The sequence below is a fragment of the Acipenser ruthenus genome, chromosome 24, assembly GCF_902713425.1.
Source record: "Acipenser ruthenus chromosome 24, fAciRut3.2 maternal haplotype, whole genome shotgun sequence".
NCBI classification, from domain to species: domain Eukaryota; kingdom Metazoa; phylum Chordata; class Actinopteri; order Acipenseriformes; family Acipenseridae; genus Acipenser; species Acipenser ruthenus.
In genome coordinates this window covers 13,728,261-13,872,439 of record NC_081212.1, presented here as the reverse complement: position 1 = coordinate 13,872,439, position 144,179 = coordinate 13,728,261, and the positions used below count along the sequence as shown (strand labels likewise).

General features: G+C 40.4%; 4 protein-coding genes across 9 annotated transcripts; 3 read left to right on the top strand and 1 right to left on the bottom strand.

Annotated features, from left to right (window-relative positions):
• Positions 1-2,605: 2,605 nt before the first annotated feature.
• On the bottom strand, positions 2,606-3,259 carry LOC117964323 (brain acid soluble protein 1-like). Its single transcript, XM_034907580.1, has 2 exons — positions 3,059-3,259; positions 2,606-2,953 (listed from the first exon to the last, which is right to left on the bottom strand). The coding sequence occupies exons 1-2, from the start codon at positions 3,257-3,259 to the stop codon at positions 2,606-2,608; spliced, it is 549 nt and encodes a 182-aa protein (XP_034763471.1).
• Positions 3,260-13,818: 10,559 nt separating this feature from the next.
• On the top strand, positions 13,819-22,581 carry LOC117429227 (cytochrome c oxidase subunit 5A, mitochondrial). Its single transcript, XM_058998401.1, has 5 exons — positions 13,819-14,053; positions 17,399-17,515; positions 18,917-19,038; positions 21,651-21,779; positions 22,405-22,581. Exons 1-4 carry the CDS (start codon positions 13,981-13,983, stop codon positions 21,762-21,764), a joined length of 426 nt encoding a protein of 141 aa, XP_058854384.1. The 5' UTR covers positions 13,819-13,980; the 3' UTR covers positions 21,765-21,779; positions 22,405-22,581.
• Positions 22,582-27,688: 5,107 nt separating this feature from the next.
• Positions 27,689-40,165, top strand: LOC117429061 (protein FAM219B-like). 3 transcript variants are annotated; one of them, XM_058998400.1, is made up of 6 exons: positions 27,689-27,831; positions 32,001-32,100; positions 33,449-33,539; positions 36,446-36,523; positions 36,945-36,993; positions 37,867-40,165. In XM_058998400.1, exons 1-6 carry the CDS (start codon positions 27,811-27,813, stop codon positions 38,020-38,022), a joined length of 495 nt encoding a protein of 164 aa, XP_058854383.1. In that variant the 5' UTR covers positions 27,689-27,810; the 3' UTR covers positions 38,023-40,165. The 3 variants fall into 3 exon arrangements, with proteins under 3 accessions (XP_058854383.1, XP_033904099.1, XP_033904097.1); XM_034048208.3 differs by lacking the exon at positions 27,689-27,831 and adding an exon at positions 27,839-28,073; XM_034048206.3 differs by lacking the exon at positions 27,689-27,831 and adding an exon at positions 27,840-28,291.
• Positions 40,166-52,219: 12,054 nt separating this feature from the next.
• Positions 52,220-118,386, top strand: LOC117429372 (AT-rich interactive domain-containing protein 3B-like). 4 transcript variants are annotated; one of them, XM_058998396.1, is made up of 10 exons: positions 52,220-52,454; positions 54,665-55,327; positions 78,410-78,490; positions 79,386-79,451; positions 80,257-80,329; positions 105,619-105,802; positions 110,637-110,869; positions 111,280-111,531; positions 112,907-112,996; positions 113,483-118,386. In XM_058998396.1, the coding sequence occupies exons 1-10, from the start codon at positions 52,419-52,421 to the stop codon at positions 113,617-113,619; spliced, it is 1,815 nt and encodes a 604-aa protein (XP_058854379.1). In that variant the 5' UTR covers positions 52,220-52,418; the 3' UTR covers positions 113,620-118,386. The 4 variants fall into 4 exon arrangements, with proteins under 4 accessions (XP_058854379.1, XP_058854378.1, XP_058854382.1 ...); XM_058998395.1 differs by having other exon boundaries at positions 111,277-111,531; XM_058998399.1 differs by lacking the exon at positions 79,386-79,451.
• Positions 118,387-144,179: the final 25,793 nt, after the last annotated feature.

Sequence of the window (144,179 nt, the reverse complement as noted above, 5' to 3'; positions counted from 1 at the left end):
GGGGGTGAATACTTTTGAGAGCCACAGTAAGTACACCCCCAGCACTTTTAATCCAGTTCTGTTCCACTCCAGCTGCAGTGGCAGGGAAGGAGGCTTTCTCAGCCAGCTCCCTGCCAGGAACGCTCCACTTTTGGCCCAATTCACCCGTGCTGAGGAGGCTCTTTCAAAGCCCCTCATGCATGACTCCAGCACCGCCACGTCTTTATCACTGGTTACAAACACATTCAGGTCATCAGCGTATGCTGAGAGACGGACGGGCTGGGCGGAGGGGAGGGCAGGTGTGGCCAGGCCAGCGAGACGCTCCCTCAGCTGGTGTAGCAGAGGTTCGATGGCGTAGAGCATCCCCGACAGAGAGCAGCCCTGTCTAATCCATCTCTGCACTGGGAAGGGCTGGCTCAGACAATTATTAATCTTGACAAAGCTAAACATATTAGAATATAAAATTTTAATATAAGAAATAAAAACAGGACCAAAACCAAATGCCTCTAGGGTGCAAAATAAAAAGCTATGGTCTACCCTGTCAAAAGCCTTCTCCTGGTCAAGCGACACCAGCCCGAAATCTAAGTTAAAAAGTTTAGATACAAAACAAATTATCAAAAATTGAGCATTTTGGTACACAGTATGTCTGGTCACTGTGCACCACAGTACCCATACAATCCCTAAGACGGCCGGCCAGAGCTTTGGAAAAGACCTTATAATCGCAGCACAGCAACGACACAGCACGCCAGTTCTTCAGCTCACAGAGGTCTCCTTTTTTGGGTAGTAAAGTAAGTACTGCCCTGCGGCAGCTCAGGGGCAGCTCTCCCTCCGCCACACATTCATTCAGCACCTGGTATAGATCATTTCTCATGCAACTCCAGAAATGTTTATAGAATTCAGCGGGCAGCCCATCCAGCCCAGGTGCTGTTCCATTGGAGAGCTGTGTGACGGCGGTTGTGAGCTCCTCCAGTGTGATGACGGTGTCCAGGCCACGGCTTTCCTCCTCACCCAGGTGAGGGAGACCTTCTAACAGCTGCTCCGTCTCCTGCTGGTCGCAGCCCTCAGCCTGGTACGGATCTGAATAAAACGTCATTGCGGCCTGATGAAGCTCCGCAGGGCAGGAGACCTCTCTCCCACCGGGCAGCCTCAGTGTAAGCATTTGTTTTCTTTCAGCTTCTTTCTTCTCCAAGCTGAAGAAGAAGGTCGTGGGGGGGGTCCATGTCTCTTAATTTCACAAATTCTGCTCTTACCAGGGACCCGTTGACCTCCTCCAGCAGGCTGCCCAGGCGCTGTTTCCTCTCTTTCAAGCTGCGATAAGCCCCCTCCATGCTCTGACTGCCCAGCTCTCTCTCAATCTCTAAAATCTCATTCTCTAGCTGGCTGGCCACTGCATTCAACTCACTAGTGACGTTCTGGGTGAATTGCTGACAGAATATTTTAATTTGGATTTTCCCCACATCCCACCACTGTCTCAAATTAGAAAAGCATCTCTTTTCTTATCTCCAGTTATTCCAAAATAGTTTGTATGTTTCTTTAAACTGTGTGTCTTGTAATAATTTAATATTAAAGTGCCAATAGGATTTGGAGTGCTGTGCAGTGGGTAAACACAAAACAGCTGTGATGAGGTGATGATCAGATAGAGAGGTGATGATCAGATAGAGATGTGGGATGAATGCTACTAATAATTCTATTAAGGCGGTGCTTTTGGGTGTAAAATCTATCTGACCGTGCTCCAGACAATTGACCATTATTTAATTTAATCCAAGTATATTGTCCAGGCGTCAACTAAATCGAATTTTGTCAGCACGCCAGCCAGCTCTCTCGCAGATTGGGGATTGGGTTCATCATGATTTCTGTCATAATTAAAATCCAGAGTACAGTTAAAATCCCTTCCCACCAAAATAAAATGCTCTGGATCACACTTCTCTAAAACCTGGTTGAGTTTTTAAAAAAATAAAATCCTGTCAATATACATATTAGGATCATAGATATTAAATAGATCTATAAAAACACCATTTAATTAATTCAATTTTTAAAACCCTCCCTTGTACAACTTCCTCCCCGCCCCGGAGAGAATAAAACTGCCAGCCTCGCACTAACATTAGAGCCGTGACTTAAAATCGCCTTCCCCTTCCACTCTGACAGCCAGTGCGCTTCATTGCTGCTGTCAGAGTGGGTCTCCTGCAATAGAATAAAATTGGCTTTTTTAAACTCAATAAAATTAAATAATTGGGCTCTCTTAAAATCATCACGGCAACCGTTTATATTTAAAGAACTCACTAAAAACCTATCCATAAAGGAAGAAAAATAAAATAGCAATAAATAAATACAAAAAACAAGGGTAAAAGCTTTAAAATTGAATTGATCCATTAAAAACCTTTTGATTGCTCAACCATTGTTCTAGCAGTGCTTACAAACCTTTTCAAACGAAACCTCTTTTTCCTGTCAAATTCGTCTAAACTCGCTTTTCTTAACAGTACATTAGCAGAGACTAAAAACAATTTCAAGTCAGGAAAGAAAAGTGGAATTTCAACTCCCCTTTTACCCTTTGTGCTATCCATAAAAAAATTTTTGGGGGCTGACTGACCTGGATGTTGGAGAGCATCGAGGTGTCAGAGAGCTCTCCCTACTCATCCTCATCTTCTCCCGCGAACGCCTCCCATTCCTCGGCCGAATCCTCCTCTGTGGCTCCCGACTCATCTTCCTCCGGCCGTGAGGACTCTGCTGAGGGCAGGGCTATGGCGTCACTGGATGCTAGTCCAGTGCTGCCGCTAGCCTCCTTCCCTGTGCGGGAAAGCTCAGCAGCCACGGCCTGATCACCGCCGTCACCGCCGCTCTCCCCCGGCCCCGACTCTCCGACGGTGGCAGCACTGGGCTGAGACCCCGCATCACCATCAACCAGCGAGCCGCAGCTCGGCTCCCCAGAAGCAGCGAGTTGAGACTCGCTGCTACTTTTGTGAGCCGCCACAGGGCCCTAGATAAACTCCCCCACGACCGCTGCTTCAGCTCTTTTCTGCATTTTCTTTTTTTTAATAACAGCAGTAAAGCTCCCCTCCAGATCGGCAGGGGGTTCCTGTACGGTTGACTCTGTAGGCTGCTCCGCTGCTGCAGACTGCTCCTCCGCAGCAATCCTCTTCTTAACTCGGGGCGCAGGCACGGGCGTCTCCGCCGACTCCTCCACCTGTGCTCCCCGAACACCCTCAGCCTGACCAGCCCTCTCCCTTTCAGCGCTGCCCTCCGCCGCAGCCGCTGATCTGAGCTTAGAGCAGGCTTGCTTCATGTGCCCTTCCTCGCCACAATGAAAACATTTCATTGTGTCCGAGGTTGCAAAAATAACACACTCTTTCCCCTCTATAATAAACCTCCAGGCTACATTAAGATCCTGCCCTGGGTTATGCGGCAATACAAACACTTGTCTACGAAAAGACAACACATGTTTCACCTCGGGGTTCTTACGGCCTACCGGAATCATTCTAATAAGGGACATGATTTTACCGTATCTTGCCAATTCTCTTTCAATCACTACATTTGGAATAAAAGGGGGAACATTTGATAAAACAACTTTCCTCAGAGGAGTTGAAAAAGGTAAAGCAGAAATAAAAGCACCATTGACAGAAAATCCTTCCTCTACGATCTTATTTATGAGTGTTTCTTGACTTATAAACACAACAATGGCTTTATTCATACGTGAAGCAGATTTTATGTTGTTAAAACCAATTGTCTTACCGACCGATAACAGAATGTCCTCCACGGAAACTTCGTTGTCGGGCACATACCTGAACCCATGTCTCCGTGTCAGTCCCTCTATACCGACGGAGTGTGAGCCCATCTCGGACAACACAAACTAACTTAGCCTGCCAAACGGCAAGGCCAATAGATAGATAGATAGATAGATAAATAAATAAATAAATAAATAAATAAATATACAATTCAAAATGTAAAGGCTATACATAAATAATTTTCAGAGAGAGAGAGAGAGAGAGAGAGAGAGAGAGAGAGAGAGAGAGAGAGAGAGAGAGAGAGAGAGAGAGCAACAAACAGTAGTATATCCAGTGAGAATCTGGGTCCACCAGGATACCCACCAATCACAAGAAACACTTCTTGAAGATGAATTGCTGAACACCTTTCAGTGTATTTTGCTAGATAATACATTTCATTTTTACATAAGAAGTTCAAGAATGAGAAAAGGCCATTGGGCCCACCTGTGCTCGCTTGCTTTGGTGCCAGCGTGGTCCGTTAGCACGCAGGAGAGAGAAAACAAAAACCCCAAGCCAGCTTAGTATGGGAAATGAAACCTCTGGGAACCCGTGGCTAGATGGACCGCCCTTCCTCCAGACAGCTAGCTAAAGATCTTATTGTGGTCACTGAGAGAGTCTTACAGCATTGCTCATGACAGCATCCAGTCTATTTTTGAAGGATCCAATAGATCAAATAGACCCAATCTGCTTCAACAACTCTGTCCGGGAGCCTGTTCCAATGGTTCACCACCCTTTCTGTGAAAAAGCTCCTTCTCCCCTCTGTTCTGGATATGCCTTCTTCGGCTTCCACCTGTGGCCCCTGCTTCTGTTCTCTGACCTGTGAAAAATAATTCTCACAGTTACTTTGTTAAACCCCTTGACAATTTGAAATACCGCTGTTAAGTCATAGCTTACTGATTATGTCTTGATCCAGGTCATTTTGATTGTGACTTCAGGAACATATTATCTGAGAGGCTGTGGAACAGAAATATATTATATTATCTGATGGTGTTTGGGACATCAGAGTGGAATAAGCAACTGCTGGGATTCCTAGTTTCTGGTTTCTTACAAGACGTTGAAACTACATTTTCACTCAACTCTCTTTTCTGCTTCACTTCCACTGGCAGAAATCTGCTTATTTTGTTCATCAAAAAGAGAAAGCTGTAACTGAACATCATATGTGGAACTGAACTGCTATAAGAAAGCACTTTGGCGCCACCCGCTGGCCAATTGAACATTGCACTATGGAAAGATTTAAATATAAATACAAGGCTTTACCAGTGTTAAATACTGACAGGTGTATATGTCAGAGATACTTAATACGGTTTCTCCAGGTCACTGCACGACTTTAACTCATTCAGGAAGTATGTCAGTAGCATGCATCCACCCCGCCACGGCTGTGAATTCAGAATTACAGATTTCAGTATTCTATAAAATGCTGAGGACCATCAAAAGAAGGGTTGTTTTGCACCCAGCCCTTCTGGATATTATTGTGAATAATTCCCTCTGACTCCTCATTTCTCATTCCTGCTTGCTCATGTGTCCAATGTCTCGTTTTAATTTACATAAATTAATTTGGCTGTCAAATGTCACATTTTGTGATAATTGGTTGCCATTGGTTACCATTGTGCCATAATGAACTTGTACTAATGAACAATCTCCTATCAGTTATGCATACACTGGGTGCGTTCAGTAAGTGAGCCGCGCAGAGCAGCTCAGTGAAAGAATCCACTTAATGGCACGCTCAGCTCTGCTCCTCTGAGCAGCTCAGAGCTCTGTAGAGCAGACTTCATCTGTGATCTGAGTGTGCGGAAACATTCTCGCTCTGAGCCACTCGGTTACTTAATGCACCCATTAGCCTGTTTCACTTTTTTTCACATATCATATAAAATAGATACTGCGTCATACTGATCATACAGTACCTGTGAGGTACCACTGGGCCACCCTCACCTGTGTGATGAGTAGAGGAGACACAATGAGTAGAGGACACACAGTGAGTAGAGGACACACAATGGGTCTCAGTGATAGATGAGACATTCCATCCTCACATGTGTGATGAGTAGATGACACACAATGGGTCTCAGTGATAGATGAGACATTCCACCCTCACATGTGTGATGAGTAGAGGACACACAGTGAGTAGAGGACACACAATGGGTCTCAGTGATAGATGAGACATTGCACCCAGTGAGGCTAGTCTGATCTATCCAAGCGACCCACTGCATATTCTATTTATACAACAACTTGTGCACAGTTGTGTATTGCCAGAAAAACATAAATAAACCTCTTCTAAAAAACATAAAGAAATCTAAAAAAACACAAAGAAACCTCTTCTAAAAAAACCCACAAAGAAACCTCTTCTAAAAAACCATAAGAAACCTCTTCTAAAAAAACACAAAGAAACCTCTTCTAAAAAAAACAAAGAAACCTCTTCTAAAAAAACACAAAGAAACCTCTTCTAAAAAAACACAAAGAAACCTCTTCTAAAAAAACACAAAGAAACCTCTTCTAAAAAAACCCACAAAGAAACCTCTTCTAAAAAACCATAAGAAACCTCTTCTAAAAAAACACAAAGAAACCTCTTCTAAAAAAAACAAAGAAACCTCTTCTAAAAAAACACAAAGAAACCTCTTCTAAAAAAACACAAAGAAACCTCTTCTAAAAAAACACAAAGAAACCTCTTCTAAAAAAACACAAAGAAACCTCTTCTAAAAAAACATAAAGAAACCTCTTCTAAAAAAATATAAAGAAACCTCTTCTAAAAAAACATAAAGAAACCTCTTCTTAAAACCAAAGAAACCTCTTCCAAAAAAACCAAAGAAACCTTCTAAAAAAACACAAAGAAACCTCTTCTAAAAAACCATAAAGAAACCTCTTCTTAAAAAAACACAAAGAAACCTCTTCTAAAAAAACAAAGAAACCTCTTCTAAAAAACACAAAGAAACCTCTTCTAAAAAAACACAAAGAAACCTCTTCTAAAAAAACCCACAAAGAAACCTCTTCTAAAAAACCATAAGAAACCTCTTCTAAAAAAACACAAAGAAACCTCTTCTAAAAAAAACAAAGAAACCTCTTCTAAAAAAACACAAAGAAACCTCTTCTAAAAAAACACAAAGAAACCTCTTCTAAAAAAACACAAAGAAACCTCTTCTAAAAAAACACAAAGAAACCTCTTCTAAAAAAACATAAAGAAACCTCTTCTAAAAAAATATAAAGAAACCTCTTCTAAAAAAACATAAAGAAACCTCTTCTTAAAACCAAAGAAACCTCTTCCAAAAAAACCAAAGAAACCTTCTAAAAAAACACAAAGAAACCTCTTCTAAAAAACCATAAAGAAACCTCTTCTTAAAAAAACACAAAGAAACCTCTTCTAAAAAAACAAAGAAACCTCTTCTAAAAAACACAAAGAAACCTCTTCTAAAAAAACATAAAGAAACCTCTTCTAAAAAACATAAAGAAACCTCTTCCAAAAAACATAAAGAAACCTCTTCTTAAAAAAACACAAAGAAACCTCTTCTAAAAAAATATAAAGAAACCTCTTCTAAAAAAACAAAGAAACCTCTTCTAAAAAACACAAAGAAACCTCTTCTAAAAAAACATAAAGAAACCTATTCTTAAAAACCAAAGAAACCTCTTCTAAAAAACATAAAGAAACCTCTTCTAAAAAACCAAAGAAACATCTTCCAAAAAACCAAAGAAACCTCTTCTAAAAAAACATAAAGAAGCCTCTTCTAAAAAATCAAAGAAACCTCTTCTAAAAAACCATAAAGAAACCTCTTCTAAAAAACCAAAGAAACCTCTTCCAAAAAACCAAAGAAACCTCTTCTAAAAAACCAAAGAAACCTCTTCTAAAAAACATAAAGAAGCCTCTTCTAAAAAATCAAAGAAACCTCTTCTAAAAAACCATAAAGAAACCTCTTCTAAAAAACCAAAGAAACATCTTCCAAAAAACCAAAGAAACCTCTTCTAAAAAACATAAAGAAACCTCTTCTAAAACAACATAAAGAAACCTCTTCTAAAAAACACAAAGAAACCTCTTCCAAAAAAAACATAAAGAAGCCTCTTCTAAAACAACATAAAGAAACCTCTTCCAAAAAAAACATAAAGAAGCCTCTTCTAAAACAACATAAAGAAACCTCTTCCAAAAAAAACATAAAGAAGCCTCTTCTAAAAAAACATAAAGAAACCTCTTCCAAAAAAACATAAAGAAGCCTCTTCTAAAACAACATAAAGAAACCTCTTAAAAAAAAAACACAAAGAAACCTCTTCTAAAAAAAACATAAAGCAACCTCTACCAAAAAAGGACAAACAAATCTCTTCTAAAAAACACAAAGAAACCTATTCCAAAAAAACAAATAAACCTCTTCAGATCACTAGACAGTGTTTGTTATTATTCTATAAAGCTGTTGTGAACTCAGGTGGAAGTACTTAAACACAGAAACATGCTATTTCAGGAGGTGCTATAAGAACCACTCAGCATGAGCACAAACATTCAATTGAAAGGGACAATTAAACTAAAACATATAGTGTGATGAATAAGAACATGCTCTAATTATTAGTGTGATGAAGAAGAACATGTACTCTATTAGTTTGATAAATAAGAACATGCTCTCTTTATTAGTTTGATGAATAAGAACATGCTCTCTGTATTAGTATGATGAATAAGAACATGCTCTCTTTATTAGTTTGATGAATAAGAACATGCTCTCTTTATTAGTGTGATGAATAAGAACATGCTATCTTTATTAGTTTGATGAATAAGAACATGCTCTCTTTATTAGTGTAATGAATAAGAACATGTGCTCTTTATTAGTGTGATGAATAAGAACATGCTCTTTTTATTAGTGTGATGAATAAGAACATGCTCTCTTTATTAGTGTGATGAATAAGAACATGCTCTCTTTATTAGTTTGATGAATAAGAACATGCTCTCTATTAGTCTGATGAATAAGAACATGCTCTCTTTATTGGTGTGATGAATAAGAACATGCTCTCTTTATTGGTGTGATGAATAAGAACATGCTCTCTATTAGTGTGATGAATAAGAACATGCTCTCTTTATTGGTGTGATGAATAAGAACATGCTATCTGTATTAGTCTGATGAATAAGAACATGCTCTCTTTATTAGTATGACGAATAAGAACATGCTCTCTATTAGTCTGATGAATAAGAACATGCTCTCTTTATTAGTTTGATGAATAAAAACATACTCTCTTTATTAGTGTGATGAATAAGAACATGCTCTCTTTATTAGTATGACGAATAAAAACATGCTCTCTCTATTAGTCTGATGAATAAGAACATGCTCTCTTTATTAGTCTGATGAATAAGAACATGCTCTCTATTAGTCTGATGAATAAGAACATGCTCTCTTTATTAGTGTGATGAATAAGAACATGCTCTCTTTATTAGTTTGATGAATAAGAACATGCTCTCTTTATTAGTGTAATGAATAAAAACATGCTCTCTTTATTAGTGTGATGAATAAGAACATGCTCTCTTTATTAGTCTGATGAATAACAACATGCTCTCTTTATTAGTCTGATGAATAACAACATGCTCTCTTTATTAGTCTGATGAATAACAACATGCTCTCTATTAGTGTGATGAATAAGAACATGCTCTCTATTAGTGTGATGAATAAGAACATGCTCTCTTTATTAGTGTGATGAATAAGAACATGCTCTCTTTATTAGTGTAATGAATAAAAACATACTCTCTTTATTAGTGTAATGAATAAGAACATGCTCTCTCTATTAGTTTGATGAATACGAACATGCTCTCTATTAGTGTAATGAATAAGAACATGCTCTTTTTATTAGTGTGATAAATAAGAGCATGCTCTCTTTATTAGTCTGATGAATAAGAACATGCTATCTTTATTAGTTTGATGAATAAGAACATGCTCTCTTTATTAGTATGACGAATAAGAACATGCTCTCTATTAGTCTGATGAATAAGAACATGCTCTCTTTATTAGTTTGATGAATAAAAACATACTCTCTTTATTAGTGTGATGAATAAGAACATGCTCTCTTTATTAGTGTGATGAATAAGAACATGCTCTCTTTATTAGTTTGATGAATAAGAACATGCTCTCTTTATTAGTATGACGAATAAAAACATGCTCTCTCTATTAGTCTGATGAATACGAACATGCTCTCTATTAGTGTAATGAATAAGAACATGCTCTTTTTATTAGTGTGATAAATAAGAACATGCTCTCTTTATTGGTGTGATGAATAAGAACATGCTATCTGTATTAGTCTGATGAATAAGAACATGCTCTCTTTATTAGTATGACGAATAAGAACATGCTCTCTATTAGTCTGATGAATAAGAACATGCTCTCTTTATTAGTTTGATGAATAAAAACATACTCTCTTTATTAGTGTGATGAATAAGAACATGCTCTCTTTATTAGTATGACGAATAAAAACATGCTCTCTCTATTAGTCTGATGAATAAGAACATGCTCTCTTTATTAGTCTGATGAATAAGAACATGCTCTCTATTAGTCTGATGAATAAGAACATGCTCTCTTTATTAGTGTGATGAATAAGAACATGCTCTCTTTATTAGTTTGATGAATAAGAACATGCTCTCTTTATTAGTGTAATGAATAAAAACATGCTCTCTTTATTAGTGTGATGAATAAGAACATGCTCTCTTTATTAGTCTGATGAATAACAACATGCTCTCTTTATTAGTCTGATGAATAACAACATGCTCTCTTTATTAGTCTGATGAATAAGAACATGCTCTCTATTAGTGTGATGAATAAGAACATGCTCTCTATTAGTGTGATGAATAAGAACATGCTCTCTTTATTAGTGTAATGAATAAAAACATGCTCTCTTTATTAGTGTAATGAATAAAAACATGCTCTCTTTATTAGTGTGATGAATAAGAACATGCTCTCTTTATTAGTCTGATGAATAACAACATGCTCTCTTTATTAGTGTGATGAATAAGAACATGCTCTCTTTATTAGTCTGATGAATAACAACATGCTCTCTATTAGTCTGATGAATAAGAACATGCTCTCTATTAGTGTAATGACTAAGAACATGCTCTCTTTATTAGTTTGATGAATAAGAACATGCTCTCTTTATTAGTATGACGAATAAAAACATGCTCTCTCTATTAGTCTGATGAATACGAACATGCTCTCTATTAGTGTAATGAATAAGAACATGCTCTTTTTATTAGTGTGATAAATAAGAACATGCTCTCTTTATTGGTGTGATGAATAAGAACATGCTATCTGTATTAGTCTGATGAATAAGAACATGCTCTCAATTAGTTTGATGAATAAAAACATACTCTCTTTATTAGTGTGATGAATAAGAACATGCTCTCTTTATTAGTATGACGAATAAAAACATGCTCTCTTTATTAGTCTGATGAATAACAACATGCTCTCTTTATTAGTCTGATGAATAACAACATGCTCTCTTTATTAGTCTGATGAATAAGAACATGCTCTCTATTAGTGTGATGAATAAGAACATGCTCTCTATTAGTGTGATGAATAAGAACATGCTCTCTTTATTAGTGTAATGAATAAAAACATGCTCTCTTTATTAGTGTAATGAATAAAAACATGCTCTCTTTATTAGTGTGATGAATAAGAACATGCTTTCTTTATTAGTCTGATGAATAACAACATGCTCTCTTTATTAGTGTGATGAATAAGAACATGCTCTCTTTATTAGTCTGATGAATAACAACATGCTCTCTATTAGTCTGATGAATAAGAACATGCTCTCTATTAGTGTAATGACTAAGAACATGCTCTTTTTATTAGTGTGATAAATAAGAACATGCTCTCTTTATTAGTGTAATGAATAAGAACATGCTCTCTCTATTAGTTTGATGAATACGAACATGCTCTCTATTAGTGTAATGAATAAGAACATGCTCTTTTTATTAGTGTGATAAATAAGAACATGCTCTCTTTATTGGTGTGATGAATAAGAACATGCTATCTGTATTAGTCTGATGAATAAGAACATGCTCTCTTTATTAGTATGACGAATAAGAACATGCTCTCTATTAGTCTGATGAATAAGAACATGCTCTCTTTATTAGTTTGATGAATAAAAACATACTCTCTTTATTAGTGTGATGAATAAGAACATGCTCTCTTTATTAGTATGACGAATAAAAACATGCTCTCTCTATTAGTCTGATGAATAAGAACATGCTCTCTTTATTAGTCTGATGAATAAGAACATGCTCTCTATTAGTCTGATGAATAAGAACATGCTCTCTTTATTAGTGTGATGAATAAGAACATGCTCTCTTTATTAGTTTGATGAATAAGAACATGCTCTCTTTATTAGTGTAATGAATAAAAACATGCTCTCTTTATTAGTGTGATGAATAAGAACATGCTCTCTTTATTAGTCTGATGAATAACAACATGCTCTCTTTATTAGTCTGATGAATAACAACATGCTCTCTTTATTAGTCTGATGAATAAGAACATGCTCTCTATTAGTGTGATGAATAAGAACATGCTCTCTATTAGTGTGATGAATAAGAACATGCTCTCTTTATTAGTGTAATGAATAAAAACATGCTCTCTTTATTAGTGTAATGAATAAAAACATGCTCTCTTTATTAGTGTGATGAATAAGAACATGCTCTCTTTATTAGTCTGATGAATAACAACATGCTCTCTTTATTAGTCTGATGAATAAGAACATGCTCTCTTTATTAGTCTGATGAATAACAACATGCTCTCTATTAGTCTGATGAATAAGAACATGCTCTCTATTAGTGTAATGACTAAGAACATGCTCTTTTTATTAGTGTGATAAATAAGAACATGCTCTCTTTATTAGTGTAATGAATAAGAACATGCTCTCTCTATTAGTTTGATGAATACGAACATGCTCTCTATTAGTGTAATGAATAAGAACATGCTATTTTCATTAGTGTGATGAATAAGAACATGCTCTCTTTATTAGTTTAATGAATAAGAACATGCTCTCTTTATTAGTGTGATGAATGAGAACATGCTGTATTTATTAGTGTGATGAATAAGAACATGCTCTCTATTAGTTTGATGAATAAGAACATGCTCTCTATTAGTCTGATGAATAATATTTTAAGTGGCAGGGTTGTATCAAAATGTTTTGAAAAATGAAAAGAACATTCTAAAGTTTTTTTTTTTTATTGTGAGAGCATGGGAGCCTTTTCTCTTGTGTGATTTATTATCCCTGGGAGATAGTGGAGATACTCGTACATAATGCATTTCTACATATCTGCAATAGTGAAAAAATGTCCCAATACAATTCTTTACTGCAATCTCGAGGTGTATGGAGTCTGTCTGTCAGTCCCTATGCTACAATTATATTTTACTATAAGTCTACAGAAGCGCTTAACCAGTTGTGATAAAACTTGCTGAATACATTATTAGCTCAAGTTACTGGGAATAGCAGAATCCTTGGGGGATATGCGGTGTGTCTGTCTGTCTCCTAACCTACTACCTATTTATCCATTCATCTGTCTGTCTGTCACACTTACATTTTTACACGTGCATACAGTGGATGTAGGTCATGGTGATTTATTGTTTTGTTTCTCTGAAAGCTCAGATTTTGTATTGTGGTTGTCCGGAAATGGAGAGCAAAATATGCATAACTGTTACATTTCGATGTGTCTGTTATGTTGCGTACACTGTTTTAAGTTCACGGCCATTGTGACAGCCATAGAGCTGGCAATTAATTGTCAGATCAAGGACTTACACTGGTCCTAGTACGATCAGACTAGTCATATTTTAAATAAATGGTTCGCTACATTAATGATGACGGGGGTTCATATTATTAGTGGTAGTACAGTCGTAGTAGGACATCTGCCAACGAGGCGGCGCACTTTAAATTGCTAAATTAATATAGTGCACAAGAGAGTACACAGTCCCGCCAGACTGTATACAGGGATGTCCCCACAAACGACTCGGAAAGCTTGTGGGGTAATTATCTTCTTATAAAATGTCATTTTAAAAGTTTTTCTTCATGCAGCAAATGCCATGGTATGCGGCTGCGCAAGCAGATCTATAAATTCAGTACCTAAATCCGGTGGTTTCTTTCAATGGACTTCATGACGCAGGGTCTTTACGTTACTCCGCCCCTATGCGTGTGCCGTCAGTGTCCTTTTGCGCAGCCGCAGTCCCTGATAGCGCTCTCCTTCCTCTCGACTGGTGCCCTTCTGAGTGTCTTCCTTTAGTTCCGTGTATTTTCTCTGCTGCTCAGCACCATGTTCAGAGCCGCTGTGCGATATACCGCCTCCGGACTTCGGAGTCTGGCCAGGACTCAAGCCGTCCGTACCGGTAAGCAGGGTCGAGCAGAGTGGCTTCGGTGTGAGGAGGGGGGGCCGGGTTTGGACTGGGGGGGGGGGGGGTCATAATGCCGGGGAGAAGGGAAGCCGGCCAGAGTCCCGGGTCAGTGTTGCACTGCATGAAGCAGAAGCCGCCTTAAACCATTTTATTGGATTAAAAAGAACGTCGTTGTAAAAAATACCTTGAGCTGTTATCTCGTTTTAAATCTCCAGGGCACTTGTGTTCTGTACCGTAGATAACCGGTGTTACAAGGTGAGTGCGTAAACCACGCTTTCTAAACCCTTTATTTTAACGAGGTGATCTGTTTTTGTCAGTAAACTCGCTGGTGCGGTATGTTTTTTCTCCATTTCGAGAGATGTAGTTGGTTTCTGTTTGAATGTGCCCTTGCAATGACCCACTGGAGTAAGGCTTCGGGCCTAGCCACCTGCATTCTCTATGGTGAAGGTAACTTTCAGAAATGTAGGAAACACTGCAGCAGTTAATACTGTTATTGCGTACAGCAATAGCAGTTTTATAGACGTATGCAACGAGGAGTATAAGGGTACTTCTGGACAGTAATTTCTTTAACTACCGAGTTTGCTGATTTGGGTAACCACAGATGATGGCTAACTTGCACTGCATTGATGTTAAAAGCTCCAATTGCTGCAGGACTATTTGCGATTTACAGTGAAAAGCAAACCGCTTGTGTGCATCTGAAGTGACACTTTGTAAACAAACTGGACAGTCAAGAGTAGACCTGGCTAAAATGTGGAGGCATGTGGAAATACGAACATGAAATTTGGTGTCAAATTGAACATCGTTGCTGACCAGCTTTAGCGTTTGGGATTGTGTGTCTCAGTGACTCTTATACACATCAGTTTTGTTTTACAAATATAGACCGGAATGCATCAGTCTGGTACTATGCCATACGTACTGTTCATGGTGCTAGAAGGATAGGTCTTGCTCTCAGAAATCACATTTCCATTACGTACCTGACACTAAGAGTGGACACGTGTTATGTTATTTGCAGGTTTCTGAATACAAAACCAGTTAGACCGTGAAAGTACAAATTCAAAGCTGAAATAGTAAAACCTGTACAACCATCACTTTGTGTCCAAAGGTCATGTCTTTGGCACTCTTATTGAAAGGTTTTGTATGATAGCCAAACTAACTTTAATTGGAGAATAAAGTTGAACCACTATGGGCCATAATATAAATATAAAAAAATGTAGGTTGGTTTTCTGTAAACTGCTATATCCATCGTTAACCCTTCCCCACTGATCTTTATGCACTGTGTGTCATTGGTTCTTACAGTTGTTCCTGTGGGCATATTTGTGCCCGCTAGATGAGTTGTGCACATGATGGTAGCTGACATAATCTTAAAAAGCACAATGTTATATTGGCAGAGGAACTAAAGCGATCCCAGTCAGCTACTCTACTGTGAAGTCCCTTTCACACTGGCATGCTCTACCCAGGTCAGAACCAACCTGGATCAGGACCTGGTGTCCTGTGAGTTAGCGATGCGATTTCACACTGCTTTTGATAAAGCAGGGTTCACTTGGGTGACAGATGCAAGTACACACTGCGCTAATCACTGCCCTGGAAGCAGCTTGTTAAGGACAATGCCATCTAAGCTTCTCTGGATTGAACCGTCGGCCCAAATGTTGAGTAGAGCAAATGTTTCTTCTCCCTGCTGCAATCTGGCTCATGGTAGGTCAAAAATATGGCAGAAGTGAAACCTTCACGCAGGAATGGCTGTTTGTTACTGCGTCGGCTTATGAACAGCCTCATGCATTTTGTCTCGCTCAGCCCGAGTCAACCCACGTCCTCCGGTGGATCACTGCTACCTGGGTATGTGGTTTTACACTATGCGGGATTGTGACCTGGGTAGCCAGTAGGTTTCCACCTGGGCAGGCGTGCCAGTGTGAAGGGGCTTTAGTCCCTGTTTCTCTGCCATTTAATAAAGCTGCCTGTGGCAGTAAATTTACACTGCACAATTTTATATGCCTCATAACTTTCATAATACATTGATTTTAAAAAGCTAACTCCTGGTGCATTACCGGGTGCTGCTGTGAATTGAGTCAGTTTATGTGCCGCTACCCCTCAAAGTCTTGACTTCAGCCAAATCAGTCATATTTGGAATCTCAGTAAAAGTGAATGGCAGAGAGATTTCATCTGTCAATTATTATTATTATTATTATTATTATTATTTCTTAGCAGATGCTGTTATCCAGGGCGACTTACAATCGTAAGCAAATACATTTCAAGTGTTACAATACAAGTAATACAATAAGAGCAAGAAATACAATAACTTTTGTTCAAGCAAAGTACAAGTGTGACAAACCACAATTCAATAATACAGCAGATAATAGTGATAGTTACATCAGGATATGATTAAATAGTGATAGTTACATCAGGATATGATTAAATACAAAATACTACAGGTTAAACACTTGGCAGATTACAGTATTCTGAAGTACAGGATTAAATGCAGTAAAATAGTGGGCAGATAAGAGCAAAATAAAGCACATTTAAATTAAGGGTGATAGTGTCCCAGGACAGTACATTGCAACTGCCACCCTTCAACAGTGGAGCCTGAACAGTCACCCTCAAATGTATTTAAAGAGTAGATCAGCTGTCATGTACAAATACAAGCTTTAAAAACCTCAGAAGTCTCTTCGCCTTTAAATTTCCACTTACACCAGAAGACTTGGAGGTCTTAACTGGCATTTCTGTAGACGGTATCAACTCTTCAAATCTGTTATCCCGATTTTTTTTTTTTTTTTTTTTTGGCCTCCTAACAGCTGTTTTGTTTCTTAATGCCTATTGATATATCATTTGAATAAAGCCATCTGTCAAAAGCTGTGTCATGAGAATGTTTACCACTCCTTTCAATAGTCTGTCTCTGATCATCGCATGATACCGTGTCTGGCAGCAGTCTTTATGACCCATGTGAAAAAGAGCTTAACACCCTCCTTCTGCAGTTAACAATCAAAACTTCAATTGCACAGTGATTGTAGTAGGAATGAAATAAAGTAAATGCTTTTGCACCACTTTCCTTCTGTAGTAAGTGATTTTTGTCTCCAAATGTTTGGTCTGATACAAGTTTTTGCTTTATAAACAATGGATGCAAAGGTGTTAAAGTATTTTTCTAATGGCAGCCTCTTTAAATATGAGGAATCTGGGGACCCTGCAGTCTGTGTTCAGTGTCCAACATGTCTGTTTGCTCTCCTCAGCTCCTGTAGCCTCGCGTTGTGTAGATGTTCAGTGTCTAACATGTCTGCTTGCTCTCCTCTCTCCTGTAGCCTCACGTTGTGTAAATGTTCAGTGTCTAACATGTCTGTTTGCTCTCCTCAGCTCCTGTAGCCTCGCGTTGTTATTCACATGGGAAGCAGGAGACGGACGAGGAGTTTGATGCCCGCTGGGTCACCTATTTCAACAAGCCTGACATCGATGCCTGGGAGCTAAAAAAAGGTAAGTGAGAAGAAGCGATCTGAGCTGAAACCCAGCTTACACAGACTGTCAGTCATGTGATTTAATCATTTATTGATCAATTCAAACTCTAGCTTTTACACAGTTAAAATAAACATGTTATGTTCTCTTCTACAATAGTCAAGTTTCTGGTTGCTATACAGTCAAGTTATGACAGGTTTTGCTTTTGTATCAGATTATTTTACAATACAGTAGCATTGTGCATCATTGTAACTCCCTCCTTTGGCAGAAGTTCTGTGTTTTTACTCAATTGCAAGAACACATCTACGCTGCCTGCCCCTCAACAGACTCTCAGGAAAGTGCTCTGCACACAGTGACCCCGCTGCATGGCTGCTGCCTTGCACCTATAACCTCTACAACAACCAATAAGTGAACATGCTCCTGATCAAGTGGGGAAGCCCATTGCTGGTACTGAAGTAGCCACAGCACGATGCTGGGAGTATTAGTTTAAAATTTAAATGTTAGCCAAGTATTAAACCTTTAGAATCCTGCTTAATTGTTAACCACTTTCAAAAATATGCAGTGTGTGGGGTGGGGAGAGCGCAACAAACGGCATACCAAGAAAAGGGGAGCGGTGTATAAAGTTTGCGCAACATTGCTGTAAATCCCTGCAGGAAGAGCAATAAAAAAAAAAAACACACAAGTGCTCTGGCTGTTCCATACTACATCATGGATCGTTATTGCTGTGTTACGTGTTTGACAATGTGGTTAATAATCCTTACACTATCAGTGCACTACAGCAGCCATTTTGAAAAGAGCTTTGAAACAGACTTTAAAGTTATAAGTGTAAAAAGTTGTCAGGATGTTAACAGTGAAAAGAAAAGTTACAGGTACATTTATTTAAACAGTTGTAGCAAAACCTGGGGACATGTAACTTGATATTTCTCGAACCCAGCTACTTACTCAAGTTCATCCTCAGAATTAGAATTCTGGCATTATTCGTTACCTAAGTGAATGTCACATGTAATTGGCTGTACAGGCTGCAAATGATATGGATTATAGTCTAGTGCTGGATACTAGGGGTGCAGCGATGCGCTTATATCCCAATGTGATACAAACAGGGATATGCAGGTCGTGATATGATATGTATCCCCATACTTGTACGATGCATAATCTCACATGCTCATTTAATGGTGGACCATTTTTATTTTGCTAAGACACATGGGATAGGGAGAGTATGTGTTTATACCAACTACAAAACAGTGGTTTGTCATTCCAAGAACCATTTGGTGAAATACAATAAGTTATTGTGGCTTTTGGTCTTGCATTGATAAAAGCCATCTATTATGATATGACATATCTGTACACCCCTGCTGTGATTGTATAATCTACACAGTGTGTGTGTGTCGGCATTCATCCTGTGCCTGGTTTCCTGTTCTAAAGGTATGAACACCCTGATTGGTTACGATTTGGTACCTGAACCAAAGATCCTTGATGCAGCACTCCGAGCCTGCAGGAGGCTGAATGACCTGGCCAGTGCAATCCGCATCCTGGAAGCTGTCAAGGTCAGTGTGAGCACTCTGGGGCTCTGTTTCAACTTCCATCAAACTAACGGAACGCTCCCTTTGTAGCTGTATCCTGACATGTCAGCCATGGCTGCTTCAGGATGAAAGTGCTTTAAAATATTGGCTCCATACTCCTTTCACAACTGAGTTCTATGAAATATTAACCCATGTATGGCAGTTCTGTTTAAGGCTGTACATTTTTAGGAGATTTAAATGTAACATTTATTTTCACATGCAGTGTTCAGCTATATAGTTAAAAATGTACTTTTCAGATAATCAAGTTAAATACTATTTTGGATTTATTTTCTTTACTGAGTTCATAATTGCAGAGTATATAAACTCTGCATGCAAGATGTTCGTGACTGACCTTGAGTTATTGTCTATATATGGTACATACACAGCTACAATGTACTGTTTCACTGCCACATTGTTTTAACCACCAATACAGGAGCGTTCGCCAGGAGAAAGTCTTTCAAGGATAGCACTGCATCAGCCTCCCTTGCTGGTTTTCTATTTCACAGTACAGTATGCCACTCCTTTCACTCAGAACAGAAGCACTGTCACAGGAGGTACCATGAACTGGATACTGTGTACAAGGAGAGATTTCTCCTGGCAAATATTCCTGAGTCAGTTTAAAATGCCCTAGTTGATTTACCTGTGATGTGTGAATTATTATTATTATTATTATTATTATTTTTTATTTCTTAGCAGACGCCCTTATCCAGGGCGACTTACAATTGTTACAAGATATCACATTATTTTTACATACAATTACATTATTTTTTACATACAATTACCCATTTATACAGTTGGGTTTTTACTGGAGCAATCTAGGTAAAGTACCTTGCTTAAGGGTACAGCAGCAGTGTCCCCCAGCTGGGACTGAACCCATGATCCTCTGGTCAAGAGTCTAGAGTCCTAACCACTACTCCACACTGCTGCCCTAAATAAAAACATCAGTAATGTATTAGAAAACCAACTGCTGTGATTGGTAATGTTTCTTGTAAATACTGCAGGGGATTCTGTAACACTTTAACCCTTTAAGGCCCGGGATCGTGTTAACATGATCATACTGAAGTGGGCTTCTAGGACAGCGATTGTGTAAATACGATAAAAAAAAAAAGCACTTGTTTTTTTAGACTTACAGGGCCACTGTACTTTGCAGTACAGGCTTGACACACACATCAATGGATAGGGGCGGGACTGACGTTTACTTCCTGATAGTTTTTTTTTTTCGTGTGACGTCACTGAGAGGGGTTTTTGGTGTCTAAAGGGCGGAGACAGTTTACAGCAGCCAGGCAGAGACAAAGGCAGAAACAAAATGTCACTGGAACTTTAGAGCGAATAAAAAAGGGGGAAACACTGTAAATCTGATGTATTTAACTTACAATTATATTATAACATTTATTCTGTCTCCATGTGTTTTAATATACTGTGTTTTTACAACATTTATAAATATCAAGAAACAAGTGGATATAAGCATATACTATTTCATGAACTAAATGTATCAGGTATATTTTTTTTCCTTTATTACTGATAGTAATGAAATGAGTAACTGTTTTATTTATAAATATTTATTTTGAGAAAATAAATCGAGTAGTGTCCATTATTGCTTATGAAGACCCTGAGAATAAACGTGTATTATGTCATTGCAATCACTCAGGTGAAACAATCAATATTTATTTTATATAGCGCCTTTCACAATGGACCACCATCACAAAGCACTTTACAAGATAGTGAGGAACAATGCATAATACATTAAATACAGTGAAATACAGGGCATAGTACATTAAATACAATGCTAGGATGTGAATTCTAATGCGCGTGTCATACAGAATCACATGAATGAGATGGAGTGAAAAACCTGAAATGGCAATTTAGACAACAGCTAATAACAGATAGCAGTCTTAAAGAGCATTGAAAGCAAGAAAGAACAAGTGGGTCGTGAGAGTTGATTTGAAGCGAGCGACTGTGGGAGCTACACGCACTAAAGCTGGGAGAGAGTTCCAGAGAGTCGCGTCCGTGAAGCTAAAAGTGCTGAGTGTGGTGCGCTTTTGCTTGGGTATAACAAACAAGCCTGAGTCGGAGGACCTCGGCTTGCATGCAGGGATATAGCGGGTCAGCAGGTTGGAGAGATACTCTGGACCTGTGTGATGAAGGGCCTTGTAGGCAAGCAGTGTCTTGTAATCTGCCCAAACATCAATATTTTTCAACAATACTTTCAGGAAGTATTAAAAGGTCTCTCGGGTCATCGAATAACGCAGGAGTGAAAAGTTTTCGTATGGTTTCTGAAGTACTTTATAATGTTCCCCAGTATTCAAGAGAGTCAACTACAGCCAAAAAGCACCTGGTCCTGGGGAGCATCCCAATGAAAAATGCTTGGTCCTGAAAGGGTTAATATGATGAACCACTCCTGTATAGTGAACTGTCTGTCCATATGGATTATGACTTTATAGGAGTACGATCAAAAATGCTAGTCTCTTATTGATTTGAGTTATAATTCAATGTGTTACCTAAATAAAAGACTCCTAACAGGTTTGTGAGACGATTCCCATTCCTGTGAAATTTGGTGCCGGGACTTCACTCCAGTCTGTGTGTGTTTGTATTGACAGGATAAAGCTGGACCTCACAAAGAGATCTACCCCTACGTCATCCAGGAGCTGAGACCCACACTGAGTGAGCTGGGCATCTCCACGCCAGAGGAACTGGGCATGGATAAGGCATAGACATCAGTAATCTCAGTGAGTGCCTCTAAACACTGCTCTCCCTGAGCCTCCACGCTCCTACTAGCAATGCGCTCAAGTCCTTGCCTCCAGACCTGCAGTGTTCTGAACTTGTTCATGCCATCTATCACTTTCATCCTTCACAAGTTATTAACTTTCTTCTCTGCTGGGTAAATGCTATAGTCCACTCCACACAAATTATATCTTCAATACAACTGTGTGATAAACAATTGTAATAGCTGCTTTTAAAGTGACATGTTTCACTTGTTGTGCAGGGGAGCAAAAAACTATAATTTGGGAAACTTATTTTGTCAGCATCCTCAAAGCACATTTTGGAGTTCCCTTTTTTTTTTTAGTGTTGGTATAGAAGATTTGTATTAAAGGTTACATCTGTGTTTCTGAATATGGCTGTGTTTTCAATGTAGGTTTACTTGTACATATCTGACAGAATAAGTAACTCTTGAGATTATCGAGTTCCATAAACTGTCATACAAATATACATATAACTCCTACCTTCTGGGGGTAAAAATAATAGCTAGCGAGTACTGGGGAAAACCTTACTGCTCACTGAAGTGGCGATTTCATTTAGGGAATCTAATTCAGTACGAGGAGGGAGTGTAATGCTTGATCTGTTGTCTTTCAGATGGTTTCCTCGAGGACTGTTTCCAGCAGTGTGACAGTCGTCGTCTGCACTTGATGTATCGGCCTCGTAAAACAATACTTTGTGTGATATTTAAATCTGGCCTTTGTTGTCCTGCTGTGTATGAAGATGGACCTAATAAAGGAAAAAGCTCTCTCTGAGAGGCTTTGTGCTGATTTATGAGCTTTGTGCTTCTTCTGGGATAACACTTTTACACAAGGTGATGCACGGTAATAATCTGATTTGGTTTAGGGGTCCTCATTGGAACTAGGGATGTATAAAATTGACAGTATGGCAACAGTCAAATATACCACGGTTCTCGTCGTACCGCAGTATAATGTCATTTTTTTGTAATCTGTTTTTAAATGGCTATTTAAAGAAGTACTCGTCATTTTTTTAACAAGAAAGATAACTTTAATTTTTAAAGCTTTAAAACAAGTCCAACACACTGGTACTACAGTTCTATCAGGCACTACCTAACTGGAAGTAGTGTTCACTCCAGCTCACACAGGGTCATCAAAATAATGCTGCTTTTTTATTTCAAATTACTGTGGAGAAGCACCAAAATATTAACATGTTCTGGGCTCAGTCTGGAACGATAGGGGGTAAGGATGTGACCATTGCAACTGAATACCCTCTTCACCTTTATCAGTTTGGACTGCATCCTATTAGTTTAGAGAAGCAAAGTGTTACCTAGCAATAGCCAATCGAGTGCCCGCCCACTATCTCAGCAGAGTGCAAAATTTAATAAGACGACGCCTGCAATTTTTTTTTTCATTTGGACTGCATATTAACAGCAACGAACACAAGGGAAACAAGAAAAGTACAGGTGGGTATGACACCGTTGCAAAGTTAAGCGGCATCTAGGGGACTTTGTTTTTTAAATGGAAATAAAATTGTATTACTTTTTGAATACATAAAACCAAAATCCCTACAACACTATCAACTTGAGGAGACAGCCACATCTTCACAATTCTGTTTAAAAAAAAAAAAAAATAAAATAAAAAAAAAATGCCTGTAGTATCTTAGACTTAGTTATATAGTAGTAAATATACTTTTTGATTCTTTGCATTGGTGTGTGTTTACTGTGTTTCTCTTGACCAATACGATAGATAATAGCTGCTGTTACTTATTTGGTTTGGTAAATTAATAGGAAGGCAGTGATGAAAACTTAGTGCCTTGTTCTTGCTGATATTTGAGTATTTGTTTCATTTACTGACAATCTGGGTGCAGAAGGTGTGCAGTGCATGCTACCAAAGAGAGTTCAGAACGCGTGCAGAGGTGTGCAGTGCATGCTACCAAAGAGAGTTCAGAACGCGTGCAGAGGTGTGCAGTGCATGCTACCAAAGAGAGTTCAGAACGTGTGTAGAGGTGTGCAGTGCATGCTACCGAAGAGAGTTCAGAACGTGTGCAGTGCATGCTACCGAATAGTTCAGAACGTGTGTAGAGGTGTGCAGTGCACGCTACCAAAGAGAGTTCAGAACGCGTGCAGAGGTGTGCAGTGCATGCTACCAAAGAGAGTTCAGAACGTGTGTAGAGGTGTGCAGTGCATGCTACCGAAGAGAGTTCAGAACGTGTGCAGTGCATGCTACCGAATAGTTCAGAACGTGTGTAGAGGTGTGCAGTGCATGCTACCAAAGAGAGTTCAGAACGTGTGCAGAGGTGTGCAGTGCACGCTACTAAAGAGAGTTCAGAACGTGTGCAGTGCATGCTACCAAAGAGTTCAGAACCTGTGCAGATATAATAATTTTCAATTGTTTAATTTCAGAAAAGTATAGGCAAGAACTCTGCTTTTCTGAAATTACACTAAATGAAACAGCTTGGTGAATCCGCTACAATGGGTTTTAACCTGGAATTGGTTGATCTTTTCTTGTATAAAGTATGTGTACGTTTTCATCATGCAGTTCAATTAGGGGTGTCCTGACAATGTTCTTAATACTGGTAAATACTGCTGCCAAAATGCACCAAATCAATGTAAACAGTCTGCTGGGAGAGAAACGGTCCAATGCTGCTGTCTGCCTAATTGTAGACACAGTGCACAGAGTACAGGCCAGGGGTGAATGGTATGGTTTTAATATAAAATCAATCCTGCTGTTTTATATGTGCTACATGACTTGATATGGGATCTTCAGGGCATTGAATACAGTCACTTGTGAGCATTGGAATGACCATCTCTAATACTGTAGCTAAAACTTCATGGTTCAAATGTGATATTACTGTAGCAAAACAAAACCTCTCTCCACATGATGGTAGACTGTGTTCTATGGACAGTAGATCATATTGCCTCTTGGAGTGCTATGTCAACCATGGGTGCATTAAGTAACGGAGCAGCTCAGAACAAGTTTCCACTCACCCGGATCACTGATGAAAGCAGCTCACTTAACACACCACTGCCATATCTGTTTCACGTTTAACCACGCATAACGAAAACTGTTTCTTTTGTTTCATTTGAAGTTGAAGTTTGGATGAAAGCCCTTTTAATCAGACGTGCTTAATATTCGAGAAGAGGTTGTAGCTTTTCTCAAACTGGGGGGCGTAGCCCCTCACAGTGGCCGCAGAATGTATCCTTTTATTTAAGGTTGCATATTATTGCATGTCGGCTGCTATCTGGTGATGTACGTTGTGCACATTAGTAAGCGTTTGGGCACAATCAATAAAATAATGTTTACAGTGTTAAGTTTACTCCTATTACTATAGATCGGTGGCTGATTCATGCAAAAGAAAAAAAAAAAAAACAACAGTGACATTTGAGAAGCCAGTGGCATATTGCATGTTGAAATCTGTTACACAAGCACTTCACTAGCAAGTGTAAGAGTTCAAACTACTGTGGATAATATAATAGCCTCTCTTTTACACTACAACAACATGATTCATGGGTGACTGTTTACTGTGCACTGTAGTTCATTAGAAACCATACTTGTCTTTCCAGATTGTTTGCATTCTGTAAATGTAATGTTAGCTGCAGGCACACACGCTTCCCACCACCCCAAGAACTAAACACGCATGAGAACTAAACATGAAAATTAAACATGAGAACTAAACATGAAAACTAAACATGAAAATTAAACATGAGAACTAAACCTGAAAACTAAACATGAAAATTGAACCTGACAACTAAACATGAAAATTAAACCTGAGGACTAAACATGAAAATTAAACATGAGAACTAAACATGAAAACTAAACATGAAAATTAAACATGAGGACTAAACATGAAAAAACTAAACATGAGAACTAAACATGAAAATTAAACATGAGAACTAAACCTGAAAACTAAACATGAAAATTAAACATGAGAACTAAACATGAAAATTAAACCTGAAGACTAAACATGAGGACTAAACATGAAAATTAAGGCTGAAGACTAAACATGAAAATTAAACCTGAAGACTAAACATCAGGACTAAACATGAAAACTAAACATGAAAACTAAACATGAAAAAACTAAACAGGCCTGCTCCCGCTGCTACACATACATCTCATCATGGTCCTTTTGATTTTAATATAAGGGTCATCTCTCAAGAGAGTGTCATACCCTCCAACTGTGCCGATTTAGCTACAATACCGAATTTCGAACTTTGGTACCAAATCCCCACAAATTGATGTGTACCGACTTTTGAGCTTCATCTGAAGATTTTTTTTTTTCCTGCACAGCCCTGCAAGGCCATTAGAGCCACATCCACATGGTACTGCCTGCTAGAGAGATGGTAGATAACAAAGATACTGGTAGAGACAGTCCATTCAAAGATTTCCAATTCATGGAATGCTTAATGATTTAGAATGTTTCAAAAGTTGTTTTAGGTTTTTCTCTGATGCATTATACATGGGACTGATAATAAATGTCTGTGTAGCAATATATACATTTACATACTAAAATAAAGTGCAGTTATTTTAACTATAGCCAAATCGCAGTCTGTTATAGGGAAGATATATGCTTATTGGAAAATGTAATGGCAGCTGGCAAATCACTATTGGTAGTAGGAGGAATGCAATGAACCAACATTATAAATTGTGAGCCTCTTCTCTGAAATGCACATCACATGCCAACTCTACAGATTAAGGAGCTATAGTACAAATTGGTAACCTACTCAGTACTCTACCAATTTCAGAAGTGCTGTAGTCCTGCCACGATTCGCTTCTCCTGCTATGTATCCCAGTATATCATGTAGGCACAAAAATGCATATTCCTCCTGTAGTATTTGTGCACTTGGGTAAGAGATGTAAGTTCTCAAATTAAAAAAAGGATACTTTTGGAGTAAGTCAGTTTATACCACCTGCTTAAAAGGGCACTGAGCACAGGGTTAAGAAGAGAGGGAAGGCTCTTCAGCATGAGCACAGGGTTAAGAAGAGAGGGAAGCCTCTTCAGCATGAGCACAGGGTTAAGAAGAGAGGGAAGGCTCTTCAGCATGGTGGAATTTGTAAGTGAGATTTTTGTGAGACATAATGAAACATATACAGATTTTTTGTTGTATTGAAATGTAAAAATGTGCATTCTAGGTTGCAGGAAATGCATATTTTAAAGTTAACTTTTCAGAAATTCTCTGAGAGGGGCATGTCGCCAGACCCCCGTGGAAGCACGTCACTCACTCCCACACTGTGAACCGCTTGCTCTCGTAATGCCACGTAATTATGGGGATTCCTGAAAAAGTAACTGCCCTCTTTTAAAAATACTAATTATTGAATTAGCAATCCCATAGGTTGTCACCTCAAACCCATTACCTACCAGTGTAATGTGACTGGCTGGGGGACGGGATAGGACTGAAGGTATATCAAATTTGTTCAAACAAATTAAAACCAGAGGTTTTTTTTGTTTTGTTTTGTTTTTAATTCTTAGTTTAGCCAATGTATTCATGCATTTACCCATTTATAAATGGGGTTATTTAAGTTGCACACTAATAATGTTTAGGGCTCTTAGTGGCATGTTGGTCTATAGAGAGGTATTTAACACAGATTTGGGACTGAATAAGCCCTCATAGTGAATGTGGGTGGCTTTATTATTGAGGGAGATTCTTTCAGGACTGGCCTAAAGTGAGGTGGTCTAATACCGTGCTTGTATTACGGAGTTTTCACTGTATTGTAGGTGGTTGTCCAGGCTGTATATGAAAAACAGCCTCGTTTTAATTACTATACATTCCACAGTTCCTATGGCCGGGACAGTGTGCGCCCTACTGTTTTTTTTTTCTTTAGCGGATGCCCCTGGTGCTAGTGAACTACACTGCCAGCAGGAATTGTGTTCACATGACCACAGCTGCGTTCAATAGGCAGAGAGCTCTGCCGTGGCGCTACGTAACATAAGTTAGCTCTTATTGAACAGTGTGCAGATCCAGTCATATTGCAGAAGCGTATTGTTTCCTCCAAATGTTGGAAAGTATGAAGTAGCATTCTCTAAAAGTACTAAGGACACTCAAATATGTATCTTTGTCGAGCTCAGGTATTAATCCACAGAGTCAAAGTAAAACCTTGATTCTTTGAAGACTGATTTTGTATTAATCTCCTAGTGGATTTCTTAGTATTGGTCAAAGTTAGCCAGTGTATCGTCAGCGCTACAGCCAGGCTGGGTCGTGCTTTCGTCTTTGACTGAGAACTACACGGACACGAGAATCACGTGAGCACCGACCTGATGCTGCTGCGGCTCTCCTGTCACCTGGAAGCGGAAACAGCTGGGCGGTTTGGGTAACTTCACAAGCAGTCTAGAAGTCGCAAATGAGTCGGTTTAATCAAGTCATTTTTAATATTTAATGTGCGTGTCGGCAATGGCGTGGAAGCGAAAGGAATGAGAATACCGTCAAGTTACTAAAGATACAAAGAGAAAAGAAAACAAGAGTGAGATGATAGACGAGAGAGAGAGAGATTCACTCCTAATAGTACTACCGGAGAACCAAACCGTGCAAGTGGGTGCAAATATAGAATTACTGAATTATATATGTAATATGCAATGAACGTGTAATATATAAACATATTGTACATTTTCTCATACCAGTACTGCTGTTCAGAGAAACATTAGATTTTAAAGTAGCGTTTGTTTATAATCGTGGGCCGGTTTTCAAAGTTGTTTCGTTTTAAAGTCTATGGCAGTGTTTTAATTAATAACTACTTGTCATAATAATAGTATATACTAAAATGTATAGAATGTTCCTTATTACCAAAGCCGTCTCTTCAAAGCGAGGCTTCTGTGTGTTGGGGTTGTTTTTCATGTAATATTTCTAAGGTGTGTTTGTACTAGAGTTTAAATGGATTGTTCACTGCACTATTTTAGGTAATACATCTATAATGCATTAAAGCCCCTTTCACACTGGCATGCTTTACCCGGGTCAGAACCCGGTGTCATGCGGGCTGGCTACGCGATTTACACTGCTTTTGATAAAGCAGGTTGACCTGGGTGACAGGTGCAAGTGTACACAATGCGCGAATCAATGAGCCGGAAGCAGCGTGTTACGAGTGCTTTCATCCAAGCTTCTGTGGATTGAACCGTCGGCCCAAATGTTGATTAGAGCAAATGTTTCTTCATCCCTGCTGTGTCTCAAGCAACAAAAATATGGCTAAACAGAAACGTTGCTTGCCGAAGTGAAACCTTCACATGGCTGTTTGTTATTCCGTCGGCTTACGAATGGCCGTCATGCTACGACTCGTTCTGGTTTCACACTACGCGTGATTGTGACCGTGTAGCGAGAACCCTGGTCGGGACCTGGGTAGGAGTGTGAAAGCGGCTTTCAGTTGTCATAGCCTATTCCATTAAGGAAGACGGTTATAAAAACGGCGATTCAGAGACCATGGCTAAACCAAGGTTAGTCCAGGGTGAATTCACAAAAAGAGCATTTTACAAATTACAGCTGTCACAGTGCTGAGTGCAAAAAAATCGATGAAGTTGCTCAGAAGCCTTAATTTCGGTGCTTGTGATTCAGTGCTGATAAAAGGTGAAGGACACGGCACTGGTAGCATTGAGGGCAGCCGGCCTCAGCCCTGACCTGCGCACCTCCTGTGTGTCTTTTCAGCCTGTCCTGACCTGCGCACCTCTTGCACGTCTTTTCAGCTTCAGCCCTGACCTGTGCGCCTCCTGCACGTCTTTTCAGCTTCAGCCCTGACCTGCGCACCTCCTGTGTGTCTTTTCAGCCTGTCCTGACCTGCGCACCTCTTGCACGTCTTTTCAGCTTCAGCCCTGACCTGCGCACCTCCTGCATGTCTTTTCAGCTTCAGCCCTGACCTGCGCACCTCCTGCACGTCTTTTCAGCTTCAGCCCTGACCTGCGCACCTCCTGCACGTCTTTTCAGCTTCAGCCCTGACCTGCGCACCTCCTGCACGTCTTTTCAGCTTCAGCCCTGACCTGCGCACCTCCTGCACGTCTTTTCAGCTTCAGCCCTGACCTGCGCGCCTCCTGCACGTCTTTTCAGCTTTAGCCCTGACCTGCGCACCTCCTGCACGTCTTTTCAGCTTCAGCCCTGACCTGCGCACCTCCTGCACGTCTTTTCAGCTTCAGCCCTGACCTGCGCACCTCCTGCACGTCTTTTCAGCTTCAGCCCTGACCTGCGCACCTCCTGCACGTCTTTTCAGCTTCAGCCCTGACCTGCGCACCTCCTGCACGTCTTTTCAGCTTCAGCCCTGACCTGCGCGCCTCCTGCACGTCTTTTCAGCTTTAGCCCTGACCTGCGCGCCTCCTGCACGTCTTTTCAGCCTCAGCCCTGACCTGTGATGTGTGACCCAGGGTTCTCCCCAGGCCTTTTCAGCAGGGTAGGCCGCCCGACGAAGTGGCTGTCGCCGTCTGGCTGAAAAAACCCGATCCGCCCGTCTTACAGATGCTACTGTGCCTTTAACAATAAGGATTGAATGCGCTTCTAACTAGATCATTTGCACGTTGCTGGGTGAAAAAAAAAGTCTTGGAACCACATGACAGCTGTTTTACATCTACACAAAACATTTTAACCTATCGGAGAGTTGAAGGGGTGGGTTTTCTGTGTTAAGCACTTCGAGAGGCTAAAACGTTAAATGACTGCTAAAATAAATAACCGATTTATTTTCAAAGCAAAAATAGTGACAATGAATGCAGGGTTTTCAAAATAAGCCGGCGATTGGCGCAATCCACCGCCTAATACTAGATTTGTGCTGGCTACTTTATTAAAAATATTAAGATTATTTTAGGGTATTATCATTCAGTCCATTTCTTGTCATATTATTGTACTGTAAAATTATATCTAGATAAAAAAAAAAAAAAAAAAGTATTCCTATCGTAAAATTATGTACCCAGGTGCTTGTGAGAGATATTGGGCGTTCATGTATAGAGGCTGATACACCTTTAAGAAGAAAGGCGTGCTGGGATATCAGATGAACTTGTCAGGTGATATACAAATGCTTAAATGCTGGATTATTACACTCCGGTTTCATGCAGTTATGATGGTGACCAAACGTCTGCGAATACTGTTGTATAAACAAAAAAATGGTTAAAATGAACAGTTGCATTCAAAAAATGTATAATAGCGAAAAACAAAGATGTGCATTAACAAAATGCCCTGAAAACTTTTTAAATGAAGCAATAAGCTCAATAATTAAGCTAAAAAGGTTTCCGTTTTTTTTTTTTTTTGTGAACTCCAATAAACCTACGTTATCTTTCCCCAGTCAAATCGTAGAGTGCCTAAATAAGCACGGTCATTTACCATAATAAAAAACAGCAATGAAATAGAAAATGTAGAACATAAAAAAGCGCAACCAGATATAGTCAGCAAAAGACAACACATTATTCAAATTCTTTGTTGTATTATATATTTAAGGTAAAAGGCAAGTTTGTTTTTCCATTAAAAGTGCTCCTGGCTATAATGTTCTGCCGCCCGGCTGTAGAATTCCTGGGGAGAACCCTGTGACCCTCTGCAACATCATATTCTCTTGTTTGGAGGGGTGTGCTTGCTCAACCTGCTCAGAGAGTGCTTTACTAACCATTCTGCACACTGACAATCTGAGACCTGAATGAACCTGCTTGCACAGGTGTGCCAGTGGAAGCAGAGATTTATTAAAGGATTTTAACCCAGCCCTGAAAGGGAAATGAATTGGCCTGCTTTACGTATGTATTTGATAATTTATATAGTGTCCAGTTTAATACTAAACTGGACACTATATAAATCTGTGTTGGTTCAGAATGAGTAAACTATATGACAAAGGCATGCATCTCAATTCCAAAGGCCATTGATGCCTTTGAAATAAATGTGCAGAGGACCAAACTGTATGATATGTATAAGGCAACACTATTGTAATTGTTGGGATTCCAGAGCTTGGATTTGGACACCATTCCATTCCCAGCACCTCACCTTAACTTGTCATTGGTGGTTTCGTTCTTGACGTTGCTTGTTTTTCACCTCAGTGCTCCACGGACTCTCTATCACATATTTAAAAAGTATAACATGTGCACTCTCCCACCTCGAAATGAATGATCCTCAGCTGTGAAAATGAGAGAACCAGTATGAGATGCTAGGACTGATGTCACGCTTGAATCATACCTGAATTCTTCTGCTTCTGTTTCTCTGCTGATCTAGACACACATGCTTTAAAAATAATCATGACATGCAAGAATCTTCCAGGCTGCTTGTTTTTAACATTGCTTTTATCCCTCGGTTTCAGGGTCCCAGCACAGTAAAGTGGACAGAGAGTGGAGTGAGGCCCATGGAGAAGAGTGGCCCATACATCATGCCCAAACCTGCCCCCATTCACCTCAAACTGCGTAAGTACTGCCACGGTGCTGCACTGCATGGGAATCTTAGGGCAGGATTTTCCCCATACAAGTAAAAGTAATTATGGATAACACAGACCATAATAAATACATTCACAGAAGTACACAAGAATAGAACACATCTTTTGGAAGAAAACACATTGCAATGGATATTTTATATGGACTTGATCCAGAATTCCCACAACGGCCTTTTGGAGTTGTATTTGTATATTTGATTTAGTTTTGTGCAGTCTATACTCTTATACAAGCATTATCCACACTGTGTTCCAGCTGGTTCCTCTAGTGCAAGCTAGGTTAGAAATCAGACTGTACACAGATTGACGTAGTCTGTAGGGAAAGGTAATGCTTACTGCATAATGGGATAAACAAGTGATTGAGTTCACCAGACCCCTGAGCTATTCCATTAAACAGTCTGTTTGTTGCACTGATAACTCATCGATATGAGACTAATGGCAAGCCCAAGATATTTGAGGTGACGTGTCTAACCTAATACCCAGAAGTTTGATCATCAAAAAGCCTTGGGCTTGCTAGTGGTTTGATTTTAATGAACAGTAATGTTTTCATGGTTAGCCCTGTTGCACATATCTGCAGGTCAAAGCACTGGGCTGATAATGGTAGAACTTGCTTCACCTTGTGGTGATTTGTCAGAATTTAAATGAGTTTTATGACTAACCCTGTGCTTTACCACACTGTGTTGCACTGAAGAAAAATGCTTAACAAATGTGATTTGTGCACATGCAGTAAACTGTAGTATAATCCTGACTCTTGCCTTGTGCACATCATAGAGGGCACCACACTACAGTACTTGTGCACATCATATCGAGAGCACCACACTACAGTACTTGTGCACATCAATCAAAGCTCTACATCTCAGCACATCGTGTAACTCTGTCATGGATAAGAGGCAGGGCTGGTCTCTGTTCTCCAGGATCGGTAGCTTGCCCACCTCTGCTCTGGATTGCTCGGCGTAAAAGCGATTCTGGCTTCAGGCTTGTGAGATCAGAGGACGCTCACACGCCCTCAGAACGTCTGTGCTGTGTGGGAACTCGCTGCAGTGAGGAGAAAAGAAAAAAAAACATAGAGAAAATAAATAAAAATAATAATTGGTCACTCTAAGTTTAAAAAAAATAAAGAAAGCTCTACATCGCACAACATCGTGTAACTCTAGAGCTTCAAGTGCCTGAATGACACTGAGGCAGTGCAAGGCCTTCCTGCTGTGCTGATCTGGTCTGATTCTTTAAGCCCAATGAATGGACGCATTACAATGGCTTGTGTTTCCCAGGGAAGTTCTCCTAGCCCTGCAGTTTGTTTAACTCTTCCTGCCTTGCCTGTCTTGCAGAGAAGCACAGAGAGCAGGCTAGGAAGGCGCTAAAGAAGAAAGGAATGCTGGGAGGACCAGTCGTCCAGCAGCCGAAACTGGGAGCAAAGAGGTTAAATATGCTGCATGAATATTTAATAATATTTTGTCATTTAAAGAGTAAGTAGCTTAAAAATATAGTATAATCTTATTGTTTCTGGTCCCCTTCCCTTTTTATGATGCTGCAATCAGAGTGGTTGTAATTGTTTTTACTTTGTTAATGTGCTTGAATCTGAGTTAAGGAGGGTTTTTACAGTTAAAGTTGCCTGCCCAAGGCATATGTTACATAGGCTGTATCAAATAATGTGTCTTTATAGATCTGCTGTGTACTTCCAGCAATACAATAGGACATTTAATCCAAACTAGCTAATCATGGCACAGACTGCTACCTCTAAGAAGACACTTTGGCTGGTATACAGTGCCCTATAATGTGAGGAGCAGCTCCTGAACTCGCGGAAAGTCAATTTGACATAGGGTCATTCCATGGCAAATCACCCAACAGGTAACACCCTACCCCCTCTCATCTACACCAAGCTCAGGGTTGTTGATGACAAACAACCAAATCCGTTTTCAACTAGCTCAAATAATTGTTAAAGTTTGCTTTAAAGTTTGAGGGGTCCAAAATCAACCACATATAAATACCACGTAATTAAGACTCCTTAAAATACAAATGATTTCATTTCAAATAGGAGAGTGGGACAGAGCTGCTGCTGCAGCAGCACCACCACCTTGTGGTTATCTTTTGTATTGCACCTTAATAGAAAAAAGATGATCCAGTGCATTTTTATACTCAGCTGTGGATGCATGTGCGTATTTTTTTTTAAAAGATCAGAAAGTATAACCATGCAGGTATAGCAGGTTTGTTGTAGATCCCATGGCAAGCAGCTGTAGTGAAAGCTGAATGCACAGCCGTGCTGTGTATAGCATCACTGCGTTTTTCAGTCTAAAATGATTTTCAACATTGCTAGTCTTTTCCTCCATGTTGGTTCCCCATGCTTACTTTGCTCTGCACACACTGTGCCGATCTGCTTTACTGAAACTGTAGGGGATGAAGGTGATTGACAAGCACACATTTACTGTGCAAGCATTTGGGAAATATTGCAGACCAACATGGAGAAAAAGTATTGGAAATAAGAGTGGACTTCAGGGGCAGTGATAAGGGGACTGAAGTCGCTCGCTCCCTTTGTTGAGGGATACATGTTTGTTTTTGCTTTTATGTAAATGTTTTTTTGATTTAAAGAGTAGGTATGTTTAAATCCCATGTTGCTTGTGTGGAGTTTGCAGCATGATGTTTTAAATGCCATGTTGATTGTGTGGAGTTTGCAGTCATGATGTTTAAATCCCATGTTGCTTGTGTGGAGTGTGGAGTTTGCAGTCATGCTGAGTAGAGATGCAGCGGTTAGGATTTTCCCAAACCGAACCCCACATTTGATTAAATTCCAAACCTAACCGAAACCAACTTTTTTTTTTGTCCCATGAAAAACCGTCATCAGTCTCGGCGCTAAGCGGCTGCATTTTCAACAGCAGCTCATTACACATTGCTGCATGTAGACGGTTCATATTAACATCCTTTAATCCTTGTAATATGGTAACATAAATCAAAGGTTATGAAGACGCTTATCTGATTGCCATCGATAGGAAGATCCACGGCTTCACACCGAGTCTGGGTGTTCAGATGTCTAGGGCTGTTTTCTTTTTGCTCTGTTGATGAAAGGTGGTGGTGCAGTACTAGAAGTGAAAAGCTGACGCTGGAAGTTTGAGTTAATAATTAAATTAGATGCTTCTGCGAGCAGGTCAGTTTATTCTTATTAAGGAGGTTTCATTGACTGTGCAGGAATTCCATGAGTTTAGTTTGTCTGATTGCTTTGTTATTGCATTCTGTCAGCATATTGATTGGATTCAGAGAGTCGCATCCACAGAGTCGCATGTATTCTAGTAGCAGGCTGTACTAAACAAGTGTACTAAACAATAACTTTTCTAGGACGTCCTGCTGCTGGCTAGCTTTAGTTTTTTGCTGACATAAATCTAGGTGACATTCTTTTTAGAAACTATTTTAAAAGGCAGCCACACAGTCACTTTGAAGCCATGTTGATGAAGTAATTGCAATTTTGAAAACGGTGAGCTGCAGTTCTACTCAGATGTGAGTTGCCTCTTCCAGTCGACTGCGATGACAATGGAGGTACCAGGAAAATAATACATCTAAAAGGTTATTGTCTCTTAACACTATTGTATTCATTCTACATTGTCTAATTGTATAATACATTGTTATGAGTCATGCAATAACACTGTTTTGAGCTTATTTATCACAGTTAAAAAATGACCAAAAAAAAGATCCCAACACATCCCAAGTCCCAGTCACTTGGCTGTACAAATGCAGTTTGTTTTTGTAGTTTTAAACTTTCATTTTGGTTTTACAAAAACTAATTGGATGTCAAACAGCTGAAAGAGTTGATTAAAAACCCAAATCACTCCTAACCAACTCGCATCCCTAATTGTGCAATTACTGCAGTAGTGTGTTTTTATTTGTGATGTCTGTTGAGGTGCTTTTCCCTGAGCTCAGGAGCTGCTCTTCAACCACAAACATAGGAAATGTAGGCAAGTGTCTTTAAATTAGTAAGCACCAGCACCATATAGTGCACAGCACAGTATTGCTACACGATGCCCCTATCTCTTACTTCTATAAAGACACTTTGGATGACCTATCCTACAGTACATATATATCTGTGGCAGGCAACAACTGCTGAAGAGCAGATCTGAATGCACCTTAATACAGACTTACCAAAAGAGTCTAACACAGTATTGGAGTAATTGCAAGTGGAACCACACTGAGTGATTTCAAACATCATAAAAACATAAGGGGGTATTGAGAAGCTTTGTACCCCCAATTCTCAGCCCTTTTTAATCCTTGTATTTTTGTAAATGTAAGAATGTAATGTGAATGCTATAATATCTGCATGTGTTCTGCTGTAATATTCACAGGAGTGTGAAGTTCAATAAGGGGTACTCTGCTTTGAGTCAGAATGCTGAGGACACGCTTGTATCCCTGGATTCAGACAGGTATGTTTATTTTCATATGCTCTCCTCTCTTTCATCAGCAGAAGCATGATAACTGAACCTGACCATGAGATGAATATCACTTGCATGTTTTTGATCTGATCTGCTATTCTCCTGGAGGATGCCCTCAGGATCCCAGCTCTAACAGCTCTCTCGAACTTATTTAGCAATAAAGAACACAAGGAAATGCATTATTGTGGATTTTAGGATAGCAACGTTGATCCCTCAGATGCTTTATCTATACTCAGATTGTAGATAAAGATGCAAGTTTTCATTGTTGCTATTCAATTTGCCCAGCTGCACACCGTTCAGTATTTACCTATACCCTCCAAGCCAATCAAAGTTCAGTACAGTTTCATTTAGATGTGTGCATAGGAAAGGCTTACAGAATACCCGTTCTAATGGCTCTTCTATTTGTTTCCAGTGAAGTTGAGCTGGAGCCTCAACACTCCTCCGGATACTCCTCTTCAGAGGTGGGTTCTGCTGTCTTACCTTGGTTACCCTGTGAGGGTCACTGATCCCAGGTGTACAGCCACGCCTACTATCATCTCATAGCTGTGCAGGCCTCCACAGCCACGCCTACTATCATCTCATAGCTGTGCAGGCCTCCACAGCCACGCCTACTATCATCTCATAGCTGTGCAGGCCTCCACAGCCACGCCTACTATCATCTCATAGCTGTGCAGGACTCCACCACCACCTCCTAGTATCTCATAGCTGTGCAGGACTCTACAGCCACACCTCCTAGCATCTCATAGCTGTGCAATACTCTACAGCCAAACCTCCTAGCATCTCTAGGAGGTGTGGCTGTAGGAGGTATGGCTGTAGAGTCCTGTGCAGGACTCTACAGCCATACCTCCTGCATCTCTAGCTGTGCAGGACTAATTCTAGTGTTTTTGAATGGGCATCTTTTCAGTGCATTGTTCCAGGGCTATCCAACAGAAGGCTGACTTTTAATGGCCCTATGAAGTTTCTTTAAACATTAAGGAAGTGTATACTAGTGTAAAACATGATTATGGAAATCTGCAGATTCAGTACATAAAACAAATCATCATACTTTTAAATTGATCTCTTCAGAATGACAGCTTAGCCATTCAACCCTAAATGAGATGAACTGCATATATTTGGCAGGGAACTGATTTAGTAAATGGACCCTTTTATTTTTTAGATGTTTGGATACAACTGAAGTTTGTTGCATGTAGAAGTTCAAATGTGGGTAACAATTACAAATGTATGATCATTAAAGCCATCTGTATTTCACGTGGATATTTGTGATAACGTTTCGACTCCCCAGTAAAGCGCACAGACAGGCCCCTCTGCGTTACTGACTCTCTGCCTCCCTGCAGGTAAACCAGGACCTGAACCGGCAGCTTCTTCAGGACGGCTACCACCTGGATGAGATTCCTGACGACGAGGACTTGGACCTGATTCCACCCAAAGCCGTGGTGTCCCCCTCGTGTGTGTGCTGCTGTGATGAGACCCCCTCCTGCTCTATTCAGTGACACTGACTGGAGGCAGGTTGCATCTCGGACACTTTGCACTGTGGGAGAGTCTCTTAAGAGTTTAGAACAAACCAAATACCCATCCAACACCTTTTTCAAATATACACTGCTCCCCGTTCTAATGTGGCACTTTATAGCACGGAATCGGTTAGAATGCAGCATAGTCCTGCTCCCATTTGCCCTGTAATGCCAGTACAGGAGCGCTTTCTACCCGTTACAATGCAGAACACAAACAGCACAGTCTTGTAACAATGGCTCCCCACTACAGCATTCTAAAGGCAGAACAGTGCAATTAACAGTGCTTTGATAATCATTATTCAAGTACCAATGGCATTAAAACAAACAGAAAGCAGGGTCAAACCTCAGTAAACTGCCTGTCAAATCCTTCTGGAGTATTCAAATAATAACCATACTGATCATGACACTAAAACCAAAGCAGCGTGCTTGTAAGGGGACGCTGTGATTTGAATACGCCGCAAGGAAAAGCAGACAGCCCAGTTTACAGGTTTCATTCTGCATTTTGTCCATAAGTAATAAATATACTTCCGAAACAAAATCCTTCCGTTATGTTAAAAGCGGTATTACCAGGAGACAGGTGTTGAATGACATTGTTGTAAACACTAAGCAGTGTTCGGTTAATGCTTTAACCCTCTTTAATAACTGCACCTATTCATTTAATGCAAGGGGTTCTTCATCCCCAGAGTACAGGGCTATGGCGTGAGTACAATAGAAAAGCTGTACTTTACATCTCCACTGGTCTTCAGCTGCTTTCAGTCATTCTGCAACACTACACGCAGCGTTGTGCCCCTTTTAGTATTATCAGCTGGCAGTGGTTCTGTAACTGGAGTTATACCAACAAACTGCTGGTCAGAAACCTCTTTCATTGCATGTTCTCTTTTGAGGGAGTGCTTGGACTTAACTAAAACGTTGTAAATCATCTAGAAAATCGAATGATTCTCACACATGCACTAAGTAGGTAAGTGATGTCACAGGAGAACCTTTGAACATTTTATTACAGTCTCCTACATAAAGTTGTGTTAGCACCGATGGGGCGGGGAGTTGCGGTGGTGTCTTTCTGTAGCTGAGTTTTTTTTTTATTGTGTTGATAACCAAGGACGGTATTCAGTATGAGCTCCTATCATTAGTATCCTATCTTAAGTAGCATTACCAAAAGTTATTAGCTCATACAGCACATGGCCCTAAGGCTTTAAAAACATTTGATAGCATCCTAGCATAACCGCATTCTCCCCTTAATATTCTGTTGTTGATCTAGAATGTGTTTCCTCTTTGACTCAGGTAAAGCCAGTTATCCTTCCACAATGCCAATGTTGGCCCTTCATCTCGCCTGTTTACTGCGTATGTTATAAGTAATCGAAACTCACTGTCCCTTGCATAGTTTCCTTTGTGTACTGTAGCCATAGAACTTATGAGGATCAAGAGGAGTCCTATTACTTGAACCGTATACATTTGGACTGTCATTCTTTCCTCTCTGGTAGATCAGAGAACGTCAGAATAAAGGGTTTTACCTGAGAGAAAATAAAGACAGAAAAGCAAATGGATGAATCGCAGAATGATGTTGATGTTGTAAATCCCGGGTCTTGTTTACTCATATTGTCTACATTGAAACTGTGGCTGAATTCTGCACATACAGCACCCTTGTTTATTGAAATACCAGACTGTTTTAGGAGGTGAGGGTACGTTTGTGTTACTAAAATGGAAATAAAATACTAAATACTAACTTTAATTCTAATTCTAGCCAGGCATATACCTAAATACCTATTGGTAAATGAGAACTGTTAAATGGAGTTTAGCAATCCGAGGTTAACAGCGGATTGATTGTAGAGAAGTATCCTGAACTGTATTTTCTGTTTGCGTAAGCCATTTACTGCAAGTGGGATTACTGTAGTGGATAAAGTCCTGTGGCTTCATTAAGTTTGACCACATGACAGAGTTAGTGAGAATTGCAATGCTTGAGAAGACTGGAGTCCAGAGCCCAGGTCTCATTTCCCTCTCTCAAACCCATACTGTGATATCCATTGATTAAACCTGGACTCCAGGTCATTCTTCACTCGATCCTCAAACCAGGAAGGATCCATATCCCTTATGTGCAAAATAAGCTGGCAATGCAGCCCCTGAGCTGGCAGGAGACCAGTGACTCACTGCAGGCAATATACAGATAGAGTACAGTTACAGGGATGAACATTGTCAGCTTTGTATCTGATTTTAAATCAGTTTCTGTGTAACGGACACCTATCATTTAAGAGCTGTTTTATCAACTGATACAAAAACCCCATACACTATATTACAGGCAGTGCTGCACAAGGTTTTGAAATCGGTTTGGTATTTCCCTAGAAGCACATTTTATGCACTGAAATACTGTATATTGTGAACTATAGTTTCTGGACTGTATTATAGTATGGTATCTATTAACTGTTTTATATATATATATATATATATATATATATATATATATATATATATATATATATATATATATATATATATATATATATATATATATATACACACACACATATATATATATATATATATATATATACACATATATATACACACATATATCCTGCAATATATACTGTTTTTCAGTATGTGTTTAAAAAGGCTTGTTGAAGAACTAGTATTGCTGAACTTTCCTTAGCAGCGTCAATCCAGTATCTGTCAATAACAGAGGTATATTTTATGAAGTAAACAGCGGTGACTCTTAGGCGTTTATGTATTATTTTTATTATTATTTTTTGTGAATTTAAGCAAATCGCCCCTGGTGGTAAACACCAGCAGTGTTAATATCTGTTCAAGAGCAGCTGTGTCCACATCATTTAAATAACCCCACTGTTTCTGAATTGGTTTTAGTATCAGTATTTTAGAGCCAAAAATAATTCTGAATGAAATTCCAGAATCAAGTATCTATTGGAGTCATTTGACCCAGGGTTTCAGGACCCAGTCTGGCAGGTTAAAGGCGTGTGAGTCTGCTTTTACAACCCCGCCGCATCGCCATCTAACAATGTGACCCAGTAACTCTCTCAACAATTCCACACCCCCTTTCTGTGCTTACTGTTTTCAGCTGTGCATTTAAATAGTGTCTTATTCCTTCTATCTCATGTCTTCATGTCCTCTCGGGTCACATGCTGTGATTGCAGTTGGATTGTTTGAGTGACCAATATCACAGGGAGTGGGCAAAAGGATGAAACACTCATATTAATGTGATGAGTAACATAATCCAGGAATGAACTAAAGATCTGCATCACGTGAAAAGGGGATACATTTATAATTGCTTGTGCAAATAAGAGCTTATAAAATAGATTTTGGTCAGCGTTTCTTTGAATGAGCACGTTACACATTCAATGCTTTTTGCAATTTCATGTTTGCACATGTATATTTACTCTTGTCATTTTAAATATTGAAGGACATTGTCAGAAAAGGGGTAAAATTCAGAAAAAAAATTAAAGTGAAACTAAAATGAACCATCTGTTACACAGAATGAAGAAGTATGTGGACTGCAACATGGTAGGTTATCCCAGGTCAGGTTATATTTTCTATTAGAAGGAGGCTCATTGAGAAAGTGACTGGCGTATTCACTGTTCAATCACAGATCTCTTCTCGAAGCAGTCTCAGGCTGCGATTTATAGTTTAGGGTCATATGTTAAAAGGTCATGTTTGTAAAATATATGAATTTATAATAATGTTTACATAATTTCTAAACCTAAACTTGTTACAATTTAACACTAGGATGGTGTATTATTGGTCCCAGTACAACAAAGCAGAACTGTTACTCCTCTCGCTAATTTACCAGTGTTGAAAAAAGAAGTTACTAAGCATTGCTATGGCAGCACCATACATGTGGTATATCCAGGATGAAAAGGGTTGAGTTATGTTGCCTCAAAACCATTTTGATTGTGTTTGCTCTAGCGCCAGCAGGATTTCAGTGTGTCTCGCAACATCGTGAAAGCCCCAGATTGCCTGTAGTTTCTTCTATTTTTTTCGAGATGTTCGAATGAAGTGTCTGATATGCCGTGTTGTAAATCCATATAGAGACTGTTGTTATCGTAGGATCTGGAGCCACAGATTGGTTCTGTGGGTCCACTAACACCTGTTCAAGCCCCCAGGTGTTCTATGGATATATACTAATGTTGCTCAAAATTGCTTTCTACATTCCATCAGGTGATGGAAGAAATTGAGGGATCTGCAATATATGTTGTGTGTGTGTGTGAGAGGCTCCAGCTTTGTTTTCTGTCCGTCTCTAATTGGTGTGTAGGGTTTGATTTTCTGTTTGTTGAATGTATATTTTTGTATCGTTCTTTATACAAATCATGTATATCTATTGTATTTTACAAACAGTGCAGTCTGTAGCTGCTTTACCTGCACTCTGTACTATGCAACTCACCTGACAGTCATGTCTATAAACTCTTTTTTAGTATGAGACCCCCTAAATGTTTTTGAGTGATGAATGCAATAATGAGATTTATCCTTTATAGTTACATTTAAGAAACTTGAATCTTTGTATTTAACAGATTCATTTTGTGTTGCTGTTTATAAATAAAGCATATTATGTTATCCACTGCTTTGAATGTAATGTGTACACACAGCAGAACCCGGTTAAAATCACTCCTGTTAATGTGCCCTCCTCTTATCGCCACATTGAAGTGTCCCGGCCAGAGTAGAATAGGAGCCAGTAGGGACACACACATGATAATGTCACTTTGGTTATTATCAAGTCCTGGTTCATATCGCTCCCATTTACCATAATTTCAACCCCACTTAACAGCACTTGAATACAAGCGTGTATGATAACTACATGTAAGTAATTATTGAAATGTACTGACCAAAGCACAATAGCACAATATAGCACAGAAAACCCTGCGGTGTGTGTTTTCTGTATAGTGATAAGAAATTTTATTAATTTTACATTAAAGTTATCAATGTAATACCTACGATACTATATTTGAGTTCCACAGCAAACAAGGCATTTGTTGTATCACTTGTGTTTTCATGCTTATTTTGCCTGGTTATTGTTCATCTCCTGAAAGTAAAGGCCACTTGTTGTCCCCATTTCTTCTCCGTCCATTTGAAGTGATTTTAAAGGGGTTTGACTATATAAACCCTAGCATTTAAAGTGTATGCACTAGGCTGCAAATGCATCCTGGGAAATTGTGAGGAAACCTTTCAGAATCGTTTTTTTTTTTTTTTTTCTGTCTACCAGCCTCGTCTGTAAAGTCAAGTCAACGGGACAAATGGTGTAAAACAACCATATATATATATATATATATATATATATATATATATATATATATATATATATATATATATATATATATATATATATATATATATATAATACTATACACAAAAGGCAGATAAACTACTGACCCAGGCTGGACATTGATACAGGCAGGTTTGAGTTTACCCCTTACCGGTCGTGTGCACATCCATTCACCATAGGTTTGAAAGAAACACGTGTTATACATTGTTCATTTTAAAACATGATATCTAGTACTATACTAGGGACACACATGTTATATCAATTTTAAAACATGATATCTAGTACTACACTAGGGACACACGTTATATCAATTTTAAAACATGATATCTAGTACTATACTAGGGACACATGTTATATCAATTTTAAAACATGATATGTAGTACTATACTAGGGACACACATGTTATATCAATTTTAAAACATGATATCTAGTACTCTGCTAGGGACACACGTTATATCAATTTTAAAACATGATATCTAGTACTACACTAGGTTAAAGTAGGATCTCAGTTTGCTTTCCTTCCAGGAAATGTGTTACTGCTTCACTTCCTAGGTCTTTTCACCTCAGCAGTGTCTTTGGGGTCAAAGCATCTTACTGGCTACAAAGCATGTCAGTCATTAGGGGAAGCAGCTGGTTGGTCACTGATGTGAAAGAAGGCCCTGAAAGGGTGGGGACACTTTTACACCGTGTAAAATGACCAGGAAATTGCAACCCAATCTGAAAGCATAGCCAGTAATCACACCACATTTGTTTCTTTCAAAACTGCACACTAGAAGTGTACAAGTAAGGGTTACGGCAGTATTTTATCAGCTACAATCACTTTAGGCAGTTTGTCTCTGGTGTGTTTTGCCTTGGGCCAACAGAATAACACTCTTTAAAAATTCTCTAGCATCACCCTTTGATCTTCCAACTCAACTTCCACTATTCAACTGGAAACTGGATTTGTCATAGACACCACAGTAAACGCCATGATCCACTGAAACCAGCTCCACCTGCAGTAATTACAAGTTTTCCAAATGAAGCTTGACCAATTGCAAAGGTGAAGCACATTAATTCAATTCTACACAGTAGTGTGGTCTCTGAAACAAGGCAACGTTTAACATGAATTCAATTCTACACAGTAGTGTGGTCTCTGAACAAGGCAACATTTAAAGTGCTAGTAGCTAACAAAACACTCCCATCAATGTTCCCCTCCATGCACATCCATTCACTAACAATCTGAAAAGTGCAGTTCATTTTATATTTAAAACTGAGATCTGAGACTATCTCAGTCTGCAGGCCTTGCTTTCAGGTTGTCTTACACTTCCTGGGTCCTAGGGTCCTGGAGATGAAATCCCCGGCCTTTGAAGTGTTCATAGAGTAATAAACAGGAAACAGTTCTGAATCGGTGCAGTTGACAGTCTGAGCAGTGGATTATTCCAGACCCTGGACATAGAACCCTCACATAGTGTTGTTGATTCAGACCCCTGACACAGAACCCTCAGATAGTGTTGTTAATTTAGACCCGACACAACCCTCACATAGTGTTGTTAATTCAGACCCCTGACACAGAACCCTCACAGTGTTGTTAATTCAGACCCCTGACACAGAACCCTCACAGTGTTGTTAATTCAGACCTGACACAGAACCCTCACATAGTGCTGTTAATTCAGACCCCTAACACAGAACCCTCACATAGTGTTGTTAATTCAGAACCCTCACAGTGTTAATTCAGACCCCTGACACAGAACCCTCACATAGTGTTGTTAATTCAGACCCGACACAGAACCCTCACATACTGTTGTTAATTCAGACCCCTAACACAGAACCCTCACATGGTGTTGTTAATTCAGACCCGACACAGAACCCTCACAGTGTTGTTAATTCAGACCCCTAACACAGAACCCTCACATAGTGTTGTTAATTCAGACCCCTGACACAGAACCCTCAGTGTTGTTAATTCAGACCACTGACACAGAACCCTCACATAGTGTTAATTCAGACCCCTGACACAGAACCCTCACATACTGTTGCTAATTCAGACCCCTGACACAGAACCCTCACATAGTGTTGTTAATTCAGACCCCTGACACAGAACCCTCATAGTGTTGTTAATTCAGACCCGACACAGAACCCTCACAGTGTTGTTAATTCAGACCCCTAACACAGAACCCTCACATAGTGTTGTTAATTCAGACCCGACACAGAACCCTCACAGTGTTGTTAATTCAGACCCCTGACACAGAACCCTCACATAGTATTGTTAATTCAGACCCCTGACACAGAACCCTCACAGTGTTCTTAATTCAGACCCCTAACACAGAACCCTCACATAGTGTTGTTAATTCAGACCCCTGACACAGAACCCTCACAGTGTTGTTAATTCAGACCCCTGACACAGAACCCTCACATAGTGTTGTTAATTCAGACCCCTGACACAGAACCCTCACAGTGTTGTTAATTCAGACCCCTAACACAGAACCCTCACATAGTGTTGTTAATTCAGACCCCTGACACAGAACCCTCACAGTGTTGTTAATTCAGACCCCTGACACAGAACCCTCACATAGTGTTGTTAATTCAGACCCCTGACACAGAACCCTCACAGTGTTCTTAATTCAGACCCCTAACACAGAACCCTCACATAGTGTTGTTAATTCAGACCCCTGACACAGAACCCTCACAGTGTTGTTAATTCAGACCCCTGACACAGAACCCTCACATAGTGTTGTTAATTCAGACCCCTGACACAGAACCCTCACAGTGTTGTTAATTCAGACCCCTGACACAGAACCCTCACATAGTGTTGTTAATTCAGACCCCTGACACAGAACCCTCACATAGTGTTGTTAATTCAGACCCCTGACACAGAACCTTCACATAGTGTTGTTAATTCAGACCCCTGACACAGAACCCTCACATAGTGTTGTTAATTCAGACCCCTGACACAGAACCCTCACATAGTGTTGTTAATTCAGACCCCTGACACAGAACCCTCACATAGTGTTGTTAATTCAGACCCCTGACACAGAACCCTCACAGTGTTGTTAATTCAGACCCCTGACACAGAACCCTCACAGTGTTGTTAATTCAGACCCCTGACACAGAACCCTCACAGTGTTGTTAATTCAGACCCCTGACACAGAACCCTCATAGTGTTGTTAATTCAGACCCCTGACACAGAACCCTCATAGTGTTGTTAATTCAGACCCCTGACACAGAACCCTCACAGTGTTGTTAATTCAGACCCCTGACACAGAACCCTCACAGTGTTGTTAATTCAGACCCCTGACACAGAACCCTCACAGTGTTGTTAATTCAGACCCCTGACACAGAACCCTCACATAGTGTTGTTAATTCAGACCCCTGACACAGAACCCTCACAGTGTTGTTAATTCAGACCCCTAACACAGAACCCTCACATAGTGTTGTTAATTCAGACCCCTGACACAGAACCCTCACATAGTGTTGTTAATTCAGACCCCTGACACAGAACCCTCACAGTGTTGTTAATTCAGACCCCTGACACAGAACCCTCACATAGTGTTGTTAATTCAGACCCCTGACACAGAACCCTCACAGTGTTGTTAATTCAGACCCCTGACACAGAACCCTCACATAGTGTTGTTAATTCAGACCCCTGACACAGAACCCTCACAGTGTTGTTAATTCAGACCCCTGACACAGAACCCTCACATAGTGTTGTTAATTCAGACCCCTGACACAGAACCCTCACAGTGTTGTTAATTCAGACCCCTGACACAGAACCCTCACATAGTGTTGTTAATTCAGACCCCTGACACAGAACCCTCACAGTGTTCTTAATTCAGACCCCTAACACAGAACCCCCACATAGTGTTGTTAATTCAGAACCCTCACATAGTGTTGTTAATTCAGACCCCTGACACAGAACCCTCACATAGTGTTGTTAATTCAGACCCCTGACACAGAACCCTCACATAGTGTTGTTAATTCAGACCCGACAGAGAACCCTCACAGTGTTGTTAATTCAGACCCCTGACACAGAACCCTCACATAGTGTTGTTAATTCAGACCCCTGACACAGAACCCTCACAGTTGTTAATTCAGACCCCTGACACAGAACCCTCACATAGTGTTGTTAATTCAGACCCCTGACACAGAACCCTCACATAGTGTTGTTAATTCAGACCCCTGACACAGAACCCTCACATAGTGTTGTTAATTCAGACCCCTGACACAGAACCCTCACAGTGTTGTTAATTCAGACCCCTGACACAGAACCCTCACAGTGTTGTTAATTCAGACCCCTGACACAGAACCCTCACAGTGTTGTTAATTCAGACCCCTGACACAGAACCCTCACATAGTGTTGTTAATTCAGACCCCTGACACAGAACCCTCACATAGTGTTGTTAATTCAGACCCCTGACACAGAACCCTCACAGTGTTGTTAATTCAGACCCCTGACACAGAACCCTCACATAGTGTTGTTAATTCAGACCCCTGACACAGAACCCTCACAGTGTTGTTAATTCAGACCCCTGACACAGAACCCTCACATAGTGTTGTTAATTCAGACCCCTGACACAGAACCCTCACATAGTGTTGTTAATTCAGACCCCTGACACAGAACCCTCACATAGTGTTGTTAATCCAGACCCCTATTACCTGTCGTTATATCTCCCTTACCAATGAGCCAGCCGCCTGTCACTGCTGTTTTCTAGGCGACTGCCCACACTGCTGTTCTGAATAATGAAGGAAGAATCGTGGGTTTCGGCATCACATATAACTTGTACATTAATTGAGTGGTACTGTCTCCTGTTCATGAAATTCAATTCAATGTCGGTGCTTTAATTGCTTTGTGGGTGCAGTCTACAGCACCGACGGTATCGGGGAACGCAGCAATTGAATGAAAGTCCCTTTTTATTTCAATCTGCTGTCTGTCAGTATAAGGAAACTGAATGTATTGATGACAGAGGGCAATGCTGGAACCCAAAACCACTGGCATCAGTGCACTGAAAGAGGCTTGTGAAATGCCAGGTGTGTCTCCAGTCTGTCTTTGAAAGGTACCAGTGGCCAAAAAGCCAAGAGTAGACAGGACTTGTATGGGGGACCCAACATATCACACAATTCCAATAGGACTTCCGTGGGAAAGCGATATCTTGCAAACTGTTTCAGTGCAAAGAAATCATAACGATCCCTAAACACTGTCTCAATGAAAAGCGGCATTAGCAATGTCTTCCAAAAGGATGAGACCAGCCATTTTCATGTGGTTTACAATGACCTATTCTGTGAATCTATAGCCTACTAGTGATAATGTTTTCATTTTATTAGGCTGCACATCTGTTTGAAGTTATTACATTATTTTGCTATAACAATGCACGACAGAAACAACAAAAAACATTCAACATTCTTTCAGTATGTAACACACATAGTGGTGACAAATAATATTTACATCACTGCGTAGATAACATCATTCTAACACAAGGGAAAGGTTGTACGCATGGTCTGGAGTGTGCGTGAGCCTACGAACATTCCCACGCAAAGCTGCACGACTGAAAAATACAGCCCCTGGTCTTGAAAGGGAGTGTTTTGAACATGAATTCAAAGCGCAGCAGAGTGTTTTGAATGTGAATTCAAAGCGCAGCAGAGTGTTTTGAAAGTGAATTCAAAGCGCAGCAGAGTGTTTTGAACGTGAATTCAAAGCGCAGCAGAGTGTTTTGAACATGAATTCAAAGCGCAGCAGAGTGTTTTGAAAGTGAATTCAAAGCGCAGCAGTGTTTTGAATGTGAATTCAAAGCGCAGCAGAGTGTTTTGAACGTGACTTCAAAGCGCAGCAGAGTGTTTTGAACGTGAATTCAAAGCGCAGCAGAGTGTTTTGAACATGAATTCAAAGCGCAGCAGAGTGTTTTGAATGTGAATTCAAAGCGCAGCAGAGTGTTTTGAATGTGACTTCAAAGCACAGCAGTGTTTTGAACGTGAATTCAAAGCGCAGCAGAGTGTTTTGAACATGAATTCAAAGCGCAGCAGTGTTTTGAACATGAATTCAAAGCGCAGCAGAGTGTTTTGAAAGTGAATTCAAAGCGCAGCAGAGTGTTTTGAATGTGAATTCAAAGCGCAGCAGAGTGTTTTGAACGTGACTTCAAAGCGCAGCAGAGTGTTTTGAACGTGAATTCAAAGCGCAGCAGTGTTTTGAATGTGAATTCAAAGCGCAGCAGAGTGTTTTGAAAGTGAATTCAAAGCGCAGCAGAGTGTTTTGAACGTGAATTCAAAGCGCAGCAGAGTGTTTTGAATTCATGTTCAAAGCGCAGCAGTGTTTTGAACTGAAAACTACACAACAATGAATCAGTTCTGCATACAAGATGAGGATGCGTGCAGCGTCAACACGTTCTCTTACCTGTGAAACAGTTCGCTCGATAACAATTCAAACACGTTACAAAGGCAAGACCGGTGTGGCTATTTTAGGCTACCCATATACCAAACAATGTAATTGTTGTTATTATTACTGGGGCTTGCGAAGCAAGAGTCCCCACTTTAAATCTTCAACATACTTCTTATTATTCTTCTTTGGCACGCTACTCCTCTTACACCGTTTAAGCTAGAAACTGCGTTCAAACTTTAAAACGTGTAGACCAGTCTGGAATAGTGTGCTTGTATACAACATTTTGATATATTTTATACTTTTTAAACTATTAAGCTTTTTGTCCTTTTTTGTCCATCTTCATTCACTTTAACGGGACTTTTTTCAACATTCTAAAGCTCCCCAATGTTTAAAAACTCCTAGACTTCCAACATTCTGTTTACTGTAAACAACGTAACTTTTGACACAAATCAGCTACTTTGACCACTTTCCCAACAAGTAAGACAAAAAGTTAGAGCATATGGAATCTTCCTCCACTTCTCTGCTATTCAAATCTGAAATCAAAACAGAAATAACTTTTACCAATCAAGAGGTAGAGCTGTTTTAGTAACCGCATCAACTAAATTTTCTCTAACTTTCTATAAACACAGAAATTTTGACCACTTTCCCAACAAGCTAGACAAAAAGCTAGACATCTTCTTCTACTTCTCTACTATTTAAATATGAAATCAAAACAGAAATAACTTTTACCAATCAAGAGGTACACCTGTTTTAGTAACTGTACCAACTACGTTTTCTGTGAACTTTTAGAAACAACTGCCGTTTTGACCACTTTCCCAACAAGTTAGACAAATAAGAGCAAATGAAATCTTTCTCTACTTCTCAGCTATTCAGATATGAAATCAAAACAGGAATGGCATCTACCAATCAAGAGGTACAGCTGTTTTAGTAACCGCATCAACTTCTTTCAGTAGGCTACTTCCCACTGTTGAATTAATTGTCATAGAACTTTGAGAAATTTCAAATTATAGCACATTCTAAGCATGAGACAATTAGTAAACAAGGTGACTTTTGACACAAATCAGCTACTTTGACCACTTTCCCAATAAAGCAAGCCCCTCAACTGTACTTGTAAAGTTACCATCTAGTTATTATTATTATTATTATTATTATTATTATTATTATTATTATTATTATTATTATTATTATTATTATTCGTTTACAGGTAATTATTCCCTCATTTAAAGCATCATTTTATGCGTGTAACAAATACAATCTAGCAAGAGGTAATGAGCCATTGTAGAAGTAGATTATCATTTATTCCTGTTAGTTTCAGCTATATCTTCATCTCTTCGATGACATTCCACTTTAAATGTGAACAATTTGTTTTGACAATCAAGCCTTTTTTTTTTTAAATCATGATTATGATTATAAAGATTATAATCACGGGTCTTCTTCTGCTTCATCATGTTATGATCATGGTTAACAATTTTCTTACTTAGGCTGCCAATATACTACTACTAGTAATAATAATAATAATAATAATAATAATAATAATAATAGTATTCATAACAACAATAATAATATGGTAAACCGAGTGTAGAAAATGTGTTTAATTTTACCGTGCGAGCCTCTCAATTTATGTTTAAATATAGTTAGAATTCGATTAGAATACATTTACTGAAAAGGATTTAAGATGATATGGGACAAGATATGTGATGTGTGTGTGTGTGTGTGTGTGTGTGTGTGTACACACATATATATATATATATATATATATATATATATATATATATATATATATAAACGAAATCTGGCAGCACACCAGTGGTATCGAATATTAAAATAAATTAAACGAAAGATATGACCAGCAGCAATTATATATATATATATATATATATATATATATATATATATATATATATATATATATATATATATATATATATATAATGTATATATTTCCATTGACAAAGGTATGTTAAACATACCGAAACGCTGGGAAGTGGTCTCTCTTGAGCAAACACTATGTATATAGTAGTGTGTATATGAAATGTCCTTTTCTAAATACCAATATAAGTCACGACCTGGGCTAATTGTAACTATAGCTATTTTCTATGTTGTAATAATACTATATCTAAAATCAGATCAAATATCTTTGCATGTGTAATTATCTTTTATATCGGTGGCATTAGATCGCCCAGCAGTTCTTAAAAGTCGGATTCGAGAACGTTCACATTAGACTCACATTCGACTCCTTTGCGCACACAGTTCCATAATATAGTTATGCAGTTCACTAGTACAAAACCATGTGTAAACAAAATTCAGCCTTGCAATCTACTGTTATGAAATAAAACAGCATTTTAAGACATTTTAATACACGAGAATTGTACACACGGATAATTACTCCTGGATGAGATCGCTCGGACCCTCATTACACACGCGTGCGTGGATTTACATGTGTCTGCATACGTGACCCCGCGGGGCCTGGGGCGCTTCGTTTGTGGCGGAAGGGCAGGAACTTGTTGCTCTGGGGGCGGGGCTTCGCCTGGGGGGGGGGGGGGGGGGGGGGGTTAATTCAGTAAAAGAAGCAGTGGAATAATGAGCCTGGGCGCGCTGGACTGGGAGAGATACTGCTCGAGTTAGGAGTTGATTACGTGTAATAAAATCCTCTCCCACACTGACACAAAGGGTTCAGAAGCGCAGGTCACAGCGAAAGCTCCGGCACTGTGGACCTCGGAAGCGGGACGCGCTTGGAATTGTTTGAAATTTGAAGAACCAGTGGAAAGCGTAGGGATGGTGGAGAACTCCGCCAACAGCAAGGGTCAAATGGTGAGTTTTTTTCACACAGTGCTGGAAAAGGAAAGGGGAAATTGCATCGACTCTCTCCTCGACCCTAGCACAGCGGACATTAACAGGAGATTCGGGATCATTAATACACAAAAACGCACGGATAGCTTGTGCAATTCGTATTGATTTATCTATACTCTCTGAGTTAAATTGAAGCTAGATACAGTAGGCTGATTTGCAAAATGTGTAACTTTTTGACCCCCAAAATAATCATCGGGGTGTTGAACCGCTGTGTGTGGGTGGGCTGCACAACAGTTAACTAAAATTACTACAGCAGCAACACGAAACCAACGCGTGCTGAGTGCACATTAATACTCCTAGTCGATCGAGGGCGTTGCATGGAAATACAATGGAAATTGCTTAAGTTTGGTTAACTATGGAAACCAGAAAACATAAATTACATATAGATCCATATTCACTTGCATTAACCTAAATAAAACGAGTGAAAGATCACTGACAGATTTTTGAATAATACTGTACGCTATATAATTGTATTAAATGCACAATACACTACTTGTTTCCAGCGGTTAACAAAAAAGGAACACTATATTTGTTACAAAAATACGCATTTACTGTGAAGTGACTGACAGCTGTATTCAGGTCTAATTTTTAATTCGATATCGGGGAGTTAGACAATTTAAGTTCGATAAGAACACTCAGAGCTGGCTGTCTGAGAACTACATTGCAATATAAAGAAATTCGTTACCTGGAAACCACGCACACGTCTTTTTTTAAAACGACAATCCTCTTCGCTACTTCGTATTTCAATCGGTTTAAAACATACCTGGTTTTAAAGTAATTGCTTGAAGATTTATGTTTATTTATGGGTTTGTTTAAACTGCATTTCAAAACCAAATTGCTGTAATGTACAGTACAAGCCTTTGTTGTGTTTAGGGTTTCCCTTAAATCAGAAGCTTGTTTTAAAAATACACCACAGGGAAATGTATAAAACTATAAATAGTCAAATTGTTGCTTTGGGCTTGCATGACTAGTACAGTCATTTCTGTCTGTGGTGACGAGTTTAAGAAACGGTATCTGACTGCTGCTGTATGTCGTCAGCCACTCTGCAGGCTACAGACAACACCACATTCGTTCTTATTTTGAAGTCGGCTCTACAGAGATTTGTCATTCAAAAGTAGAGGTTCCTTGAGGTAACATAACAAAGAAACAACATTGTGTATATTAGAAATTGAATTTGTGAATCTTTTCTGATAATCATCACGAATAACTCTTAACATTCCGTTAGCTCTGTCACTAAAGACAGGCACAGCTTATCGATTCCATGACATGAAAATGTAATGGGAGTGCTTGCATGAAAACGAAGCACTTTGATGTGTCAGTAAAATACACAATTATCAACTGTAATACTGTCAAACAACGTGGCTGCGTTTAACAGAGCAACGTATAGTAACACATAAAAAAATAAATAAAATAAAACACATTGTAAAATGAATTTAAATGGCTAAAAAAACACATGTGGATAGATTTGCAGCAAGCATTTATATTGTACAAAGATACATTTTTGTTTTATGGCAATACAAACTGTACACTTTGTGTATTGTTTTTCAGTAGGTAGGTGATAGAAATCAGAAGGTTTTTTTTTTCATTTAACCTTACGATTGAGAACAAATTATCATTTACAAGGAAGAGGCAAACATCACAGCAGCACAAAGCAAACAAATACAGCATAGAAAAATAGTCATTGTCCTCATTTCTGCAGCCTGGCCCAGTGTAAATGCTACTCACACTTCCTGTGTTGTTGTTATGTGTGTAACTGATGAGGTGTTTTTCTGTTAAGTATATGTTTTAATTCAGATCTTGCCATGGACAATGGTCTAGGTGTTTCAGCAGGGCTAATTTCATTCATAACTTCAAACACTGTGTAGACATGTTTTTGGCTAATGGCTTCTCCAGTACCCTGTCACGTGCTAAGTGTTTAAAACCAGCTCGGGACAGGAGAAATGAGTTTGCTGGTGTCAGCTTAGCAGTGCATATTGGTCACAAACCCTGCACAGGAATAGGCAGTTCACGGCTGAATGTTGGAATTCTGGGTTCAGACTTTGCAATTCCTTAGTATTATTTAGTATTCCACAGTTCTGTTGGTTACCATTCTACTAGGTCAGATGCTGCTTGCTACACTTGTCAAACATCGTAGAGGTGCTGATGTGTTGTCCCCTTCTCGTTGTTCTCAGCCCGGTCTGACCCCCGAGGGATTGAGCATGGTGTTGCCTGGAAGCCCTTCGTTCTCCCCCCACCACGCAGGCGTCAAGCTGGAGGCGGTGATGGAGCAGCTCCAGAGGCAGCAACAAGCCCGTCTGGAGATGGAGCAGCGAGAGCGGAACGAGCGGCATGTCCGCGAGGCCCACATCAGGTACACCCAGCAGGTAGCAGCTCAGCAAGCCGTCCTGGCTGCAGCAAGGGCCTCGGGGAACCAGCTTCCTTCGGGACTCCTGCACAGGGGCCTGTCTGCGCTGGTGGTGGGGGGCCAGAGAGCCTCAGATCAGAGCAGCGTGAACTCGGAGGCGGACGAGGAGAGGGCCCGAGGGTCTGGGGATGAGGAGGAGGAGGAGGAGGAGGAGGAGATGGAAAGGGATGAGGAGCTGGAGGAAGGGAGTGAGGAGGAGGAAGGTAGTGGAGGTGGAGCTGTCGGTTTGGAATACCTCCGGAAACAGACCCTGGCTTTGCAGATGGCCCACAGACTGCTGCCCGCCACCCACCCGTCTCCCCCAGGCCCTCCTCCTCCCATCGTCGAGGTGAAGCAGGAGCCGGACGAGGAGAGCCACTCTCCCGGGGAGCAGACATCAGGATCCCCGAGTGGGCAGCCGGACTGGGGCTACGATGAGCAGTTCAAACAGGTAAGAGCAGGCACCTTAAAGAGTCTTCTGCAGGCACTTTGAAATTGAGACCATAACAATATTTATTTCGACCTATCGGAGGGGAAACTTCAGGTTGAAACATTGAAAGGGAATGATGCAGAGGGTGGTCTTTACGGGCAGCAGTGTGGAGTAGTGGTTAGGGCTCTGGACCATTGACCGGAGGGCCGTGTGTTCAATCCCAGGTGGGGGACACTGCTGCTCTACCCTTGAGCAAGGTACTTTACCTAGATTGCGCCAGTAAAAAAAAAAACTGTATAAATGGGTAATTGTATGTAAAAATAATGTGTAAAAAATAATTAATTGTATGTAAAAAATAATGTGATGTCTTGTAACAATTGTAAGTCGCCCTGGATAAGGGATGTCTGCTAAGAAATATATAATAATAATAATAATAATAATAATAATAAGAATAATAATAATAAGAATAATAATAATAATAATAAGAATAATACTACTGGGTCGGGCACAAGGTATATGTTTACTAACGTATGCCTATAATATAATTTGGAGGATAATTGTGTGCTGTTTTAAAGTCACACAATTATCCTCCAAATTTCTTGTGGAATGATGAAGGCACCAAATTGTAGGCATTGAGTTCTAGTTTGTCTTTTGGTAATGTTGGAACAGAGAAACGGAGCACCTCTTGACAAACTGATTCCTTTGAAATTGCCACGGAATGTTTTGTTTAGTCAACAGCTCAGGGAAATCGCTTCTGAGATCTCTCATGGTCACCTGCAAAGTGCTTTAGTTTGTCAGAATTGTTTTTTTTCCATGAAAGAGTTAAATTCCCCTGCTGGGAGGAAGCGCTAATCCCTCTCCCTCTTCTCTCGGTGTTCTTTGTGTCCAGGCCATGTTCTCCAGGGAGGCTGCTGCCTTTGTAGCCAAAATCCTAGAAGTGTGGCTTGGCAGGCAGCCAGTTTGTGCTGTCGAGGTTACGGACCTTCCAGGGAGTGAGGGTACAGCAGCAGACTCCAAAAAACAAGTGAAATGTGGGTGGAGTGGATAGCAAGCAGCCTTCTATCAATCAGCAGCAGAGAGACTTACAGTGAGGGAGAAACCTTTATCAAAAACCGTTGGAAGCTTAGAAAAACACGGGAGTTTACAGTTTAACAGAGTTCCGGGTGGAGCATATCTAGTTGAAACAGGGAGAGCAGAAAGTTTCACATGAGGGTGCTGAGAGCCTTTCCCGAAGGGGCAGGGGCTTTTTGTTTTATGTCCATTTAGTAGCTTCCAATGACACTATTTTGGGGGAATGTTATTATATTTCTCTGTGCATTGTCAGCACGGCAGTTTAGGAGAAGGGCAACAGATGTCGCATGCTTTGTGTCTGCCTCACAGAATGGGGAGGGGGTGATTTTGTCATTGATGTATGTCTTTTGACCTCAGCGCTGCCCTGAACAGCAGAGTAAATAATTGTTAAACAAGAGAGCAGACAAAGAAACCTTAGCAAGATGTTGTCAGGGAGGGCTGTCTGCACTGAGGCCTAGCAGTATAGGCCTCTTGTCGACAAGCCCTGATCTGGAAAAGGCCTTGTTCTCTGTCCCCTTGGGAGAGCCAGGCTGCCCCTTTAGGTCTGTCTGACAGCCACGTTTCTGTCCTGTCCCCTCTGATGAGGAAGAAGGGGTTGGACCACGCTAATCCCGGATGATTAATAGGTTTTTAATCAACAAAATTTTGAGGTTGATTGTTGTGTTGGATTCATAGGCCAAGGTTTTAATGTTGGTGGTCAGAGTGACACATGGCCCTCCCAGTAGCTGTTTTAATTTTAGGAGGGGGATTGCCTCAAATCTCTTTAATTTTGCAGTGTGGTTTCTCCTCACCAGTAGACTCCTTCACCTCGTGGATAACTGGGTGGCTAGAAATGTATCTGTGAAGGTTTTTATTAAATTAGATGGCTGGTGAATTTATTTTATAAAATATGTGCAATGTATATATGTATTAAAAACTGAAAAAGAATGTTAAACCCAAACCAATCACCCTGCGATAACCTTTTATTTAAATAAAATGTATGTATGAAACTTAAATTCACTGACAAACATTCAGTTTGATTTAAGATATTTAAAAATACTTTGGCATTCAATTTATCTCTTACTTTTTCTCTTAAATTTAGCACCATTGAGTGTTTATTGTTAGGATGGTTCGACTGAAACACAGAACATTGAGGCTAACCTCTATTTGACATGCAAATGTAAACAATTCAATCTAGTTCTTAAACCTTTAGCACTGTTCATACGCACCAAGTAAAAGAGTGAAATAGCTTCCCCTCTCCAGGAACCTGCAGGCAGTGCTGCTGCTGGAAGGAAGGGGATGTGTGGTATAAACTGTGATCACACTCCCCTCCCCCTATAATAAACACCCTGTGTGCAAGCAGGATTGCAGGATGTTTCTCTCCACAGGGGACCAGTGATTACTTCAAACCCCCCATTAGCCTGCAGAAGGTAGTTTGAGACTTTTCACTCCTAATATGAAGACTAATAATGGTGGTCCAATGCAAATATTTAACTTGGAAGCAACTTAAAATATGGCTTAACCATATGAAGACACTATGTGCATAATATCCGCGATGGCCATGGCCTCCCTTTCTTTAATGAATACCGCAAAACAGACGCCTTTGTGTCAATAACTCTTGACAGTGACATTTTCTATTCCATTGTGAAATGGTCCTGATGGAGCGCTAATATGCATTGATTGTCTTTAGTCTTTTGTATTGTTCTGGTCACTGTATACTTTTTTTGTTTTTCCTGCTCAAGTGTTACCTATCATCTGATTTGCTGGTCCCATCCTGACCATCAGCGAATCAGTTTTGAGAATGCTGTGTAAACCAAAAAGCGTGCTGCAGCCACCTTGGATGCAGAGCAGGTGGACAGACACTTATTCCTGGCAAACCACATGGAAATTGTACACATTGAAGAAAGCTGACTGTATATATTTTGAGCTTCTTTGGAGTTTACAACCTGGTTATAACACTTTATTTTGTTTTTTGTTTTATTTTGTACAGTGTATTTCTCAAACCGGACTGCGTGCGTATGGGTTTCTGATTGATGAGCACGTCTAGTCCAGGGGTTCCCAAACTGTGGTCCGCGGCCCAAAGGTGGGCTGCGGGAGGCAATATCATTCTATGTTTTTTTTTTTTTATATTAATAGCAAAAAGCAGGCGTCAGCGTAACTGTAGAAAAATAAAGTGTAGCAAGGCAGTGTTGGCGGACTGCAGAAATTCACAAATCAGAGCTAACAGATTGCCTACCAGTAGGCAGGATGTAGAGCGAGAGCTCTGTTAATAGGGAAGTGTTAAGGTCATGTGATCGCTTTGCTGGCAGGTGTAAACAGTGTGTTCAGTATTAATAAAATTACAATATGTCGAATCCACTACCAAAGAATACGTTTTGCAAAGTATAAAGAACAAAAAAGGCAGCTACAGGAGTTTGAATGCATTTGTACCGTGAGCTCAGTTTTGAGGTGTTGGAATGGGTTGTTTCTTTTGTAAAAACATGTTCATACTAACTTTTGTACTTGATAGCATTCATTTAAAAATTCAGTTGATGCTATGATATGATATTGCAAGCCAACTGAATGTGATTTTGCAAGTTGTATTTGGTTGCACAGAGTAGTGGCGAAAAAGGTAACTTATGCAAGGCCCTCGTTTCATGCTGTATTGTGCACATTCGTATTTTTTGTGCATGACAAAGGGGCACGGAGTACAATTATCGATATTTTATCGAACGGTTCTATTTTGTGTGCCGTATTAATCGATTGCTATTTGGAGGCTTAACTGACAGCACTAATGTGCTTCTGTGGCCCAATCGGTCCCAGTTGATGAAGGCTGATACGATTTAAATCGATTCTTCCATCGATTCCATTCGTCATTATATACATCGATATAAATCCTGGACAATCGGTTCAAAAATTACATTTTTGTAATGCGCATTGCTAATAACATTAAAGTTTATCAATGAAACTCTACCCAACGCCCTGACTTGCTACAGTATTTCTGCCAGACAGTATTTCCCCTTGCATTTACAAGCCTTTACTTAACTGCAATGATATTAAAATATTCATGTCGGGGGAGAGGAATGGAGCAGAAATGTATGTGGACGGTACTATCATCAATATTTATTTGAACGGTTCGATTTTGTGTGCCCAATTAATCAATTGGTATTTGGAGGCTTAACTGACAGCCCTACAGTTGATCCTGTGCCCAAATGGGTAGCACGGCTCTGTGATCGGTACACAGCTTTTAACCCATTAGTGCAGTTATCCTCATTTCAGGACAGCCTACTTTGTACTTTTTTGGAGGGTTTTTAACTGGCACCTACCTGTTTACCTTTTCTCTTTAACTCTATTGTTATGATAACGTACTCCAATTCTGTTAACTGCAAAAGTTACGTCTAAATGTAATTGATCAAATTACGTAAATACAGCTTGTGTTGTGATTATTTTTCAAAGAAATGTCTTTGTTACTGAATGGGTTAAAAAAAAAGGTGTGTGTGTGTGTGTGTGTGTGTGTCTCGTGATTTGGTGTTTTTGGGGGCACTGTCAGCGTTTGCCTCCGCCTGTCATATCCTGGTCCCTGAGACCCAGACCTCCCAGGCAGCCCTGAGACAGGCAGCTGATGGGTAACTCCTTGTTTTCCCTGGCATAGGATCTAAATCTTGAATAAACGACATGATCTGGCTGCCTGCCAGCCAGCCATCAGACATCTCCCCGTATGAAAGTGTTCATAAAGAGAGTCCAGGGAGGAGGGGGAGCGGTGCTTTCCTGCGGTGTACAGTTCTGATGACAGGGATTATGTAATCCTGGGTAGGTTAGGGTTAGGGAGGAGGGGGAGCAGTGCTCTGCTGCGGTGTACAGTTCTGATGACAGGGATTATGTAATCCTGGGTAGGTTAGGGTTAGGGAGGAGGGGGAGCAGTGCTCTCCTGCGGTGTACAGTTCTGATGACAGGGATTATGTAATCCTGGGTAGGTTAGGGTTAGGGAGGAGGGGGAGCAGTGCTCTGCTGCGGTGTACAGTTCTGATGACAGGGATTATGTAATCCTGGGTAGGTTAGGGTTAGGGAGGAGGGGGAGCAGTGCTCTCCTGCGGTGTACAGTTCTGATGACAGGGATTATTTAATCTTGGGTAGGTTAGGGTTAGGGAGGAGGGGGAGCGGTGCTCTCCTGCGGTGTACAGTTCTGATGACCGGGATTATTTAATCTTGGGTAGGGTTAGGGAGGAGGGAGAGCGGTGCTCTCCTGCGGTGTACAGTTCTGATGACAGGGATTATGTAATCCTGGGTAGGGTTAGGGTTAGGGAGGAGGGAGAGCGGTGCTCTCCTGCGGTGTACAGTTCTGATGACGGGGATTATGTAATCCTGGGTAGGGTTAGGGTTAGGGAGGAGGGGGAGCGGTGCTCCGCTGCGGTGTACAGTTCTGATGACAGGGATTATTTAATCTTGGGTAGCTGCAGAAATTGGGGGGGGGGGGCGGGATTTAAACACAAACGAGATACAGTATCATCTCCGCTCATCTTGGATCTGATTTCCACAGCCCCCCCCCCCCCCCCCCCCCACCCCTCTTTAGATTTGTCACGCCCTCCTTTTAAACTGAACCTCTGTATCACCCCTCCCCCAACTGCTCCGAATCCACCTGTCTTTCCTAATTCTTCATAAAAGGAATTTCTTTCTGTTTTATTTTGTATAATACGGGTTACTGGAAGCTTCTTTTTCTATGAACTCAGAAATGATCCACTATGAGCTGTTCTATGTTGCACTGTGCACATTGTTTTAACTCCCTCTTGGTAAATTAGTTTCATGTCTCTGCAACGTAAACTCTTCCATGTTCTCCTCATTACTTCAAGATTCTCTTGCGGACATATAAGGCTTTGCGTGGTCAGGGTCCTAGTTACATTATGAACCTTCTAAGCCCTTACATCCCTGGAAGACAGCTTAGATTCATCACACTATGGACTTCTAGAGTCTTTGGTCCAAGATGTGTTCCTCTTGGTGGGCGTTGTTTTAGCTGTGCTGCCCCTTCTCTCTGGGAATCTGCTGGCTGCGTTCAGGACTCCACATCAGCGTTGAAGACACATGTGTTCTCGGCTAAAATTTTACAGTGATGCTGTGGGCTGCTTGTTAAAACTTAATGTTTTTGTTATTGTTTTTATGATCTTAGGAATTGGTTTTTATTTGTATTTTACCTGTTTTTGAATGTATTTTTTAATTGACTCTTTGTTTTGTTATATTATTGCTGTTACAATGTTCCTGATTTTGTTTTTTCATATTGTGCGGCACCCTGAGACACCTTGATGTGAAGGGTGCCACATCAAATTAAAGTTATTATTACTAGACTGAATTTCCAATGTTGTCCATTCTGCCTGAGTGGATGTAATTCATAGCACTGGCTCTGTTGTGTCAGCCTGTGCATTTAAACCTGAAATAGCACTCCACACAACCCTTGTTTCTGTTGTTTAAAAGATGAGTACACAGCACGCTCAAGGTTCATTGGGCTCCAATAGTGAAGTGCTTAATTGAGCTTAGTGGGGGATGGGGTGTTGTCCCTCTTTTTAGATTCTGCTGCCCCACCCAAAGGAAACATTCCAGACAGAATGAAAGAGTTAACCGGGGAATAGTTGGCATTCCCATCTAAGGCTTGATCAGTTATCGGGCACACCTCAGACTTCCTGTGTCTCTCAAGCTCTTAATTCATTGAGAGATGTAGGGGAAGGTTTAAACTAAACAAATAAACAACAGTGTCTGTTGCGAGAGGGTCGCTCAGGTGCACCTGTGAACCTCTTTAGGTGTGCTGTTGCTGTGAGACTGTGTGTGACGGGTGTGCTCTCAATCTTGTTCACTCTGTGCAATCCAAATGGCTTCTGAAAGCCTTCCTAACCCACCGCATCTTAATGGAACATTGCAGATGGCGTTTCAGAATTCCCCAAGTGCTCTGTAGCAACATGCAGCCTGTAGTTTTCCTGAATTCCAGTTTCTGAAGGGGGGTAGGGGGTTAACATAAAACACTGGAGTTCTTATAGGCTTGATTGGGGAGTATCCTTTGAAGGCTGTGCCTTTCTCTCCTGTCTAGGCGTAACCTTATAAAACAATATAAAGCTGGCTTTCAATTAAAATGCTGGACAATCGTGAATGACTCTTGTGAATTCGATTTTTTTTTTTTTTTTTTTTTTTTTTTTTTTTTTTTTTTTTTAAAAGCTTGAACTGCTACAGTGGTGAATTATTATACAAGATGTGTTTTAAACCCTATACTTTACTTTGACACAACTTGTTCAGTACAATATGGTAAAATAGCTAATTATCTCTCATTTTAGGTCGTATTTTAATTGATATTAAAACACAACAGTGAACAAACATAGTGTCTTGCTGAATTGTCTAATTATTATTTTAATATTACTGTCTGTCTGACTCCTGAGAAGAAATGATGGACCGCTTGTTGATATATGAACCAGCTCAACGTGCTACTCCTCCCCTTTGGTCACTGTGTATAATACTAGTAATCTATCTACTTTTCAATTATATGTTTTATTCAAATTCTTTGAGGGCAGCTTCAAGTACCCCATAGAGTTTATATAACCATTACAAAACATTGAGACGGTTGGGTTTCTCAGATCCCAGTGGGATCAGCAAGGTGGAGAAGGAGTTCAGTAAATCTGAGGAAGAGATTCAGCAGGACAAACACTGCTGGTTGCTTGTTTAGCTTGGCTGCCAATGACCAGTAAATCTGTTTGCTCTGGCTTCTGCACTGACACCTTGAGAAGCTTCTTCAAACCTGGCCCTTTGTCTTTCCTGTTTACAGAGGGGGCAGGGTGGGATGAAGGCCATTTGGTGTAATTTCTTCCCAAGGTAGTTTACTGTGTGGGTGAGGGTCTGATTGCAGTGATTAATCTCCATTTTGTTGGTCCTTTGCCTGGGGCTAGTAGCCCTGGTCAGGCCTCAACAGGTGTGCTGAAAGCAGTATTGCTGCCATAAAAGCTTGTAGCTACATGCTCGCTGGCCAGTTGGCCCTTTGCTTCAGTTTGTAGTCTGGAATCGTGCTGTCTCGTATGCCCACAGGATTATCTAAATGCCTTTAATATACTAACTAGTCACTTTTCCTCTAGCATGAATATTTTTTGTAGTACAGTGTAATGGTGTTAATGTGTATTCCAGAGCGTTTCTATTTTACACAATCAATTTATACATCTAAAACTAAATGATTCCAAAACTGTCCCTGTGGTTATGCAGCATATGCTTATTGTAGCACAGTACATCTTCATCATTTTTAAAATGTCCAGTATTAGTTTTTTGTTTCTATTCAGTGTTTCCTATGTATTTCTTTTATACGCGTTGCAGGGCTTGTCTATGTAAGATTTGTGTCTGGTGCAGCGGTGTAATCGATAAACTTCCTAGGGTTTCGTTTTCACAACTTCATTAAGTGGATTTTCAATACATGAACTCGCTTGTATACATTTCCACTAGCATAAAATGTGGTTTCCTTTTGTATGTTCTGTTTTATTCAGTGGTTATAAATTTGCAAAAGTGGAATTTGCTTTAGTAGTTCCGGAAGTTGGGGGGGGGGGGGGGGGTGGAGCTCCTGCATTGATCACTAGTACGTTCTGCATTTAAAGGCTAATTGGGTGCATTTGAATGGCAGAAGTAGATTACATTGTAAACCAGCAACACTGAATTTAAAAACCTTGTTTAAGATGTACAGTACTTCCACCGGCTTGCTCTGAATAGGATTACTTGGAGGCCCTGTCTTTCTCAAAGCAGTCTAACTGCTTCAATACCAAGTCATGCACCACTATTTCTTCCTGACTTCATGTGTCCATTATTATCATTAAATGTATTTGTTTTATTTTTTTGTGATGTGTCCTTCAGATAAGGGATAGATGAAAAACACTACCTCTACCCACAAATTAAATTGAACAGACTAAACGTTTGAACCATTTGTGTAAATGGTTGTTCACCAACTATCTGACACATTCTAAATATAAATTAATTTGAAAAAGTACATTGTTTTAGTATTTATCGTAATCTTTCTATTTGACTTCTGTATTTATTTCAAGTTGACAGTGGTTTCCACATGCAGTATTTCAATAACAGGAGTTCACAATACATCAAGATACTACAAAATGTAATTTTAGTGTGCAAGTTGGTTTCAGTCTTCACAGCGTGAATAAGTGATGGATCTATAAAGAAATCCTGTTCATATCCCTGTTAGTATTCTTACTCTAAGACTTCCAGAGCCTTTGACATTCCAGATGGCGATTGTAAACTTAATGAATGAGAAACGGGCAGCATCTGTTTTGATATTTGGAGGCCTGGTAGCATTTTGTTAATTGCAAATCATTTTACCAGATAGCCCTCTGAAGTCCACAAAAGACAGAAGCTTCTACAATTTGGTGTTCTAAAACAAGCTGGAATTGAGTCTTAACTTGAACATATTGAAAGCTTAGCTGTGCTGTACAAGCACTGAGCAATGTACTAATTTGCAAGTGTGATCAAAGGGCTGTTTTCATTAACTGATAAATAAAACTCATCCCTGTTTTCTACTGTAATTAAGTGCTGCAGTATAATATAATCTGAATTTTGACAATGTTTAAACATTTAAATGGAGTGGACTTTTCATTTATTTCAAACTTCAAACAGTGCAATGTGGTGAATTGTAAACTCATATGGAGGGAAGGGTGCCTGCTGTACACTCACCCACCAGGAGCCAGATGGTGCAGAAATTCACAGGAGCCCCTGAATGAACAAGGCTCTGGTTTAATTAGCTGGGAGTCTTCACAAGCACATTCCAGGAGCCAGTGGCTTGATAGTGGAGGTTTCTGATTTCTAAACCGACCTGTTCCAGATCCCTTTCTTCAAACACTCTCAGGATTCTCCTTCAGAACTCTGTTCACGTGTTTGTTTCCATGCACAAGACGCTTGTGAAAGGGGTGCTTTGATCAGGACTGATTAATAAGCACCGATATTTGGGAAGCAGTTTACTTTAATTCAGTGTCTGTAAATAAAGCTCCTTTTTGTTCACCGATTTGAAGCAGACTTCATTGTAATCTGATGTGTCTTGTGCATTTTAGCAGTGCCCAATCAGGTCTCTCTTCTGAAAACAACTGGAATTGATTCGCTAAGTTCTGATTCAGTTCTGATGGATCATTGTTTGTGCGTTCTATACAGTACCACGGTAGCTGCCAAAACTAATTTCTCTGCCTATGAATGAAAAATCCACCGGCCCCAAACCCATTCTACTGGCCCAGTATAATGTTTATTGATAGTTTGTGTTGCAATGTATGTTTAAAAGAGGGCATATAAACTCCTACTAGATAGTTTAAAAGGGAGAGAAGCTTTCAGAAATACTGCTGGCCTCCAGTGATTAATATTCTGAATCTGAAGTCTTTAATAGCTTTTGCAAAGAAAGTCTCACTCCCAACAGACAGCCACGTGTACACTGTAAAATGTTCTGTGTAAATGAAAAACAATGTATTTCTGTAGTGTGTGCAGCATATGTAAGGTACTGTATAGTATCATAGCTGGTCAATGTGGCACCGGGATCTGTTTTGTTTACCAAGTAGGCTACGGTAAAAAAGAAAATGCGCTGAAATCATTTAGTTTCAATTTAAAATATTTTATTATTTTCACATTTATACAGTAATGTGTACAATGCAACAACATTTCTTTTTTTGTTACCGGTAGCCTATAGGTTAAAGCTAGGTATTCATTTGATTTTACTGCTGTACTGTATATGCCTACTGTACAAATTCATATTTTTACATAATGTAATGTGTACCAGATTCCTGTGCTGGTACAATTTTTACAACCCGCTTCCTACCCAGACCTGCTGCTACAGGACACGACCTGAACCTGCAACCTGCTGCAGCACCATCTTCTTACCCACGACCCGACCCAAACCCGCAAGTGTTTGTCCTTTACCTACTTCCTGCGTCGACTGACTCTCTCACGCTCTCACATTCACACACAGATATCTCTACCATTCTCCACAGATTGATATTTATTAACTAGCTGTAATTACTTTACTATAAAATACCTGTCTATTGGTGACTGAAAAATAAGCACATCAAAAAAAAAATCACTATAATACTAAGATTAACTGTAGACTTACCTTTCGGGTCTAGTGTAAAGAGGACTAAACAGGGGTAACATATTCACTTTTTCTGGTTTTAGTCAGAATTCTAGCGGTGGTATTCTGAACAAGCTGCAAGCAGGATACCACACGTTTTGGGACACCAGAAAAAAGTGCATTGCAATAATTCTAGATGAAACAGGCATGCGTTAGTCTCTCGGCATCAGATACAGAAATAATTGGTCTAACTTTGGCTATATTTCTCAAATGGTAAAAAGATACTTTTAGTAACTTCCTTAATATGAGTCTCCAAATGATAGAACAGGATCAAAGATGACCCCAAAACTCTTAATTTCTAGTTTAAGTTTTGATGAGAGACTGCAAGGGTCAAGCTCATGTAATCCCAAATTTCCTTTTAGTTGGTTCTGTGTTCCCACTAGCATAACCTCTTATCTGAATTCAACATTAGAAAATTCTGTGACATCCAATGCTTGATGTCTGTAAGGCAAGCAGCTAATAACACCCAGGCAGAAGATATTCCTGGCTTTTGGGACAAATATAGCTGGGTATCGTCAGCATAGCAATGGAAGTTCACTCCTCCGTGTCTGCGGATAATGTCACCTAACGGTAACATATTTAATGAAAACAGCAAGGGACCTAGAACTGAGCCCTGTGGAACACCACAGACAACCTCCAATAATGCCGATTTTACCTCCCCAACAGAGACGAACTGAAATCAGAAAGATAAGATTTGAACCAGGACAGGACAAGGCCAGACAGTCCCACTGTGCTTTCAAGATGATTCAGTAGGATGGAATGGTCTACAGTATCAAAGGCAGCACTTAGATCTAGAAGAATTAAAACTGATGGAAAGCCCGAGTCAGAGCTTATCAGCAGATCATTCACAACTCTGACAAGGGCCGTCTCGGTGCTGTGTGCAGCACGAAAACCAGACTCAAACTTATCGAATATACCATTAAGAGTTAGAAATTGTTGTAATTGAATTGCAACAACTCTCTCTAGAACCTTATCTAAGAATGGTAGGTTGGAGATAGGCATATAGTTATTGAGGACTTTAGGGTCCAAATTGTGTTTCTTAAGCATAGGCTTTTCCACAGCTACCTTAAGAGTTGAGGGAATGCTACCGGAAGAAAGTGAACCTAAATCCTCTCTCGGCAAACTAGGCTGTAATTAATGCTGTAGGTGTAACCTCATTGTAAGCAAAGTCACAGATGGAGGATGAATGGAATTAAAACAAAGTCATTAGCTGTAGAAGCTACTCTTTAAAAGCAGTGATCAATTATTCACCGTGTCTAAGGGTCTTTAGATTTACTGTTTACAGCAAACATGCAGACAGCTGCTTAGGGCTGGAAGGGTCCTGAAGATTTATTTGTGTGTGTGTGTGTGTGTGTGTGTGTGTAGAGTCTTGTTGGATCTGTTGTTCTGTAGGGATAGCTGGCTGCTGTGTGTGTAGTCGTGGTGCAAGGTTTCTGTTGTCCTGGGTGCATTTTCACGTTTTGACCGCAACAGAACCAGTTTAAGTGACCTTTGATCAAGAACCCGTGAACGTGACCACGATGCAAGAACGGACCCAGTCATTAAAAATGGCGGAGGTTGAAAATGTAGTCCCACAAATTGAAGTTTTACGCACTTTCGTGCCGTTTTTATTATTTACAGAAAATTAAACAAAACAAAAACCTAACTTCCCACAGAGTTCTAACTATACTTTCTCTCCTGTTTCTCACTACATCGGACGGTTAAGCCATCTTCTGATCACAAAACACTTTTTTTACTCGTTCTTTCACACACACAAGGTTTACACAGTATATAATCAGCCCCATTATTATACATGACTTTATAATCTACACAAACCATCTTGCATTAAATAATCTACATAATTCAGAAAAGGTTACAGAAACAAGTTGTAAAACCTGACGACCTGGTCATAGCTCAAACGCACCCCTAGTTTCCTTTTCCCAGGCCATCGTCTCCAGTACTGTAGCTCCAACCAAGCCACTGGTCACCCCCTTCTAATATGATTCAGTTTAAGATCATTCTTTTTGCAGTATCTCTGTTATGGTATACAAATGCATATACGTTGTTCAAGTCATGGTGCGAGAAAAACGACCACTGGCTATCGGTACGGTGAAGCACCCGTACCCATACCATACCAAGCCCTCATGGGTCAGATAGCCAGCAGAGACGCACCCGTACCGTACCGAGGCCTCACAGGTTGGGTGGCCAGTGGAGAAGTGGTATTATACAGGCAATAACCTGTTGTGATTAACCTGTTGTGATTTAAAAGATTGTTATGGGATTATGAGGACCCTCTGACTGTGCCTGCACTGGTTTATTTAGTGGTAAAACTACACAAAACCAAGTAGACAAATTGACCAATTATTTTTCAAGGACTATGATTGTCTAATTGATGGAGTGCTGTTGAGAACCATTTTGAACCATGATGCAGAGCCTGGCCCTGCTCTTTCAGTCCACGCCGAGCCTGGCCCTGCTCTTTCAGTCCACGCCGAGCCTGGCCCTGCTCTTTCAGTCCACGCCGAGCCTGGCCCTGCTCTTTCAGTCCACGCCGAGCCTGGCCTTGCTCTTTCAGTCCACGCCGAGCCTGGCCCTGCTCTTTCAGTCCACGCCGAGCCTGGCCCTGCTCTGGAATAGGATGTTACTCTTTACAAACCTCAAACAGTAGGATCACGGCTTAACTGGGATTTGAACCCAAGGATATCCTGTTCATTGATCTTTGTTTTAAACTGTGCACTGTGAAGTTTAGAGGAATCTAATCTTGGATAAGACAGATATCTGAAAGCTGACACCACATACAGTAATGTGGCCTGTCTGTGCATCTCCCACAATTGTTTTGCAGATTCATGAGAATACGGAACTGCAAATAAATTTACATCCACTCTGACCTGGACGTTCTGAATGTGTTTGCAGTGATGATGGCTCTTAAGAGTTAAGCACTTAACATGAGGGTTCCTGGTATAGTATTATCATCCGCTGTACGCATTCCGTGCTGAATGATATTCCGTACTCGCTCAGTCCAGTGCATTCCTTGCTGAATGATATTCTGTAGTCTCAGTCCAGTGCATTCCTTTCTGAATGATATTTCGCACTCAGTCCAATGTATTCCATTCTGAATGATTCCATACTCTCAGTCCAGTGCATTCCTTTCTGAATAATATTCCCAACTTGCTCACTCCAGCACATTCCATTTCTGAACCACCACTTTTCCTAGAAATGCATTTTTAATTATTCATTACTTTCTGTCTTGGAAATTTACAGCTTCAGTTTCACACACTAGTGAAAATATTTGTTTTGACTCTGGCTGAAAGCCCTTTTCTTTGAGTTTCTGACAACACCGTAGAGTTGCTTTTGACAACATTTTGAAACCAAAATCCTGCTTGTGTACTGTGTTGGGGGAGGGGAGTAATGGTCCCTGCTAATCCCACAGCTAAATCACTAAATGGGTAGGGCAGCAACCACTGTCTAACTTGACTAACCACTTGAAGATTAATGAGCAACCGTTACTGCTTTAATTTGAAATTGAAATGATATGCCCCAGGACATTGTTTCCTATGGGCAGGATGTGATACTAATTGACAAAGCCTCCGTTGGTCTTGTGACTAGTTTCTGATTAACAGTATATGTAGGAAATGAAACGGATTGTAATTTCTTATTCTAAAAACCTGTTGACAGCAGATTGTAAAGGTATGCTTTACCATACAGGGACCCTTTGCTAATTCAGTTTTCAATATTTTTTTTTGATGGGCGAATCAGACGGTGAAGTAGAGGGAACACTGCACCCTGACACACAATGGCTGCAGATCAGAAAAGCAATCTGATGTGTTTACAACCTTGTTTGTGTTTTTGAAGCTCTGCTTAAAACGTGTGTAGCGACCTTTGTCGGGGGAATCCTATTCAAATAAATCGTGACATTTTGCAGGTTTGCTGCAGTATGAACACCCCATCACATCGCATGCATGTGCATACAATAAACACACAGGATTGTATTGGGAAAACATAATCGGGCTATCTCATGTGTGTGACTGATGGACCAGCGGGCTAGTTCTGAATTCAGGAGAAGAGTGTTTGTCTCTACATGTAGGTTGTTTAAAGGGAAAACGGCTTTTTTCTGGTCAGAGCTAGTAGTTTAATTTCAATTGTTTTCATTTTAACATGCTGCTGTCTGCACGTCTAGAAACCTGTGTGTGTTTCAGTTCCCAAATCTTGGTTATTTCTATAATTTTAAACCTAGATGACTTGCTGTGAATGAAAGCCTTCTGAAATGTACGGAAATGTACCGTTTTTACAGGTCAGCTGCTCTTCTGTTATTATAAGTTGTAACTTTTGCCGGGGGTGGTTGGATCTTTATTTAAGTCATCTCAGACGGTTACTGTAAAAGCAGTCTCGCAATTGACACTGCTTGCATCATAGATGTTACATAATTTTGCCTGCATTGAAATATCAGATCTTGTCTAGGTGAACCATTGAACTGTCAAGGTCTTTATACCAAAGTGCATGTTTCACCATCTCTGTGTAAAAGGAATATAAAACGGGTCATATTACACAACACAACTGTTTTTGTAAAATGAAAGGGAGTCCATTGGGCCTTTTAATACACCTGCCCCCACAGTCCCTGATCCCAGGGCTTCAGATGTCGCAGGATCTGGGGGCTGTTGAAAGGGTTAACTGGCGCTTTGTGAAATTCTAGGTGTTTATGGCTAATACCCTATAGAAAGCAGACTCCTGGTGATCTGTACAGGAGGATCTGTGTTCACAGGGATCAGCCACACAATGAGAAGGATGCCTGCTCCGTTAACAGCTGATACGGCAGTTTTGGCAATAATCCAGATTCAGGTGACGCTGACACTTTCTTCTGGATGATTGACTTACTGGAAATGTATTGCCAAAAAAAATAGACCTAAATCATCGTAATAATAATAATAATAAAACAGGAATGCATGGAGAAAATATCCAATAGAAACACGGACAGAGAATATCTAAGAGAAGCACGGACAGAGAATATCCAATAGAAGCACGGACTCTGAGAGAATATCCAATAGAAGCACGGACTCTGAGAGAATATCCAATAGAAGCACGGACTCTGAGAGAATATCCAATAGAAGCACGGACTCTGAGAGAATATCCAATAGAAGCACGGACTCTGAGAGAATATCCAATAGAAGCACGGACTCTGAGAGAATATCCAATAGAAGCACGGACTCTGAGAGAATATCCAATAGAAGCACGGACAGAGAATATCCAATAGAAGCATGGACAGAGAGAATATCCAATAGAAGCACGGACAGAGAGAATATCCAATAGAAGCACGGACTCAGAGAGAATATTGTGGGTTTTGTGCAAGTATTGTGGCATAGTGATTTTATAAAGCGTAGGACAGGTGGTTACATGACATAACAGCGAGTCCAAGACCGCGCCGACATCACCACGATGGCCATTACAGCTACTGCCCATAACAGCGCTATGACATCACCGCGCCGAACTACAATTCCCAGAATACTCACAAACGTGTCACTTTCCAGGAACTCGGACACACGATGCAGTCAGAGCGGGTTTCACCACAGAGTCAACTCGCCAGCCTCGTAAAAGGACACAGCTGCCATGCATTCGTATTGGAGAACTGAGTGCAGTTGGTCGCTGCGTTCGTGTTACTCCTGAAAATCCTGCTTTGCAGTCGGGAGTCTGCGCCTGACGTCACGGTCTGCACAGACGGAGCTAGGACAGCTTTGCGAGGTTTCCCAGCACAGTCGACTGAGCAAACATGTAGACTGACCTCATTGATCTCCTGATTACAGAAGACGATAGTTGTGTTTTTAGTTTTTTTTTTTTTTTTCCCCACTGTTCTCATACAGCTCCATCATAACTAGACTGGTAACCTCCATGCAATAAAAGCGTGTTTTGACGAAACATTTTGATGTAGCTGGGCTGCATATCCATTTTTTTGGTTTTTCACTTGTTGCAGAATGATATTCAGCATGTGTTTTGATATACAGTGTGTGTGTGTGTGTGTATATGTGTATATATATATATATATATATATATATATATATATATATATATATATATATATATATATATATATATAAATATTGGGGACCGATACAAGGCCATGTGTTTTTGGATTTTTTTTTTTTAATGTATATTTTGTACAGATTTGTTTTTTTTAAATAGTTTAACTTGATATTGTTGATTGTTGTCCTTGCTTCTCTGCCATCTGTACTGAACCCACTGTTTGTAGTCAGATATTCCCCTTTATGTACTTGCTGGGCACGCAGTTTTTATTATTACTATTGTTGTTGTTATTATTTCTAGTACTACTGCTAATCTGGCTCGATAAACTATTTCTAATAAGGGTCTATTAAAAGACACTTACAAATACATCAGAGATATTTACATCCGCTAATATTTTTTAATTGTCAAAGGCACAAGCTTGATCCAGTTCTTCCAGCTCTTCCCCATTCCCCTGTATCTGAGTTCCGAGCAGAAGCAACACAAACAAAGCAGTACGTAACTGTAACAAGCTGAACTGACAGTTTTTTTTTGTTTTGGAACTTTTTTTATATTGGAAAACAGAAGAATAGGGGGATTTTAGGAATGTACCATTGTGACAGAAATATAATGATTCTTGGTTGTAAATCTCTCTCCTGACCTGTGAGGACGCTAAGCAGCAAGAACAGAGTTCCCAGGAAGGCGGCGAGACTCCGTTGCAATAACGCATTGACCTGGAAGGGAAACAACGTGGCAGCTGCAGATTGGAGAGGTGGTTGCACTGGTTTATCAATGGGTCATGTGTGACGACATAAAAGGGGACGGAGAATCGTAATCCGTTCCTTCTTTTTGGTGACTATATTGAGACTGGAGGGACCCGTGTTATCGTATCGTGAGTTTTGTTTTGTTTGTCTAACTGTTGCTTGTTTGTTTGTTAGACGGCTAACACGTTCTGGAGCTGTTGCCAGAGGCCAGCACCCCCCCGGAACATCACTGCACTAAAGCACACTGTATGATTTCCATTACACGAGAGTAGATGTTAAAACTTCATGCTGATTTGAACTCAGCTCTCGCCAAGATAAGCACCAACTAAGACGTAGCTTTACAGTAAACTAATGTGATCCATATGTGTCTCCATCCATTTACGTTTCCTTCCATATGATGATGTAGATATCCTTCTTTCTGGTGTTAATGGCTGAAGTGTAATGCTGGCTCCAGGGATCAGCTTATTTTGCCTCCCTGGCGCATCAGCACACACAACGGCTGCGATGCTGGCTCCGGGGATCAACCAAAGTGCGGCCTCCCCAGCGCATCAGCATGACAACCGTCTGGATTGAACTAAGTAGGGTACATCTCTGGGGTTTTCAAGTGGGCACCTTCCATCCTCAGTGTTTCGTCGACTCTACTAACGTCATTTCCAGTCTGACCTTGGCGCACTTAAACTCCTCGGTTAGAGCAGAGACTGGTAGCTGCAGTATTCCTTTACCATAAAGTCCCACTCTGCTGAGGCAGCGTGGAACTCCCAACCATTTCCTGATGTATGAACTGATTAAAGCTTCCAGCTTCTCTACTGTTGTCAAAGAAACCTCGTACACAGTCAGTGGCCACAGGAACCTCGGCAGTAGACCAAACTGAAAGCACCAGAGTTTTAGTTTACCTGGTAGAGCGCAGCTGTCTATGCTCTTCAACCCTTCCACTGCTTGTTGTCTAACTTCTCCCACACGAACTGTGTCCTTTAGATCCCCGTCGTACCATCTCCCAAGACTCTTCACTGGCTTCTCAGACACTGTTGGTATTGCCTCACCATTAATGAAGAATGTTTGTTTTATCTACTACTTTGCCTTTAATTATAGAGATGCTCCTTGATTTAGTGGGCTTGAATTGCATTCGTGCCCATTCAATGTTATTGGTTAATGTGCCCAATAATCGATTAGTGCAGGCTACTGTTGTAGTCATGGTTGTCATGTCATCCATGTATGCTCGAATTGGTGGTAGTCGCATTCCAGAAGCCAAGCGCTCTCCTCCTACTACCCATTTTGATGCCCTAATGATTACTTCCATTGCCATGGTAAAAGCCAGTGGAGAAATGGTGCATCCTGCCATTATTCCAACCTCTAGGCATTGCCATGTAGTGCTGAATTCTGAAGTTGAAAAACTGAATTGCAAATCTCCAAAATAGGCTTTCACTAAATTTGTTATTGTCATCGGTACACTGAAAAAATCAAATGCTGCCCAAAGTAGTTCATGTGGCACTGAACCATATGCATTAGCCAAATCCAGGAATGTCACATGGAGCTCCTTCCTCTCCTTTTTAGCTGATTGAATTTGTTGCCAGATCACATTGATGTGTTCTAAGCAACCTGGGAAACCTGGAATGCCTGCTTTTTGTATTGAAGTGTCAATGAAGCAGTTCTTTAATAGGTAAGCTGACAATCTCTGAGCAATAATGCTGAAGAAAATCTTGCCTTCTACGTTTAATAGTATTATATATTCACCACGAGCACTACTGCACTCACTATAGGACTGGTGGCCGTGTATGTTATATCTGTGTGTGTCGATTTGTTTGTGAACTTGTGTGTTATTATTTGGGACTGCCCCGTGCATTATTTATACAGAGCAGTACCAAGCATTGGATACTGCCTGTATTTCTTTAAAGTTTCTGTTGGTCAGGTTTGACCGTTGGAATATAAATAAAAAACCATCGTATCACCAGGACTGTGTTTGTCATTGTTTGGAGCCCTGCATCGCCTCTACACCTGTGCACTATAATCCACTTTGCCACAACCATCTACATATATTTACCATAAATAAATTGGGGTTTTTATAGGAATGTACTGTATGTATTCAACATTCATTTTTGGATGTTACACTTCCCTAAGGTAGGGTTTGTAAACTTTGGACGACCACTGTATATACACACACACACACACACACACACACACACACGGTATAAATCTATTCTCCAGCCGCTAATAGCAGGGTTTTCAACCTTTTTTTGAAACTGTACCCTTTCTGTCTGGAGGTTTCAGCTCAAGTACCTCTTTACAATATTCGCTCTACTGAATGGCACAACCATTATAATAAAGTGGACAATAATCTGATTAATACGTTTCTTTTCCTTCCCTTGGGTGACAAACTGCTGGTTTAGGATAGAATAACAAACAGTAGGCTTAATTCTTAAAACTTTTAATTTCAAGTATTTGGATGCACAGAATTAAAAGACAAGTAGTTAGTAATATTTTTGGAAACAGTCATATTCACTTTCTATTCGGCAAAGTTAGTATAAATAGCACAAAATAGTGTGCACTGAAAGTTTTTTGTTAACGTTTACTTCCCATCTCCACATAATTATGTGCCATTTAAAATGTTTACCTCAAGATAAAACTATAATAACTACTAACAATGATACACGTTTTTATTAAAGTGAACATAAAAATTATCCAAAGGGATTCGGTATAACTTTCTGTCGCTTTGCATTGCTTTCTTCCTTTGTTTTGCAAGTAAGCAATGTATCCATTTCATCAAACACCGAAAACAAATTCAACCAGATGGTATTGCTGTTACTAAAATGCAGCCAGGCCTAATAAATAAAACAAAAACTGTCAAAGTATGAGTATTATCATTCATAATTATATTTACCGGAGCATTTACTGTACTTCTAAAAAATGCAGAAAGATTGCGCTTCCCTGAGTAGAAGGCTTGGTGGTCCAGTGGCTAAAGAAAGGGGCTTATTACCAGGAGGTCCACCCCCAAGTCTCTGTAAGCCGCTTTGGATAAAAGCATCTGCTAAATTACTAAATATTATTAATAATAATTAGTATTCAATTGTACAAGTAGTTGAAAACAGCAGAGCTCATGAGCAGCACAGAGCGCGCTCCATAGGAACAATTGCCAGATGCCTGCTTCACATACCCTAATAGAAATCCTATCCACTCAATCGAAATCACGCATGTGTAAGTACAGATGTATTTGTGCATTTCTGAGTCATCCTGCGAACCTTTTAGAAGTTGAAAACCCCTGGTTTACAGGATTACATTTTTAGGTGTCCTGCCAAACGGGAAAACAAACGTTTATACATATTGTGGCAGGGGCGGACAAAAGAAACACAACAAAGACAGATTTGAGGCTAAAATAGCGGAAACAACAACCACTGTTTATTTCTAACTTGACAAATGGACACGCTGAGAAATGGGATGGGGGGCTGGTAGTAAAACCTGGAATGCAACTGCTTTGCAATCGTGCAATACGAGTCTCACTGACACTGCTAGGTCATATTAAAACCTGCATACTGAGGGGGCGGGGGAGTTCCTGGTAAGTGACGCGTTTGTGAACTTCGTTTGTGAATTGAATTGTAGATCGGATCGGCACAGTGATGTAGTGGCACTGTTATGGGCAGTCGCTGCAATGGTCGGCACTGTAATGGCCGGCGCGGTGATGTCATTGCATTGTCATGGGCAGTGGCTGTAATGGCCGGCGCGGTGATGTCATTGCATTGTCATGGGCAGTCGCTGTAGTGTCCGTCGCGGTGATGTCATCACATTGTTATGGGCAGTCGCTGTAATGGCCGGCGCGGTGATGTCATCGCATTGTTATGGGCAGTCGCTGTAATGGCCGGCGCGGTAATGGTCTTCTCATGATGTCGGCGTGGTCTTGAACTCGCGGTGATGTCGTGATACGAGGACAGGTGACTGAAGCCAAGTGGTTAGAGCTGGGAGGCAGTGTGGTCTAGTGGTTAGAGCTGGGAGGCAGTGTGGTCTAGTGGTTAGAGCTGGGAGGCAGTGTGGTCTAGTAGTTAGAGCTGGGAGGCAGTGTGGTCTAGTGGTTAGAGCTGGGAGGCAGTGTGGTCTAGTGGTTAGAGCTGAGGGACTGGGAGGTAGTGTGGTCTAGCGGTTAGAGATGCCTTCCTGTATATGAGGAGATGGGAAGGGGGTGGGGGGTGTATTGCGAGGTGTCTTTACTGGAAAAGGAAATGTGCCCTTTGCTGAGACTCTTGTAATAAAAATGCTTATTTCGATGGAAAGATGGAGGAGGTGGATTTACAAATCCAATAACAGCTGATTTAGATTAAGCGAGTGGTCCTACTCATAATCTTTCCAGCATTAAGCAGCTTCGGCCAGCAGGATTTTTTAAAAAATTTTGCCCTTCCCTTTTGAATTTCTTATTTGCAAATACCTTGTACCGCACCTACCCTTTTTTTTTTTTTTTTGAAAAAGATCCATTGAATTGCAGTCTCCATGAATGACCCCTGACCTCGATCTACTGGCGCCATGGTTTACAATCTCGTCAGAAAACAATGGAAGGGGCCTGCCTGTGTAGCTACTGCTCTCTGGAATGTCAGAGCTGGGCTTGTCCTCACTCGCAGCCTTGACATTTCCATTCCAGGACCAGAGTCTGGGAGAGCTCGGCCTCTGTGCCCCTCTTTACAGAGGAGACTGCAAGAGCTCCAGTCGGGGGGGGGGGGGGGGGGATTGGAGTAACTGTGGCATTAGATTGAGGTGCTACTTTCTGTAAACTTAAATCATGCTTCATCATTCTGCTAAAAATCCTTTATCGGTGTAAACGATTGTATACTTGACAAACCTAATGAAATAAAATGATAACCTTTTAACCAGATTTGTAAATTAAATAGAAACCTAGAATAAACCTTCAACATTAAGTCCTCTCCACATTGACGCCACACTGTCATCCTGAAAATTGTTCGTAAGCCGCACATAATATATAGAAATTGAAAAAAAAAGTTATTTTAATGACTGTAGTCTCTTAACCTCAGTTCTGCCTCTCTCCCTCTGTTTGACAGTAAACCGTGCCTCACTGAGGCATCTCCTTCTCATAGGGCTGATTGTGTCCATAAGTCAGGAGGTTCAAGTAATAGAATGAACCCATCTTTTGGAGTGTTTCCTCGCCATGGCTCCATGTAATCTGTTGGTTTGCTGTCATGAGTTTGCGTGTGTTCCTCCACTCTGAGTGTCCTCCTTCTTTCCCAAATCCAGAATGGGAGTCTGGCATGGAGCGACGAAGCTGACGGGGGCCGAGGAAGAGGAGGAGGAGAGGCATCGCGAGACTTCGCCAAGGTTAGCCTTTCAGAGGATTTTTATTCATGTTTTAAAAAATATTTTAGCCTCAAGCTTCCTACAGTGGACTCTCGCCAGTCCGAACGGCGGTAGTCCAAAATTGACCTTTATTCAGAACTGATGTTAAATGAATGACTGTTCATGTTTATTTAAATCGTACTGAAAACGCCCTGCACATGTACAATACAGTACAGCACAGCTCATATTATAAAGGAGCTTGAGGGTGCTCATTTACAGCTGTCCAGATCTTATTCCAGGCTTCTCTAAGTTGGGAGAGTCAAAGACATGGCCTTGTCCCAACTGGTTCTCCTAAGAGTCTACTGTACTAACAGAATATCTCCAGTTACTAACCGGCAGTATATCTACCCTGGATAAGTCAATACTGTAACAGGAGAGTTTGAAAACATATTCCAATATTGCTAAACACAAACATGACCACACTTATGTTCGGCAGTAGTACTTAACGAAAATACAGTACAATAAAAAACTAAATACCCTTGTCAAGCAAGTCTCCATGCCTCCCTATGTTACCTTTTGAAATCTGTATTAACTGATCTCTGAAAAGGTTAAACTGCCGTACTGTATAGAAGAGACGCTCTTGTTTATGCGGTAGAAGGTTATGGGAAAATGTAGTTCCCAAATCAAACGATGCGGTAGTGCCTTCTCGGGCAAAAGTGTTTTTCCTTTTCTTTGCAATAATTCCAGGCACAAAGTTGTTTTATAGTATGTAACTCATGTTTCAATCTAATTACTGCTTGTAATCTGGTTGTGTCAGGTGACTTGCTTTAGTGTGTGGAGTATCCCTGCTCCTAAAGCACTGAGATTACCTCTTCCAGTCTGACATGGCTTTGTTTTGCTGCAGTCTATTAATAATGCTGTTTCATTCATTACGTAGGGTAGATGGGATTCTTCTGTGCTAGACAAAAAGTCCAACGACTTTGACAGGGAAGGACAGAAAATGGTAAATGAGTTATTGTGTTAAAGAAACCTAACCAAGTCTTTTAAAATCCACCCCCATTTCTTATTTGCTCCGGCAATTTTAAAGGGTGCTTCCTGTGTTGCAGGTCAGTTTTACTCTAATAGCGCCGCAGATTATTGAGCAGAGTTAAAGGGGTTCTTGTATGAAAGTTGTTCACATGAATAAGAAATAAGGAAATGGATTCCAAAGCCTTGGTTAGCACTGTTTGTTTTGTATTCTTTTGTAAGAATATCGCTGGATACCCTCTTGTCACTGCACCCCACCCACAAATTGAGTCATTTCAGACACATTGATCACATTCTTGTCCAAGCCCCTTCTCCAGCTGTAATGAAAATCCCATTAATGCCCGAGGGCGTTGATAACAGTGTGTTGATCTAGTGTATCATTTCCTACTACTGAACAAAGGTTTCAGGCAGGTATGATCTAGTAATCCTTTTGTAACGGCACTGTTCAATTATAGTTCAGAGTGAATCCGAGACTATGCATGAGCCCGCATTGAGAGTTATTGAGTTTAGTGCAGTGTACTGTACAGCTGGAGCCCCATTGAGAGTTATTGAGTTCAGTGCAGTGTACAGCTGGAGCCCCATTGAGAGTTATTGAGTTCAGTGCAGTGTACTGTACAGCTGGAGACATGCTTCTGCAGGTTTAGAAGAGCTCCCCCTGCTTGTGCTGTATCTAAATCCTTTAATGTAAAGACTCTGTTTAAATTGTTCTTTAATACAATGTGCAACAAAGCAATAGAAGTTGGTATTGGTTACAGTTGTTTTTCTTTTTTGGCCCTCTGCAGCTTTATGAACTCGACGGTGATCCCAAGAGGAAAGAGTTCCTGGATGATCTCTTCACCTTCATGCAGAAGAGAGGTAGGATCACAAGGACCACTTTGTGCCAGTGGATTCTCATTATCAATGTATGTAGCGTTGCCATAAGAGAACATTTAAAACTCTTGGTAGAACCCCCAAAATAGAAAAGAGCAGAAATAAAGGAACAATTTAATGGTGGTTTTAAACTTAAACTAAAGAACACAAAACATTGCTGGGAATCGTTTTGTTTAGTAGTAGTTCAGACTTTGAATAAAGGACCCTTCTATTAATGAAAATGGATCTGGAATTCCTCTTCAGTTGTGTGCTCATAAAGAGCGTTGCCTGAGTAAACTTTGGCCAGTTGTAAATCTAATGCTGAACGCAAACATACCAGACTGAAGAGTCTTTTGGAGCTGTAATCGGCCTGTTATCCAAAAGTGGCCCTGAAGTCTAAATCCTGCCTGACCCCTGACCTGGTGAACATTGCTCAATCTGAGCACTGGGGACCAGTCAGGGGAACCTGCGGGCAGATTGCGCTTGTCTTCCTGTGATGAATGGAGCTGGCAGACACTGCAGTGACAACACTGTGACCAGACAGCATGCTGGGGATGAACACACTCTCAGTGAAAGCAGGCTGGTTTCTGATAATGGGGTTATCTTGTACGGGTGGGGAGCTGGGGGCTGGCTGGAAGGAAGTCTTTGCAGTGGTCAAATTGACTGACAGGGGGCTGCACTGTATTCACTGTACGGGTGGGAGAGAAAGCATCTTGCACGTGTCGTCACTCTTCAGTTTGTTTTGTTTTGAACCAGTCGTGACCGTTTTCTTCGGAGCCACATAAATGTTCCACTGAACCTGCTGCTTCACAGTTTGACACCTTTTGTGTTCTGCCTCATTAAGAAAAAGTCTATTTTTATAATAGAAGGATACAGGCTAGTTCCCCTGTAAATACACAGAAATGATGGCAAACAAGAATTAAATGCAAAACTCAGAAGTTAAGTCTTGGCTGGCTTCCACCTGGCTCTGGTAGAAATGCTTGATCTTAAGGAAAGATCTGAATACTTGCGGTGGTTCCCATCAGCATCGCAAATATCAGTCCTATAAAGAAGCACAGCTTTTTACAATTACACAGAATTAATCCTTTTGGTTGAAGCTTGTGTTTTTTCATTTGTAGTCATTGTTTTTTTTATTTCTTTTTATAGATATAGTAAAGGGATTCAAGTGGCAGATGGATTGGTGCAATTAGCCCATTCTTTCCTGACCCCAGTGAGGGTCCCTGCCTTTGTTAGCCCAGGAGGGCTGATTGATACTGTATCAATGAGGAAAGCATTATCGCCAACAACAGAGGAGGCTCGTTTAGAAGAAACTGGCCCCATAACTGTGGCCGGCCATTCTAATGCTAATTACATAATGGGAATATTTGTCAAAGTGACCTGTGTTGATGGAAAGCGGGGACAATATTTAAGGAAACGTCAATTTAGGTATTTTATCTGACAGGTTTTTTTAGGTTGCTTTTCCTTCCCCCAACAATCTAAGCATTAAGAGTAGGCCTGCAGCTGTTTCTCTGTAGTTTGAAAGCCAGATAGGAATAGTGCTTGTGTTGCGAGAATTACAACAGCAGATGACTTTGTTCGTGCCACTTACTCCATGGGTATCATGTGTCCTGTACAGTGACGAGGTTAACTAAGCTGGGCCTTTTAAACATTTATTGATCGTGACAAATAGCCACGATATTCATTTAGATGTCTTGATGGGCCATTTTAAATTGCCCTCCCATTTAAATTAGTATGGTCAGGGTTTGCCATATGTAACTGGTTTAATGAAAATATAAATTGGATTAGAGTTGCTACATCCAGCTAATTAAATAATGACAATGCGTTTGCATGCATTTGGATGTAATGCAAATCTTCAATGGGATTTTAATAATTGCAGTAGAGATGCCCAAATTTGCATTGTTAAACTCGGTACTAGAGCAGTTTTAATAAGCACTGCATATTGGTATAAATAAGAAACATTGCTGAAGATCTTGAGTAGTTAAGTTTGCGCTACATGCTTCAATAAACAGTTTGGTCACGTGACAATTCAAATGCTCAGTCTGTCTGACCTGTTACCTGGAGATGGTTTATTATAGCTGCTCATTCAAACAGGTTTGCTGTGGTGTGTGGTTAACTACTTTAAATGTATCCTTGTTCAACTTTAACTTGAAAACGTGACTTCAATGTGCAGATCCCAGTCAGATGGAATAGGAGTTTGCTGTTCCTGTTAAAATGCTAATATACCAGTTACCCCTTATTCAGGTAGCACATTGGGAATAGCTGACACTGTCTTTATAGGAAAGACAAAACAACAAGCCTGATCTTTTGAAACTCTCTTTCAGTTTATTGAGCAAATGCTGTCCTGAATATTTCTATTGGTTGAATGTGGGCATTTTGAATTTGTTAATGAAACAAAGCATGAAATTGTGCGTGGGTGGAGAGGGTGGTAATCCCCCTGAATGGATTTGAATAAAGCAGATGGATTAGGTGTTTGAATTGGACTGACCAGCCCCTAGGCAATGGCAGAGTGAGGGAGGGGTTTCTCCACTCTAAGTGCTTGTCAGTGCTGGCCACTTTTTAATGATTAATGATGTGTACCCAGTCTACCCCAGCCCTACACTGCGGGACAGTTTACTGAGACGGTATTGAGAGTGTTTTTTCCTGCGAGGTAGGAATGGTAATTGATGCACAGTAAAGTGTACTTCCATGTAGTTCCTTACCCTTCCTGTACTCTAGGATGGGCTCTGGAGGAGGAGTGGATTAAATGTGGAATATTGTATGCAGTTTTGTATTAAGTAGGTTTAACAAAGTTACATTACTCAAACAGTGCTTCCCCAGTAAGCAATGCTAAATGTACTAAACAGTGCTGTTCAACTCAACGCAAAGTAATAATGTACTGAATGGACCTAGTGGCTCAGATCTAGTTTGAGCTTCATTGGTCAATGGCTAAATATTTAGTAGCAGTAAACTGAACTCCACCATTTTATAGCAGTTTATTTTAACTCAACACAACAAATACAGTAAGTATGGCCCATATTGCCAAACATGCAATTTTCAGAAACAGGGAATTAAAGAAAGAAATTAATTAGTCCTATGATTTAATTTTGAGCCTGAATATTGTGTTTCTGTGCTCCTGGTCAATATACTGTAGATCAGGGCAGAGCATTTCCCTTCCTAATCATGGGGAGTGTCCCAACAGTCGCAGAAGCTGAAACCTGATCGCCCTGTTCCCCGTGGGAGAGAGGGGGTGATGGGGGAGCTGCTCCAGTAAGTATTTGAAGGTAGGGGAGATCAGATCAAGGGGCCCCCTGTCACACAACAGATGATTAATGTGCCTCTGAAATCTGGCCTCTCACTTTGATATGGGAAGTGACAGACAGCGGGCTGAGAAGTGAGTGCTGTGCTTGCTGTGTGAGGCTGTTGAAATGAAAAGGGAATGTGGAGGGGTGAAGGACAGTGGAGCCGTGGGAGTGATTGTATTTGTATTGAAACTAAGCTCTTCATTTCCCTGTGGAAATGGCACATCCATCATTGAGGAAGGGGAGCCTGACAGCTGAAACCTGTGCAGCACAAGGAAGCTCTTCACTGGGGCAGGAATCCCCCTGAACCTGGAGTCTGGCTGAGTCGGGATGCAGTGCGCCAGACACACCCATAGGGAGAAGAGCCCCAATTGGAACCCGCGATTGTCACTTGATTGGGCTATAAAATAACAAAAACATTTATACTGGCTTGGTGTGTGTGTGTGTCTGTACATTTTTACATATGGGTCAGTGCACATGCATGAAGCAAACCCTGGTATTTGTGACATGGTTACAGTCATCATGTACGTTCAATTAAGAAGCCTTGTGTTATTTTACTGAAAATGATGTGTTTTTTTTTCTTGTATGTTGGAGCTGCAGATGATCACAGTTCAGGTTGTCAATTTACACATGGTGTCAGTAATTACACTACAAAAAAATCTGAATTTACTTGCTGAATGCAAATAACTGTATGCTCAGAATGCAGAGCGTCTTTAAATTATTTTATAAGAAGTGTATTGTTGACTTCTCATAAAATAGAAGTTTATTCATATCAAAATAACAATATTTTAATGTACTACTCCCGGTTTGCCTCAGTGTCAGAATAGGAAACGTCCGTACAGCAGTTTAACAGTGTCCATAATACCCCAATCCAGGACTTTATAACAGTCGCCAATGTCTCGAAGCGGGAATCTGTTTTACAGCGATACAGTCCACATTGGTGTCCAATGGTTCTGCCTGTAGGTTTGAAACCCGGGTGCACAAAGAAACAAATTTGGGGGGAGCGGGAAAGAGAGAACAGTTTTGTTTGTAATTTAATAATAACAGTCTTTGTTAAATGAATACATTGTTATAAATATTGCTTTTGATTTATTATTACGAAAGAAGATACATTAAGCCGTATTCCCACAGAAAGTACAGGACCAGTGCCAGCACTGATGCCTCGTTTTTGTTTTCTAAATTCATTATTTACACACAATGATATTTCCAGTTCAGTGTCGGCAGTCTGGCGGCTTACCCCCATTTACACAGAAGGTGGATATTCCCACATTAACGTAATTTGCTAGTGTTCAGTACCGTGATCAAAACAATGATGCCTTTGGTACCTGCCGTGGTATGCGTGATATGTGTCTCTGTACTTTCTGAATATCACTAATGAAAAGATTGGGAGACATACAGAGAGAATTTAGCCATCACTTGCTTTTTATTACACACAACACCGTGTGTCATTAACTTTTCTACTACTGTGGAATACACATCAGCATCTCCCACAGTTCCATCACATTGTGCGTTTATCTCCTCTTCTGCTCTGATGGGCAAAAGCTCCCTTACTACTTTTTCAGACCAAAAGGCCTCGGTCAATTGACATTTTGTTGGATTTATTTCTTCAATCAACACGTGGCAGAACAGAAAATTGTTTTCTTGGGGGGGGGGGGGGGGGGGAAATCCACCTTGAACGCAAAATGCGGGGTCAGTGGCGGCATTGCAGTTTACACTGAGAAAAAACCATTTCAGTACCGGCACAGAGCCGTGTCTGAACCACCTCGAAAGGTGGTTCAGTGCCGGCATAAAGTGTGACTGCTTTTTACCGGCACTTCCCATTTACATTGAAAGTGATACCGCATCAGTGCCAGAACAGACACGGCAATTTGCTTCTGTGTAAACATGCCTTTAGACACCAATTGGTACGGGAGTCTTTTGTAAGGTCGTACAGAGTTCTTAATTTTTAGTTGATGCACATCAAACATTATTAAACTAGTCATTTCTTGTACTTTTTTTTTTTTTACTGTTGCCAGTACAGTATAGATGTATATTGTTCAGAAGCAGTTTCAGCTACTTGCTCTCTTTATACAGTAGAAATCTTGTTTCTTATTGCTTCTTTCTGCTCGTATTCAATAATAGCCTAAATCTTAAATCCCAGGGCTCGAAGTTAACAGCGGCCATGCGGGAATTGCCGCAGTGCCCCTCAAAATGTTTGTCTATTCACAGCCATGACGGCCGCAGTGCCCTTCAGCTACAGCAACTAGAGAGACGCCTGTATTAGTAAGTGTTTGGGTCCGAACAACCTCATGATTATGTGATTTGCGTGGTTAAGTCACACCAATTCCATACACAACACTTGTGTCAATATGTATGAATGTATTTACGCACGGGGATTGCACAGTCACTTCACATGCAGATTAAAGTGGGTATTTGTATGGGGGCACGGGGATTGCACAGTTAGTTAACGTGCAGACTGCGCCTGCTCAGATTGAGTGATTTTAACAAGCAATCGAGCCAGGCACAGCAGCATAAGAGGCACGCACCTTTCACTCGGGGTTGGGTGTTGGGTGAGGAGAGAACGAGAGTCTGGAGGTACAGAAAGAATTGCTATTCGTGCTGACTGTAAATCCGCACGTTACTTGTTTTTGGTTTGTCTCGCCGTGTTTGTTTAGTGTCTCTTTTTTTTGGCAAACATGCCGTTTATTTTGGTGTCTCAGTTTTTGTTTTGTTTAAATCTTTTATTTTCAATAAACTCGCGCATCCGTGCTTACACACCACAGTACTGTTGTGATTTCCTTCCTGGTCTGACATCACCACAGGCCGTTGTTATTGTTTTAGTAATACTTTGGGGTCTTGGCAAGTTGTTGTATTTTAAGCAGTTGAATATGATGTCAACCAACTTGCTCTTGAAGAGGCGCCTAACAGTTGGATTTGGTGACCAATTTGTTTTGGCCTAAGCCAATGGCTTCTAAGGCAAAAAGTTAAGCCCCTTTCACACTGGCACTCCTACCTGGGTTCTGGCTACCCGGGTAACAATCCTGCGTCGTGTGAAACCACGTACATGGATCGTACCCGGGTCCCAGCGACCCACTGCAGGATGTGGGTCTACACGCTTTGACCCGGGTTAAGCGAGACAAAGTGCATGACGGCCGACGCAATAACAAACAGCCACGTCTGCGTGAAGGTTTTCAAAATATTTAGCCATATTTTTGTTGCTTCAGGCACACCATGAGCCAGATTGCAGTAGGGATGAAGAAACATTTGCTCTAATCAACATTTGGGCTGACGGTTCAATCCAGAGAAGCTTGGATGGAATTGTCATTAACAAGCTGCTTCCGAGGCATTGATTTGCGCAGTGTGTACTTGCGTCTGTCACCCAGGTGAACACACGAAATCACATACCCGACCCACATGACACCAGGTCCTGACCCGGTACCGACCCGGGTAGGTCATGAAAGGGGCTTTAGTCTAGAGACCTGTCTAGGCTGCTGGTTGACAAAAAAACATAATTTTCTGAATAAATAAGTAGGTAAGTTAAACTGTGTTTCTTTCTGTGGCCAATAATTGGCTTTATCTATGAATCCTAAACAGAATTGCACAGCATCCTACACTTTGCCTTGACTTGAGTTTAGTGCTCTATACAGATTTATTAAACTAAGGCCATTTTGGAGCACTGTAGTCCAACGTTACAAATTATTATCGTCTGTGTATTTAAATATCTTAAAATGATCTTTGACACCTGAAGCAAGACAGCAGCTAAATAAGAATATGTTAATTTATTTATTTATTTATTTATTTATTTATTTTTTACAGTTACCCATTATAGTATGCAACTAAATAGAGGAATAGTAAGTTATTTATGAATTGGTTCTGTAACGGGCATTGCTTTGTGATACAGATTTCTGTCCAGTTCCCTGTCACCCAGCCTCCACCCTGTTACGCTTCATTCTGAAAAGATAATTGAAAGACAGTATTTAAACTATTGTTGATTTATATATGGCTGATTACTACATTCTTACATAGTTTAGCTATATGTGCACTCAACTTCTTTAGAATGCAGACTTTGCTTATAATCCAGTTTGTTTACAGCTTCCAAAAGTAATTTTACCATTAGGGTTAGTGGTGTGGCCCCAAAGTTTTGTACACTACCCTGTATAATTTGTGGTTTAAAGCAGCAGAGGTACATTTAAGTTGAGTGAAAATATTTTGCTATCATTTTTTACTGTACTGAGAAAACACGTTTGCAGGAACGTGCAAAAAATACCTCCAATGAAATACAATATAATTTTTTTCATTGGAGGTATTTATGGTTTTTGAAGGCATGACAACTACATGTGATTTGTATATTTTCAAATCCATAATTTATTCTTACATGATGTAATGGTGTTATGTATATTGTGACATCATTTTTTACTTCTTTCTTTAAATCTGTATTAATTCTAATTAACATTATTTTATATAAACTTATATTTATATTATCATGCAATGCTGGCTCTGAGGATCAGCCTTGGCCTTCCCAGCGCATCAACATGCACAACTTTTGAATTCATTTTGTTTACTATTTATTTAAATGTCATATATTTATTGGAGTTAATTAGTGCATTCTTTTCTGTTGAGTCCCGCTGGCATAATCGTGTTCAGTCTATTTATCCATTTTATTCTTCTATATGTCGCATTGTCTAATTTTAGCTGTTCTAAACTACAAACTTTACATCATTTATGTCATGTCCTTGACTGAAGTGCTGTACTATTGGTTCATTCATTTTTTTATTTCTATTTAATGAAAGGTGGATCTGAATTATTTTATATAAAGTTGTTCCAGTCTCTCCAACATATTTTATTTCATCACATTTCTCACAGGCTATTCCATAAACAACACTGCTATTTTTACAGTAGGTATTAGTTTTTTGTGGATATGTGTTCTTATGTTTAATTATGTTTTTACTTTTGTCCCTGTATTTACACACTTTACATGTACTAGTGAAAGTATTTGTAGAACCTATTCTGTCAATTATTCTTTTATGTTTACTGCCCTTATGTACTAAGAAAAAATATATTAATGAAGAGAGCCACAGTATACTAATTTAAATATAATTTGCGTCATCTTAGCGAGAGTTGAGTAACATTTTTTCAAATAAAATAGCGGCAGTTGAGTTGTGGTTTGCTGCAGCAGAGGGTGCCCGAAGGATAACCTCTATACATGCAAGGCTGCAAGAATCAAAATAACATTGTTTTTGTTAATTTTTTTATAAACCTTTATTTTACTAGGTAAGCACATTGAGATTAAAATCTCTTTTACAAGTGTGACCTGGCCAAGAAAGACATAAAACAAACAGTACCAAGTCTACTCAACTACTTAAAACAAGCACAACTCTCAAGTAGATAATCGTGCAGCTTGCTCTTAAATTGTACTAAAGTTATTCGGGACTGCAGCTTGAGTTTAGATTGTAAATCATTCCAAGACCAAGGAGCAGAATAGGCAAATGATCTTTTAGCAGCCTCTGTACACACTTTAGGAACCATGAAATTCAAAAATGTATGCGATCTAATACTGTAGTTACAAAAAGCGACTAGAAAGTATTGATTTATATATGGAGGTAATTTACAAAGAATAGCCTTATATAACAGAATATACCAGTGCTTCAACCTTTGCAAAGCCAAAGAGGTCCAGCCAACCAAACTGTATAACACACAATGAGGAGTACTGTAACTTCAATTCGTAATATATCTCAAGGCTGCATCATATATAGGATCCAGTTTGCTGAATGTTAAGGGCGATGCAAACCTATAGACTGTGTCCCCCTAATCAATTAGTCGTAAGGATATACAAGCAGTTAGACGGTTTTTTTTGTAGCTACAGAAAAACAAGATCAGAGTCTATAAAAGAAGCCTCTCATGAATTTCAATTTTTTTGCAAGATTATCAACATGGACCTTAAATCGAGATTACAATATGCCCAGATATCTCAATAACTTTATCAAAAGTAACTAAAGATGAGTGTAAATATCATGTGTACAGTGCATTCTGTTCCCTCTTCATTTGACCTATTTTTTAATACTAATATATATATATATATATACATATATATATATATATATATATATATATATATATATATATATATATATATATATATATATGTAAATATATATAAATGAAAGACCGTTTAATGTAGTCATATAGTAGCCCCTCGCTAAACCGGACACGTTTGTCCAACATAAGGAGGTGTCGGGTTTAAAAACAATACAATAAAATCGCACACGCATACATTTACAGTTCTCGACGTATTTTAAATATAAATTTGCACTGAAATAACACAGATGTTTTTTGGGTACGCTGCACATTTACCTTATGTAAAAATATAAATCTGTATACAGTACAGTAGTAAAATCAAATACCTAACACACTTTTTTTGTACTTTAGCCTACTGGTAACACAAAATAAATCATACTGCTGCATTGTACACATTGCTGTACAATGTGAATAAAAGATTATTTTAAATTGAAACTAAATCATTTTAGGGTTTTTTTATTTTTTTATTTTAATTATTATTATTTTTAACTTGGCCTACTTAGTAGCCTAGACAATTAATACGCAATAGATAATGGTCCTATACAGATGCTCAGAATGAGCTGGAGGGCAGCAGTGTGGAGTAGTGGTTAGGGCTCTGGACTCTTGACCGGAGGGTTGTGGGTTCAATCCCTAGTGGGGGACACTGCTGCTGTACCCTTGAGCAAGGTACTTTACCTAGATTGCTCCAATAAAAACCCAACTGTATAAATGGGTAATTGTATGTAAAAAATAATGTGATATCTTGTAACACTTGTTAGTCGCCCTGGATAAGGGTGTCTGCTAAGAAATAAATATTATAATAATAATAATAATAATAATAATAATAATAATAATAATAATAATAATAATAGTGGCACATGTGTGCAGTCTATTGCTCCCAACACGCTGGGAAAATCAGAAATGTCAAGTACATCCTGACTGTAGTGAAAATTAGGTACTTGGGTGTTTGTCTCAAAAATGCATTGAGCACAACTGGCAATATATGAGGAAAAAGTAGACTGGGGAATGCCAGCAACAATTGCGACTGTTTAAAACATGCTTTCAAAAGTTGTTAACAAATTGATGCAATTGTAAGTGTCGTAACTGCCCGCAGCTTTAGTACATCTTTTTACAATATTTTGGATCCCTTATTTGCACACTCATCTCCACCCTGTTTGTGTGAATTTCTGCAGGAACGCCCAGAATTACGCAAATAAGAACTGTGGCTGCAAAGCATTCGTTAAAATGATGCTAACAGCGTTTCACGCTACACTTCCGACTGGTTTGCAGCCGATTGCGACAGATGCAACACTTTAGTACATCTGCCCCATAGTGTTTGTGTTTTAACACTTTTTGGTACACGTCGGGTCCTGTTTGAAACGTGAAGGCGGTGTTGCTTTTTGTATGGACTGGCTGTCAGATAGCAGGCCTGCGAGCAGGGCTCCTGGAAACGCTGCTGTTGTGTGGTCTGTACTGATTACAGTAGCCATCCAAGCCTTCAAAGCTTTATTCGTTATTTGTTGCCTGATTTCTTTGTAATTGCTAGGTTATTTTCTCCTGTAATTATATACATATCAGGTTTTACTTTCTTAAGCTGAAAGTCATCGTGCTGACTCAGATAACAGTCTGCGGTGCTAGAAATTCCTTGCACTCTGGCTGGGTTCAGCATCGACTCCATCATAACTTAAACACTGCTCACAGCGCCTGGCCTACATGTGTGCTGTACTGTGGCAATAAATGAGAATAAAACAAATCAGCACTATATGCCATCACAAAAACTTTACTGACGGCATGCAAAATGCCAGGATGTTAAACGTGTTCAAATGTTGACAGTCTCTGTAGGCAAATCCTCCTACTAATCGTCTCTAGTTCTTTACCCAGCGAAAGGCTTGGATCTGATATGACCTGCCGCACAGTTCTGATCATAGTCTGTGTGAAGTGCTGTTTTCAACACCTACTGTTATAACAAATGGCCATGTTTAATCCACAATCTCTCCTCAACTGCCATAATTTTTTATCCTTGATTGCTACAGTCATCTGTTATATTTGAGTGTTTTAATTGAAGTGGGCAGGGTCTTAACAACAGGGCCTTCCCTCCAGAGCCAGTTGCTTTCAAGTCGTCCTTTGACAGTGGATCAGGGCTGCATGTCTGCTGTGGGGCTCCCTGTAAACTGGGCTTGTTGACAGTGGATCGGGGCTGCATGTCTGCTGTAGGGCTCCCTGTAAACTGGGCTTGTTGACAGTGGATCAGGGCTGCATGTCTGCTGTAGGGCTCCCTGTAAACTGGGCTTGGGGAGCAAGGCAAATGTTTTCATCGGGGTTGTGAGATTTCTCTGTGCTGAGGTAGTTTTCTACATTCGGTAGGGTATTCGAACCCTGTCTTGGAGTCAAAAGGACAAGGATTATTCTTACTTTTGAGCCTTCCCTCAACAGCAGGTCATAGGGATCTACAGTATTACTCACGGCTTGAGCTAATAAAAGCTCTAAGCAACAGTTTATTTGAATGAAACTTTACAGCTATATAACAGTGAATATAGGTCAATAAAATCATAAGTTCCTTTTTGGCTGTATCTTGAAAACCTTGCTAATTGTACAGAGTTCTAGACTGCTGAGGACCCTTAAGCTAATCGGAGCTCTTCATGCCGGACCTCACAGGGCTTTTACTGTGCCGCCTTGTCAGTACTGGTACGATTGACAGCACCTGCTTTAAAATAACATTTATAAATAAACCAATAAATCATACATGAGGCACCTCTAGGAATTCCATTTAACTGCAAAGTCAATTGAAAACGGTGACATCACAATAGGCCATGTATCTCTGCTACGCTAACAGTACCGGTATTCTCTTCACATTCTCTTCAGTGAAAAACTAAATAAAGGTTTGTAATGAATAGAAAGAAAGATCAGTGGATTATTCACTTGCATGTTAATAAAGCAGTATATAATAGTTCTAGGGCAATAAGAGCCTGTCTTGGGGCAATATCGACACTTGCAGCGGGTAAACTGTTCATGCACAGAATCGAGCTCTTTGAAAGGGGGTCTTGTTTAATGTCATCTAATGCTTTTAAAATGCCAGTCTCTGCATGCATTTGAACCCAACATGTCACATGACATCTACTTTGCAGCTGTTCTCTGTCTATTGATTACTTTAACAGACCTAGAAATGGTGCTTCTGAGCTAATGTCTTTATCTGTCAATCTGTGTGGCCATTGATTTTAGCAGCTATAGCTCTGTATTAAATAAGCAGGTGGAGGATTGATTTTAGCAGCTATAGCTCTGTATTAAATAAGCAGGGGGAGGATTGGTTTTAGCAGCTATAGCTCTGTATTAAATAAGCAGGAGGAGGATTGGTTTTAGCAGCTATAGCTCTGTATTAAATAAGCAGGAGGAGGATTGGTTTTAGCAGCTATAGCTCTGTATTAAATAAGCAGGAGGAGGATTGATTTTAGCAGCTATAGCTCTGTATTAAATAAGCAGGGGGAGGATTGATTTTAGCAGCTATAGCTCTGTATTAAATAAGCAGGAGGAGGATTGATTTTAGCAGCTATAGCTCTGTATTAAATAAGCAGGGGGAGGATTGATTTTAGCAGCTATAGCTCTGTATTAAATAAGCAGGGGGAGGATTGATTTTAGCAGCTATAGCTCTGTATTAAATAAGCAGGGGGAGGATTGATTTTAGCAGCTATAGCTCTGTATTAAATAAGCAGGGGGAGGATTGATTTTAGCAGCTATAGCTCTGTATTAAATAAGCAGGTGGAGGATTGATTTTAGCAGCTATAGCTCTGTATTAAATAAGCAGGAGGAGGATTGATTTTAGCAGCTATAGCTCTGTATTAAATAAGCAGGAGGAGGATTGATTTTAGCAGCTATAGCTCTGTATTAAATAAGCAGGGGCAGGATTGATTTTAGCAGCTATAGCTCTGTATTAAATAAGCAGGGGCAGGATTGATTTTAGCAGCTATAGCTCTGTATTAAATAAGCAGGAGGAGGATTGATTTTAGCAGCTATAGCTCTGTATTAAATAAGCAGGAGGAGGATTGATTTTAGCAGCTATAGCTCTGTATTAAATAAGCAGGGGGAGCAGCAGTGACACAATGAATAAGCACGATCGTGTTTGGAGGAGTCCGACTCCACACATGGAATCAATGGGAACGTGTCTTCCTCGTTACAAGCCAGCTTCTATTTTGTGAAGTGAGCAGACCAAGTAGAGAGGACAGGGGGAGCGGAGTTCTGAGCTCTGAACTAATGAATGGCTCAGGGACTGGATTAAGTAAAGATCACCTACTTAGTCTTGAAAATGGATCGCTCCACTCTAATACCTGTTACAGGCCTTTAGACTAACGATTGCAATGGGTATTAATAATCGTGTTTAAAATCTGATCTTACACATGCATTAATAATAAATACAGAACACGTGCCACTGAAGTACCATTTTTATTTGAATGAACTCCTGGGTGGTTCTTTTCATTTGTTAGCATTACTGAATACAATAACTCTGCAGGCAGAGGGTTTTGAGTTGACGGGCCCTGTTCCTTGTATCTGTTGCGGTTTTAAGTTATTAAAATAGATCCAACTGTGTAAGATCAAGAGAGGGGGTGAGTTTCAAAACTGAAGTGCTGAGCTAGGGGTTGTCTGGAACACATCAACATGAATGAAACATGCCCTCGATGAAACCCTCCCTTTTATTCCGAGCAGAACTGTGCACAGTACGGGGTGTCTGAGGCACTTCTCTCTGTCTTCTGAAACGCACAGAGCTCAGTTTACCAAATGCAGACAAGCTTGGGGCTAGAACCAAACAATACAAATCATGACGTTCTCATGAGGGCCTTGTGATTGGGTACGGATTGTCTATATATGTTAGTTTTAAGCTTGTTTATTCTGTAAGGGAGGAATGAAGTGGTGAATCGATGAAAATAATCTACTGTTTTCCCCACATAAAATATTTCTGATTCCAATGCTATTCGGTCAAAATGTGATCGCACAATACAACTGATAATATAAAACATATGTATTTTAATGAAATTATAGAATATGTATAAGATTCTAAATTCCAGTACTTGAGGTTTTGTAAGAAGTGTTATAAAAACATGACTACTTTGTCAGTTTTTGACTTTGAGAGGAAAACCAGCAATTTGCTAAAGCAATTCTCAGCTGAATTGGAAAATGAATTGATTCAAAGATCAAAGGGGGCCTCCTAGAAATCTTTAAACTGAATCTACCATTCCTAGTATTGTGTGTGTGTGTGTGTGTGTGTGTGTGTTCTATAATTAGTTTTTGTATTACTTGCTCTGAACATGATCTGGCTGTTGTGGTTGTGTGTGTTTTAAAAGTAGAATTACCATCTCCACACATGAAATAGCAATCCACTAAAGTATAGATTCAGCCATCTCCACACAGGAAATAGCAATCCACTAAAGTATAGATTCAGTGTTTTTCTAGGCAGCCGTGTTTTCAGCATCTCAAATGAACTGAAATGTCTGCCTTGACTTTCTCATCTCTTCTGTCTCTGTGTTCCGATGCATTAGCTCAGGGGGGTCAAACTCCAATCCTCAAGGGGCGCAGGGTCTTCTGGTTTTCATTCCAGCTTAAGCTCTCAATTAACATAATTGATCTAATTGTTTGTTGAATTTGACATATTTCATATTTTTCAAGGTCTTTTACAGTGGATAGTTTTAAAAATGCACTTGATTCAAGGTACACTAACTATGAAACATTTTGAGGCCTGAAGAGAAGTGTTAAATGTGTCCAGTTAATCAAATAATTAGACCAGTTAAGTAATTGAGAGCTCGGGTGGAACAAAAGCCAGAAGACACTGCGGCCCTCCAGAAACTGAGTTTGACAGCCCTGCATTAGCTTCTAGTTAAGTTGAACTAGTCTGCATTCTGTTTTTCCTATGGTTTCAATGGAGTGTCCCTGTCTTGCAGGCCCTCTGTAATCAAGTCATTGTTTTCAGTGGGCCGCTGCTCTGCTGAGTGACTAGTTCATGTTGCATTGCACTTGTTTTTGTGGCTCTGTGGAAGTGTCACTGAGCTTCAATGTGGCTCTGTGGAAAGTCACTGAGCTTCAGTGTGGCTCTGTGGAAGTGTCACTAAGCTTCACAATGTGGCTCTGTGGAAGTGTCACTGAGCTTCACAATGTGGCTCTGTGGAAGTGTCACTGAGCTTCAGTGTGGCTCTGTGGAAGTGTCACTGAGCTTCACAATGTGGCTCTGTGGAAGTGTCACTGAGCTTCACAATGTGGCTCTGTGGAAGTGTCACTGAGCTTCAGTGTGGCTCTGTGGAAGTGTCACTGAGCTTCAGTGTGGCTCTGTGGGAGTGTCACTGAGCTTCACAATGTGGCTCTGTGGAAGTGTCACTGAGCTTCACAATGTGGCTCTGTGGAAGTGTCACTGAGCTTCAGTGTTGGCTCTGTGGAAGTGTCACTGAGCTTCACAATGTGGCTCTGTGGAAGTGTCACTGAGCTTCAGTCCTGCTGAAGGTTTGAAAAGACTGCAAGGTCTTGGTTAACTTTAAACAAGTCAATGAGTAGAGAACTGCTAAAGCGATGCCTGAGTGGATTTCATACGGTTTATTCAACTTTGTAGTAAACCAAACGTTTCTTTAGTGATTATGTTTGTTTGTGTTTGGTTGGTTGGGCAGTTCAGATTTGTAGATGTGGATGTTTTAAATGTCACTCAAAGGGGATTGTTGCTTTAAATTTCCTAGACTTTGAGGTGCAATTCATGTTGATAAGTTACAGTAAACTCTGCTATACTAAATAAAATTAAAAAAAGCAGCGTTATGAGTTCAATTTAATTTACCAGGCCCGATTCCCAATACATGACAAAACCAACCTTATATTGTGACTGATAATCAGGGTGAAATGAACTGGAACAGCTGCTTTCCTAAATAAAGGTTTAAAACAAGGAGGCCTTGTCAGGAAGTTAGTCATCACGTTATGATGTTGTAGTTAAATGAAGCTCTTATTAAAGGAAGATGGATATCGATGTCGGCTGTGGAGGTTACAGCTCTTATCTCTCTGTTTTATATAGAGACTTTCACTTCTTTAGTAACACTGCCAATGCAATTATACCAAACCCAATTAGGCAGCTGTTACCCATGTGTGCCGCCCTGCAAGCACAGTACAAATTATCACATTACAGAATATCACATTACAGTTATAAAGTACAATAAAATCAGTAGCAAATAAGAGCAAATTCAACTAAGAAAAAAACTGAATCCAGTAAATAATTCCATTTAAGAGCGAGTTCGACTAAGAGCAGTTAACTTTTTAAATATTTACTTATACGAGTGAAGTCCAGGAAGAGCACGTAGTAAGAATGATAAATGGATGAGAATGATTTCAAATAAGAGCAGTTCAGTGCAAGTACAAGCTGATGCAAGTACTGGTACAATTGGGTGCCGTATAATCCAGTATAGTCTAGAATTGTGAGGTTTACGATGCTGTCTGAACAAGTGTCTCTTGAGGAGGCGCCGGAAGGTGGTCAGGGACTGAGCAGTCATTGGGCCGATTTCCACGAGTGTTTTCTGTTTCTCGAGACATGTATGACTCGCCGAATAAACGTGGACCTGGTACTTTTTTTGCGTTTTACATGTAAAGCCTTCCATTTTCCTCGGAATGCCTACTTTTCCTCGATCGCTATGCAAATGAAGGAGAGGGGGAGGGGGGTCAGATTTAAATTAGCCATGCTGACGGCCCACTTAGATTCTCGTGCTGTTGACCGTGAAAGTCCCTGAAATACTGTTTGCATGAGAGAGAATCCACGTCACATCGTGTGTGACGGAAATCGTTATTAAAGATCTGATTTGCTGATGGATAGTGTCTGCTTTTTTATACTTTTGTTTTAGTGTTTTTGCCCACACTGCTTTTCACACATCATCTGTGTGTGTGTGTGGGGGGTGGGGAGAGGGTATATATTTATTAATAATAAACTGGGCCAAATCCGAGTGGTGGTTGAACAGGCGTTTGGGTTATTGAAAGGGAGGTGGTGGATACTACTGAAGCATACTGAAGTGAACCACAAGCTTGTTCCCAAAATTATTACAGCCTGCTGTATCCTGCATGATCTGTGCCAGGACCGTAAGGGGGTGTTCAGGCAAGAGGAGAAACAGCTACCTCAGCCGCCAGCAAGAATTGCACAACAGCGATATGAAGAGGGTCCTGCTATTAGAGATGCACGGCTATCTTTATTTTGAGTAGTATTGTTGTTTCCAAAGAGAAGTCACAAAAATTCTACATCACATTTTATTTTGAGTCGGTTAAACAATGTTTGTGTTGTGCATTGTATCAAGCTGCCTCATCATATCCTCTTCCCTTATGGATATTAACACCCGTGCCTCTTCATCGCTCCAGTGGACGTAAGTGGAAGATGAACACAGGTTTTTCTCAGACGTAACTAGGAGAAATTGCATGGGAGTGTAGTTTTATTCACATTTAAACATAGTACTTAGCAGTATTTTACAATAAAGACGTTTTGACAGGTGTTTGGAAAGCTATTTGCAAGTGTATTCTGAAGTACTGTACAGTAGATGTAACCACCTGAATTCACAAGCCCATGATGCAGTTTATAAAACATTTTTATTAATCGTTTTAAACAGAAACACGGTAAATACAATCTGTAATACTTTACAAACACATTTAGATACATGCATGATTAGCATTATGCACATTTTTAGGGAAGACAGAGAAAAAAGTGGGATTATCTGCAACATCAATCTGATAAGGGAAATACAAGATACATTAATGTCCCTGCTGCCATCTTTGGACCATGGTAACTTATGTATTCCCATGTGACTTTTATGGCAGCTTCAGGAAAGGACTTGAACAAGCTAACATTTTCACGAGAAACTCGTGTTTACGTGTGTAAGTGGCCGTTGATTTCATGAGCATTTCCTGGAATCTCACATGAAAATGGGACTTTCCCGTTTAAATACTGTCTGTTTTCTGGGCCAGTTTCACAAGTTTTTGCAGCCAACATGCACGCGCATTGCCGATTCCTGTGAGAGATAGCACTCGTGTAAAGTGGCCCATTTTTGAAAGAAGTGTTCAGAGTTGCTTGCTTGTCAGTTCGTGAACATCCAGTACTGTGTGTTTTAACTTGGCTCTTTTGACATTGACAGCAGGAATTCTCTCCAGTGCTCTTTACATATTTGTCCAGCTGTCTGTTTTTAGTGTTCCTTTAGTACTGCGGCAGTTTTACAGTTTAAGTTTTGCATAGCGGTGGTTTGACTGTTAGATACACCACTACTCCCAAACTTAATTTATTCTCCTCCATACCTACATTCTCATCCGTGTTATCAATGCAGAATGAAGTATCAACCTGTTTTTAATCAGTTATTTATTCTCTTCCAGGATGAGCGTTGAACGTATGGGCACTGATTTTATATTCATACCACAACGTACTTTATATTTTGTGCACTTTTTCTGGTTGCTGTAATTGGAAAGATCTGCCTAAGTTAGAAGTACCGGTTATGAAGTCATAAACCTTTATTTACAACAATACTTCTTAAATATTGGCTTTTAGTAAGGATTTGCAAACCAGCAAGGAGTTGTGGTTGACACTTGTGAGTACAGAGCAACTGTGTTAGTGATGGCAAGTGAATGCTGAGTGTGTGCAGTTCATGATATTTTAAACAATTGATTCCCTCTTCTGAGTCTCATTCCTTGTTTCATAAGAAATAGTGTGGTTTACAGGTGAAACTATTACAAAATAGGGCAAGTAGTCAAACTTTTTGGCGAACGCTCATGTGTCCATACTGAGAGCATCCAGCAATATGCACAGTCAACTCTTAAGGACAGTAAGAATGAAACTGCTGCAAAGTGTTTCGTAGACAGTTCAGAATTTAGCATCTTCATTACCTAATGGTTAAAGTGGTCTTTTGATATGTAGTCCCAATTCATTCTTTCAGCTTTTTTTCGTGGTTATTTTCTGCGTCTCTCGAGCAAGCGTTCTGCACAAATGAGGTTTCTGTGCGGTTGATTTTCAGTGCTGATGCTCATACTAGCAGACATGTAAAACTACAGCCTACGTACCCTAACATTTAACCTTTTGTAAAAAAAAAAAAAAAAAACCTTAAAAGTGAAAACTGAAGCTGGAAGTTTGAGAGTAAAATATTGAAATAAAGTTGAGTTTGTCGCATGTGTTAAACTACTCTGGGTAGTCTTCCAAATGTGAACTCTTCAAATAAAATACACAGCTTGGAGATCCTTTAACTGAAGGTGTAGGATGTAGGAATGATGCAGATTACAGAGTGGAATTAAATATAGTTTAGGCTTGAATAATACGTTTTGGGTGCATATTTATTTCACTACTGTATATACCACCAACAATAGGCATGTCCCCTTTGTTTTATAGCTTGACATCCTAGTACAGCTTATGCTGTACGTGTCTCAATTTCTACAGGTGTGCAATACTGTGCTGCTTGTTTGATTTCATCCTGTCTGTTCATGCATACAGCAAATAGAGCTGGATGGCTCAGTCTGCAGAGACGAGAGTGCATTCCGCTAAACTCCTTTGCTTTCGGTCTGTCGTCTGCTACTTGTTTAGTTCATACCCTGAGTGACTCGAGAGAGCACAGAGCTGCTTCACCTACTGAACTGACGAGAGAGAACAGAGCTGCTTCACATACTGAACTGACGAGAGAGAGCAGAGCTGCTTCACATACTGAACTGACGAGAGAGAGTTCAGTATGTGACAAGAGAGAACAGAGCTGCTTCCTCACATAATTAACTGATGCAGAAAGACAAGCCAATTAGCAAACTTCTTCTAGATAGAAGAGTTAGTCTCCTGCAATTACACTTTTTTGATGAAATTTAAAACCCATGCATTTGTTTGTGCAGTGCTTGCTGTTCTAGTACCTGTGTAATACCTGCTCTGGTGTCTCTACTTATTTCTACCCATGCATTCGTTTGTGCAGTGCTTGCTGTTGCTCTAGTACCTGTGTAATACCTGCTCTGGTGTCTACTTATGCATGTGTTTATTTTGATTCTAATCTTCACTGGCAGATGAGCTCCCCCCTCGTATCTTTCAGCACCCCTTGCCTTGCCTCAGTTCAGTCCTGCCTCTCATTAGCAGAGGCTGTACAGCAACAGTGCCTAACTATGTTCTGTGGACAAAGTTGAGACCACCCAACTCCCTTTACATGCAATCAAAACCAAACTCCCTCAGTAATAGGCGGCAATTGGATGCAAGTGAATTAACCCACCAGTCCCTTAGCTTGTACTTTTTATTGTATTGCGTGAGTGTTATTAAATGTCAGTGCATATTTTTCAGATTGGATGCCTTGTTGGTCAGATTAGGATCTACTGTACCAAATATACATGGCAGTCAGCACATGTGAATCCAGTGTTTTTTGTGGGGTCCAGGCCCTGCTCTTATTGATGACTCTGCTTTTTGGCTGTACTTAACAGAGAGCAATCTGCTGACTCATGTGTTTGCAGTATAGTTTAGTAGCATTGAACAGGGAGCAGTTTGCTTTCTGTCGTTGTGCAGTGTGGCAGGCCTGCCAGCTCAGCTCTTTCCTGTGCACAGACTCTGCTCTGAGCCCGGTGCACCGCTGCCTGCTGGTGACATCATCATTGGGACTGGCTACTCAACATTAACATTACAAGCCTTTTTTTTAATAGACTGCAATAATGCCTCTACTACAACAAAAATAAGTACTCTGCAGTGCTTTCCTCAAATAATTGGTACTGCACTTGTGCTGTGTAATCCTGGCTTCTCTCAAAGGGAGCTGGCTTCTCTCAAAGGGAGCTGGCTTCTCTCAAAGGGGAGCTGGCTTCTCTCAAAGGGGAGCTGGCTTCTCTCAAAGGGGAGCTGGCTTCTCTCAAAGGGGAGCTGGCTTCTCTCAAAGGGGAGCTGGCTTCTCTCAAAGGGGAGCTGGCTTCTCTCAAAGGGGAGCTGGCTTAATAACAAAAACTGTCACCTGAGAGACGCCAGCTCCCCTTTGAGAGACGCCAGCTCCCCTTTGAGAGACGCCAGCTCCCCTTTGAGAGACGCCAGCTCCCCTTTGAGAGACGCCAGCTCCCCTTTGAGAGACGCCAGCTCCCCTTTGAGAGAAGCCAGGATTACACAGCACAAGTGCAGTACCAATTCTTTGAGGAAAGCACTGCAGAGTACTTATTTTTGTTGTAGTAGAGCCATTATTGCAGTAAGCCAGTGTAATATAGCACAAGTAATCCAGTGTCCACCTAGACTCTCGCCAGTACATTGTATAGAACACTTTCTCAGTGCTCGCTGGGGAAGATATCTCCTATATAAAAAAAAACAAAACTAAAAGTATATTCATAACAATGACTTCTTCATTTAACCCTATTGTATACATATGCTGGGGGCCAGAGTGGGGCTTTGCTAAACTTATCCCATTTATCTGAAAATAACAGTTTTAAAAAGACTATTGACAATTTTTAGAAATCCTGTGCTGCTGTAACCACATGTCAGTTGTTAGTTTTTTTCCTTCTGTTGCTGTTCTCTGTTGTGAAATTACCACGGTTCTTGATAACTCAACTTAATGCAGCTTCCAATATCAAGAGAATTGATGGCTGTGCATCAGATATGTATCCCGCTAATGGACACTGAGAGGAATTGCAAGCCCAGTGTGGTGTCTCTGTGGACCAGCTTTATTGAAATGCTTGACCATCTCAACAGTGCGCAACAACAATCCATTCAGGAGTTGTAGTTTTTGTTGTAACAGATCAATTTTGATAGATTGTTTTCATCCAGGCAGATATCCTTGCTTGTACGCACCTCTTTCCTTCCATTAAGTCTTGAGCAGCAATTCTATTTTACTCCCATCAGGCGTTTTAATAGAGCATGTAAATACAGAATATTTAAAAATGTCCTGTATTTTGAGGAACGTGCTTGACACAATCTTCTTGTAAATAAGCTGCTGTCCACGTTATTAAAATGTCTTCAGTGTCAGGCCTGGTGCACATGAAAGTGTACAGCCAAGATATGATGGGATTTCTATGGGGTGTTTATTTGAATTCTCATGATATCTGCTTCCAATAAACCCTCTGGCTCCCAATCTGCAACAGCGCTGCTGTAAAATGTAGGCTGTTTGGATTAGAGAGAGAAGCATTCGTCAAGGGCTACTTAAACCCTACTAATGACAGCAGCTTGGGTTCCATTCAAAGGGGCAGTGTTGTGGTTTGCAGGCTGCTCTTGCTGTCTAATGGAACACGCTTCGGTGTTCCTGGAAGACCTGTATTGTTTTAGTAGGATGGGGTGTTACGGTTGCATGCAAGCTTGTTGCTATTTATACAAATGAATCATGGAATTAAAGTTTTTGGGTGCTCTTGGCGACTGTCCAAACAGATAAACACTTGTATAAAAAGGTACGAGTCTGTTTTGGTTAAGTTGTTGCACTTTAAGAACCTCTTGCTCACTACAGTATTTTGATTTAAAGGGTAAACCTCAGGGTGTGTTTTCATTGGGTATTATTTTTATACATCAACCCCCCCCCCCCCTAAGAAAAGCATCTGTTTGAAACAGCATCCCCTGACTCTGCAGATCCAAATTCAATGCAAAGTTATTCATTTCCTGTATCCTTAATGTGCTGTGCCCGTGCCTGGGAGGAGTGCTGTCGTTCTCAATTATTTAAAGAATCCCAGTGATGTAGAATCAGCGATATTTAATTTACTGCTGTGGCCTCAAGGACTGCCATCCATTATTAAAGGCCTTTAATGTGGGCAGCTGTTTTAGTCTAAAAATAGGTCAGAGGTCAGATGTAATGACCTTATTTTTACAGAGACGGAGGCTGAGTTACAGCATGCCGAACAGGGGAGGAATGACGTTACTCGTCTTTCCTTTTTTTATGGTTTTATTTGTTAAAGCTGTTTAAGAGGTTAAAATGTGCCTTGCTTTGTGTATTGAAGATTGAGTTGTGAAGCTTGTAGACCCAGACCTCCAGTGAGCTTCACTGCCTGTATCGCAGTGTGAGAGGGCCAGCTCTTGCAGTCTGGATCTCTGTAGGAAATGCAGTTAGCTGGGAGAGCTCTGTAAATAAAAATTAAAAAGGATCATGAGGGGGTTTGTCCGCTAGGCCTGAGGCCCCTCCCCAAGGAATAGTGACCTCTGACCTCGGCAGTCATTAATCATGATGTGCCAGATCACAGTAATCTGCCCTGACAGGTGACAGATTGTGAAAGTGGTCAGAGAAGGCAGCCAGTCAGCCAGTTTTCATATATCTGAAGCCAGTGTCTATTGGCTGCTTTCAGTTTTCAGTAGCCAATTAGCTACAGTCTAGCTCTATTATCCATTACGGTCGCAGTGGTCCTATTATTTGGATGAATAGGCAGTGGCACCTTGTGTTTCATTGCCAGTCTGTGCTGACCATCTCGTTATGGCATCCAGTCAGCACCAGCGTGTCATTTCAGTTGCAAATTAGCAGTGGCTCACTAGGCCCAGATAGCAGCACTGTGGTAAAGCCAGAGCTGTCCAGATAGCAGCACTGTGGTAAAGCCAGAGCTGTCCTGTTGAGAGACATGGCTGGTGTTGGATTCATGGGGCTCCAATATGTTTGTCAAAATCGGACGTGTGTGAACAGTGTGGGGCTAATAGTCTTGTATGCTGTTTTCAAAATTCATTCACAGACTTCATATATACATTTTCTGGTGATTTTGGAAGCCTATATGCTAAAGAAATGGACTCTAACCCCTTATCCATACAGTAAAGGTTTGATACAATCTTCATTCTGCCTTTATCCCCTCTACTGGACTGAAATGAATGAGCAATCCACGATGCCGCTTCTCTTATCTTTATCAGAAGTGATTGCACATCAAGCTGGCAATCAATTGGGGCATTGACTAATTCTTCCACCACCATCCTGCTTAATACACAGGTCAATAAAAGTGGACTGACCTCTTCTGTTGAACTGATTATTTAATGTACAATTGATATCCAATACTCCATTAGAAAGCACTTGTCTTCAATAAAGGGGCCTGGCATTTAGATTTCACATTCTGTCACATTCTGTCAGAAAAACAGAAAAATATAGATGACACACATTTTCCTAAAAGGAGATATTAGAAGCACCACTAAATCAAAACCTGTTCTGATTTAAGGCGTCGATAAAACTTATCGATAGGATGCTAAATTTAAAATGAAGTAATTCAGTTTGCTCTCAACTCGGTCTCTTGTTGGTGTGGATGAATGCCCTCATGCTTGTGCTCTGCCCTGCTCTGCTGTGCTGTGCTGTGCTCGCTCTTGGTGTGGATGAATTCCCTCATGCTTGAGCTGTGCTGTGCTGTGCTCACTCTTGGTGTGGATGAATGCCCACATGCTTGTGCTGTGCTGTGCTCGCTCTTGGTGTGGATGAATGCCCTCAAGCTTCTACTCTGCTGTGCTGTGCTTGCTCTTGGTGTGGATGAATACCCTCATGCTTGTGCTCTGCTCTGCTGTGCTGTGTTCGCTCTTGGTGTGGATGAATACCCTCATGCTTGTGCTCTGCCCTGCTGTGCTGTGTTCGCTCTTGGTGTGGATGAATACCCTCATGCTTGTGCTCTGCCCTGCTGTGCTGTGCTGTGCTCGCTCTTGGTGTGGATGAATACCCCCATGCTTGTGCTCTGCTGTGCTGTGCTGTGCTCTCTCTTGGTGTGGATGAATGCCCTCATGCTTGTGCTGTGCTGTGCTGTGCTCGTTCTTGTTGTGGATGAATGCCCTCATGCTTGTGCTGTGCTGTGCTGTGCTCTCTCTTGGTGTGGATGAATGCCCTCATGCTTGTGCTGTGCTGTGCTGTGCTGAGCATGCTCTTGGTGTGGATGAATACCCTCATGCTTGTGCTCTGCTGTGCTGTGCTTGCTCTTGGTGTGGATGAATGCCCTCATGCTTGTGCTCTGCTCTGCTGTGCTGTGCTGAGCATGCTCTTGGTGTGGATGAATGCCCTCATGCTTGTGCTCTGCTGTGCTGTGCTGTGCTCGCTCTTGGTGTGGATGAATGCCCTCATGCTTGTGCTCACCCCCTGCTCTGCTCTGCTCGCTCTGCAGGCACTCCGGTGAACAGAATTCCCATCATGGCGAAGCAGGTCCTGGACTTGTACACGCTCTACAAGCTGGTGACGGAGAAGGGAGGACTGGTGGAGGTGATCAACAAGAAGATCTGGAGGGAGATCACCAAGGGACTTAACCTGCCCACTTCAATAACCAGCGCTGCCTTCACTCTCCGGACACAGTACGACAAGCCATTATTCACATGATCAGAGTCACGCATGTCAAATCACTGTTAGAGTTCACCTTGTTGTTCATTGTATGGATGTGGAACGGAGCATAGATCACGGTTGTAAAGGTTATACAGTAGTTCATGAGTACAATCTTCCTTTTTGCCATTTATAAGGAGTTATTACCTGGTGTGCCTCTTATTATAACAGAAATCATTTGGCAGTTAGAGCAGACAGTACCCAAACTGCATGAGATCTCATATAACAAAATTAACATATTTATACTCCTCTTTCTGTAGCAGCTACCTTGTATTATTGGGTCATTCTTGAAATTACAGGGGTTTTTATAGCTCAGACACACTGACCCAGAACTACATCATATTCAGTTGTGACAAGTTAACAGAAATTAACCATGAAATAATTTTACTTAATACATAGTAGTCATTTATAGACTTCTTTTGCAGTATGATTGTGTTTAAAATATATTTATTATAGCTAGTGTCCCACAGTCTTGTTTAATATGACTCTAATATGTGATTCCTGAGGGAATTTTTACCACTAATCTTCCACAACAGAAACCAGACCTGGTAGGCTAGCCAGTTTTGTTTCTATTAAGGTAGTAGACACACAAGCTTCCTCTTTGCTTTCTGGCCCTCTCTGAACTAAATAGCCAATTTAAGATCTGTTTTGTCTCCTGGGAAACCAAACAAAACTGTAAACAAATGAATAAAATTACTTCCTGCAGGCAGCACCATTGACCTTGAGCAACGTTCATGAGTTCTGAATTCACATCGATACATATTGAATGGGTGGAGGTTGTCCATATTGATTGTGTTTTCCTTATTGGAATTCCAGACTGCCTATCCTTTCAGTGTTATTAGGTGGGTGGTAATCCTGTTTTTTAACCCAATTGTCCAGAGTAGTTCTCTTCCTGTTGTGAAGGCAATAGTATTGTATTTTCCCGTCTGACCCCAGTGTAACCTATTGTGAGGCTCGCTTCTGCTTGTTCCCCAAAACCACCTTTACAATGAGATGCCAGACAGACACTCCATTTAAATGCAAACGATAGCTGCCTGGTTTACTATGCTGCTTTAGTGTAATGTCTTTATCTACCAGCATCCGAAGGAGCAGCTTGCAGTGCTATAAAAACAGAGCTAGTGCTGGGAGAGAAGCAAACGCGTCCCTGTGTGTCGCCCGTTCTCCATCCCAGGAAGGGATTTCACTGCAGAAGCAAGATTCCAAGAGGCTATGGAGCTCCCAGAATCATTCCATAAGTCCCGGGCTCTTCCATTCATCACAGAGCTCTCAATGAGTAGTCCTGAAATAAACACATTTTATAGTAAACATGTAGTCCTCTTTTGAAACGTGATATCTGGAACATGACTTGGTTAAAAAAATCTGTTTGCAAGCCCTGATTTCAGGTAGTGCTGCACCTCCTTGATAACTGGAAGGGGACATTGTCTTCAAGTCTTAGAACATAAGAACATAAGAAAGTTTACAAATGAGAGGAGGCCATTCAGCCCATCTTGCTCATTTGGTTGTTAGTAGCTTATTGATCCCAGAATCTCATCAAACAGCTTCTTGAAGGATCCCAGGGTGTCGGCTTCAACAACATTACTGGGGAGTTGGTTCCATACCCTCACAATTCTCTGTGTAAAAAAGTGCCTCCTATTTTCTGTTCTGAATGCCCCTTTATCTAATCTCCATTTGTGACCCCTGGTCCTTGTTTCTTTTTTCAGGTCAAAAAAGTCCCCTGGGTTGACATTGTCTATACCTTTTAGAATTTTGAATGCTTGAATCAGATCACCATGTAGTGTTCTTGTTCAAGACTGAATAGATTCAATTATTTTAGCCTGTCTGCATACGACATGCCTGTTTTAAACCCGGGATAATTCTGGTTGCTCTTCTTTGCACTCTTTCTAGAGCACCAATATCCTTTTTGTAACGAGGTGACCAGAACCGAACTCAGCTAATGCATTGTGAAGTTTTAACATTACTTCCCTTGATTTAAATGCAACACTTCTCACAATATATCCAAGCATCTTGTTGGCCTTTTTTGTAGCTTCCCCACATTGTCTAGATGAAGACATTTCTGAGTCAACATAAATTCTTAGGTCTTTTTCATAGATTCCTTCTTCAATTTCAGTATCTCCCATATGATATTTATAATGCACATTTTTATTGCCTGCGTGCAGGACTTTACACTTTTCTCTATTAAATGTCATTTGCCATGTGTCTGCCCAATTCTGAATGCTGTCTAGATCATTTTGAATGACCTTTGCTACTCAACAGTGTTTGCCACTCCTCCTATTTTTGTGTCGTCTGCAAATTTAACAAGTTTGCTTACTATACCAGAATCTAAATCATTAATGTAGATTAGGAATAGCAGAGGACCTAATATTGATCCCTGTGGTACACCACTGGTTACCTCGCTCCATTTTGAGGTTTCTCCTCTAATCGGTACTTTCTGTTTTCTACATGTTAACCACTCCCTAATCCATGTGCATGCATTTCCTTGAATCCCTACTGCGTTCAGTTTGAGAATTAATCTTTTATGCAGAACTTTGTCAAAAGCTTTCTGGAAATCTAAATAAACCATGTCATATGCTTTGCAATTATCCATTGTCGATGTTGCATCCTCAAAAAAATCAAGCGGGTTAGTTAGACACTATCTCCCTTTCCTAAAACCATGCTGACTGTCTCCCAGGATATTGTAAAACATATAGGTAATTTTCCATTTTGTATCTTTTTATAGTTTCCATAAGTTTACATAGATAATAGAAGTCAGACTTATTGTTCTGTAATTACCTGGTTCGGTTTTGTCACCCTTTTAGTGGATTGATATTACGTTTGCAATTTTTCAGTTTGTCGGTACAACCCCTGTGTCAAAAGACTGTTGCATGATCTTGGTTAGCGGTTTGTAAATAACTTCTTTCATTTCTTTGAGTACTATTGGGAGGATCTCATCCGGCCCAGGGGATTTGTTTATTTTAGCTCCTAGTCCCTTTAACACTTCTGCCTCTGTTATGCTAAAGTTATTTAAAATTGGATAGGAACAGGTCGACATGTGGAGCATGTTGTCCGTGTCCTCCTTTGTAAAAACCTGTGAAAAGTAACCATTTAATATATTTGCTATTTTTTTTTCTCTTCGTCTATGATTTTGCCATTTGTGTCTCTTTTAGACATTTAACCTCCTCCTTGAATGTTCTCTTGCTGTTATAATATTGGGAAAACATTTTGGAATTGGTTTTAGCCCCCTTAGCAATATTGATTTCTATCTCTCTCTTGGCCTTTCTAACTTCCTTTTTGACTTGTGTTTGCAGTTCCAAGTACTCTTTCTGTGTACTTTGGTTTTGGTCCCTTTTAAACACTCTGTAAAGTGCCTTTTTTGCTGAATATTTTTTTTAATTGATCTATTAAACCATTTTGTCCATTTAGTTTTAGATTTAGATTTTGTCTATTTTTGGGATGTAATTGTTTTGCGCCTCTAGTACTACATTTAAAAAAAAAACAGCTATCCTTTTTCTGTGGATGTTTTCTCTATTTTACTCCAATCTACTTCTGTTAGTCTCTGTTTCATACCTTCATAGTTTGCTTTTCTAAAATTGTAAACCTTAGCTTTAGTCATTACTTTTTGGGTTTAAAAATCACTTCAAATGAGACCATGTTGTGGTCTGAGTTTGCCAATGGCTCTCTGACATCTGTTTTAGTTATTCTGTCTTCGTTATTTGAAAAGACTAAATCAATGCATGCCTCCCCTCTAGTCGGTGCCTTGACAAATTGCGTTAGGAAGCAGTCATTTGTCATTTCCACCATTTCAATTTCGTCCGTCGTGCTCCCCACCGGGTTTTCCCATTTTATATGGGGGAACTTGAAATCCCCCATTAGTATGGCTTCTCCTTTTCTACTAGCGTCCCCTATTGCCTGAGAAGTGTAGTACCAAGGACCATGTTTTAAAGTGAAAATACACATTGGAGACTTCTGTAACTGATGGAAGTGCAAAAAGGGTCATATCTGTGGAATTATTATGATGACTACAACCACGAAGATCCCAGAGCGATACACAGAGCTGTATTATCCCCTGGTGACTGGGTATAGTGGAGGGGTCCATACCTGAGGGACACGCAGAGCTGTATTATCCCCTGGTGACTGGGTATAGTGGAGGTGTCCATACCTGAGGGATACTCAGAGCTGTATTATCCCCTGGTGACTGGGTATAGTGGAGGGGTCCATACCTGAGGGACACGCAGAGCTGTATTATCCCCTGGTGACTGGGTATAGTGGAGGGGTCCATACCTGAGCGATACACAGAGCTGTATTATCCCCTGGTGACTGGGTATAGTGGAGGTGTCCATACCTGAGGGATACACAGAGCTGTATTATCCCCTGGTCACTGGGTATAGTGGAGGGGTCCATACCTGAGGGATACACAGAGCTGTATTATCCCCTGGTGACTGGGTATAGTGGAGGTGTCCATACCTGAGGGATACACAGAGCTGTATTATCCCCTTGTGACTGGGTATAGTGGAGGTGTCCATACCTGAGGGATACACAGAGCTGTATTATCCCCTGGTGACTGGGTATAGTGGAGGTGTCCATACCTGAGGGATACACAGAGCTGTATTATCCCCTTGTGACTGGGTATAGTGGAGGTGTCCATACCTGAGGGATACACAGAGCTGTATTATCACCTGGTGACTGGGTATATGAAGTGCTGAGCTCAGTATATGAAGTGCTGAGCTCAGTGTTTGTGTGTGTGTGTGTGTGTGTGTGTGTGTGTGTGTGACTCTCCCTCCTCTGCAGTATATGCTGAGCTCAGTGCTGGGTGTGACTCTCCCTCCTCTGCAGGTATATGAAGTACCTCTACCCCTACGAGTGTGAGAAGAAAGGCCTCAGCTCTCCGGTGGAGCTCCAGGCTGCCATCGACAGCAACAGACGGGAAGGCCGGCGGCCGAGCTACACCTCCACTCTCTTCGGCTACTCCCCAACCCCCTCCGGGGCCCCGCACATCCTGTCTCCCCCCAAAATGCACCTCCCAAACAACGGGCTGCACCTCTCCCCCGGCCAGCCCATGAAGAAAGGTACCGCCCCGAGGGTCGCTTCAGACGTTCAGCGCAGTGCTGTTCTGTCAGAGCTGCTGAACACAGGGCCTGATTGAACTGGAGCTGCTGAATATCACTCCACTATTTAATGTCAACAATGCATTTGAAATGGAGGAACTTTTCACTAGTGTCTTCCAGATTGTCACATGCAGGATGTTATTTAGAGACGGTGTGAACTAAAATAATAAGCATACAAACCTTGTACAGTACTGTACGTCAGTGTTTAGGGGAAGGAAATGCCACTGTGTGTTTATCCTAAATACAGTAGATTTACTCTGGAGTAAGTTTATCATTGTTGTGTGTTTCACCTGCTGCACTTTGACCAGCTGTAGCCTGACCTGAAGCCTGGGCGCCGAGCTGGTTTAACGCACGCTCTCTCTCCCCAGAAGACGGGATGTCAGCCACGCTGCTGTCGAGCCGCCTCCCCATGGCCATGGCTCTGGGCAACCAGCAGATGTCAGGCTTGGCCCGGGCCGCCACGCTCGAGCAGCTGCGGGAGAAGCTTGAGACGGGCGAGCCCCCGGAGAGGAAGATGGCACGGGTAGCAGAGGAGCAGCAGCGGTTCATCCAGCATGCCTTCCAGCAGAACCTCCTCGCCATGGCAACGCAGATGCCAATGAACATCAGAATCAACAACCGCGGTGAGGATAAATAACCCTGCAGTTAGACTCAATATGATGAGGGGGCTCCCCTTGGATGTGTATATTGTAACCCCTGAAGTTTCTAACATGTTTGTTTTACATGAGTCCTCATCTAATTCAGCACTCTGATTGGCTGAAACAGTATACATAAACAGGGAACTTTTATATTTTGTGATTAATTTGTCCAGCTGTGTAAACACTCAATGTTGGAATGCTCAAAAAAAACATAAAATTGGACAAATGAACACAGCTGTGGTTATGGAACTCTGGTCAGTTTGAATGAGCTTATCTAGTGAATTCCAGGAGAATGATTTAGGGTGTTAGTATAGAGTGTAACCCAGCCCATATTGCCTGGACAAGATGATAGCAATGGCTGTAGCAGACAGTCATGGCATATTCAAATCAATACAAACTTTGTTATGTCCCTTTTTATAAATTCAGTGGGCTCTTCATTACATGACACATTTATCTGCCTGAAGCAAAAAATGTCAGGTTTTAGTGCGTGTGTACTCATTTCTTTCCATCACTACAAAACACTCATCGTAATGTCTTGCAAGTTATTAATAACGAATTCTAGTTGTAACTTTTGTCAAACAATGTATATAACTTTTACTAAAACTACTTACACACACACACACCCATGCAGCTGAACATTACCTAGTCACTGGTGTTAGGAAACGATCCTCGCACTCATGTTCCTCGACACTGTCAATCCTACTATCTAATTCAGCACTCTGATTGGCTGAAACAGTGATCGACAGTGTTGATCCTTGACACTGTCGATCACTCTATCCTACTATCCTCTCTTGCTGACCTGGGAATCTCTGGAACTGCTCTGGCCTGGTTCTCCTCTTACCTCTCCAACCGCACTTACCAGGTAATCTGGCGTGGAGCAACCTCCACACCTCGCCCAGATGTCAGGACTGCCCAGTCTCTGACCACATTCCGGCGCCTCCTCAAGACTCACCTCTTCAGAAAGCACCTGTAGAACTCCTCTGTTCTTCGCCTGGGACACTTATCACCCTTCCTTAAATGCGCTTTACTTGCTCTTATCTGCCCCCTATTTTACTGCATTTAATCCTGTACGTCAGAGTACTGTAATCTGCCAAGTGTTTAATCTGTAGTATTTTGTATTTAATCATATCCTGATGTAACTATCACTGACACTTACCATTGAATCATATCATTGAATTATATTTTGTCACACTTGTACTTGCTTGAACCAAAGTCATTGTATTTATCTTGCTCTTAATTGTATTATTACTTGTACTGTGATACTTGAAATGTATTTGCTTTTGATTGTAAGTCGCCCTGGATAAGGGCGTCTGCTAATAAATAAATAATAATAATAATAATGTTCCATCTCTCCCTACAGAAGACAAGCAGGACATGGCATTGAGCATTTCAGCGAGCGGCACGCACAGCATCAGCATGTCCGTGGAGGTTAATGGCACTGTCTATTCCGGTAAGACTTACTGAAGCTGACAGGGCTGAGGTGATGACTCGGAGGGCTACAGGGGGACCCCTCTCCTCACCCAGCTCCTCTGGCTGCTTTTCAGTTGGTTCCTGTTGAAATCTGTTAGACCCTTTTAATAAAGAGACAACATGGGGGCAATGAGCAGTGATGACTTGACCGGAGTTCCCCAATACCTTAATATGGATTTAAAGCAAAAAAAAACCACACAAAATATTTGAAACGTCAGGTTGTATTTACTGTGTATGAAAATAAGTGAAATGAAAGTTGACAGTACTAGGAGTTCATTATTGCAATTTGACTTTTTTATTATCTATATTGTGTACATGCATAACATATTGCATTGTGGTATATTGCATTAATGAACTGTTTCATCATTGAGGGCATTGAATTTTTTTTTGTAGAAATGGTTGTCATTGCAGTTTTGTTTTCAGTATTCCCTGATTTTCCACTTGCTGGTCCTTTCTCTGTCTCCAGGTGTCTTGTTCGCTCAGAAGCCGGCAGCAGCAGCCCCAGGTCCGAGTGGCGGTTTCGGGATCCTCTCCTCCTCTCACAGTCCCACCTCCTCCAAGGCACCCAGCTCTGCAGAACCCTCCACCAGCGGCTCCCCCTAGAGGCCACACCTTGCATGGGCGGTGTTAGTGTGGAAAGGTTGAGAGAGGGAGGGGAGGGGGGACACAAGGACTTGTTGGCAGTTCGTATATAGAAATATATATTATATTAACCATGGCAGGGATTTACAGACTTTCACAACTATTACCTCATCAACTCGTCTGACCTGTCTGTCTTCATAGATGCACAGCCAAAAGATGGCGAATTGAACTTGAAGATTTTGTATTGTTGTTTTTCTATATCACATACCTCAATCATTTTGCAATGCTGATACCTCAAAGGGCTGTAGTTTACAATGACTGTTTACCGAATGTGTTCTCAGTATTACGAGTGCTTTTTAAACTGGAGGAGAGCAGGGGCTGCATATCCCAGACCCAGCCTCATTAGCAGCCTCTCGTTTCCAACGCTCAGCCAGCCCTGCAAGAGCCGACGCAACTCTTTGAAAAGCATAGGAGTTGAATTCAGGTCCTAAAACCAATGCTGCATCAAATGCAACTCCTCTGATTTTGAAGAGAACCCAAAATGCACCTTAATCAGAACACCCATGCCATGAGTGAGGAGACCCTGGTCTTCAGATTCACAGTGCAGCGTGCTGTCAGTCTCGTATCGTATCATACAGGCTTGCATGAGTGAGGAGACCCTGGTCTTCGGGTTCACAGTGCAGCGTGCTGTCAGTCTCGTATCGTATCATACAGGCTTGCATGAGTGAGGAGACCCTGGTCTTCGGGTTCACAGTGCAGCGTGCTGTCAGTCTCGTATCGTATCATACAGGCTTGCATGAGTGAGGAGACCCTGGTCTTCGGGTTCACAGTGCAGCATGCTGTCAGTCTCGTATCGTATCATACAGGCTTGCATGAGTGAGGAGACCCTGGTCTTCGGATTCACAGTGCAGCGTGCTGTCAGTCTCGTATCGTATCATACAGGCTTGCATGAGTGAGGAGACCCTGGTCTTCGGATTCACAGTGCAGCGTGCTGTCAGTCTCGTATCGTATCATACAGGCTTGCATGAGTGAGGAGACACTGGTCTTCGGGTTCACAGTGCAGCGTGCTGTCAGTCTCGTATCGTATCATACAGGCTTGCATGAGTGAGGAGACCCTGGTCTTCAGATTCACAGTGCAGCATGCTGTCGGTCTCGTATCATATCATACAGGCACCACTTTATGCTCAGCGTGGTAAGCTAGCCTCGTAAATCTAGTAACCAGACTGATATATTTGTGGATCAAGCACGTTTATTAGTATGGTTAAGGTGCTTTTTAGGGGAGCAGGGAGCTTTTTAAAACTGAAAATCAGCGTGCAGCTACAGTTCAAATTAAACTGTTTCCCTTTTTCTGCTTTACCAGAAAGGGTTGTCTCAGGAATATGCTGGTACATTAACATTTTTTTAAATATTGGGTTATAAAAATATTACTTTGTGCTATTCAAGTATATCTCTCTGATTTTGTGGTTAAATTCTATTTTTCTTCCTATCTTTCTATATACCTCATCTGATCAGTTTGACGTTATTTCGAATGCTTGTTGAATTTGTAATGTACTTGTTGATGTTTATTGAAAACCAAAGACGACAAAAAAAAAAATGATGACCCGCCCCACACTTCAAGTGGGAGCTCTTGGGAACCGGCTTTGCTAAGAATCATTCAGACTTCAGTATAGCCTCACATTGGCAGTTGTTTTCATAATAGCAGAACTGCTGGAAGCTCCTTTGATGGATTGTGTAACATTTTAAGATGTGGGGGTGTTGTATGCAGTGTCACAGTTGACAGTATTATAGATGCAACTCTGCCAGTCTGCTTGCGAATGGCTTGGTCTTGCACAGCTAAGTACCAAAGATATGGGATCTCCATGTAAACAAAATACCTCAATGTCCGCAAGAAAGCAGGACCTTGTGTGGCTTCATTTGACAGTGTTGGTCAGCAGCTCAGCTGAGGGGGTCGGGGGTGCTCAGTGCCTTCAAGGGTCCTGAAAGAGAATGTGGTCAGGAGGCCTTTAATTGAGGTGATGACCAAAAACACTGAAGGACAGAACCTCACAAAGAACCGGACCCAGTCCTGAAGGACAGAACCTCACAAGGTACCAGTCTCAGTCCTAGAGGACAGAACCTCACAAAGAACCAGTCCCAGCCCTAGAGGACAGAACCTCACAAGTTACCGGCCCCAGCCCTGAAGGACAGAACCTCACAAAGAACCGGCCCCAGTCCTGAAGGTCAGAACCTCACAAGGTACCGGTCCCAGCCCTGAAGGACAGAACCTCACAAAGAACCGGTCCCAGCCCTAGAGGACAGAACCTCATAAGGTACCGGCCCCAGCCCTGAAGGACAGAACCTCACAAGTTACCGGCCCCAGCCCTGAAGGACAGAACCTCACATTGTACCGGTCCCAGCCCTAGAGGACAGAACCTCACAAGTTACCGGCCCCAGCCCTGAAGGACAGAACCTCACAAGGTACCGGCCTCAGCCCTGAAGGACAGAACCTCACAAGGTACCGGTCCCAGCTACGTACTCGGGTTCTTCTAAATGGACGCCATCGTTAGCACAGAGAGTTAAAGGTTAAACATTAACAATAAAAGTATAATGTAGGCAGCACTTTACAAATATACCTTAAATCACAAGGCTGTTAATAAAAACTACATCTCTTTAACAAGTATCAAATCATGGCTAGAAAACTTTACAGCTAGGGCCAAAAGTTTTGCATCACCTAGAATTTTAGAATTGAGACAACTGAAACAAAACCCCAAAAAATATTAAAAAAAGAAACATTTAAACATTTAACATTATGTAATCAAAGAAAACACAATGATTTTGCAAAAGTCTACCGGAAGCCATAATAGTAGTACAGTATTTCATGTTAGATTTCGAAATGTCACATTTTTAAATTTTTGCCAGGTATATAGAAGACTACAAAGCGGTATGTAATTCAATATGTTAACATAACATTATTCAGCAGGTTTCATTTGACTTTATGAAGTAAATGATTAGTTCATTCTGTAGAGTGATGCAAACCCTTTGTCCATAGCCGTATACCACTGTCACTTTTTATAGCTCTACGAAAGGTGGTTGTTTTTTGTTTTCTGCATTTAAGCGATTTGGCTTTAAAATATATTGAATCATTCAAGGCTACCAATTCTTGTAAATAAGTTGCCTACTATTACCATATCCAGTACATATAACCATGCATAATTAGGAAGGCTTCAATCGCTGGATAGAGCTAATTCAGAAAGTCACATTGGGGAGGGGGTGGGCTTTATCTTTTTCAGTTCAGACCATTATTTATTTAGTTAAGGGATATTTATGCTACATTTCTATCTGCTGCTGGGAGCGGTTTGATTGGAAATCTGCAGCAGACAGATCAAACTGGTTTGAATTGGGGTCCGTCGGCTCCAGTGAGGATAAAAACCTGTCTCCATTGAGCTCTAATGGGGGTTCATCTGAAAATGGCTCACTGAGGTGGGTACTGGATGCAACACAAAGCAGGAATAAACAACCAAGGACCACATCACTATCAAATCTTTATTCCTGTGTGTAGATGATCTCTGATCTGATGTATAACTGCATGTAGATGGTATCTGATATGAAGCAGTTTCTAGTTTTGCACAGCTCCAATAAAGATGCGACTGATCTGATGGACTCGCCTTTTTCACTAATACAGTGGGGACGTTACAGGACCTCTCCCCCCCCAACACTAATTCACTAAGAGTTAGGATTCAAACCCCTGGCACAGCAGGGACACTTACTCAGGACTCCCTTTGTGAAGGTATAAAGCAGCACACAGGATCCCAGCACCTCGACCACCACACACCTTGGCATTGCAGTCTCAGGGAAGCAAGGAGGCCAATGAAATGACTTGGAGAGGCTCAGGGAGAACGAAGACACTTCAGTCGGGCCGACTATTTACTATTTTGTATCTCTGCATTCTTTTAATGTCGTTTACCTTATGTGTGCTTAAATGTGATAGTGTATCATGATGTTGTGCTTTTTAAAGAGAAAAGATGTTGCACAATTTGTCGAGTGCAAAACTGAGCACAACAGAAAGAAATAACTGATGTCCTTTTAATTTTCTATTTTGGTTTCTTTGTGTAAAGGGAGCTAAAGGCCTGGTTTGTAGGTATTGCGTGGGTGTTTTATTTTTAAATTAGATTTGATTTTCTCCTCCATAATTTTTAAAACCTCTAAAAATCGGTTTGTCACCTATCATCAGATGTACTATTGCATTGACAGCTATGAATCTGTTCATCGGATGTGCTATTGCATTGACAGCTATGAATCTGTTCATCAGATGTATTATTGCATTGACAGCTATGAATCTGTTCATAGTGTACTAGCTGTATCTGTCCAGGTCAAACTGAAATATTTTAATATATTGTACATACCCACTTTATCACCCACCCCCTCTCTTTTTGAAATCTGATTGAAGAGCATTGTTAATTCATGAATAATATATTAAGGGTGCACCAGTGATTTGATTTGTTTTTTAAAGATATACCTCTAAAGCCATAAAACACAATGGTGTGATGCTCCTTTTTTGTTTGTGGGTTTTGTGCTTGTTCGTTCTTTTTTTTTTTTCTTCTCTTAAACCACGTTCTTGGAGAATAACGTTGTGAATGCTTGTGAATCTGGTTTGTGATATAATTGTAAAGTGTATTTAAAAGAGGAGCACTTTTTTCTCCTGAAGAATTGATATTACACATTCAGTTTTGTTCGCATTGGAAATACAAGGCTGTGGTACTCAGGGGTTACAATATGTATTTCATTATAAAGTTTTACCTTTTATTTCTACCCGGATCTTGTATGCTTATTTTCTGTGTGTGTTTGTTATTTTCATATTTTTAAAAGCTAACAACTCACATGGTACTGGTGTACATGACTGTTAATGACCACCCACCCAACACCATTGTTTTGTAGTTGTGATGCGGGTGACTGACCACTAGAGGTCAGTGGTCAACTGGTATAAATGTAAGTAGCATGTCATTAATGAATTGCTTTTGTTTTTCGTTCCCTTACTGTTTATGGTGCTTCCTGGCATTCAGAGTGGTTCCGGGTTCTTTTGCTCCAATCTTATGTGATCATGCCCGGTGCTCTGCCAGAGTTGAAAGGTTGTTCTGTCACATGATTTGAATGGAATGAAGATGGCGGTTTGGTTCTTGGCTCTTTGGATTCTCCAGAGAAGCTCAAAGCAGCTGACAGGCAGGTAAAGGAAAAATAATAACTCCATATTAGAAGAAATCAGTCGCACGGATTGCAAGTCTAGACCTCATGAAAAGAACTTCCGCACAGCTCAATAAAGTGGAAGTGAAACGAGAAGCCGCCTGCGCTCTCGCTCTCTAAAGCTCTTACCACTGAGATCAGTTAGGAGAACAGTGCCAATGGTAGGACCCATTGGTGGAATGGCTGGGGTTACATTGCATAGTAGTTCTTCTACCCTCAGAGTGGCTTAAAAGAAGTTTCACAAAACAAAGAACAGCAATGCTAAAGTGGCTCACCTGGTACTACACTACTAGCCTAAGCATCTAATGGTCATGACAAGTACTGGATCTGTCTTCTCATGCTGTCATATTCAGCTGTCATATTCAGCTGGCTTTGAATTCTCATCTCCATGGAGATTACAGCTTGCATCTCTACTGCCCTGGCTTTGAATTCTCATATTGTTAAGAGGACATGCAGATCTTTAGAGACGAATTGATCTTTAGAGACAAAATATGGCAAGTTCCTCTTGAGCGGTCACATTATTTGAAAGCTATTCTGATCAAGACATTTTAACAGAAAGACTACAAAAAGGTGACGACACACTTGCCCAAATATTTTTCTTAGAATTCCCAGTGCGTACGTTTCATAAAATTGACCGCCTTTTTAAAAAAAAAAAAAAAAATAGAACCACATAAAATATAATTGAGATTCTCAGAAAATCATTCTTTGGAAAACCAAGAAAGAAAACTGTTTTCGATATAAACCTTGATGATATTGGCATTGTAGAGATCAATTTTCATTTAGCCAGTTTTGTATACTGCTTAAAAGGTTGTGGAATCCATATATTATAATGTGTAACAAGCTTTGCACTCGTGGTTTTATGATGTTTCCAGAAACCCTTGATGCAATTAAAACCTTGTAAATTGCTGCAGTCTAGCGTATATCTTTGAGCAGATACATTTAGTTTTACCTTGAATGAAGACTCCTATTGCATAGCAGTTTCCTCCAGTCCAGGTTTTACTACAGGCTTTATTAGCCACAGTGTATAAGTAACAAGCTCATGTGCGTCGTCTTAGTGAAACCAGGACTGGATCAAACTGCTGTGCAATGGGGGTGTGTGTCAGTGTGGGAGGGAAAGTCCTGCCGGTGCACGTGGGGGTGGGGGGGGGGGGGGGGTTATTTCTCTCTGTCAAAACACGTGGGAATGCGTCTGGAGTCGTGAATTGAATAACTGATTAAATGATTAATTAAGGCTCCAGCCACAGGTGTATAAATAGGGTGATCATGGGTGTCAGTTAGATGAAATGGTTAGAGTTATTGCTGGCATTGGAGGTATGTGTGTTTGTGTTCCGTGCTGTGCCGTTTGTCCTATCCTGTTAGTGTTAGTGTAGGCCTTTTGTATTGGCTTGTGCCGTTGTATTTTGTTGATGTGTTTTGTTTATTTGTTATTATTACACGTGTGCATTAGCGCTTCACTGTATCAGAGTCTCCCTTCCTGGTAACTAACAGCCTTGCCAGTGAGGCTGTCCTGTCACAGGGTCTTATTGCAATTCCTATCACATTTCACAGAAGCTATTCATAAACATCCATTGAATTAGTAGCAGCAGTGGCCTATTGGCACAGCTTGATCACAGCACATGAACACATCTCTCCTGTCCTCCGAGGGAATCTTAATGGAAACATTTAACACAGAGAGTGATTGCATGTAACCATATTCATAGATAATAAAACCGCGGAGATGCCCAGTAGAATGCTCCAGTACATCTGGTGTAAACCTGGATGGATGCTGTTCTGCAAGTCAAATCTTACAATGTTGTTGTAAACATCCTTTTTTAATTCAATGCACGATGAATCATTGGTGCGTTCTTATGATGCGTGCTGTATAAAATATTAGCATAGCCCCTCCTCAATTACTTTACAATGACACCCACTGGTCTGACACTTTGAAGTTTGTTGTAAACCCGTCTCACAATAAAAAGGACAGGGTCAAGTGGAGATGTTTCAGGGGCTTGTTGTAACAATAGCCATTGATAACACTGTTTAATAGCTTGCTTCCCATTTTACACAATCCTGAACTAGGTGTTAAATAATGGAGCTAAATGAACACATCTGAGCCTCCGCAACAGGTTCTGAGATGTGATACGGGGCCAGTGAGGTCAGAGAAGCAAGGCAATTCAAAACCAGCCTGTTTATTTTAATAAAACAAACCTTGTTGCTGAAGTTCTGTTATACTTCAGTCTAATGTTTATTAGACTGCCAGTCTTGTCATTCTTAAGCTTTATTAGGTCGACATAATACAGTTCACATCCGCAGTGCTGATTGAGGGTGTGCAGGGCTCTACAGAGCTGTCTCTGTCACCATGCTCACCCCTGCACGAGCCTACAGTTCACATCCGCAGTGCTGCCTGCTGAACGACTTTCCTGAGGAGATTTTCAGCACCCAACCTTGACTCTTGAAGTGCTTCAGTGTTCTGTTCAGGAAAGGTCCGACCCAGCAGCTGCTACCTCTTCAAACAAGCACAAGGTCCTTCACAGGCAGTCTATCTGTCAGATACAGATTCTGCACTGCTCAACATTTCAGCATTGATTTTCCTTCTATACTAACTTTCTCATTGAACCCATGGAAAAACCACCACTAGTTACTGTGAAAGAACTAGATGGGTGTTTTCCCTTGTGTGATCACAAATGACCATGCTAATATGAAGTTGTTTTCAGTGTCAATCACCATGCTAATAGGAAGGGGTTTTCAGTGTCAGTCACCATGATAATAGGGCATTCTCCCATTCCCCAATACCAGACTTGCCAGATCACCTGTAATTTGGACCTAAAGCCCCAAGATACCAGTTTAGACTCAACCTAAATAAAAGTATTCCATCAATACAGCCTAGAGATAAGCAGATTATTAAACAGCACATTGACATTTAAGTATATCTGTCTTAAATGTGCTTTCCTCTGTGACTACATGCATTTACTTTATCATGTTTTTGTTTCAGGGAATTTGAAAGTACAAATAAACTATTCATAGCTTTTAATTACTGTACATTTTTAAGCATTTGTAGGACTTTGCTACCTGTAATCATGTATTATATGGTACTGGTTGTGTTCTAGCGGCTTGTCTCTCTCGTCTCTCCCTGTTCCTAGCCTGCTTGCCTGTGTGCTACTTGTTTGTATTTGTGTGTGGGTGGAGTTTTTTGTGGCAGAGTTCTGCTTTTAAACCTTTACATCTTTCATCAGAGTCTGGAGAACCCAACACTTCTGTTTTTGGTGAAATTTACATTTCCTTCTCCACAAAAACTGTGTGAAAAAGGAACTCCTGAGTGTGATATTCAGCTGTAGAATAGCAACTGCCCCCTTGCATTTGACATGATTCAGGGCCAAGGCTGGGTTAATCCATCACACAGCCCGAGGCAAACATACACTCCTGGGCCCCCATCTTCTTATATGAAGAACAACAAATAGACAAGTTTATATAGAGAGAGAGAATTAGCTTTTAGAACCCACGCTCCACCAATTTGCAAAACTTCTTTTCAGTTTTAAGTTATATTTGGTTTTGATCAGATACGGTCAGTAATGCCGAATTCTAGTTATTAAGTTTCACTCACGGCTGTGAACTGAACGACTGACTGGATCTGACAGAACCAGTTCAATTGAAGGCGGTGTGCTAAATACATTAAAAATCAATTCAGAAAAACCTGAAGCCTGTGTCAAATCCCATAGCGGAGCTTGATAATCACCTTCCACGATTTACTGAATAAAATTACAACAGTTTGAATATGGACAAGGACAAATGTTGATTGTTATCCGGTTTAAGAAATGTGATACTTCTATATAGGAGGTGATCAAACTTTTGTCCACTAACTGTCAGTCCCCTATAGTCCACAAAAATATATATTAGAAACTGATGTATTTTAACATCTCGCTGTATGACATTCCTTTCAGGCAGGATATTTTTCTTGTTTTTCGTCCTCATCCTGTTCCCAGTTGAATTTAATTGTCATTCACTACTGCCATATTACCTATTACAAGAAAAACAAGAACCACACAAACCTACTGCAGCCATTTTATTATGCATAATGTGTTGATACCCCCCCCCCCCCCCGGACTGGTTCAAATGTGTTCAGTAATACCATATAGATTTTTAATGAAATGTTTAGAATGCAGATGATATTCAAAATTAGAGGAGTACATTTCATTTTAACAGTCCACTGTTTAGTGCCCATTTTCACTCCATAGATTCAAGGAACGCTACTACTGCAAAATTTCACCACACAGTTAAAGATATAATGAGTCCTATCGAGCATTCCCGGTAAGATACAAAAACAAGCTATGTTGTAATCAGAGTCTGGGGTGATGGAGTTGTACGTATTTATTTTTAAGTCCACTAGTACCAGTGCTGGACTCCACTGTCAGTACAGCTTTGATCTTTCATCGACATATACTCTCATAAAAGAGGCCCAGACACTGCTTTGTCACGAATTGTTTGGTAAGAGATTCTGTCACTATTAATCTGGATCAGTTCTTGGATAGCTGATTTGGATAACTCCATGTTTATTTGTTAGACGACTAATTATGGAGGCGAGTTAATTCATGCTGGTTGCAATCAATGATACGAAGATGCAGCAGGGTTGAATTGAATGGGTGGGCCAGTGACTAAATGGGGGGTGTCAATTAAAATGAGTATCGTTGATGCAAGGGTTATAGTGTCTGTCTTGGTAAATATATGGCTACCCAGAAGATGCATTTGTTCTGCTGGGGGTATATCTACATATTTTTTTTTTTTACTGTTTTCCCTAAAGAGCCGGGGGGGGGGGGTTAATGATTAGTTGTAGTGATTGTGAGAGTAAAATTATTAGAAATGGAACCAGCATAAAATATGGCAGTGCACTGTGTTTATTCATTTTTCAAAAGGGAAACTCAGGAAAGAACAGAAATGCAGCACTCTGACTGAAGCACTTTACAGCATGATGATACAGAGTCGTTATCGGTATGAGATGAGATGTCGGTGTGGTTCAGTTGTGTATATCGTGTGAAAGATTTCTGGGGGCGTGTCTGGATATATACATACATTTGTTTTTTTATTGTTTTAACTGGCGAGCGAGCGAGTGTACGGCATTGCAAAATAATGCGGCAGGGGCGGTGCTATGATGCGCTATAAACAGATATGCTATGGTTTGACTGAGGCGCTAAACTGTAAGATTGCACTGTGTCTACAAATTAGAGACAAATGCCGTCCCGGAAACATTAAGGCTGGGACTGGGAGTTGATCTTTACATTTGGGGACTGTCCCGTCCAATTAGGGATGGGTGGTCACCCTACCATTCCTGCCAGTTTCATTGTCGTTTCCATGCATTCCCGCACACATGAAGAGAAATGTATTCCCATACTGTGGGAATCCCATGCGAGTCCCATCCTAATGCCACTCTCTACTGCACAAGGTTCATCTGAGAAAAAAAAAACTTGTTCTAATTCTGCAGTGCTGTGTGGCAAAATCAACATATTAATGGAAAACTTGTAGGAAATGTGTCTCTCCGCTAGGTATAGACAAGAACGCAGTGCCAGTATTCATCAGCTGCCAGATCCTGTCTGAGATCTGTCAAGTCAGTCACTTGGTACTGCATAAATTCCATCTATCCAGCATATTTCCAATATCAATCTGTGGTAAAACTTAAATGTATGGACGGTTGGCAACCTTAAGTCCAATGCAGTTTCTCAATGGCCAATACAGCGAAGGCAGTGAGCTTTCCTTGCTTTACTGTTGATCAGAGTTGGTTTTTGACACGCTGCGTTAAAGAAAATGCTCTTTCTCCAGGGATAAGGCTTTTTGGCAGTTCGGGACTTTCAGCACCGATTTTGTATTTCTAATGCCCCCTGTGATCGAGTGACCCCAGCTATGCACTGCACTCAATCACTGATCACATTAGGTGTGCCTAATGGTAGTCTATAGGGAAACCAGGTTTTATTGTTTGATTTTATTGTTGATATTTAAACTTGCATTGTGTATTTACATGTAGGTTAAAACCAATGTATGTATTTGAGCATTGTTTATATGTTAAGGCCAAATAGGGTGCTATGTATATTTATTTAAATGCAATTAAATGACAATTTATATTGTATTGGTTTAGTCCAGGGGAGGGGCTAATGAAAACAGGTATAAGTACCTGGGTTTGGGGTCATTTAGGGGAGACAATAAGGAGAGTGAGGTGCGCTCTGACGATATGGACTTGATGAGTAGATAAGTGCTCTATGTCGGGAGAGCTGTGTGAAACAGACCAGTATTTGTTTAAAAATGTTCTTTTGTATTTTCTTTTTTTTTTTTTTTTTTTGCTTTGCATTGAATGTTGAGAATTTGTCTTTATTGTTTTATTTGTTGTTCCACTGGAGGCCTCTAATAAACACTTTTTGGCAAAACTCGACTTGTGATTATCTCGTGCACGTGGCATAACCACTCTTCTTCTCGTGTCTTGTGTTTATGGTTTGCTGCCCTGAAAGAGACATCGTTTGCTGTATTCAAGCAAAATCAAACGGACTGACCCGGAATTTTACTTGTACCGCCGCGCAAAAGTGAGTGAGAGTAAACTCCGGGTGAGCCAGATTGATTTTGTGTGAAACACAAGCGAGTGAATCTTCATTTCCTTGTGAGTGAATCTTTATTGGTAAAGTTCTGGCCTTCTTTTTTATGGTCAGCTTCATAGCCTCAGGGAAGTTATCCATCTAGATGGGGTATGAAACTCATTTTTTTTTTCAAATGTTAAACTTTGTAAACCATTTTATCAGCCTTTAATTTACAAAAAGAGCAAGGGTTTATTATATTAGAGGTTATTATATTTAAAAAAAACGCAAACATCCATTAAATTCTGTTGGCCTGTCCTCCAGGCCCTGATTATGTCATATGGGAGGGGTTGTTTTTTTGGTGAAAGATAAAATTCCAGTTGGATTGTCTCAACTCTGTGGATATTTCCAATGTTTTCTATGATCCACCGAACAGAAAACAGAAATATATTTCAGAGTTCCTTTTTTAAGTTTCATGGGGAACTGTTGTCTTCAGATACAGCGTTTGTTCCTTCTACTGTCTCGTGTTATGAGTGGTGCTGTTCCTAGGATGGGGGTGACACAACTCAAACAACATCACAAAATAGCACAAATCTGGTATGGATACCTCCTGTTACTATCCTAGATAACAAAGGACGATTAAAAAATAAAACAGCAGTTATTATTGTTGTTTATTTCTTAGCAGACACCCTTATCCAGGGCGATTTACAATCGTAAGCAAATACATTTCAAGTATTACAATACAAGTAATACAATAAGAGCAAGAAATACAATAACTTTTGTTCAAGTGTGACAAACCACAATTCAATAATACAGCAGATAATAGTGATAGTTACATCAGGATATGATTAAATAGTGATAGTTACATCAGGATATGATTAAATACAAAATACTACAGGGTAAACACTTGGCAGATTACAGTAATCTGAAGTACAGGATTAAATGCAGTAAAATAGGGGACAGATAAGAGCAAAATAAAGCACATTTAAATGAAGAGTGATAGTGTCCCAGAATACAAACAGGAGTTCTACAGGTGATGTTTGAAGAGGTGAGTCTTAAGGAGGCGCCGGAATGTGGTCAGGGATTGGGCAGCCCTGACATCTGTAGGAAGGTCATTCCACCACTGCGGAGCAAGGGTGGAGAAGGAGCGGGCTCTGGAGGCAGGGGAGCATAGCGGAGGTAGAGCCAGTCTTCTAGTGCAGGCGGAGCGGAGAGGTCGAGTGGGGGTCATCTGATACTATTGCGGGTCTTGTGATGGTCTGCGTGATTTAAAGGCAGACTCATTTGTGCTGTGTCATGATGAAAATGGGCAGTAATATTTTACTTTAAAATGTAATGATCAAACCAAGAATTACAAAAGTATAACTAATCAAATTCAGAAAAACAGCACTTTCAATGGCAATGTTCAATTCAACATCTATAAATCGCTTTTTTAATTTTTTTTTAATTAACGCATTTTTTTTAATGAAAACAGTCTTTTAGTGCCACGATCAATGGTAGTATGTGCACTGTAGTCGTAAATCAAAAGTGTTTCTAAGTAACTATATCAATCAAAGGTACTTTATGCACCACAGGTGACACATGCCGTACAGTGAAGTACTGGCACTAGGACTGAAATGCCTATTTTACTGAATGCAGTTTACCTTGGGGGGATTGGCATTGTTGTTGAGATTATCCACTGATCTGAGCACCTTGTCCTTTTTGGATCTCTGTGCAAAATCAAACCAAGTGCGTACCGGTGCTTCACTTCCCCTTGAAATCTGCGATGGACTCTGTGACAGAACTAGATTTATTTCAGTCAGTTTTGAAGGGGCTTCACCAACTCTGAGTCAATCTGTAATTTACGATAATTTCTGCTCAACAAGATTTACTGTTATGAAATGATTGTTTTTAAGATATTTGTGATGGGGATATTATTTTGTTTGTTTGGTTGGAGACGGTGAAGTACAGTTCTGTTTGTACTCAGGAAGGCAGTCCTTGACACATTTTGATCAGATGAATTAGCTTTTAGATTGAAGTAAATCTGTGGTCTATAGGTGATAGTCTAGTGGTGAACATAGCTATATGCTGTCCCCACATTTAACACCAGCAAACGGAGAGTAAGATCTGAATACCTCCCATTGTAAAAGCAAATGGCCTGTTTCTATTTGTTACTGTATGTCATACTACTTTTCAACAAGAAGTACATTGAATGTGATTGTCAATTGAAGTTGGAAGTGATTTGAAGTTAGCAGTAAAATCATATGAACGTCAAAACCTGGCATTGGGACTGGTGAAGCAAATCCTAATCTGGTCTTCTGAAAAATGATATGAATTATCCATTGCTTAGCAATGTGTTTACTGTCTTTAATTATCCATGGTTTAGCAATGTGTTCACTGTCATTGTTTACAGTGGCGTGCCGTCTATGTACGCAATGCCTGCATGCATGCCCTATAGCTCACACACAAAAAAATAAACAATAATATTATAATTAGTATACTATTTATTATTATTATTATTATTATTATTATTATTATTATTATTATTATTATTATTATTATTATTATTATTATTATTATTATTATATATAACAAATACACGAATAATAAATATGTATAGGTTTGCATGTAAGAGCATATCGGCAGTATCCGGCATGTCAACGCAGGCAATGCCCCGAGTGGCATCTCGTTGCCCAGGCAACGTGACGCTGTGCGGCCGAGCTCCACTCTGGCCGTCCATTGAAAAACATAGTGAAGGCATGCAATTGAAGAAATGAATCGTTCTGATGTAACAGAGAAAGCAGGCCAACTCACAGCGGCCACCTTGTGGGGCTCAGGTCACGGGCAGAAACGGAAGGCAGAAAATAAACAGTTGTTTTGCGAAACTAGAGAATACGATTTGATTGAAGCAGAGAGAGAGATAAATTGATAATTTATTTTTTTTAAAAATGCTTTCAAATCCATTTAGTGCAGGAGATTATGCGACTAGAGCATGCACAAAAAAGCAGATAAGAGTTGAAACGTTATTTGAAGTGAGTGGATCTGTGGATGTGGGGATACAAACTAGTCTGCTGGCCGTGTCTACTTTTCATTAACGAGCAGTGTGTGGAATAAGGCTGGATACCACGATTTAAACAATTTATACATTGCCTGCAGACGGCATGGAACTAGCCGGCAGCACCAAACACCGTGTATACAGTTACGAACATCTGGACAAGCTTCAGTTAAACGAGCAACACAATGAAAAAGTCCATCAGAATCGTGACCAGATTTCTACAGTTTGTCACTGATGAGTTTCAGAAAAAAGACAGACGAATGGAATTTCAATTTCAATAGAAAATGAAACTAAATGTCTTTTATATTCCCAGTGCACGTTGGAAAATGTTTTTATGTAAAAAGTTGTTGCATTCCTTGCTAAAAAATAAAAGCCAAGGCAAGCCACTTATTTAGAAATGTGTTTACTGTCTTTAATTCTCCATTGCTTAGCAATGTGTTTACTGTCTTTTTTTGTTGATCAAATTGGTTTTGGTTTTTTAACACAGAACAAAGACAATCAAACAATAATACACCATTTTTTTCCAGAACTACATTTATTTCAGTCAGTTTTAAAGGGGCTTCACCAGCGCTGAGTAGGGTGACCACCGGTCATTAATTGGGCGGGACAGTCCCGAAATGTAAAGATCAAGTCCCGGTCCCGGCCTTAATGTCTCCAGGACGGCATTTGTCCCGAATTCGTAGATACAGTGCATCTTACAGTTTAGCGCCTCAGTCAAACCATAGCATATCTGTTTATAGCGCATCATAGCACCGCCCCTGCCGCATTATTTTGCAACGCCGTACACTCGCTCGCTCGCCAGTTAAAACAATAAAAAAACAAATGTATGTATATATCCAGACGCGCCGCCAGAAATACGATATACACAACTGAACCACACCGACATCTCATCTCATACCGATAACGACTCTGCATTAACATGCTGTAAAGTGCTTCAGTCAGAGTGCTGCATTTCTGAGACAGAACAGCAACTACAGTGACAGTCAAATAGCGTACAACAATAAAAGCTACAAATAAACCTATTTGAAATACAGACTTAAAGGAAACACTAGCTCACAAATACTTTACACTGGTTCCATTTCTAATCATTTTACTCTCACAATCACTACAACTAATCATTACTCCCCCCCCGGCTCTTCAGGGGAAACAGTAAAAAAAAAAAAAATGTAAATACACCCAAGCATAAGAAATGGCAGATGTCCCTTTTTTGCATTTTGAAAAGGTGGTCACCCTAGCGCTGAGTCAAACTGTTATTTACGGTAATTTCTGCTCAACAAGATTTACTGTTATGAAATGATTGTTTCTAAAGTATATCTGATGGGGATTTTACTTTGTTTGTTTGGTTGGAGACGGTGAAGTACAGTTAAGTTTGTACTGGGGGGCAGGGGGAGGCAGCCCTTCTTGACACATTATTTATTTATTTTTTTTAATTAGTCGTTGCCAATTTTTTAAATTATTTTCTCCCAATTTGGAATGGCCAATTATTTTATTCTGCTCAGCTCACCGCTACCACTCCTGCGCTGACTCGGGAGGGCGAAGACGAACACACGCTGTCCTCTGAAGCGTGTGCCGTCAGCCGACCTCTTTTTTTCACACTGCAGACTCGCCATGCAGTCACCCAAGAGCTACAGCGTCGGAGGACAACGCAGCTCTCGGGCAGCTTACAGGCGCCCGGCCAGACTACAGGGGTCACTGGTGCACGGTGAGCCGAGGACACCCAGGCCGACCTAACCCTCCCTCCCCCTGGGCGACGCTCGGCCAATTGAGCGCCGCCCCCGGGGAGCTCCCGTCCTCGGTCGGCAAAGGAATAACCTGGACTCGAACTCGCGACGTCCAGACTGTAGGGCGCATCCTGCACTCTATGCAAGTGCTTTTTTACTGGATGTGCCACTCGGGAGCAACTTTCTTGACACATTTTGATGAGATGAATTAGCTTTTAGATTGTTTTTAGATTGAAGTAAATCTGTGGTCTACAGGTGGCTAGTGGTGAACATAGCTATATGCTGTCCTCACATTTAACACCAGCAAATGGAGAGTAAGATCTGAATACCTCCCACTGTAAAAGCAAATGGCCTGTTTCTACTTGTTACTGTATGTTGTACTGCTTTTAAACAAGAAATACATTGAATGTGATTGTGAATTGAAGTTCAAAGTGATTTGAAGTTAGCAGTAAAATCATATGAACGTCAAAACCTGGCATTGGGACTGGGGAAGCAAATCTTGATCCATCTTTTTGAAAAATGATTTTAATTATCATTGTGCATTGTGTTTACTGTCTTTAATTATCCATGGTTTAGTAATGTGTTTACTGTCTTTAATTATTTTCCTTTCGTTTGAATGAAGAGAACAGTCTTTGTTTAGTGCCACAATCAATGGTAGTATGTGCACTGTAGTCGTAAATCAAAAGTGTTTCTAAGTAACTATATCAATCAAAGGTACTGTATGCACCACAGGTGACTCATGCCGTACAGTAAAGTACTGGCACTAGGACTGAAATGCCTATTTTACTGAATGCAGTTTACCTTAGGGGGATTGGCATTGTTGTTGAGATTATCCACTGATCTGAGCACCTTGTCCTTTTTGGATCTCTGTGCAAAATCAAACCAAGTGCGTAGCGGTGCTTCACTTCCCCTTGATATCTGCGATGGACGCTGTGACAGAACTAGATTTATTTCAGTCAGTTTTGAAGGGGCTTCACCAGCTGGTCACCTTAGCACTGAGTCAAACTGTTATTTACGGTAATTTCTGCTCAACAAGATTTACTGTTATGAAATGATTGTCTCTAAGGTATTTCTGATGGGGATATTATTTTGTTTGTTTGGTTGGAAACGGTGAAGTACAGTTCAGTTTGTACTGGGGGTGGGGAACATAGCTATATTATCCATGCGTTAGCATGGGTTAGCATTGTATTTACTGTCTATAATTATCCATGGTTTACTGTGGTGTGCTGTCTATGTATGCAACGCCTGCATTGCATTCCCTATAGCTCACACAAAAAAATATAAACAATAATATGATCATTAATATACTCATTATTATTATTATTATTATTATTATTATTATTATTATTATATATAACAAATACACAAATAATAAATATGTATAGGTTTGCATGTAAGAGGAATCATATCGGCAGTATCCGGCATGTCAACGCAGGCAATGTCCGAGTTGCATCTTGTTGCCCAGGCAACGTGACACTGTGCGGCAGAGCTCCACTCATACTACTTTTAAACAAGAAGTACATTGAATGTGATTGTGAATTGAAGTTGGAAGTGATTTGAAGTTAGCAGTAAAATCATATGAATGTCAAAACCTGGCATTGGGACTGGGGAAGCAAATCCTAATCTGGTCTTCTGAAAAATGATGTGAATTATCCATTGCTTAGCAATGTGTTTACTGTCATTGTTTACAGTGGCGTGCCGTCTATGTACGCAATGCCTGCATGCATGCCCTATAGCTCACACACACAAAAAAATAAACAATAATATTATAATTAGTATACTATTTATTATTATTATTATTATTATTATTATTATTATTATTATTATTATTATTATTATATATAACATATACACTAATAATAAATATGTATAGTTTTGCATGTAAGAAGAATCATATCGGCAGTATCCGGCATGTCAACGCAGGCAATGCCCCGAGTTGCATCTCGTTGCCCAGGCAACGTGACGCTGTGTGGCAGAGCTCCACTCTGGCTGTCCATTGAAAAACATAGTGAAGGCATGCAATTGAAGAAATGAATCGTTCTGATGTAACAGAGCAAGCAGGCCAACTCACAGCGGCCACCTTGTGGGGCTCAGGTCACGAGCAGAAACGGAAGGCAGAAAATAAACGGTTTTGCGAAACTAGAGAATACTATTTGATTGAAGCAGAGAGAAAAATTGATAATTAAAAAAATTGCTTTCAAATCCATTTAGTGCAGGAGATTATGCGACTAAAGAAGAAATCATAAGAAACGGACCTCCGAAACTGAAGTTCAAGAGCATTGAGAGGCATCGGGGCAGATTTTGTCCAGTTCATTTTATAGCCCTGATAAGGCACTGATTTAATTGAAAGGTGAATATATTTTAGGTATAGTATTTTGGATATCCACAATATACAATAGAATATCATCTGCATACAATGATATAGCGTGGTTTGGTGCTTTAAACTTCTTGGAAGGCACTAGAGGTTCAAGGGAAAGAGCAAATAACATAGGCGATAAAGGGCAGCCTTGTTTTGCTTCTCCTGAGGATATGAAAGGTTTCAGAGTGTAAACCACCAGTCGAGACCATAGCAGATGGATTGGTGTATATCGTGCACATCAGATTAATAAAATTGTCACCTGAAACCGAATATACGTTTCCCCATGTATTTTTCTAGAATTCTCTAATACAGCTTCATGTCTGAGTTAATAAGAGATTGGATGCTTATTTCCATGCTCAGTGGGATAATTCCCTTTTTTTAGGTGTCAGAGAAATTAGAGCAGTAATGAGATCATGATGAAATGCACTTTTCTTGACTGCCGAGTCTATTGTGTCAAACCAGACTGGGCCGAGTATGTCCCAAAACAACAACAGTTCTGGGGGGATGCTGTCATGTCCTGGAGTCTTGCCTTTTTAAGACTCTCCAGTGCTGTTTTTAACTAATCCAGCAAGATAGTTACTACAACAGTGTGCTGCCTTCCAGGAGCCTCTGTCAAGCCATCACTGAGAACGTGGACAGGCTCCTAGAACGAGCAGGAGATGACCCGGTAGTAGTCGTCCACATTGGTACAAACAACTTTGGAAGAGACAGGTCAAGATCCCTGCAAAACAAATTCAGAGAGCTAGGAAGGAAATTAAAAGACAAGACCAAAACTGTGGTATTTTCTGGGATACTGTCAGCACCTGCAAAGGACCATATGGACAGCTGGAAATACAAAATCAAAATGCATGGCTGAAATCGTGGTGCACACAGGAAGGCTTCACTTTTCATGAACATTGGAGCACATTCTACAATAAGGACTATCTATATAGGTGGAACGGACTGCACTTAAACAGAAAGGGAACCAATCTACTCGGAGAAAGGATTCTTGAGGAGGTCCAGAAGCATTTAAACTAGAAAGGAAGGGGGGAGAAAACAAAAAAACAGAAGGGAGACCACATCAAAACAAGGGCAACAACTCAGGTAAGACAACTATTAAATGTATTTATCTTAATGCTAGAAGTCTCAGAAACAAAATGTTAGTACTTGAAGCTACTGCAACAAGTAACTACAATGTGATAGGTGTTACAGAAACTTGGTTGTCTGAGAGTGATGGAGACGAATATAATAGTGGGTACACACTGTATAGGAAAGACAGGCAGGACAGAAGAGGCAGAGGGGTAGCGCTATACATAAGAAATAGTCTTGAAGCCCAGCTGTTAAATCTGGACAAAGAAAACATTGCAGAATCAATATGGGTCAGAATAATGGACAAAAATTCAAAGGGCATAATAATAGGAGCATGCTATAGACCGCCAAATGCAGACGTTAAGCAAAATAATCTGTTATACAATGACATTAGAAATGCATGTAGAAAAGGAGAAGCCATACTAATGGGGGATTTCAACTTCCCCCGTATAAAATGGGAGAACCCGGTGGGGAGCACGATGGACGAAATTGAAATGGTGGAAATGACAAATGACTGCTTCCTAACGCAATTTGTCAAGGCAAATGACAAGGTATGGACCCCTCCACTATACCCAGTCACCAGGGGATAATACAGCTCTGCGTGTCCCTCAGGTATGGACCCCTCCACTATACCCAGTCACCAGGGGATAATACAGCCCTGTGTATCGCTCTGGGATCTTCGTGGTTGTAGTCATCATAATAATTCCACAGATATGACCCTTTTTGCACTTCCATCAGTTACACAAGTCTCCCAATGTGCAGTTTTGAAGGGAACAAATGTTATTGCAAACATGTATTTTCACTGTAAAACATGGTCCTTGGTACTACACTTCTCAGGCAATAGGGGACGCTAGTAGAAAAGGAGAAGCCATACTAATGGGGGATTTCAACTTCCCCCATATAAAATGTGAAAACCCGGTGGAGAGCACGACGGACGAAATTTAAATGGTGGAAATGACAAATGACTGCTTCCTAATGCAATTTGTCAAGGCACCGACTAAAGGGGAGGCATGCCTTGATTTAGTCTTTTCAAATAACGAAGACAGAATAACTAAAACAGAGGTCAGAGAGCCATTGGCAAACTCAGACCACAACATGGTCTCATTTGAAGTGATTTTTAAACCCAAAAAGTAATGACTAAAGCTAAGGTTTACAATTTTAGAAAAGCAAACTATGAAGGTATGAAGCAGAGACTAACAGAAGTAGATTGGAGTAAAATAGAGAAAACATCCACAGAAAAAGGATGGCTGTTTTTTAAAAATGTAGTACTAGAGGCGCAAAATAATTACATCCCAAAAGTAGACACATCTAAATCTAAAACAAAATGGCCAAAATGGTTTAATAGATCAATTAAAAAAATATTCAGCAAAAAAAGGCACTTTTCAGAGCGTTTAAAAGGGACCAAAAACAAAGTACACAGAAAGAGTACTTGGAACTGCAAACACAAGTCAAAAAGGAAGTTAGAAAGGCCAAGACAGAGATAGAAATCAATATTGCTAAGGGGGTTAAAACCAATTCCAAAATGTTTTTCCAATATTATAACAGCAAGAGAACATTCAAAGAGGAGGTTAAATGTCTAAGAGACACAAATGGCAAAATCATAGATGAAGAAAAAAATAGCAAATATATTAAATGATTACTTTTCACAGGTTTTTACAAAGGAGGACACGGACAACATGCCCCACATGTCGACCTGTTCCTATCCAGTTTTAAATAACTTTAGCATAACAGAGGCAGAAGTGTTAAAGGGACTAGGAGCTCTTAAAATAAACAAATCCCCTGGGCCGGATGAGATCCTCCCAATAATACTCAAAGAAATGAAAGAAGTTATTTACAAACCGCTAACCAAGATCATGCAACAGTGGTTGTACCGGAAAATTGCAAACGTAATACCGATCCACAAAAAGGGAGACAAAACCGAACCAGATAACTACAGACCAATAAGCCTGACTTCTATTATATGTAAACTTATGGAATCTATAATAAGATCTAAAATGGAAAAGTACCTATATGGTAACAATATCCTGGGAGACAGTCAGCATGGTTTTAGGAAAGGGAGATCGTGTCTAACTATCCTGCTTGACTTTTTTGAGGATGCAACATCGACAATGGATAATTGCAAAGCATACGACATGGTTTATTTAGATTTCCAGAAAGCTTTTGACAAAGTCCCGCATAAAAGATGAATTCTCAAACTGAACGCAGTAGGGATTCAAGGAAATGCATGCACACGGATTAGGGAGTGGTTAACATGTAGAAAACAGAAAGTACGATTAGAGGAGAAACCTCAAAATGGAGTGAGGTAACCAGTGGTGTACCACAGGGATCAATATTAGGTCCTCTGCTATTCCTAATCTACATTAATGATTTAGATTTTGGTATAGTAAGCAAACTTGTTAAATTTGCAGACAACACAAAAATAGGAGGAGTGGCAAACACTGTTGCAGCAGCGAAGGTCATTCAAAATGATCTAGACAGCATTCAGAACTGGGCAGACACATGGCAAATGACATTTAATAGAGAAAAGTGTAAAGTATTGCATGCAGGCAATAAAAATGTGCTGAAATTGAAGAAGGGAACTATGAAAAAGACCTAGGAGTTTATGTTGACTCAGAAATGTCTTCATATAGACAAGGTGGGGAAGTTATAGAAAAGGACAACAAGATGCTCGGATATATTGTGAGAAGTGTTGAATTTAAATCAAGGGAAGTAATGTTAAAGCTTTACAATGCATTAGTAAGACCTCACCTAGAATATTGTGTTCAGTTCTGGTCACCTCGTTACAAAAAGGATATTGCTGCTCTAGAAAGAGTGCAAAGAAGAGCAACCAGAATTATCCTGGGTTTAAAAGGCATGTCGTATGCAGACAGGCTAAAAGAATTGAATCTATTCAGTCTTGAACAAAGAAGACTACGCGGCGATCTGATTCAAACATTCAAAATCCTAAAAGGTATAGACAATGTCGACCCAGGGGACTTTTTTGACCTGAAAAAAGAAACAAGGACCAGGGGTCACAAATGGAGATTAGATAAAGGAATATTCAGAACAGAAAATAGGAGGCACTTTTTTACACAGAGAATTGTGAGGGTCTGGAACCAACTCCCCAGTAATGTTGTTGAAGCTGACACCCTGGGATCCTTCAAGAAGCTGCTTGATGAGATTCTGGGATCAATAAGCTACTAACAACCAAACGAGCACGATGGGCTGAATGGCCTCCTCTCGTTTGTAAACTTTCTTATGTTCTGAAAAGAAGGGATTGGGGTAGGATCAGGATGGCTAAGCTGTTTACCTGTCAAAACAACAACACAAAGAAACCTTGTGGTACAGCGTTGCAAGGTACACAGTTGTACCCACAGAAAACTTCCTTGGCACTACTTGCCCTGGATGAGTGCTGTATCCTCTCTAATAACCAGGCTTCTTCTTTCAGCAGCAGCCCTGAATAAACTAACTCTGGGGTTTATATGCCCCAGAGAAGCAGGTATTGGCAGCTGGTTCTAATAACAATAATGAGGCCAACTGCCAAAACAATTAAATAATTACATCAATTAAACAATGAAATTCAAACAATGAAATTAAACAAAAACAATTAGCTTGGCAGGGAGGCTTTTCACCATGTCCCTGCCACAAAACACACATTTTTACACTTGCAGGTCCCCTGCCCTGCTACTATATATATATATATATATATATATATACAGTGCCTTGCGAAAGTATTCGGCCCCCTTGAACTTTGCGACCTTTTGCCACATTTCAGGCTTCAAACATAAAGATATGAAACTGTAATTTTTTGTGAAGAATCAACAACAAGTGGGACACAATCATGAAGTGGAACGAAATTTATTGGATATTTCAAACTTTTTTAACAAATAAAAAACTGAAAAATTGGGCGTGCAAAATTATTCAGCCCCTTTACTTTCAGTGCAGCAAACTCTCTCCAGAAGTTCAGTGAGGATCTCTGAATGATCCAATGTTGACCTAAATGACTAATGATGATAAATAGAATCCACCTGTGTGTAATCAAGTCTCCGTATAAATGCACCTGCACTGTGATAGTCTCAGAGGTCCGTTTAAAGCGCAGAGAGCATCATGAAGAACAAGGAACACACCAGGCAGGTCCGAGATACTGTTGTGGAGAAGTTTAAAGCCGGATTTGGATACAAAAAGATTTCCCAAGCTTTAAACATCCCAAAGAGCACTGTGCAAGCGATAATATTGAAATGGAAGGAGTATCAGACCACTGCAAATCTACCAAGACCTGGCCGTCCCTCTAAACTTTCAGCTCATACAAGGAGAAGACTGATCAGAGATGCAGCCAAGAGGCCCATGATGACTCTGGATGAACTGCAGAGATCTACAGCTGAGGTGGGAGACTCTGTCCATAGGACAACAATCAGTCGTATACTGCACAAATCTGGCCTTTATGGAAGAGTGGCAAGAAGAAAGCCATTTCTTAAAGATATCCATAAAAAGTGTCGTTTACAGTTTGCCACAAGCCACCTGGGAGACACACCAAACATGTGGAAGAAGGTGCTCTGGTCAGATGAAACCAAAATCGAACTTTTTGGCAACAATGCAAAACGTTATGTTTGGCGTAAAAGCAACACAGCTCATCACCCTGAACACACCATCCCCACTGTCAAACATGGTGGTGGCGGCATCATGGTTTGGGCCTGCTTTTCTTCAGCAGGGACAGGGAAGATGGTTAAAATTGATGGGAAGATGGATGGAGCCAAATACAGGACCATTCTGGAAGACAACCTGATGGAGTCTGCAAAAGACCTGAGACTGGGACGGAGATTTGTCTTCCAACAAGACAATGATCCAAAACATAAAGCAAAATCTACAATGGAATGGTTCACAAATAAACATATCCAGGTGTTAGAATGGCCAAGTCAAAGTCCAGACCTGAATCCAATCGAGAATCTGTGGAAAGAACTGAAAACTGCTGTTCACAAATGCTCTCCATCCAACCTCACTGAGCTCGAGCTGTTTTGCAAGGAGGAATGGGCAAAAATTTCAGTCTCTCGATGTGCAAAACTGATAGAGACATACCCCAAGCGACTTACAGCTATAATCGCAGCAAAAGGTGGCGCTACAAAGTATTAACTTAAGGGGGCTGAATAATTTTGCACGCCCAATTTTTCAGTTTTTTATTTGTTAAAAAAGTTTGAAATATCCAATAAATTTCGTTCCACTTCATGATTGTGTCCCACTTGTTGTTGATTCTTCACAAAAAATTACAGTTTCATATCTTTATGTTTGAAGCCTGAAATGTGGCAAAAGGTCGCAAAGTTCAAGGGGGCCGAATACTTTCGCAAGGCACTGTATATATATATATATATATATATATATATATAATAATCTATGGATCATCAGGGGGTGGGTGGGGTGGTTCGGGAGCACTCTTCATTAGCTAATAGTAATCTATGGACCCTCAGTGGGTGGGTGGGCTGAGTCAGGAGCACTCTTCTCTTTTCTAGAGCTCACCCAATGCCTCATGATGACAGGAGGCACCCAGCTTCCGAAGAGACGTCTACTCCATGGACACTGCAGATCCCATGGAACTCCTTTGAACTACAGCAGGGGCAATGTTGGGGCTTGTTCCTTATTTTTCAAATCTGTTCCTTATTTAAAGAAACAAAACCACCTGTGTTCCTTATCATCTTGATTTTGTTCCCTATTTTCAGATGTCACCACAGTCACAGGCATGCAGGCAGGGAGGCTATTTGCAAGGGTACTGACAGAGAGAGTGCTCTTCTTCCTCTGACAGCAGAGTCCTCAGTCTGCCCCTCCTGCTTCAGTCATGATGACAATGGACCTGGATTTCTGAAGGCTCTCTAAAAGTAGATTGCTAACATAATTTATAAACAGCGCTGTTTTCACATACTGGTGGATTCTGTAATGTCCAAACAGCATTTTAATTATGTATCTTATTTTACACCTATAAACTAATTTGTACCATTGTGACAGAGATCGAATGATTCTTGGTGTTTGATCTCCCTCTCGCCCTGTGAGGGTGCTGTGTAATAGGAACAGAGTACCCTTAACTAAATGGCACAACAATTTATTCCGTAGGGTAGGTGGAAGTCGGTCATTTAGGAAAGGGATGGAGCTACGGTACCCAAACTCAATGACCCAGACGGTAAACGGCGTGCCATCTGAGGATTGGAGGAGCGGATGCGCTTGTTAACCTAGGGGTCATGAGCGAGGGTATAAATTGGGGACATAGCGTAAGTGATCTATTTCTTGGTAAATGGTTAGTGTTTTAAGCCTACAAGGAGTCTGTGTTGCAGTATCATGAACCATGAGTTTTGTCTTGTGTTTGTTAGTGTTTGTTAACTGTTGTCTGTTTTTTTAATAGACTACCAGTAGCATGATCCGAAGCTGTAGCGAAAGCTAGCATAAACCTGGACATCACTTTCACCCCTGCATTTCACGGAGAACTGTAATTCACCATTTGCACTTATTCACTATCGCTAGGAACTGTGTTTGTGTTTTGTGTTTAGTGTTGGTGTATAAAACTGGACTTTTGGTTACGGTTCAAACCCGGGGAATTACAAATACCGAGTGATACACGCCGCTGTATCACTCCAAAGGATCTGGACATTGTTAATTAAATCAATAAACACCTTTGCACCTGGAAATCATTGTCTGTCTGTTTTGTATCCACTCTGCACTGCATGCACCTGTATTCACTCACCACTTTGCCACAACCATACATTACCTAAATTATTGATTTCATCATTTTAAAACGTTATTTTTTGTCGTTTAAAAAAAAAAAAAAAAAAGTTTATTGATTTTCCAGTTTTTCAGAAAAACAGAATGTAACAAAATAATTACTACATCTGTACATACATTTACAAAACCATCAATGCATTAAATCAAATACAAACAAAGGGAATAATAATTGACTGTTATTAAAAGATACATTACCAAGGCCAAATGGACTGCACCTTTGTTCTAGTGCATTGTATTTAAATATTTTTATTAATATATAACAATGATAAACAATCACACATTAATCAAAGCTAGGTACATTGAATCTATTAATTATAACACTTGATATATAACTGATAAACAATCAACATTTAATATTTGACTCGTTTAAAAAAAAAGATCAAAAGAAACAATGACAAATATGATGACTGCAGTTAATTATGCATAAAATATGTTATGTCTAATCTTATTACACAAATCGGAGGGGTAAACGTACTAATTGTGCTACTGTATCTCTGTAACCTCCAAATAAAGATTAGTAAAAATAATGTAGCATTTATATGCACTTATAAGAGACACATTTATTTACTTTAATGTAAGCATTTAATTATCATAGTTTTAGTTTCAGATATCTTTTTTAAGTTCAAAGTGATTTAGATTATTTTTCTGTTTTAAATCTAAATACATTTGAGCCCCCTCCTATAAGGCTTGATGAACCCTTGGGTGATGGTGACATGGGGGAGTGGGAGGTGGTGGGGGCCCCCCCAGATAAACTCCTCTGGAAGGTCCTGGTCACACACACATTATTGCATATATCTGAGAACCACTTATCCCACTGTTATGGAACTTGATATTAACAATATTGAAGTTATCAAATTGTGAATAGACATGTCATTGCTAATTCTTCTTGTGTACATAGTGTTGCTGTATGTTCTGGTCTTCCACTTTCTGATGATACTGATGTCTCTGAATGTACAGCCGTGGTGGAGGGGGTGTATTACTGACAGGCTTCTTGGGCTGTACTGTACTCTTGATTGTTAAGTTTGTCTCGTCATGTGTAACTGTGCATGACTTTCATAAGAACCGTTGTTCTTATTCTTTCACCAGAGCGAATTCTCTCAGTCTGTATTCCAACTCGTCCTGTCACAGTATATTGCTCTGCTGCTAAAGGAAACGAGCGGGTTTGATTTCGAATCGCTTTCAATGCCCAGTGGGTGATGGAAACAAGCCGGAAATGAATTTCTGAACCACCGGTATAGCAATTAGTGATTGAGATTTGTGGATCAGGGCACGTTTTTAATAAGTAGTGGAAAAACGCAGAAGACAAAGTTAATAAGAATATAGGTCGCTGGCCCTATAATTATACCCAAACAAAACAACAAACTGTGGCTCCAAACAGGGATCCTAACTAAACACTTAACCCTTTCCAGCCCACATGTATTTCTAAATCTCAGAAAATTAAGTTATTCATAAAATGACATATAAATACATATTAGAAATTAGAAATTACAACAGGAGCCCATTTGGGATCATTGGGCAACACTGAAGTAAAAACGTGTAAAACGTGTAATAACGTGTATTAGAAATCTAATACAATTACAAAAACAATTTAAAATATGTGAAGTATGCATTTGCTAAAAAATACTTGATGTTTTCAACTAGGGAACATATTATTAATGTTAAAAAGGTATTATAAAATGAAGTTGACTGTAACATCCATATTGTGTTTTAACTTGTGTGGAAGTTTTCGAAGCAGTCCCTGTCTTTTGTAACGCAGATCCAATCCACATTTAGCACATGGGATGCAGTTGGATTTTATACAGAGCTTACACCTCTGCTTTTCCTCCACATGCTCAGACCAATGAGCAATCCCATCAAGAGCCGGACCAAATCAAACACTGATCGCTCTTGCGAAAGATATAGTTTCCATATCGGATTTTCTTTATCATGAAACCAAAACTAGCCATTTCCAATCCACGAAATGAGCGGAGTGAAGTTTCACAGGAGTAGGAGGGACCGCCAAAACCAACATGAAAACAGCTGTTGACCAATCCCCAGCCGGTATTTGTGACCTATTGAAGGGGCGGAAACAAGGCGGTAACATGCGAAAAGGCAGGTGAAGACAGTCAAAAAAATGAATAAAAGAATAGTCTGTGTTGTACTACTGTTTCATTTGAATATCAGTGAATGAATGCTATTATTTTTATTGTGTAAAATATTGAAAAATACGGACAAGTTTAAAAGAAAACACACACACACGCGCGCGCACACACACTTGACAATTATCTCATTTCCATGATGTCTGCAGCATCGTGCTGCATTGTTCTGTCACTGTTATGAAAGCGTGCCACATTTTTTTCATGATTTTTGTAAAAATCCATGCCTTGCCCTAGCTTGTGTCATTTGTTAACCTTGAGTTTAATCGAAGTTCAATGTAATGAAGCACTGTGCCTTTAAGAAATGAATAATTTGAACAGAGGTTGATGATGTCACAGATGACGTGTGAATATGTCCATGGACTTAAAGTGTTCTGTCTGTAGCTGTAGCTTACTACAAAAATAAGAAATAAAAGAAAATATATCTAAAAGCTTTACCATCACTGAAAGAGACACTGCTTCAAGCAAACCTCTGTGAGTAGAAAAGAGTTTATTGACATTGTTTGTACATATAAAGAAATAATATGTATTGCTTTATAAAACATTTAACTCAAACTGTGGCAAAAATAAAAAAAAGTAGGCTAAAGAAAATGGTCTTGTTTGTGTTTTGTTTAAGGGTGCAACAAACACAACATATATTATGATAATAATACATATACTAATATTTGATACTGTAAATGATTCATTTTAAATTATTCAGTGTGCAAGTGTTCGATATATGACGTCTGTGGAGCGTCTTGAGGCATGGTGTTTTTTTTTTTTTTTAAATATCAGGATGTTTAGTGTCTTTTTTTTTTTTTTTTTTTTACTATTTGCTTAATACGCGATAGCTTTTAACAAGTTTGAAGTTGACTATAAAATCCGTTCCTGTTGGAATTGAGTAGATTTGCTCGGGTGATAACAAACCACTCCCCCTTCTCAACCCACTTCTAGTCAACAAGCGATAGCTGCTTTTTGAAGGCCGAAAAGGGCTTGGTTTTTCTTGTTTTATATTACCGCAAATGCTTTCACATCCTCGTTCGCTAACTTTGATTTGGTCCGGCCCCAAGTCTCGCATCATCCACTGGTCTCTGGGTAACCTTATGTCTCGTGCATCCTCTTCCAGGGAATCCAGGGATGGTCGGCCTCTTTTGCAGTATAGGGACTTGCCAGCTTGAAGTAATGCATGGGCTACTTCAGATTCAGAAGTACATTTTTACGTTTTTGTCAGATGGAAGACTCAGCACAGTGTCTTCACTTATGCCAAGGGAGGACTTCTCAGTGGTCTTTGTGGTGCCCTTGCCAACATAAACATCAAAATCATAGATTATTCCACTTGTTTCTGCACAGACAAATACCTTTATTCCCCACTTGTGAGGCTTATTTTATGTTGCTTCAAAGAGCTCCTTCCTTTGACTGGGATGATCATTTCATCAAATGAGTGGTGCTCCTCAATAGGAATGGCTTGTAGATATTCTTTTCTAATTTTAGAAAGCGGCACTCTCTACAGCACTCTACCTTCACTGCATGTAATTACCTCATACTGGTCAGCACCTCTTCAATATTAGCAATTGTAGTGCACAAATGACTCTCTTGTTATATATAAAATATGCAAATGTCAGCAAATTTCACAGGACGAAACATGTCTGCAGGCAATAAAAATGTGCATTATAAATATCATATGGGACATACTGAAATTGAAGAAGGAATCTATGAAAATGACCTAGGGGTTTATGTTGACTCAGAAATGTCTTCATCTAGACAATGTGGGGAAGCTATAAAAAAGGCCAACAAGATGCTCGG

Excerpts from the sequence above, each read along its gene's own strand:
- LOC117429227 (XM_058998401.1), top strand. The coding sequence starts at position 13,981 with ATGTTCAGAGCCGCTGTGCGATATACCGCCTCCGGACTTCGGAGTCTG. Across the intron at positions 14,054-17,398 it reads GACTCAAGCCGTCCGTACCG|CTCCTGTAGCCTCGCGTTGT; the intron begins GTAAGCAGGGTC and ends TGCTCTCCTCAG. Across the intron at positions 17,516-18,916 it reads TGCCTGGGAGCTAAAAAAAG|GTATGAACACCCTGATTGGT; the intron begins GTAAGTGAGAAG and ends CCTGTTCTAAAG.
- LOC117964323 (XM_034907580.1), bottom strand. The coding sequence starts at position 3,259 with ATGAAGCAAGCCTGCTCTAAGCTCAGATCAGCGGCTGCGGCGGAGGGC. Across the intron at positions 2,954-3,058 it reads AGCAGCCTACAGAGTCAACC|GGCCCTGTGGCGGCTCACAA; the intron begins GTACAGGAACCC and ends GAGTTTATCTAG.
- LOC117429372 (XM_058998395.1), top strand. The coding sequence starts at position 52,419 with ATGGTGGAGAACTCCGCCAACAGCAAGGGTCAAATG. Across the intron at positions 52,455-54,664 it reads CCAACAGCAAGGGTCAAATG|CCCGGTCTGACCCCCGAGGG; the intron begins GTGAGTTTTTTT and ends CGTTGTTCTCAG. Across the intron at positions 79,452-80,256 it reads ACAGGGAAGGACAGAAAATG|CTTTATGAACTCGACGGTGA; the intron begins GTAAATGAGTTA and ends GGCCCTCTGCAG.
- LOC117429061 (XM_034048206.3), top strand. The coding sequence starts at position 28,229 with ATGATAGACGAGAGAGAGAGAGATTCACTCCTAATAGTACTACCGGAG. Across the intron at positions 33,540-36,445 it reads CCGAAACTGGGAGCAAAGAG|GAGTGTGAAGTTCAATAAGG; the intron begins GTTAAATATGCT and ends TAATATTCACAG. Across the intron at positions 36,994-37,866 it reads CCGGATACTCCTCTTCAGAG|GTAAACCAGGACCTGAACCG; the intron begins GTGGGTTCTGCT and ends GCCTCCCTGCAG.